The sequence below is a fragment of the Aotus nancymaae genome, unplaced genomic scaffold (assembly GCF_030222135.1).
Source record: "Aotus nancymaae isolate 86718 unplaced genomic scaffold, 86718_ANA_hifiasm-v0.15.2.pri h1tg000036l, whole genome shotgun sequence".
Classification (NCBI taxonomy): Eukaryota; Metazoa; Chordata; class Mammalia; order Primates; family Aotidae; genus Aotus; species Aotus nancymaae.
The window spans coordinates 43,223,432-43,344,163 of NW_026988450.1; the positions used below are offsets into that span (position 1 = coordinate 43,223,432).

At 41.7% G+C, this 120,732-nt stretch overlaps 1 protein-coding gene across 8 annotated transcripts; it reads left to right on the forward strand.

The window, feature by feature from the left end:
- Nucleotides 1–56,780: 56,780 nt before the first annotated feature.
- Nucleotides 56,781–119,740, forward strand: ESRP1 (epithelial splicing regulatory protein 1). Of its 8 annotated transcripts, none has more exons than XM_012437944.3 (16): nucleotides 56,781–57,152; nucleotides 57,634–57,762; nucleotides 58,981–59,094; nucleotides 61,140–61,254; nucleotides 76,633–76,728; nucleotides 76,859–76,913; nucleotides 78,751–78,861; nucleotides 78,982–79,114; nucleotides 79,208–79,250; nucleotides 82,552–82,853; nucleotides 86,035–86,253; nucleotides 88,553–88,751; nucleotides 92,293–92,458; nucleotides 105,126–105,276; nucleotides 109,600–109,709; nucleotides 118,226–119,740. In XM_012437944.3, exons 1-15 carry the CDS (start codon nucleotides 57,021–57,023, stop codon nucleotides 109,672–109,674), a joined length of 2,040 nt encoding a protein of 679 aa, XP_012293367.1. In that variant the 5' UTR covers nucleotides 56,781–57,020; the 3' UTR covers nucleotides 109,675–109,709; nucleotides 118,226–119,740. The 8 variants fall into 8 exon arrangements, with proteins under 8 accessions (XP_012293367.1, XP_012293359.1, XP_012293362.1 ...); XM_012437936.2 differs by having other exon boundaries at nucleotides 56,876–57,152; nucleotides 88,553–88,739; XM_012437939.3 differs by lacking the exon at nucleotides 109,600–109,709 and having other exon boundaries at nucleotides 56,876–57,152; nucleotides 88,553–88,739.
- Nucleotides 119,741–120,732: the final 992 nt, after the last annotated feature.

Below are 120,732 nucleotides of genomic sequence, written 5' to 3' on the forward strand. Positions count from 1 at the left end.
TTGAGCCCAGGAGGCAGAGGTAGCAGTGAGTTGAGATCAACCACTACACTCCAGCCTGGGTGACAGAGCAAGACTGTCTTAAAAATAAAAATTGATCTATTAGGTACACAAATGCTTCCCTTTGTGTTACAGTTGCCTGAGGTATTCAGTACAGTAACATGCTGCACAGGTTTGTAGCCTCGGAGCCATAGGCTTTGTGTAAATATGATGTTTGCACAAGGGCGAAATCACCTAACGACACATTTCTCAGAAAGTATCCCCATCGTTAAGCAAAGCATGACTGCATTTCTTTTCTTTCAGAGCTGCTGTTTCTGTTTTGGTTAATATTTCTCTATTTATTGATTAACATTAGCATTATTTGTAAACGCCCCAACTAACTATGTTTTATTCACTGGAACCTATCATTTGTCTTTTATTCTTGTTCATTTTGCTTTCAAATTAAGGTGTCAACATTATTCCCACTTTTAGGATGGAATTCTTGAACCAAAAACAAGTCTTAAAGCTCTGTACTCTAGTGGTATAAAGAACTCCTCAAGAAGCTGTCTGTGTGAAGAGCAGAGAGGGAGGACAGAATGGTAATTTGTAAATTACTCTCCTGACTGTATGTGGCCACCAGGGGGAGGTAGAACTGTGAGGCTCTGTTATAGGTGGAGCCCCCTGCAACTCTTTTCTTCCCGTGTAATCTTTGCCTTTGACCTGCTCCAAACCCAAATATGTATCCCAGTTAGGGGACCAAATTGGTTAGACAGCTCAGTGCTGTTTCCTTGTATAATATAATGTAAAGGCCTGGGGCTTTTTTCCGTTGATTTGGTGCTTCACCAAAGTGGTTAAGAGGCCAGTGTGGTCCGGGCGCGTGCCTGTAATCCCAGCTACTCAGGAGGCTGAGTCAGGAGAATTGCCTGAACCCAGGAGGCGAAGGTTGCGGTGAGCCGAGATCGCGCCATTGCACTCCAGCCTGGGTAACAAGAGCGAAACTCCGTCTCAAAAAAAAAAAAAAAAAAAAAAAAAAGGCGGAGGGGGGGGCGCAGTGTGACAAAGCAGTTGTTCTAAGCAGAAGTGAGATCTTGAGGATCCCAATTCTAACCGTTACTTTTGTGCCAAGGAGCTCCAGTAGATCACGTAGCAAAAAACCAAAGTGAACGCAGCTTTTTACAGAGATTTGTGCTTCTGTTACAATTCCAATAGATCACTCTCGGCCCGGGCACAGTGACTCACGCCTATAATCCCAGCACTTTGGGAGGCTGAGGTGGGCAGATCACTTAAGGTCAGGAGTTGGAGACCAGCCTGGCCAACATGGTGAAACCCCATCTCTACTAAAAATACAAAAATTAGGTGTGATGACGGGCGCCTGTAATCCCAGCTACTAGGGAGGCTGAGGCAGGAGAATTGCTTTAACCCGGGAGGTGGAGGTTGCAGTGAGCCAAGATCATGCTACTGCACTCCAGCCTGGGCAACAGAGTGAGACTTCTTTTCAGAAACAAAAACAAAAACGTAGATCACTCTCAAAGGTGGCTGCAAAAAAGAATTTAGGGATCCTGGATACTGAAAAGATAACAGGATCTCCACCATGACACAAGCTATACTACGATCGTGAAGTAAGAAGTCCAACACAGTTTGAGCACTACTCGTCCATTTCACAGATGAGAAATTGATAGGTTAATCTCAAACAAAAGATCTAGTCAATATTGCAGTCATTTGTTACCGATAGGCAACAGGAATATTCCAGCATTTATAATTTGTAAGATACAGAAGTGACAGGTCCTTTTTTAATGAGCATGTAACCAATTTCACGGAAATTGCCTCTGCTTCATATCTCTGTTGCTAAAATTACTCAAAGAAATACGCCCAAATTTCTCCACCAATTTAAAGACTCAATTTGATTTAGTGATACTCTGCTTTTATTTTTATCCAGGTCTTTTGAATTCTCCTGTAATGCTTCAAGGTAGAAGTAAAATTGTTTGGACATGGAGATTACTTAATAAATTCAGTTTATTACCCTTTGTGTGCTATAAAAAAATTTGGTCCTCTCAGTCTAAAAGGGACTCCATGAAAATGTAGTTCTATAGAGTCAATTAAAATATAGTTGTTAAGTAAGCAAGGTTGTCCAAAAGCTATTCCATCCTTCTTATCCTCTAACTTATCTTCACTCAGGATAAAACTCTGAAGAGTTCCATCCATTTTATTACTGGTCTGCTCCCTCTACTTAACAATATCATGTACCTGTTAGGCCAGGCACAGTGGCACATGCATGTAATCCCAGCACTTTGGGAGCCCGAGGTGGGTGGACTGCTTGAGCCCAGAAGTTTGAGATAAGCCTGGGCAACATGGCAAAACCTCATCTCTACAAGGAATACAAAAATCAGTTAGGCATGGTGGCACTCACCTGTAGTCCCAGATTCTTGGGAGGCTGAGGTGGAAGGATCACTTGAGCCCAGGAGGCTGAGGCTGAGCCATGATCATGCCACTGCACTCCAGCCTGGGTAACAGAGTGAACCCCTGTCTCAAAAATAAATAAACTAACAAATATATATATATATATAAAATACCATGTACCTGCTGTTGACCTGACTTTTCTATAGCATTGCTCTCAACTTCATTCATTCATTTAGGAAAGATTACTTTAAGATGTCCACTTTTGTGAAAGAGACAGATATAAAATACTGTCCTAATTCTGTGAAAGTGACAGATAGAAAACAGAAGGCTACTTTTGTGGGTAAACACATAGAAATCTTATTGTGGAAACTTTCTCAGAATTAACAATGCAGTATAAAATTCCAGATCCACTTTTTTTTTTTTTGAGATGGAGTCTCACTCTGTTGCCCAGGCTGGAGTGCAGTGGCACAATCTAGGCTCACTGCAACCTCCAACTCCCAGGCTTAGTCAAGTGGTTCTCCTGTCTCAGCCTCCCGAATAGCTGGGATTACAGGCATGTGCCACCACACCTGGCTAATTTTTTTGTATTTTTAATAGAGACAGGGTTTCACCATGTTGGCCAGGCTGGTCTCAAACTCCTGAGCTCAAGTGATCCTCCTGTCTCAGCCTCCTAAAGTGCTGGGATTACAGGCGTGAGACACTCTCCTGGCCAGATTCACATTTTTAACAGACATCAGTTGTAAGTATCACAATATATGTGTTATATCCATTGGCATTTAATATTCAAATCAAAGTAATAATATATGATTATATGTATTTTATCTCTACATTTATAATAATAAAAATAATCATACTTTTGTCAATGTATAACTCTTTTGCACTTCTCCTGAGTCTTGTGTTAGGTCAGCCTATTTCACAGTCATCACATTTGGGAAAAATCAGAAAAAAAGAAGAAAGGGAAAAGCAACTAATCTGCTATTTCTTAGTCTGTCATACTAAGTAGCTAAATAGTAACTCTGATGGTCTAGGGCAAAATAGAGCACATTGTTATTAATTTATCAGTGCCCTGAATGCCTAATTTGGGAATATATATACATACACACACACACACACACATATACATACACACACACACACACATATATATATGTACACACACACACACACACACACACACACATACGGTATTTGTTTTTTAAATAGAGATGTTGTCTTGTTATGCAGCCCAGACTGGTCTTGAACTCCTGGGCTCAAACGGTCCTCCCACCTCAGGCCCCCAAAGTGCTGGGATTACAGACATGAGCCATCATGCCTGGCTGGCAATATGTATTTTGACAAATATTTTTCTCTATATTTCTGTGGTTCTCAATCCTGGCTGCACATCAGATTCTTGAACAAACTAAAACGTTTTTCAGCCCAGCCTTCTAAAATTCAGATTCAGAAGGTAGGGGACTGGGGCTCAGACATCTGAATTTTTTAAAAGCCACAAAGATGGGTTTGACTCACAGTCAGACCTGAGAAATGATGATGTAGTCTGTGCTGTAGACACACTGAACTTACAATCCCTGAAAAACTCTGATCTTCCTACCTCCAAATGTTGAAGCCCAGCCCACTTCCTTCACTAAGCGCTTCCAGACTCCTGAACGGACTCACTCTAGCACTTTGTTCTTGTCATTTGCCCTGCACTGTTAGGGTTATATATCCATATCACCTCTTAGGAGACTGAGAACTCATTGGAAGCAGGGCTACAACTTCTTTATTTTTACACACTGTACAGTATCCTGAAAGTATTAGATATCCCAAAAAATACTTGTCTTAAGTGCAATGTGGTATCCTATGTTGGATCCTGGAACAGAAAAAAGAGGTTAATAGAAAAACTAGTAAAACTCAAATAAAGTTTGCAGTTTAGGAATGCACCAATATAAATTTTTTATTTTAATAAATGAGTCATGGCTATGTAAGATGTTAACATTAGAGGAAGCTGGGTGAAGGAGATATAGAAACTCCGTACTATTTACTGCAACTTTTAAAATTTTGTAATTCTAAAAGTATTATGAAATAAAAAAGTCTACTTAAAGTCAAAAAAAAAAAAAAACCCTCTTGATAAAACAAATTTAACTCAATAATCAAAAGTTTCATCCAAATCTTTCCTCATAAAAATGGTTGGGCACATTGGTTCATGCCTGTAATCCCAGCACTTTGGGAGTCCAACTCAGGTAGATCACTTGAGCCCAGGAGTTCGAGATCAGCCTGGCCAACATGGTGAAACCCCATCTCTACTAAAAATACAAAAATTATCCAGGCGTGGTGGTGCATGCCTGTAGTCCCAGCTACTCGAGAAGCTGAGGCAGGAGAATCACATGAACCCAGGAGGCAGGGATTGCAGTGAGCTGAGATCACACTACTGCACTCCAACCTGGGCAACAAGAACAAGACTCCATCTCAAAATAAAGTAAATATAGCCTGTGCGACAGAGTGAGACTCCATCTCAAAAAATAATCATCATCATTGGCAACAAAAGCCAAAATAGACAAATGGGACCTAATCCAACTCCACAGCTTCTGCACGGCAAAAGAAACAGTCAATAGAGTGAATTGGCAACCAACAGAATGGGAAAAAAATTTTGCAGCCTACTCATCTGACAAAGGGCTGATATCCAGAATTTACAACAAACTAAAACAGATTTACAAGAAAAAAACAAACAAGCCCATTCAAAAATGGGCGAAGGATATGAACAGATACTTTACAAAAGAAGACATACATGAGGCCAACAAGCATATGAAAAAATGCTCATCATCACTGGTCATTAGAGAAATGCAAATCAAAATTACATTGAGATACCATCTCACGCCAGTTACAATGGCGATCATTAAAAAATCTGGAGACAACAGATGCTGGAGAGGATGTGGAGAAATAGGAACACTTTTACACTGTTGGTGGGAGTGTAAATTAGTTCAACCATTGTGGAAGACAGTGTGGCGATTCCTCAAGGACCTAGAAATAGAAATTCCATTTGACCCAGCAATCCCATTACTGGGTATATATCCAAAGGATTATAAATCGTTCTACTATAAGGACACATGCACATGAATGTTCATTGCAGCACAGTTTACAATAGCAAAGACCTGGAACCAACCCAAATGCCCATCGATGACAGACTGGACAGGAAAAATGTGGCACATATACACCATGGAATATTATGCAGCCATCAAAAACGATGAGTTCGCTTCCTTTGTAGGGACATGAATGAACCTAAAAACCATCATTCTCAGCAAACTGAGACAAATAGACACAAGAACACAAAATCAAACATCGCATGTTCTCACTCATAGACGGGTGTTGAACAATGGGAACACATGGACACAGGGAGGGGAGCACTATACACTGGGGTCTGTTGGGGGGAGTGAGGGGGGACAGCGGGGGGTGGGGAGTTGGGGAGGGATAGCATGGGGAGAAACGCCACATATAGGTGAAGGGGAGGAAGGCAGCAAATCACACTGCCTGCCACGTATGCACCTATGCAACAATCTTGCATGTTTTTCACATGTACCCCAAAACCTAAAATGCAATAAAAAAAATCATCATCATCATCATCATAAATAAATCTTTCCTAACAAAAGATATTTTGATGATAAATGATAAACTGTTAAAGGAAGTTTTATATACATACATTATTATGTAAATAGAATTAATTGAAAGGATATACACCAAAATGTTAAAGTGATTTTTCTTTGGGTGATAGAATTATAGATTATAGGTGATGTTTATTTCCTGATTGCCTTTATTTTCTAAAATTTTTTATAGTAAACAGGTGTTTTTGGTAATTTTTTTTAATTCAATGTTCTCCAGTATGATAACTCTAGAAAGTACCATGTCATAAACAGTTACAATACACAGTTGTGGGCTTTCTCCGAGGTTCTGGCTCTTATAAAGTAGAGCTTTCTAGGAACTGCTCCACTTGACAGGAATTCCCATTTCAGGCAGAAGTCAGGGAAGACAGATTCAGTCTCCTATGCATCCTAGAATTAGGGTAGACACGGAACTGGTTCAGAAAGTCCAAAGTTGGCTCTCGTTAGAAGACATTCTATTTTATTTTTTTAGAGACAGGGCATTACTCTGTCATCCAGGCTGGAATGCAGTGGTCGACCATAGTTCACTTGAACTTTGAACTCCGGGGCTGGAGCCAGCCTCCCGCCTCAGCCTCTGGAGTAGCTAGGAATACAGGTGTGTGCCACCATGCCCAGCTAATTTTTAAAAAAATTATTTGTAGGCTAAGTGCAGTGGCTTGTAATCTCAGCACTTTGAGCAGCCAAGGTGGGAGGATCACTTGAGGCCAGGAGATTGAGACCAACCTGAGCAATAAAGTAAGACCCTGTCTCTACAAAAAATTGTTTAAAAATTACCCAGGCATGATGGTTGTGTGCCTGTAGTGCCAGCTACTCGGGGCTGAGGCGAGAGGACTGCTTGACCCAGGAGAGTGAGGCTACAATGAGCCACAATCACATCACTGCATTTCAGCCTGAGTGACAGAGTGAGACCTTGTCTCTAAAAAAAAAAAAGAAATTATTTGTAGAGATGGGGGTCTTGCTATGTTGCCCAGCCTGGTCTCAAACTCCTGGCCTTAGTGATCCTCCTGCCTTGGCCTCCCAAAGCAATGAGATTACAGGCATGAGCCATCACATCTGGCCAGAAGATGCTTTAGTGGAACCAAGTCTGGACTGGCAACAAACCACTTACATTATATGTGTGTGTGTGCACACGTGCATGCTTTAAAGTAACACAACATAAAACTTATCCTTGCAATCATTACCAAAAATTTTTTTCTTTTTACAACCTCTTGCCAACAGAACTTTCGATCATTTTTTTTTCTTTTTGTTCCTCAGCTGGAAACTTTCAATCATTTTTACACGTACAATTTAGTGACATTAAATAAGTACATTCAAACATTGTACAACCAGTACCATTGTCCACCTCCAGAATTTTTCATGATTCCAAACAGAAACTCCGTACCCATTAAACAACAACTTCCCATTTCTCCTACCCTGGTAATCACATTCTACTTTGTGTTTTTATGAATTTGACTACTCCAGGTACCTCACATAAGTGGAATCTTACAATATTTGTTCTTTTGTCTCTGGCTTCTTTCATTTAGTATAATGTTTCCAAGGTTCATCCATGTTGTAGCATGTATCAGAATTTCATTCTTTTTATGGCTGAATAATATTCCATTGTATGCATATGCCACATTTTGTTTATCCATTCATCTGTAAATGAACATGGGTTGCTTTCACATTTTTGGATATTATGAATAATAGTGCTATGAACATTGATGTATAAGTATCTGTTCAAGTCCCAGTGTTTAATTTTTTGTGGCATATACCTAAGAGAGAAGTTGCTGGTCTTATGGTAATTCTATGCTTAACTTTTTGAGGAACCACCAAACTGTTCTTCACAGTCACTGCATCATTTTACATCCCTACAGCAGTGCATGAGAGATCCATTTTTCTCTACATCTTTGTCAACACTTGTTATTTTTCTTTTTAAAAAAATAATAGTCATCCCGGCCAGGTGCAGTGGTTCACACCTATAATCCCAACACTTTGGGAGGCCAAGGTGGGTGGATCACTGAGGTCAGGAGTTTAAGAACAGCCTGGCCAAAATGGAGTGAAACCCCATCTCTACTAAATACACAAAAATTAGCCAGGCATAGTGGCAGGTGCCTGTAATCCCAGCTACTCAGAAAACTGAGGCAGGAGAATCACTTGAACCCGGAAGGCAGAGGTTGCAGTGAGCCAAGATCATATCACTGCACTCCATCCTGGGTGAGAGAATGAGACTCTATCTCAAAAAAAAAAAAATAATAAAATAAATAATTAATCCCAACACTTTGGGAGGCCAAAGTGGGTGGATCACCTGAGATCAGGAGTTCAAGACCAACCTGGCCAACATGGTAAAACCCCGTCTCTACTAAAAATACAAAAATTAGGGCCGGGCGCGGTGGCTCACGCCTGTAATCCCAGCACTTTGGGAGGCCGAGGCGGGTGGATCACGAGGTCAAGAGATCGAGACCATCCTGGTCAACATGGTGAAACCCCGTCTCTACTAAAAATACAAAAAATTAGCTGGGCATGGTGGCGCGTGCCTGTAATCCCAGCTACTCAGGAGGCTGAGGCAGGAGAATTGCCTGAACCCAGGAGGCGGAGGTTGCGGTGAGCCGAGATCGCGCCATTGCACTCCAGCCTGGGTAACAAGAGCGAAACTCCGTCTCAAAAAAAAAAAAAAAAAAAAAAAAAAAAAAAAAAAACAAAAATTAGCCAGGCGTGGTGGTGTGTGCCTGTAGTCTCAGCTACTTGGGAGGCTGAGGTAGGAGAATCACTTGAACCCAGGAGGCAGAGGTTGCAGTGAACTGAGATTGTGCCATTGCACTCCATCCTGGGCAACACAAGGAGACTCCATCTCAAAAAAAAAAAAAAAAAAAAAAGATTTGCCACACTAATGAATATTTGACCCAGAGCAGTTGAAATGCAAATTTTCTGTTTTCCTTTCCCAACCCAGGACACCTCCTAAACACTTTACATAGAAAAATAGGCATGGAACTAGAGGGCCATGGGAAAGCATGACAGTGAGGGCAGAAAGAGTTCTGAGGGAGAGGCTGGGGAGGGCAAGCACAGAGTCCGAAGAAACCAAGCAGAGCCAAAGGACGAAAGAAAGAGATGAGGCCAGGCATGGTGGCTCACGCCTATAATCCCAGCACTTTGGAAGGCCAAAGCATGGGGATTGCGTGTGCCCAGGAGTTCGAGACCAGCCTGGGCAACATAGGGGGACCCCTATCTCTACAAAGAAAATTTTAAACAATAGCCAAGCATGGTGGCATGTGCCCATAGTCCCAGCTACTCAGGAAGCTGAACTGAGAGGATCATTTAAGCCAAGGAGGTTGAGACTGCAGTGTGCTGTGACAGAGCGAGATCCAGCTTGGATGACAGAGTGAGATTCTGTTGGGAAGGGAAAGGGAGAGGAGGAGAGGGGAGGGGAGGAGAGGGGAAGGGAGAAGGAAATAAAAGGAGGGAAAAAGTGTTAAACAATTAAGGGGTTGGAACAAGAGACAGAAAAGAAAGGAAAGGGGAAGGGAAAGGAGAGGAAAGGAAAGGAAGAAGGAAGGGAAAGGAAAGGAAGAAGGAAAAGAAAAGAAAGAGAAAATATTAAAGAGTTAAGGGGTGGGAACAAGAAACCAAAAATTCAAAGAACATTTTGCCCAAATGGAAATATCACCAACTGTCACTCATCTGAACAAAACCTGCCAGAAAAGCCAGTTTGGCAGCTCGGAAGAAGGACAGGGTAAAAGTCAAAGCTTCTGATTTGAGCGTTGAAAACATATCTGGACATGACTCTTGCATTTTGATCTTTCTGGGTTACTTTGCTAATCCTCACCTTGCTTGAAGTGATTCTGAAATTAACTTCAGCATTATATAATCACAAAATTATTCAGGTCTCTACAATGAAATGCCTTCCTCTAACTTTTGAAAATAGATGTCTGGGTGTGTGCAAACAGGCAATCACCAAACTGGCATTTCTCGTATGCCATTCTGCCCTACAAAGCATTTTGTGGATCAACAAAAGTGTTTAATTTTTAAAATAAAAAAATGTAATTTCCAATTTCTAATTTTTGCTAGAATTGTTAGATCTTATTAGAAAACTTTAACTTTTTTTTTTTTTTTGAGACAGGGTCTCACTCTGGCACCCAGGCTGGAGTGTAGTGGTGTGACATGAGCTAACTGCAACCTCCGCCTCCCAGGCTTAGGCAATCCTCCCACCTCAGACTCCTAAGCAGCTGGGACAACAGGTGCATGCTACCATGCACAGCTAATTTTTTTTGTTTTTAATTTTTTGGAGAGACTATGTTTCACCATGTTGCCCAGACTGGTCTCAAACTCCTGACCTCAAGCAATCTGCCCTCCTCGGCCTCCCAAACTGCTAGGGTTACAGCCATGAACCACCTCACGTGGCCTTAACTTTTTTTTTTTTTTGAGATGGAGTCTCGCTCTGTCACCCAGGCCAGAGTGCAGTGGCGCGATCTTGGCTCACTGTAACCTCCGCCTCCTGGGTTCAAACAATTCTCCTGACTCAGCCTTCTGAGTAGCTGGGATTATAGGTGCACATCATCACGCTTGGCTAAGTTTTTTATTTTTAGTAGAGACGGGGTTTCACTATGTTGGCCAGGCTAGTCTCGAACTCCTGATCTCAGGTGATCTGCCACCTTGGCCTCCCAGAGTGCTAGGATTACAGGTGGAAGCCATCATGCCTGGCCCTGGCCTTAACTCTTAGTAATTAACTTCTAAGCTTCAAATTTAAAAATGTAAAAATTGTACTTTTTTTTTTTTTGCTTATTGTTGCTAAAATTAACTCCTATTTCTAATGAGGCACTTCTTCAATTTTACATTGGGGCTTGGTGGTCTAAAAAGAGATTTTAAAATTGAAAACAAGCCTTGTGAAAAATATTAATATTCTTCCTGAGAAAAACATTTTAAATTCTCTTGAAAAAAAAAATTTTTTTTTGAGACAGAGTTTTGCTTTTGTTGCTCAGGCTGGAGTGCAGTGGTGCGACCTTGGCTCACCGCAACCTCCGCCTCCCGGGTTCGAGTAATTCTCCTGCCTCAGCCTCCTGAGTAGCTAGATTGCAGGCATGCGCCACCCCGCCCAGCTAATTTTGTATTTTTAGTAGCAACGGGGTTTCTCCATGTTGGTCAAGCTGGTCTCGAACTCCCGACCTCAGGTGATCTGCCCGCCTTGGCCTCCCAAAGTGCTGGGATTACAGGCATGAGCCACTGTGCCCAGTGAAAATTTTTTAAATAAAAATGAATATTTTTTAAAAGAACTCTGACCCCTTATGCCACTCTCTCAAACTAATGTCATTTCATTTCTGGGCATGACTAACTGGATGTCTCTGGAGACCAGGGAAACCGTGGTGTGCTCCGGGACATAATACAGGTGACTGAGTAAGACGAATGTTCGTCTGAGTCAGCGCTGAGGTGATATTGTTTATACAACATTTAAAATGACACACACGGCTGGGCACAGTGGCTCACACACACAGCACTTTCGGAGTCTGAGGTGGGCAGATCACCTGAGGTCAGGAGTTCGAGACCAGCCTGACCAACATGGAAAAACCTTGTCTCTACTAAAAATACAAAATTAGCTGGGTGTGGTGACGCATGCCTGTAATCCCAGCTACTCCAGAGGCTGAGGCAGGAGAATAGCTTGAACCTGGGAGGCGGAGGTTGCAGTGATCCAAGATCATGCCATTGCACTCTTGCCTGGCCAACAAGAGCAAAACTCCCTCTCAAAAAAAAAAAAAGATGAGGAAGGGAGAAGATAGAAGGTTTCAGTGAGGTTGTTTCATTTAAGGTGCATCTGAGAGAACAAGTGCAGTTGCAACCCATGCAAACAAAGGCTGGGAAATGGAAGATGTCTTACTTCACTTGGGCTGCTAAAACGAAATACACTAGACCAGGTAATTTAATAACCACAGAACTGATTACTCATAATTCGGACGTTCGAAAATCCAAGATCAAGACATTGGCGGATTTGGTATCTGGTGAGAGCGCGTTCCTCATAGACAGCATCTTCTTGCTGTGTCCTCGCACGGCAGAAGGGGCAAACAAGCTCTCTCCAGCCTCTTTTATAAGGGCATTCATCTCATTTATGAGGGTGAAGCCCTCAACCTAATTACCTCCCAATGGCCCCATCCCTAATACTATCACATCAGGGATTAAGTTTCCACATATGAATTTAGGGGAGAGCAAACATTCAGCCCATGGGAAGAGGTTATTTGAAGCATCCATGAATGGCTGTAATTCAGTATGGCAGGAAATAAAAACTTTTAGTATTCATTCATTGATTCGCATGTTAAATATTTAGTAAGTGTTTACTATCTAAGTAGTATAGTAGATGTTCTCAAAAACTTAATTGATTAATTAAAAATAATTTTTTGGCCGGGCGTGGTGGCTCACGCCTATAATCCTAGCACTTTGGGAGGCCGAGCTGGGTGGATCATCTGAGGTCAGGAATTCAAGACCAGCCTGGCCATCACAGTGAAACCTCATCTTTCAAAATAAAAATAATAATAATAATAATTTTTTTTGAGACAGTCTCACTCTGTTGTCCAGGCTGGAGTACAATGGTGTGATCTCAGCTCACTGCAACCTCCACCTCCTGGGTTCAAGCGATTCTTCTGTCTCAGCCTCTGGAGTAGCTAGGACTACAGGCATACACCACCACACATGGCTAATTTTTGTATTTTTAGTAGAGATGGGGTTTCGTCATGTTGGTCAGGCTGGTCGCAAACTCCTGACCTCAGGTGATCTGTTCACCTTGGCCTCCCAAAGTGCTAGGATTACAGGCGTGAGCCTCCACACCTGGCCTAAAAATTTTAGGTAGCAGAATTGTAGACCTGATTTACATTTAGCTGTATAACTGCAGATTATTGAGGAAGGAAGGAAGGAAAGAAGGAGGGAGGGAGGGAGGGAGGAGAAAGAAAGAAAGAAGAAAGAAAGATAGAGATGAAAAGGAAGAAGTGTGAGGTGTGAGGAGGACGGAAGAAGTAAAGAAGAGGAAAGCATTAGATTGTAATAAAGAAAATGCCACAGAGGCATTTTCAGTTACAGTGGCTCATGCCTGTAACCCCAGCACTTTGGGAGGCGAAGTGGGCAGATCACCTGAGGTCAGGAATTTGAGATCAGCCTGACCAACACGGTGAAACCCCATATCTACTAAAAATACAAAAATTAGCTGAGTGTGGTGGCACACACCTGTAATCCCAGCTACTTGGGAGGCTGAGGCAGAAGAATCACTTGAACCCAGGAGGTGGAGGTTGCAGTGAACCAAGATTGCACCATGGTACTCCAGCCTGGGCTACGAAGCAAGACTAGACCTAAAAAAAAAAAAGAAAAAAAAGACACCACAGAAACAAAAAAGTTGTTTAGAAGAGAAATAACAGATAACACAGGCATTAACTTTAAAAAAATGTAGTTAGAAGGACTGATTCCAGAGGTATTCAAAAGATAATTGACAGATGTGAAATCTCTTGGCTGTGGGAACTGAGGGAGAGGTAGCACAGTGTAAGATAAAGGCTAAATCACTGGATAATTGGCACTAACTAAGGTGAGGGAAGGAGCAGGTTTGGAAAGATAATGTGGCACCTCCAAGAGGATATGTCTGCAGTCAGGTCGGTCTAAAGCCCAGGAGATACGGATGTAGGAGTCAGTGTAAGCCAATAATTAGAGGAATGGAATCAAATGAAATTGCCTGGGAGAGGATGTAGAATGAGAAAGAAAGAAGAGAGTCTAAAATAGAAATCTGATGTGTAGCGAGTCTCCAATGAACCACACCTCCCACTATTTGTGCCATTCCCTCTCCCTCCCACATTGAGTCTGGGTTGGCAACTTTTTTTTCTTCCTTCCTTTCCTCCCTTCCTTCCTCCCTCCCTCCCTTCTCTCTCTCTCTTTTTCTTTCTTTCTTTCCTTTTATCTTTCTCTCTTCCCTTTTCCCCTCTTCCCCCATCTCCCTTCCCCCTTTCTCCTTCCTCTTACCCCGTTCCCCCTTTCTTTCCTTCCTTCCTTCCTTCCTTCTTTCCTTCCGTCCTCTGTTGCCTAGGCTGGAGTACAGTGGCATGATCACAGCTCACTGCAGCCTCGACCTGCAGAGTCCAAGAGATCCTTCCACCTCAACCTCGATAGTAGCTGGGATTATGAGACCACAGGTATGTGTCACCATGCCTGGTTAATCTTTTTTTAATTTTTTGTAAAGAAGGAGTCTCCCAGCGGGTGCGGTGGCTCGCACCTATAATCCCAACACTTTGGGAGGACAAGGTGGGCAGATCACTTGAGGTCAGAAGTTCAAGACCAGCCTGGGCAACATGGTGCAACCCTGTCTCTACTAAATATACAAAAATTAGCCAGGCATAGTGGCATGCATCTGTAGTCCCAGCTACTTGGGAGGCAGAGAACCCAGGAGGTGGAGGTTGCAGTGAGCCAAGATCGCACCACTGCATTCCAGCCTGGGTGACAGAGCAAGACTCCCATCTCAAAAAAAAGAAGAGGTCTCTCTACATGGCCCAGGCTGGTCTCAAACTCCTCAGGTAAAGTAATTCTTCCACCTTGGCCTCTCAAAGTGCTGGGATTACAGGCATAAGCCACTGTGCCAGGCTGGCTGGCAATGTTTTATATTTTTATTGTGATGATAGTTGCAGGACCACACACATTCGCAAAACCTTGACAAATGGTACACCTGAAATGGTGTATTTTATATGTCAATTATACTTCAACAAACCTGAATTTTATAACAATAAAGAGATATAAAGCAAATGAGAAATTATGTGATATTCTATTATCTCCAGTGTCCTTGAGAACTAGAATGAAAGTATCAGTATGACTCAAGATGCATTTATTAAAAAGAGGCTGGGCATGGGGGCTCATGCCTGTAATTCCAGCACTTTGGAAGGCTGGAAGGCCGAGGCGGATGACTTGAGGTTAGGAATTCGAGACCAGCCTGGCCAACATGGTGAAACCCCTTCTCTACTAAAAATACAAAAATTAGCCAGGCCTGGTGGTGCACATCTGTAGTCCCAGCAGTACTCAGGAGACTGAGGTTAGAGAATTGCTTGAACCTGGGAGGCAGAGGATACAGTGAGCCAAGATCATGCCACTACACTCCAACCTGGGTGACAGAGCAAAATTCTATCTAAAAATAAAATAAAATAAAATAAAAAGAAACAATGACCAATCCAATAGCAATGAACAACTCTAACATCCAAACTGGTCTTGGAACCCACAGAGTGAGAGAAAATCTTCACAATCTATACATCTGACAAAGGACTAATATCCAGAATCTACAATGAACTCAAATAAATTAGCAAGAAAAAAACAAACAATCCCATCAAAAATTGGGCTAAGGACATTAATAGCCAATTCTCAAAAGAAGATATACAAATGGCCAATAAACATATGAAAAAATGTTCAACATCACTAATGATCAGGGAAATGCAGATCAAAACCACAGTGCAATACCACCTCACTCCTGCAGGAATGGCCACAATCAAAAGATAAAAAAATAATACATGTTGGCGGGGATGGGGTCAACAGGGAACCCTTTTACACTGCTGGTGGGACTGTAAACTAGTACAACCACTATGGAAAACAATGTGGATATTCCTTAAAGAACTGAAAGTAGAACTACCATTTGACCCAGTAATTCCATTACTGGGTATCTACCTAGAGGAAAAGAAGTCATTATTCAAAAACGATACTGGTACACGCATGTTTATAGCAGCATAATTTGCAATTGCAAAAATGTGGAACTGCCCAAATGCCCATCAATCAACAAGTCGATAAAGAAACTGTGGTGTGTGTGTGTGTATATATATATATATATAACAGAAGTACTACTCAGCCATGAATTAATGGCATTTGCAGCCATCTGGATGAGACTGGAGACTATTATTTTAAGCAAAGTAACTCAGGAATGGAAAACCAAACATCATACGTTCTTACTCGTAAGTGAGAGCTAAGCTATGAGGATGCGAAGGCAATAAGAATGACACAACAGACTTCGGGGACTCAGGGGGAAAGGGTGGGAAGGGGGTGAGGGATAAAAGACTACAAATTGGGTGCAGTGTATACTGCTCAGGTGATGGGTGCACCAAAATCTCACAAATCACCACTAAAAGAACTTACTCATGTAACCAAACCTAACCTGCGGAAATAAAAAAATTTTTAAAAAATCTGTGGTCTTGGAATACCATTTCCCACTGAAAGAAACCAAAACTATCTGGGGAGGAAAAAACGCTGGGGATCAAGGCTGGAATTGTATAAGATGAATCATTTCATACCAGAGAAGGGGAAAAAAAATCTACCAAAATCATAGACACCAGGTGTGATGACTCATGCCTATAATCCCAGGAGTTTGGAAGGCTGAGGCAGGAGGATCACTTGAGGCCAGGAGTTTGAAACAAGCCTGGTCAATATAGCAAGACTGTCTCATTAAAAAGAAACAAAACAGGCCAGGCACGGTGGCTCATGCCTGTAATCCTAGCACTTTGGGAGGCCGAGGCAGGCGGATCATAACGTCAAGAGATCAAGACCATCCTGGTCAACATGGTGAAACCCTGTTTCTATTAAAAAATACAAAAATTAGCTGGGTGTGGTGGTGCGTGCCTGTAGTCCCAGCTACTCGGGAGGCTGAGGCAGGAGAATTGCTTGAACCGAGGAAGTGGAGATTGCAGTGAGCTGAGATTGAGCCACTGCACTCCAGCCTGGCGACTGGTGACAGAACAAGACTCTGTCTCAAAAAAAGAAACAAAAAATGGGTAGAATGATGTTAAAGGATTTGGGATCAATGGTAGACTGGATAAAGAAAATGTAGTACATATATTACATCATGACTACTATGCAGCCATAAAAAATAATGAGATCATGTGCTTTGCAGCAATAGGATAGACTGGAGGCCATTATCCTAAGCAAAGTAACACAGGCACAGAAAACCAAATACCACACGCTCTCACTTATAAGTGGGAGCTAAACAAGAACATATGGGTGCTAGGAGGGGAACAACAGACACTAGGGTCTTCTTGAGGGTGGAGGGTGGGAGCTGGGAGAGGATCAGAAAGAATATCTACCTGGTACTATGCTTATTACATAGTTATCTGTATGCCAAACACCTGTGACATGCAGTTTACCTATATAATAAACCTGCACATGTTCCCCTGAACCTAAAATAAAACTTTTCTAAGAAGGGACTTGGTAGTTAATTTGAAGATGTTGCCATTGGTCATCGATGAAACAACTATCAATAAAAATAAAAATGTGGCCAGGCGCGGTGGCTTCACCTGAAATCCCAGCACTTTGGGAGGCTGAGACAGGTGGATCACTTGAGGTCAGGAGTTCAGAACCTGCCTGGCCAACATGGTGAAACCCTATCTCTACTAAAAATCCAAAAATTAGCCAGATGTGGTGGCAGGCACCTGAAATCCCAGCTACTTGGGAGGCTGAAGCAGGAGAATCACTTGAACCCAGGAGGCAGAGGTTGCAGTGAGCCAAAATTGAACCACTGCACTCCAGCTTGGGCCACATTTTTTAAAAAATGTCTAAGTCCATATGTTCATACTGATACCAAGGAAAAATTCAGTCTTCATGGCAGGATGCTTGGGAATCAACTCTATATTTTGAAAACTGGTAAATAAAAGGAAAGACTCAATAATTTATCTTGCCTTTCCCATGAATATACCATGGAGTAGTCAAGTAACTGATGAGGGGAAGTTTCTTCTTATGGAAGCATTCTAACAATAAATGAAGAAGGATTGATAGAATTGGAATATCATCATTTTGCAGCTTGTGATGAGTTGCGCTACGATGGAGGCTAGCAACACAAAGAGCCAAGCAGACATGATGTGCTTCTAGATGAAGAAGAGAACACCTACGAAGGAGTCTTCCTTTCAACAAAATCAAACCTGAATCTGATTTAAAAAAAAATAACTCCAGATTCCGTTATCAATTTGCAGGAAGTACAGCGGGCAGAGAATAATGACAAATAAACTATATTATAAGGTTGCAATCAGGCTGGGCACAGTGGCGCATGCTTGTAATCCCAGCACTTTGGGAGAATGAGGCAGGCAGATCTCGAGGTCAAGAGATCGAGACCATCCTGGTCAACATGGTGAAACCCCATCTCTCCTAAAAATACAAAAATTAGCTGGGTGTGGTGGTACACGCCTGTAGTCCCAGCTACTTGGGAAGCTGAGGTGGAGAATTGTTTGAACCCAGGAGGTGGAGGTTGCAGTGAGCCGAGATCTCGCCACTGCACTCCAGCCTGGCAACGGAGGAAGACTCTGTCTCAAAAAAAAAAAAATTGCAAAGGGGAAAAAAGGTGGAGGGGGAAACCTATGAATTTAGAGGCCTAAAAATATATTTTTAAAAACCAAACCTATAGTATATAGGGATGCACAATTGGATAATAAAACTGCAACCGAAAGAAAGAAGGTAACAATGAACATAAAAGTCAGGATAGTGGATAGTTTCTGTGGTGAGGGGATTTACGTTTGGGATAGGTATATGAATATATGAATGGCTTCTGGAGTGACTGGCAAGATATTGTCTTGTTTCATGTAGAAAGAAAGAAGAAAATGAATATACAACTTAATAAATTATACAGGCAAAGTATTTTCCTTATTTCTGTATTTGTGTTATGTTTTAAAAATTAAAAATTAGAGCCGGGCACAGTGGCTCATGCCTGTAATCCCAGCACTTTAGGAGGCCAAGGCAGGCGGATCACCTGAGATTGGGAGTTCGAGACCAGCCTGACCAACATGGAGAAACTCAGTCTCTACTAAAAATACAAAATTAGCTGGGTGTGGTGGCGCATGCTGTAATCCCAACTACTCCAGAGGCTGAGGCAGGAGAATCGCTTGAACCTGGAAGGCGAAGGTTGCCATGAACCAAGATCACACCATTGCACTCCATCCTGGGCAACAAGAGCGAAACTGTCTCAAAAAAAAAAAAATTAAAAATTAGATTTTAGGTGATACAGTAAAGGTATCTCCATCCCTTTCTTTTAAAACAAGAACAATTACAGAAACACACTCATAGGCCCTGAACTTACCAAGCAGAAGTCTGTAAATAATTCTTTTTTTTTAGATGGAGTCTTGCTTTGTCACCCAGGCTGGAGTGCAGTGGCACAATCTCAGCTCACTGCAACCTCCACCTCCCATGTTCAAGCTATTCTCCTGCCTCAGCCTCCCAAGTAGCTGGGATTACAGGTGCATGCCACCATGCCTGGCTAATTTTCATACTTTTAGTAGAGACGGGGTTTCACCATGTTGGCCAAGCTGGTCTCAAACTCCTGACCTCGTGATCTGCCTGCCTCAGGCTCCCAAAGTGCTGGGACTACAGGCATCAGCCACCACACCTGGCTGCAAATAATATTTTTTAAAAATCACTAGAATAAAAAAATTACTTTTGAGACAGAGTCTTACTCTGTGGTCCAGGCTGGAGTGCAGTGGCAGGATCATGGCTTACTGTAGTCTCAACCTTCTGGGCTCAAGTGATCCTCCCACCTCAGCCTCCTGAGAAGCTAGGACCACAAGGATGAACCACCATGCTCAGCTAATTTTTTATATATATTTTTTAGAGAACATGGTTCTGCCCATGTTGCCCAGGCTGGTCTTGAACTGGGTTCAAGCAATCTGCCTGCCTCGGTCTCCCAAAATGCAGGGATTACAGGCATGAGCCTCCACGCCCAGCCTAGAATAAATTTGAAATATTGCACCAGTTAAGTCAGGTTTCCACTTGACTCTACAGAATGGGCAAAAGGTACACAGCATTTGTAAAGGAAATAAGTCATTCCTTGCTAGAACTGTCCAATCTCTAGTGAGAAATGTTTTGACCTGAATGTACAAACTAGAACGTAACTATGAGTTGAACCTCCAACCCCAAAGCTTTCCAGCCAACAGTTTCCCAGAGTCTGGTGGTCACAATCAATGACATTCTCATAGTGACTAAAGCAGAGTAGAAGACTAGTCGCTGTGTGTGTGTGTGTGTGTGTGTGTGTGTGTGTGTTTAAATTTATTAAATAGTTTAGGCCAGGCATGGTGGCTCATGTCTCTAATTCCAGCACTTTGAGAGGCCAGAGGTGGGCAGATCACTGGAGGCTAGGAGTTTGAGATCAGCCTGGCCAACACAGTGAAACCCCGTCTCTACTAAAATGCAAAAAGTAGCTAGGCATGGTGGTAGATACCTGTAATCCTAGCTATTCAGGAGGCTGAGGCGGGAGAATCACTTGAAACCAGAAGGTGGACATTGCAGTGAGCTGAGATTATGCCACTGCACTCCAGCCAAGACAACAGAGCAACTCCATCCCAAAAACAAAACAAAACAAAACAAACCCAAAACAAACCATCAAAACCTGTTTAACATGCCTCCCAAAATGTAAAATGATACAACCACTTCAGGAAACTGGCAATTCCTAATGAACTTAAATGTATGCCTATGACCTAGCAATTCTACTCATAAAGTAATTTCCCAAGACAAAATAAAACATACATCTATAAAAAGAGTTGCACACAAATGTTTATAGTAGCTTTATTCACAACAGCCTGAAAAAAATCTGGAAACCGTCTAAATGTCCATCCATATGAAAATGAATAAGCAAATGTGGTATATCCATACAGTAGAATGCTATTCATCAGTAAAAAGAACTATTACATGCAACCAGGTGGATAAATCTCAAAAACATGCTAAATGAAAGAAGCCAAACACACACAAAAAACACATATTACATGATTCCATTTATATGAAGTTCAACATCAGGTAAATCTTATTTATGCTAATAGTACTCAGAATAGTAGTTAACTCTGGATGGCAAAAAATTTATAATTCCAGGAAGTTTAGGGGCTTGGAAAATTACATTATAAATCCCTTAGTTTGAGTCATTTTTATTAATAGAAAACTAGTTTCTCTTCACCCTCACTAAGCAAATGTTGAACATTTACAGAATAGCTGTTAATTAAAAGGGGTATCAAATTTTCAATATGGGTCCAGGCACGGGTGGCTCACATCTGTAGTCCCAACACTTTGGGAGACCTAGATGGGTGAATCATCTGAGGTCAGCAGTTCAAGACCAGCCTGGACAACATGGTGAAACCCCATCTCTGCTAGAACTACAAAAATTAGCCCAGCATGGTGGTGGGTGCCTGTAATCCCAGCTACTCCAGAGGCTGAGGCAGGAGAATTGCCTGAACCTAGAAGGCAGAGGTTGCAGTGAGCCAGGGTCACGCCACTGCACTCCAGCCTGGGCAACAGAACGAGACTCTGTTTCAAAAAAAAAAAAAAAATTCAATCTGTCCCTGGGAGTATCTGTCATGAACACAGGCTATGGAGAAAAGAAAAGGACATCCTGTTGAGGGGGTGAGGTGGTGAGTGTCCCTTGCGTGCAGAAATACCTCACCTTCACCATGGCACTGAGAAAGCCAGTTCTCCTGAACTCCCTTAAGAGACTGTCCACCATTTAAGTTCTTCTTGAAAGGGTAGCCAAGGATGGAGGCATCTGCTAGGGAGTGCCGGCTTTCCAGTCAGAGATGTGTGCAACTTTATTATTTAACTTGATTAAACAATTTATTTATTATTATTAGAGACAGGTCCTCACTCTGGTTGTCCATTCTGGAGTGCAGTGACATGGTCTCAGGTCACTGCAGCCTCTACCTCCCAGCTCAGCCATCCTTCTCCCTCAGCCTCCCAAGTAGGTAGGACTATAGGTGCACACCACCACGCCCGGCGAATTTTTTAATGTTTCTGTCGAGACCGGGTTTCACCATGTTGCCCAGGCCAATCTCGAAGTCTTGGGCTCAAGCGATCTTCCGGCCTCGGGCCTCCCAAAGCGCTGGGATTACAGGCATGAGCCGCCACGACTGCCCGTGTTTATTATTATTACTTTTACGGACGGGGTCTCGCTCTGTTGTCCAGGCTGGAGTGCAGTGGTGTAGTCACGGCTCACTGCAGCCTCGACCTCCTGGGCTCAAGGCATCCTCCCGCCTCAGCCTCCGGATTAGCTGAGATGATGGGCACTCGCCATCGCGCCCCGCTCAGACACGTGCCTTTCCAGTTTCAGCTACTAGAGGGCAGAACTGTGGCAGCAGCAACTGTGAAATGTTTCCAGAAATGGAGACGCTGGAGGTTGAATTAGGCATCTCGCCAACTAAAAAGCGAGAAAAATACGGGCCAGAAAACGTAGGGGAAACAAGGGCTGGGCACAGCTGGTAGGCGGAATAAGGGTGTGGACAGACCAGGAGCATAACGCTGAGGTGGCAGCAGCCTACTGAAAACTGCTGAGCTGCCGCAGGAGAGAAACTCAGCCCCCTCCCACTTCCCCCACACCCTCCCTACCCTCGACCCTGACTTTGCCTCTGACAAGGATATCCAAGGTGTGGCTACTGCAGAATAGGATCTGTAAACCTGGACGCTTACACATCTCCTAGAGAGAGCCGGGTGAGTCCACCCAGTGAAGAACAGTCTACGGAGGGATCCTCCCAGGAAAGTTGGAGGGAGCCCAGAAGCAAGTACAGACAGAAAATGGGGGTGGCCTCTAGAAATGGAGGTATGATTTTTCAGGGGAGTGGTAGAGAAACTCTCCTCCGTCAGTAAACTGGTGTTTAAAATCTTGCCAGCCTGCACTTTTCTGACCTTAAAGCTTTGATCCCAGTTAAAATGAAATGCCCAAGAAAAATGGAATACTTGGAGTTGTTGCTGCTGTGGTGTGAACAAGTGGTTTATTAAATATATGTTACTAGAGCATCTGCTTTGTGGAGATGGGGTTTGATGCTAGTGGGGCTAGACCAGCAATCAACAAGCAAACAAATACGTAAGTGAAAAATCTCACGCCTGTAATCCCAACACTTTGGGAGGCCGAGTCAGGCAGATCACCTGAGGTCAGGAGTTCGAGACCAGCCTGACCAACATGGAGAAACCTTGTCTCTACTAAAAATACAAAAATTAGCTGGGCGTGGTGGTGCACACCTGTAATCTCAGCTACTCGGGCTACTCAGGAGGCTGAGGCAGGAGAATCACTTGAACCCAGGAGGCAGAGGTTACAGTGAGCCAAGATCAGACCATTGCACGCCAGCCTGGGCAACAAGAGTGAAACTCCATCTCAAAAAATAAAAAAATTCTCAGATAGTGAAAGGGCAATGGAGAAAATAAACCAGGTGACAAGAAAGAGAGAGTCTTTCCTGTTGGTTAGAGGACTCTTCAGATTAGAAGCTCAGGAAAAGTCTCTCTCAGGAAGGGTGATGCTTGGGCCAAGGCTCAACAGTCTTGAAATGCTACGTAGCCTGCAATGCAATGATCTGTGGGAAGAGGGGCCAGCGCTTGGGGGGCTCAGGGATACATTGTTTAGACGTTGTAGGCTTCAAAATAAGGGGCTGGGCTGGGCTGGGCACCATGGCTCATGCCTGTAATCTCAGCACTTTGGGAGGCTGAAGGTGGAGGATCACTTGAACCCAGGAGTTCAAGACCAGCCTGGGCAACATAGCAAGACCTCGTCTCTATGAAAAGAATTTTTTTTTTAATTTAAAATAAAAAACAAAAACAAAATAAGGAGCTGTATCTTATTCTATTTGCTATGAAAAGTTATTAGAGGGTTTTAAACAAAAGACTGGTCTGACCTCATTTATATTATTTGTTCCTTTTTTAAGAGACAGTGTGTTGCTCTGCCCACTCAGCCTGAAGTGCAGTGGCACAGTCATAGTTCACTGCAGCCTCCATCTCTCGGGCTCAAACAATCCTCCCACCTCAGCCTCCTGAGTAGCTGAGACTACAGACATGTGCCACTACACCCTGCTAATTTTTTGTAGAGACAAGGTCTTGCTTTGTTGCCCAGGCTGGTCTTGAACTCCTGGCTTCAAGCAATCCTCCCTCTTTGGCCTTCCAAAGTGCTGGCATTACAGGTGTGAGCCACCACACCCAGGCTATGTTTTAAATAGTGCTCAGTGGAGCATCAGCTCTAAGGAGGCAAGAATGGAAGCAGAGAAACCAATTAGGGAACAATTTCAATAGTTTTGATGAAAGAGGTCAGTGGCATGGACTTTAGAAGTAGCAGAAAGATGGTGAGAAGTGGAAGATAAGAGCTACATTTTACTCAACAATTCCCTGGATGGTGACGCTGTTCAATTAAATGAGGAAGACTGTGGAACCAGGCTGGTGGTGTTGATGGGGGAAACAAGAGTTCTATTTTTGGGCTGGGCCTGTTGGCTCATATTTGTAATCCCAGGACTTTGGGAAGCCAAGGAGGGAGGATCGCTTGAGCCCAGGAGTTCAAGACCAGCCTGGAGTACAAAACAAAATCCCATCTCTTAAAAAAAAGGTTCTATTTTTGTTGTTGTGGGGTTTTTTTTGTTGTCGTGTGTGTGTGTGTGTGTGTGTGTATGTATGTGTATGTGTCTTTTGGTTTTTTTTTTTTTGAGACAGGGTCTCACTCTATTATCCAGGCATGAGTGCAGTGGTGGGATTAGGGTTGACTGCAGTCTTGACCTCCCAGGCTCAAACAATCCTTCCACCTCAGCCCCCTAAGTAACTGTGACTATAGGTGTGTGCCAAAATGCCTGCTAATTTTGTTATTTTTAGTAGAGATGGGGTTTTGCAATGTTGCCAGGGCTGGTCTCGAACTCCTGGGCTCAAGCAATCCCCTTGCCTCAGCCTCCCCAAGTGCTGGGATTGTAGCACTTTGCCAGGAGCCAGCATACCTGGTCAAGGGTTCTATTTTGAACTTGTTGAACTTGAGATGCTGAGTAGATATCCAAGGGAGATGTCAAGCAGGCAGCTCTGGAAGAGGTAGAACTGTAAACGCTCTTAGCATACGGAGAATATTTAAAGCCAACTACCTAAATAGGAGCACCTAGGAGCAGAATGCAGTCAAAGCAGAAGAGAGCCCAAGCAGGGCTCCAGGACCCAGGACCCTGAAGAGTGAGGCTGGGGAGGTGGGGACAGTAAAGGAGCTGAGAAAAAAAGAATTTGAGAGGTAGGAGAGTCTAACTTTCAGAAATAAGGGTTGAAGGTATTTCAGGTCAAGAGGATATGGTCAACAAAGTCAAATGCTGCTGAGCTTTTAAGAGGAGAGAGAGAAGTGAGCGTGACCTTGAGAAGGGTGGTTCCAGGGGAGGAAGGAAGTTGAAAACTCAGTGGAACCAGGTTTTGATAGAAAGGAAAACTTCCGTAAGGACAGATTTTACAGGAAAGAGGAATACCCGAATATGTCAAGAAAAGTCCATCAGGGGCACTGAAGACAAATTTCAAATAGGAGAGGTTTCCAACCTGGCCAATATCGGAATGACGCACTGAACTTTCAAACAAACAAACAAACAAAAACACTTTCCTGGTCCTATTCTGAATCTATTAAATTAGTAGGAGAGGACATTGGAATCTATATTGGAATTCTCAGATAATTGTGGTTTAGCTGAATTCGAGTAGAAGATGAACTGGGGCCAGGCATAGTGGCTCATGCCTGTAATTCCAACACTTTGGGAAGCTGAGGCAGGTGGATTGCTTGACCTCAGGAGTTCCAGACCAGCCTGGTTAAAACGGTAACACCCTGTTTCTATTTTTTTAAAAAGTCAGGTGCACTGGCTCTTGCCTGTAATCACAACACTTTGGGAGACCGAGGCAGGCAGATTACCTGAGGTTAGGAGTTTGAGACCAGCCTGGTTGACATGGCGAAACCCCATCTCTAATAAAAATACAAGAAATTAGCTAGGCGTGGTGGTGCATGCCTATAATCCCAGCTACTTGGGAGGCTGAGGCAGAAGAATCGCTTCAACCGGTGGGTGGGCAGAGGTTGCAGTGAGCCCAGATTGCGCCACTGCATTTCAGCCTGGGCAACAGAGTGAGACTCAACCTTAAATAATAATAATAATAATAATTGGGCAGAAACATTTACACCAGTATCTTCTCATTGTTTGAGAAAAGAAAAAATAGATTAATAAGTAGAATTTTCTGATTTTAAGCTTATCTCCTCTAAATTTTTTCTTCAATCTTTAGAGCTTATTATCATTTGTCTTCTAGTGAGGCCTAGTAGGATGTAAAGTGAATATTTACAGAATAACTCAGAAACAGATAACCACACTTAGACATCCTGCTCTATTTCATGGATATGTGTGTTTGTGAATGTGATTTTAGGCTGCACACACAGAATTAGAGGGACTTTTTTTTTCTGCCATAGAAATTGTTTTTTTTTATGTAATAGTGGAGTTGTTTTGATCACTTTGGATGCTCTTCTGCAAATTGCACATAGACTTTCAAGTATTCTGCAATCAGAATGGGATTGAGAATAATTGAAAAGAGCCCAGAAAGCTTCAGGCTTTCTCTCTGTCTTCCTCTCTCTCTCCCCGGGGCACGTAAGCAGTTTCCTCAGGAGAGGACTGAAAGTCAAATTCCTATTCCCCCAGGTTTAGCTGGCTTGAAAAAAATCCCAAAATGGGAGTAATTTGATATGTCTGGAAGAAGCAGGGAAAACAAATTTAAAACAGGAGCTTCCTTTATGGGAGAACCAATAATGAGGCCATTATCATAACATTCTACATGTGTACATACATCACTGCACAGTTCACAACGCATCATTATGCTTATCATTTCATTTGATCTTCATAGCAATCCTGGGGAAATCTATACTATTGTCAATTTCCCATCATTAAAACAACAACAATGGCCAGGCACAGTGGCTTACGCCTGTAATCCCAGCACTTTGGGAGTCTGAGGCGGGTGGATCACTTCAGGTCAAGAGTTTGAGACCAGCCTGGCCAATATGCTGAAACTCCGTCTCCACTAAAAATACAAAAATTAGCCAGGCATGGTGGTGCATGCCTGTAGTCCCAGCTACTCCGGTGGCTGAGGCAGGAGAATCACTTAAAACCAAGAGGTGGAGGTTGCAGTGAACCGAGACTGCACCACTGCACTCCAGCCGGGAGACAAAGCAAAACTTCGTCTCAAAAACAAAAACAAAAAAAACAACAAACAGATGAATAAATGGAGACTTAGGTGGGTTAAGGTGATTTCAAGGGCTCTACAAGTAGAAAAGCACAAACTCCAAAGGGAGTTGTTTACAATCACAGAATAAAAAAGTGAATGAGGGCCAGGCATGGTGGCTCACACCTGTAATCTCAACACTTTGGGAGGCTGAGGTGGGAGAATGACTTCAGCTCAGGAGCCCAGAGACCAGCCTGGGCAACATGGCATAATCTCAGCTCTACTAAAAATACAAAAATTAGCCAGGTGTGGTGGCACAAACCCATAGTCCTAGCTACTTATGGGGGGCTGAGGTGGGAGGATTTCTCTGGCCCAGGAGGTTTCTGTTGCCCACTGCACTTCAGCCTGGGCAACAGAGTGAGACCCTGTCTCAGAAAAAAAAAGCAAATGAACTAAGCAATGAAATGCAACAAGCTATCTATACATGCAGCAATTTGGATGACTCTCCAGGAAATTATGCTGAATAGAAAAAGCCAATGCTAAAAGGTTCCGTACTCTATGATTATATATACACACACACACACACACAATTTTTGAAGTGACAAAATTTTAGAACTTGAATGTGGTTGCCAGGTGTTGGGGGGAGGAGGTGGGACAGGAGAGAGCTACATATGGTTACAATAGGGCAGCACAAAGGATCTTTGTGGTGATGGGGCTGTTCAGTATCTGGACTTGATGGATACACGAACCTTCACTTGTGACGAAAGTGCATAGATCTAAATAAACACACACACACAAATGAGTACAAATAAAACTGGAGAAGTCTAAATAATGGATTATATAAATATTAACATCCTGTTATGATATCGTACTATAGTTTTGCAAAATGTTACCACTGGGGAAACCTGGATAAAAAGTACACTGTATTTCTTTATATAACTTCTTACAAATGTATATGAATCTGTAATTATCTCAATAAAAAAATTCTATTTAAAAAACGAGTAAGTCAGGTTGTATCTCTGACTCCTGGTTCTTGCCTGTGCATTGTAAATTTCTCAGAAGGTGATATGGTTTGGCCGTGTCCCCACACAAATCTCAACTTGAATTGTATCTCCCAGAATTCCCACATGTTGTGGGAGGGACCCAGTAGGAGGTAACTGAATCATGGGGGCTGGTCTTTCCTGTGCTATCATCATGATAGTAAATAAGTCTCAGGAGATCTGATGGGTTTATGGAGGGTTTCCACTTTTGCTTCTTTCTCATTTTCTCTTGCCGCCACCATGTAAGAAGTGCCTTTCACCTCACGCCATGATTCTGAGGCCTCTCCAGACATGAGGAACTGTAAGTCCAATTAAACCTCTTTTTTTTTCCAGTCCCGGGTATGTCTTTATCAGCAGCATGAAAACAAACTAATACAAAAGGGTAATGAAAAAAGATCCACCTTGCTCTTAGAGTTCCCAGATTGACTCAGTGTGCTTTCAGTGAGTGAGTTAGAAGTAGAATATATCTATATTTGACCCTGGAAGGTTTAGTTAAATCAGTCAAGCAACCTGTTCCCCAAAATAAACCCTCAAGAGTGTCTCCTATCTTGAGAGTCAGTGGAACCTAAATTCTGCACTGAGCTTTGCAACATTTTTATATTTCTGAACAAACTATGCCAACACAGACACACCCTGAGTTTTCCCTGACTCTTTTGTACTCAGCTATTGATAGGGGACAGCATTAAAGGAAGGTAGGCTGGGCATGGTGGCTCATGCCTGTAATTCCAGCACTTTGGGAGGCTGAGGCAGGTGGATCACTTGAGGTCAGGAGTTTGAGACCAGCCTAGACAACATGGTGAAACCCCATCTCTACTAAAAATACAAAAATTTGTCTGGGCATGGGGGCTCACTCCTATAATTCCAACACTTTGGGAGGCCGAGGCAGGTGGATCACCTGAGGTCAGGAGTTCAAGGCCAGCCTGACCAACATGGAGAAACCTCATCTCTACTAAAAATACAAAATTAGTCAGGCATGGCAGCACATGCCTGTAATCCCAGCTACTCTGGAGGCTGAAGCAGGAGAATCACTTGAACTCGGGAGGCAGAGGTTGTGGTGAGCCAAGATCGCACCTTTGCACACCAGCCTTGGCAGTAAGAGCAAAACTCCATCTCAAAAAAAAAAAAAAAATTAGCCAGGCATGAGAATCACTTGAACCTGGGAGGTTGCGGTGAGCCACGATCACACCACTACACTCCAGCCTGGGCGACAGAGGAAGACTCTATCGCAGGAAAAAAAAAGAAAAAAAAAAGCAGAGGGAGGGAAAGGAGTGAAGAGTACTAGTGCCTTATGTCTGTGGGGTGGGGCAATTGGGATTGATGGTGGGGATGGGGATGTTCTCCACGTGATTATGGCTGCAACAGAACCAGATGCTAAGGGTGGCATTTGACCAACAAGGCTGATACAGAATGCTTATACATTCCACACCTCAGATTTTTTTGCCCTTTTCCTTCTTTTATCACATACTTTTGGTTGCTTCTCTCCCCCACTTCTTTTATGTCTCTCTTTAAAAAAAAAAAATTTTTTTTTGAGACTGGGTCTTACTCTGTCACCCAGGCTGAGTGCAGTGGCAGATCATAGCTCACTGCAACCTCTACCTCCCAGACTTAAGAGATCCTCCCACCTAGGCCTCCCAAGTAGCTGGGACTATAGGCACATGTCACCATGCACAGCTAATTTTTGTATTTGAATAGAGCTGAGGTTTCACTATGTTACCCAAGCTGGTCTCTACTCCTGAGCACAGGAAATCTGGCTGCCTGACGGGCACAGTGGCTCACACCTGTAATCCCAGCAATTTGGGAGGCTGAGGTAGGCACACCACAAGGTCAGGAGTTCGAGACCAGTCTGGCCAACATGATGAAACCCTGTCTCTACTAAAAATACAAAAATTAGCTGAGCATTGTGGTGGGCACCTGTAATCCCAGCTACTCAGGAGGCTAAGCCAGGAAATTGCTTGAACCTGGGAGGCGGAAGTTGCAGTGAGCCGAGATTGTGTTACTGTGCTCCAGCCTGGGTGACAGGGCAAGAGTCTGTCAGGGGGGAAAAAAAAAAAAAAAAAAAAAGGAAGGGAGGGAGGGAGGGAGGAAGGGAAAGAAATCTAGCTGCCTCAGCCTCCCAAAGTGCTGGGGTTACAGGCGTAAGCAGCAGCACCCAGCCCCTTTTCTTCTTTTTGCTGTATGTTCCTACTATGATCACATTTTCGTTAATACACAATCTTTTTTATTTTATTCCATTTTATTTATTTATTTAGAGATGGAGCCTCACTCTGTCATCCAGGCTGGAGTGTGGTGGCTCAATCTTGGCTCATTGCAACCTCTGCCTCCTGGTTTCAAGCGATTCTCCTGCTTCAGCCTCTTAAAGTAGCTAGGATTACAGGAGCATACCACCACACCACCCCTGCTAATTTTTGTATTTTGGGTTTTTGTTGTTGTTGCTGTTTGAGATGGAGTCTCGCTCTATCACCCAGGCTGGAGTACAGTGGTGCGACCTTGGCTCACTGCAACCTCCGCTTCCCAGGTTCAAGTGATTCTTCTGCCTCAGCCTCCCAAGTAGCTGGGACTACAGGCACACACCACCATGCCCGGCTAATTCTTTTTTTTTTTTTTTTTTTGAGACGGAGTTTTGCTCTTGTTACCCAGGCTGGAGTGCAATGACACGATCTCAGCTCACCGCAACCTCCGCCTCCTGGGTTCAGGCAATTCTCCTGCCTCAGCCTCTTGAGTAGCTGGGATTACAGGCACGTGCCACCATGCCCAGCTAATTTTTTGTATTTTTAGCAGAGACAGGGTTTTGCCAAATTGGCCAGGCTGGTCTTGAACTCCTGAGCTCAGGTGATCCACCCACCTCAGCCCTCCAAAGTGGGCTTACAGGTGGGAGCCACCATGGCTAGCCTATTTTTGTATTTTTAGCAGAACTGGAGTTTCAACATGTTTGCCAGGCTGGTCTCAAACTCCTGACCTCAAATGATCTGCCTGCTTCAGCCTCCCAAAGTGTTGGGATTATATGCATGAGCCACTGCCCCTGGACAATTTTATTTTATTTTGTTTTTTTAAAAAATGAGATCTCACTATGTTGTTTAGGCTCATCTGGAAATCCTGAGCTCAAGCAATCCTCCCAGCCCCAGGCGCACAGGCCCGGCCAATACACAATTTTAAAATACTAACAAAAGGGCCAGGCGCAGTGGTTCATGCCTGTAATCCCAGCACTTTGGGAGGCCAAGGCAGGTGGATCACGAGGTCAGGAGTTCGAGACCAGCCTGGCCAACATGATGAAACTCATCTCTACTAAAAATACAAAAATTAGCCAGGCATGGTGGTATGTGCCTGTAATCCCAGCTACTCGAAAGGCTGAGGCAGGAGACTTGCTTGAACCTGGGAGGCGGAGGTTTCAGTGAACCGAGATCGCACCATTGTACTTCAGCCTGGGTGACAGGGCATGACTCAGTCTCAAATAAAATAAAATACTAACAAAAATAGCCTGGGCCTGGTGACTTATGCCTGTAATTCCATCACTTTGGGAGGCTGAGGTGGGAGGATCACTGGGGCCCAGGAATTCAAGACCAGCCTGAATAACATAGCAAGACCAAGTCTCCAATAAAAAAAATATATATATATCAAGAAAGTCACTGAGGCCCAAAGAGACCAATAAGTTGAAGACTAAAACAGATCTTGCTTTAAGATTCCATGGCCATCATACAAGACTGCAACTCTAGTCCAGAGCTGTCTCCCCTGGGAAGCAGCTTCCTAATGCAAGAGGGCTTTGTAGAAGGTAAGAAAACCTGTCTTATAGTCTGGCCTCCATCAGCAACTTGCCAGTTAACCTAGAGCTATTTGCTTCCTCATGTACAAAACAAAAGGCATGGATACAAAATTCCCTCTCTAGGCCTGCACGGTGGCTCACCCCTGTAATCCCAGCACTTTGGGAGGCTGAGGCAGGCAGATTGCTTGGGGCCAGGAGTTCAAGACCACCCTGACTAACTTGGTGAAACCCTGTGTCTACTAAAAATATAAAAATTAGCCTGTCAAGCGTGGTGGTTTATGCCTGTAATCCCAGCTACTTGGGAGGCTGAGGCACAAGAATCACTTGAACTTGGGAGGTGGAGGTTGCAGTGAGCTGAGATCGCACAACTGTACTCCAGCCTGGGCAACAGAGTGAGACCACCCCCTTCTCAAAAAAAAAAAAAATCAAATCCCATCTCTAAAGTCCCTTTAAGTTTTGTCTGATTCTGGAGAAACAAAGCCTTTCTAGCTAGGAGTGGTGGGATGCTGGAAAAGGGGCTGGTTAATCTAGGTGGAGAATGAGAAGTTAGAGGGTCACTTTATTTGGAGCCTTTCCTGGAGGCTGGGAGTTTATTTTTATTTTTGAGACAGGGTGTCAAAAAAAAAAAAAAATCAGTAGACATAGTGATCATATAATCCAGGAGGTTATTACCACAACATCTGCCATCAACCCAAGGCTGTGCAGGCCAACTCTGTAATTTTACCTAGGCCTTAAGGGTGGGCAAGACCTGTAGGTGATGGACCACAAGAGGGGGTGGTTAGTGAGGTGAGGAAGACAGATCTGACCTAACAGGAGAGGTGGAGGAGGAATTTGGCAGAAAGACTGTCAAACTAGAAAAGGGAGGTGATTCATTTCATGCATCTAAGCAAAGGCTTGGGTGGGGCTGATTCAAACAGCAGCAGGGAGGGAAGGAAGTATTGGCTTTTACTAGGGACTGAATTAAGAAGAGAAAATAGAAATAGAGTCAACTACTAGAAAACACCGATGAACAGAGAAGTTACTCCCAAGTTTCATTCTCACAGCAATCCCCACCAACAACAACCCTTAGGCCCTCACCAGCTGGGCTAAAATGGGATTGGAATTTACTGTTGGCTAGGGATATACAAACATTTATTGTGTGCTTAGTGCATGCCAGACACTTCCATGGGTGTTATCTCATTTACTTTTCACAGCAATTCCATAAAGTAAGTATTGTTATCTCCATTTTATATCTGAGGAAACTGAGGCTCAAGAAGGGTAAGTCACAAAGGAGGGCCTTGGGCAGAGGCAGCAGTAAACGCAGGTTTGTCTGAGTTTTGATCCTGACCTCTTCTACCAGGAGAGCTGAATGCTTCTTTTTGGCACCTGCTGAGCCTCTGAAGCCTCTGGGCTCACAATGTCCCTAACCATTCTTGCTCATACCTTAATGATGGCTCTAAGAATCCGTATTATCTGACAGCGAGTGAGCTGTGGCCCAGACTTTGAGTCAGAAACTCTTGAATTTGGATACTGACTTTGCTAACTCAGTGCCTACAGGCAAGATGCAAAACATGGCTAAACCTCAATATTAATTTCTGTAGAATGGGAAGAATCATACAAAAGTCCTATATGGAAATGCAAATAAGGAAGTTCAGTGTTTGGCACATTTTAAGTGCTTTATAAAAGATAGCTATTAAATTACATTAGCTTGAGCCTAACTAGTGGTTCTCTAGCTTGGGTGCGCATTGGAATCACCTGGGGGTGCTCTGAAAAACACTGGGGCCTGGGCTCCCTGCCAGGTTTTGGTTTAATAGATATGCCTGCAGGCTGGGCATGAGGAGTTTCAAAAATTCTCCAGGTGATTCTAATTTAGTTCTGCAGCCTTCCGAAGTCTTGAGAATCATGCTTCAGGATCATCCAGAAGGGTGGTTAAAACTCAATTTACTGCCAGTCATGGTGGTTCATTCCTGTAATCCCAGCACTTTGGGAAACCAAGGCAGGTGGATCACCTGAGGTCAGGAGTTCAAGACCAGCATGGCCAACATGTGAAACCCCATTTCTACTAAAAATACAAAAAAATTAGCCGGGTGTGGTGGTGGGCACCTGTCATCCCTGCTAATCAGAAGGTCGAGGCAAGAGAATCATATGAACCCTGGAGGCGGAGGTTGCAGTGAGCAGAGATTGCACCACTGCACTTCAACCTGGGTGACAGAGCAAGACTCCATCTCAAAAAAAAAAAAAAAAAAAAAACCTCAATTCTATGCGTCCCATACCCAGATTCTCTATCTGAACTCTGAAAGACAACTGCCGAGCTTTCAAGTCTCCTTAATGAATTGTTCAAGCAATTCTCCTGTCTCAGCCTTCCAGGTAGCTGGGGTTACAGGCGTGAGCCACCACACCCAGCTAATTTTGGTATTTTTAGTAGAGATGGGGTTTTGTCATGTTGGCCAGGCTGGTCTCAAACTTCCCCCTACCTCCGCCTCCCAAAGTGCTGGGATTACAGGCATCAGTCACTGTGCCCAGCAGAGGTAATTTTGTTTTCAGATGAGATGAAGAATGAACAAATAAGCTTAATAAGTCACCTAAGGTCACGTATCTAGTGGGTGGTAGAATCAGGATTGAAGCCCAGCCTCTGAACTAGAGGATCTTAGCACTGGGAAGAGAGGTCTGTCCGGAAGACCAGGGACTTGGAAGACATCAACAAATGAAGCCAGAAAGTGAACCAGAGAAAGATGATGTGGTGAGATGGGCATTCAGAGGAGGAAACACAGCAATGGCCACTACTAAAAAGGCCCAGCCAGAGAGGTAGAACAAGAACCAGGACAGACTGTTTCCTTCAAAACTGGTCGGGCACAGTAGCTTGCAGCTGTAATGCCAGCACTTTGGAAGGCCAAGATGGGCAGATCACTTTGAGCTCAGGAGTTTGTATATTTTTTGCCAGCCTGGACAACATGGGGAAACACCATCTCTACAAAAAACACAAAAATTAGCCAGGTGTTGGTGGCAGGTGCCTGTAATCCCAGCTACTGGGAAGGCTGAGGCAGGAAAATTGCTTGAACCTGGGAGGCAGAGGCTGCAGTGAACCAAGATTGTGCCACTGCACTCCAGCCCGGGTGACAGAGCTAGACTCCATCTCCAAAAAAATAAATAAATAAAAATGAAAATAAAAATAAATTCATATTTTAAACCTTCTTTAGTAAAAATATATCTAAGTTATAGCTGCTGGGTCAAATGGTAGCCACACACACACACAAATCTTGACATTTTTAAATGTTGCTCCAGAAAACTTCTATCTCTTTTCTTTTTATATATTTTTTTTATTAAAAGAGAATATATTGTTATTTTTAAAAAATAAATAGAGATGGGGTCTCACTATGTTGACCCGGCTGGTCTCAAACTCCTGGCTTCAAGCGATCCTCCGTTTTTGGCTGGGATTACAGGCCTGAGTCACCCTCGCCCTTCTTCCTCTTTCTACTTCCAGAAACAGTGGATAAAATGGTAGGTTGTGTCTGTTGTTGTTTTATTATTCATTTGATAACTACCTGTTTATCTCCCTATTGTGTCTGTCTTCATGGTTTCTCTCCAGCTGCCTTGAGTGTGGTATCTTTACACTATTAAAAGCAGTTATCCTCTTCCATTCCTTTACCATATTTTATAAGCTTATGGCTTAAAATAATATTTTGTCATTAAAATATGTTTGAGTTATGTTGGTTTTTATCTGTCCATGATTTTGTTAATTTGAACTTTCCTTTTATTTTACTAAGCTAGTTATTGCTCACTTTTTTCCCAAGCCAGCTGTTGATTTCCCAAGCCAGTTGTTTGTTAGTTATATAAAATAAAAACCAAAAATAGAATTGATAAGCAAACCAGTGCAGTTCTTTAAAAATTAACAAAACTGGTCATGTACAGTGGCTCACGCCTATAATCCCAGCACTTTGGGAGGTTGAGGCAGGCGAAGCCCAGGATTTCCAGACCAGCCTGGCAAAATTGTGAGACTGTGTGTCTCTTAAAAAAAAAAATTAACAGAACTGATTTTTCAAGTCCCTAATTTTACATACAATGTGGCAAAATTTTAAGATGTGGCAAAACTGTGTTGTAAAATAAGGAGATACTTTGTTTCTTTTTATAGTAGATAATTCATTACGCTTTCTTTTAATGAAACGTGTTATTACTACAAGCATCTAAGTGCAGACATTTTCCTCTAAATAGTGATTTAACAGCATTTGATTTATAGCTTATATTTTAATTTTTGTTGTTCACAAAACTGATGATGTGACTTAGCTTTTAAGAGATGATATGTGTATATACATATATATGTGCCACACATACATATACATACATGTTTATTTTTAAAGACATTGCATTAAAACACATTAAAATTTTTGTTTTGTTATAGTCTAAGAATACCATATGTAAAAATAATAACCTGAGGTATTGTGTATATCTTTGTCCTACAATACAGGATGAAATTATGTGAATGTTGCCACTGCACTTAGAATGTGTTCTCTACATTCTACCAGTAAGATCTTTTCACATATAAATGCTACCATAAATTTCCACTTCTGAAATGTCTTCAATTCTTTCAGTGTTATACAAGTAACATTAATGTTTCTTTCTTTCTTTTTTTTTTTGAGACTGAATTTCACTCTTTCGCCTAGACTGAAGTGGTATGATCTTGGCTCACTGCAACCCCCAACCCCTGGGTTCAAGTGATTCTCCTGCCTCAGCCTCCTGAGTAGTGGGATTATGGGTGCCCACCACCACACCTGGCTAATTTTTTTGTATTTTTAGTAGTGAAAGATTTCACCATGTTGGCCAGGCTGGTCTTGAACTCCTGATCTCAGGTGATCTACCTGCCTTGGCCTCCCAAAGTGCTGGGATTACAGGCATGAGCCACCATACCCGGCCAATATTACAAATATACTCTATACTGTTATGGCTCATTTTCGTCTTTCCCTTGGCCAGATTTGGCCAGATTTGCAAATGGGTTTGGTGGCTCTATGATTTGGCTCATCCAGGTAGTGAGAACATGTGTGCAAAGGTAAAGGGATGCCATGCCACACATCACGGGGTACCTGTGAGTGGTCTGTCATGGCAGGAGAATAGAGAGGGAAGGAAAGGTGATGGCTGACACACTGGAGAAAACAGAGGCCGAGTTTTGGATGTCTCGGTAAGATCAGAGAACATTGCATTAGGAGAAGAAGAGGCCACAGGGTCATGATTAAGAGGATACACTTAGGAGCCCAAACTGGCTCTGTCCAATTCTTGGCTGTGGGACCTAGAGCAAGTCATTTAACCTCCCTGAGCCTCAGATTCCTGATCTGTAAGATGAAAAAAATAATAATAAGGTTGTTAGATTCAATCAGATACACTATCCATAAAACAGTTAGCATAATGTCTACTGCATAAGTGTTCAATATAAATGTTATTTCTTTTCATTAAGGAAGCTGAAAAGCTTAGAGATTAAAAGATTTATGATTTCAGACGTAGAATTAAGTAATGTTTACCACACATAAGTGCTTCCTCACCTTATTTTTTAGAAAAACTTCTGCATCGTTAGAGCACTTGCCCATTATGAGATGTATTGTTTTTTGTTTTTTGGGGTTTTTTTGAGACAGGGTCTCACTCTGTTGCCCAGGCTGGAGTACAGTGGCATGATCATGGCTCACTGTAGCCTTGACCTCATGGGCTCAAGTGATCCTCTTGCTTCAGCGTCCCAAGTAGCTGGGAGTGCAGGCATGTGCCACCAGGTCTGGCTAATTTTTTATTTTTTGTCAAGACAGGGTCTCACCATGTTGCCCAAGCTGGTCTCAAACACCAAGGCTCAAGTGATCCACCCGCCTTGGTCTCCCAAAGTGCTAAGATTATAGGCATAGGCCGCCATGCCCGCATTGGTTTTATTTTGTTGTGTGTGGTGGGGTTTTTTTGGGTGTTTTGTTTTGTTTTGAAGATGGGTTCTTGCTCTCTCACACAGGCACCAACATGGCTCATTGCAGTCTCAACCTCTCCTGGGCTCAAGCCATCCTCCCACCTTAGCCCCCAGGGGCGTTCTCTACCACACCTGGCTAATTTTTTGTTTTTTGTAGAGACAGTTTCTCCCTATGTTGCCCAAGTTGATCTTAAACTCCTGGGTTTAAGCAGCACACATTGTATTTTAATTATTCGTTTTCCTAATGCAGGCTGGGAGCTCTGAAACCTGAGGTAAGCCTCATTCTTGTTTATAATTCTGAGTGCACAGGACATTCTGTAGGCCATTGATTCAACACCTGTTGAACTGAGTTTGGAAATCATTCACACAGAGCCCCACAGCTGAGGGAAATGAGAAGGATCTCCAGTTTCGAGCTCTTGGTGGCCTCTACCAGTCAGGAACTACATCCTTTGCTAAAAATATGATTTCTGTTCTTATTAGCTGTGCACTTACAAGTCTCACAGAAACATATTTCACAATGTCCCTATCGGCTGGGTTCATTACTTTGCTTCTTGATGGTTGCTTGTTTATTAAATTGATAATAAACACAGTGATGGTTTATTAAAAATTTTAAAAGACCAAACCCAACAGTCCTTTGCTGCCTTATTGTTTACACACAGACAGAGGCAGCTGCCCCTGAGTCAGACCTTCTGGTCTCCATAAGGGGTAAGAGGAAAAGCAACCAATTAGAAGTCGCAGCTGGGTTCCCAAGCAGGCTTTGCTGTTTACTAGCTGTGTGAACTTGAAATAATCATTTAACCCATCCAAATCTCATTGGTCTCATCTGCAAAATGAAGGTAATACCTGCCCTCCCTTCTTTTTTAAAAAAATAGATTTGAGTATCAAATTGAATTTTGCATGTGAAATCCTTGAATAGTTCTAGTCAAATACAAAGTAGTGTTCTCACAAGAAGTCCACTAGAGACGGTTCTGAGGCTCTTTCTAAAAAGGTGCTACTAATAGCCAAACAGAAATGCCTCAACTCAACGTTTAATACTGTGACATATATTGACAGCAAAATTTACTTATTTGCTGCTATAGTCTGTGCCTCGCATAATCCCTGGCAAAAAGCAGGTGCCTGACAAATGTTTGTTCAATGAATGAAAGAATGAAGGACTCTGGGAAGGTAGGCATAAACAGCAGGTTTCTGGCTTCAAACAGTGTGAAATTAGGGCAAAGTACCTGGGTAAATGGTACATGAAGATTGCCATGGGCTTCTAGCGCAGGAGGCCTTGGGGAGAGGAGGGGTTGGGCAGAGCTGGCTGGGGCCCATCAGAGATGAAATTTTTACTTCTTGTTTTCTTCCAATTGGAAAAATCTCACTTGTAGTCTTTTTTTTTTTTTTTTTAAGATGGAGTCTTGCTCTGTCGCCCAGGCTGGAGTGGTGCAGTGGCACAATCTCGGCTCACTGCAACCTGCGCCTCTTGGGTTCAAGTGATTCTCCTGCCTCAGCCTCCTGAGTAGCTGAGACTACAGGCACGTGCCACGACCTTGGCTAATTTGAGATGGGGTTTCCCCATGTTGGCCAGGCTGGTCTCAAACTCCTGACCTAAAGTGATCCACCTGCCTCAGCCTCCCAAAGTGCTGGGATTACAGGCATGAGCCACAGTGCCCAGCCTTACTTGTAGCTTTTGATTATACTAAGGAGACAGGAAAAAGTGCAGGGGAAAGAGACTGAATCGTCATTTTCAATGAAAATATTTTTAGTCAGCCAAACACTATAAATTAACAATATTTAACAACAATTAAATATGGAGCAAATTTAGCAGGTAGTACAACCCTTAACACACTTATCTATACTGCTTCCTTCCCTGCTTCTCCTAGCCAATCAAGAACTGCTGACTGCTCATGCTATTGCTCTTCCTTCTCTGTGCTCAGCCGCTGCCTTTGCAGAGAATCATCTTTCCTTCCAACTGCCTGTCAATGTCTTAAACTTCTTTCAAAGATTAGATCAATGAATTAATTACTGGATCATCAAGTATTTATTGTGTTCGTTGAGTAGCTACCATGTGTAAGGATGAAGAAAGCTGATTGCTGCCTACCATGTAGTCTAATTCTAGTAGGAGGAAGAAATACATATAAAGACATAATTTTAATGCTATATGTTCTTTTTTATAACAGCTTTATTGACGTATTATTCACACACCATAAAATTCATCCTTGTACAGTGTACACCTCAGTGGTTTTTAGTGTATCAGAGTTGTAAACTCAACATCGCTATCTAATTTTAGAACATTTCATCACCCCAAAAAGAAACCCTGGATTCATTAGCAGAAATTCCCCATTCTTCCTTTCCTTCCAGCCCCTGGCAACCATTCATCTATTTTCTGTGTCTGGATTTGCCTATTCTGGACATTTCATACAAATGGAATTATATGACATGTGGTCTTTGTGACTTGTTTCTTTCACTAAGCATAACATTTTCAAGGTTAATCCAGATTGTAGCATGTATCAGTACTTCTTTACTCTTTTATAGATGACTAATATTCTTTTGTAGGGATGTACTACATTTTGTTTAGCCTTTTATCAGTTGATGGACATTTGGATTGTTTCCACTTTCTGGCTAATTTTTTTTTTTTTTTTTTTTTTGAGACAAGGTCCCACTCTGTCACCCAGGCTGGAGTGCAGTGCTGCCATCTCGGCTCACTGCAACCTCCACTTCCTGTGCTCAAGCGATCTTCTCCTTTTTGGCTGTTATGAATAATACCGCTATGAACACTTATGTACAAGGTTTTCCATGGACATATGGCTTCACATTTGTTGGGTATATACCTAGGACTGGAATTGCTGAGTCATATTGTAATTCTTTGTTTAACCTTTCGAGGAACTGTCAGGCTCATTTTACAATCCCTCCAACAATGAATGAGGGTTCTGATTTGATTTCTCCATATATTTCCAATACTTGTGTCTGCCTTTTTTTTTTTTTTTTTTTTGAGATGGAGTCCTGCTCTGTCGCCAGGCTGGAGTGCAGTGGTGCCACCTCAGTTCACTGCAACCAGTGACTCCCTGATTCAAGCGATTCTCCTGCCTCTGCCTCCTGTGTAGCTGGGATTACAGGCACACATCACCACACCCAGCTAATTTTTGTATTTTTAGTAGAGATGGGGTTTCACCATGTTGGCCAGGATGGTCTCGATCTCCTGACCTCGTGATCTGCCCGCCTCAGCCTCCCAAAGTGCTGGGATTACAGGCTTGAGCCACTGTGCCCGACCATGTCTGCCTTTTCATTTTTAGCCAGTTTAGTGTAGGTAAAAATGATATTACCTTGTGGGCATTTTTTCATGTACTTATTATCTATGTGTATGTATGTTTATTTGTTTTTTTTGAGACAAGGTCTCACTCTGTTGCCCTAGCTGGAATGCAGTCACACCAACTCAACTCACTGCAGCGTTCTGGGCTGAAGCCATCCTCCCACCTCAGCCTCCCAAGTAGCTTGGACCACAGGTGAACACCACCACACTCAGCTAATTTTTGTAGAGATGGGGTTTTACCATGTTGCCCAGGCTGGTCCCAAACTCCTGGATTCAAGCAATCCACCCACCTCAGTCTCCCAAAGTGCTGGGATTATAGGCATGAGCCACTGCGACTGGCATACATTTCTTTTTTGTTTTTTTTTGAGACGGAGTTTCGCTCTTGTTACCCAGGCTGGAGTGCAATGGCATGATCTCGGCTCACCGCAACCTCCGCCTCCTGGGTTCAGGCAATTCTCCTGCCTCAGCCTCCTGAGTAGCTGGGATTACAGGCACGCGCCACCATGCCCAGCTAATTTTTTTTTGTATTTTTAGTAGAGACGGGGTTTTACCATGTTGACCGGGATGGTCTCGATATCTTGACCTCGTGATCCACCCACCTCGGCCTCCCAAAGTGCTGGGATTACAGGCTTGAGCCACCATGCCCAGCCCATACATTTCTTAAAGAAATGTCCATTCAAATATTTTGCCCATTTTTTTTGTGTTGTTGTTGAGACGGAGTCTCACTCTGTCGCCAGGCTGGAGTGCAGTGGTACAAACTTGGCTCACTGCAACTTCTGCCTCTCCAGGTCAAGCAATTCTCCTGGCTCAGACTCCTGAGTAGCTGCGATTACAGGCGCATGCCACCATGACAAGCTAATTTTTGTACTTTTTAATAGAGACAGGGTTTCACCATGTTGGCCAGGATGGTCTCTATCTCTTGACTTCGTGATGCACCCGCCTTGGTCTCCCAAAGTGCTGGGATTACAGGCATGAGCCACCACGCCTGGCCTTTGCCCATTTTTTAATTGGGTGATTTGTCTTTTGTTTTTTTTTTTCTTTTCTTTTCCCCTAAGATCTACAGCAAGTAGAACTTTCATTTTTCAGTTATAAAGATTGTTTGTATATTCTGGATACTAGACCCTTATCGGATATATGATTTACAAATATTTTCTTCTATTCTGTGGGATGTCTTTCCATTTTCTTGATCATGTTCTTTGATGTACTAAAGCTTTTAATTTTGATGAAGTTCAATTCATCCTTTTTTTTCCTTTGTTGCTTGTTCTTCTGGAGTCACATTTAAGAAACCATTACCTAGGGGAGCCGCGCGGCTTAGGTGCAGACACAGTCAAGTCCAAGAACCACACCACACACAACCAGTCCCGAAAATGGCACAGAAATGGTATCAAGAAACCCCGATCACAAAGATATGAATCTCTTAAGGGGGTGGACCCAAGTTCCTGAGGAACATGCGCTTTGCCAAGCACAACAAGAAGGGTCTAAAGAAGATGCAGGCCAACAACACCAAGACCATGAGTGCATGTGCTGAGGCCATCAAGGCCCTCGTAAAGCCCAAGGAGGTTAAGCCCAAGATCCCAAAGGGTGTCAGCCGCAAGCTTGATGACTTGCCTACATTGCCCTCCCCAAGCTTGGGAAGCATGCTTGTGCATGCATTGCCAAGGGGCTCAGGCTCTGCTGGCCAAAGGTCAAGGCCAAGGCCAAGGATCAAACCAAGGCCCAGGCTGCAGCTACAGCTGCAGTTCCAGCTCGGGCTCCCAAAGGTGCCCAGGCCCCTACAAAGGCTTCAGAGTAGATATCTCTGTCTACCAGCCTGAGGACAGAAGGACTGGTGCGACCCCCTGGGGCTGCCATCTGCATGGGGCTGGGGTCCTCCTGTGCTATTTGTACAAATAAACCTGAGGCAGGAAAAAGAAAAAAAAAAGAAAGAGGCCAGGCGCGGTGGCTCACGCCTGTAATCCCAGCACTTTGGGAGGCCGAGGCGGGTGGATCACGAGGTCAACAGATCGAGACCATCCTGGTCAACATGGTGAAACCCCATCTCTACTAAAAATACAAAAAAATCAGCTGGACACGGTGGCGCGTGTCTGTAATCCCAGCTACTCAGGAGGCTGAGGCAGGAGAATTACCTGAACCCAGGAGGCGGAGGATGCAGTGAGCCGAGATCGCGCCATTGCACTCCAGCCTGGGTAACAAGAGCGAAACTCCGTCTCAAAAAAAAAAAAAAAAAAAAAAAAAAAAAAAAAAAAAAAGAAAGAAACCACTACCTAATACAAAATCATGAAGATGTACTTCATTTTCCCCATTTTATAGATTTAACTCTTACATTTTGGTCCATCATTTTATTTATTTATTTATTTATTTATTTATTTATTTTTCTTTTACTATGTGTTGTTCTTACCCTGGTAAAGCACATTTTATTTATTTTTAATTTTTATCAATAGCCTGGTTTATAATGGACATTTATATTTAATTCACTTTTTTCTGTGTGGTATGAGGCAGAGGTTCAACTTCTTTATTTTTTGAGACAGAGTCTGTCTCTGTTGCCCAGGCTAGAGTGCAGTGGTGCAATCTCAGCTCACTGCAGCCTCTGCCTCCCAGGCTCAGGCAATCCTCTCACCTCAGCCTCCTGAGTAGCTGGGACCACAGTTGCATGGCACCAAGCCCTGTGAATTTTTGTATTTTTTATAGAGATGTCTCACTATGTTGCCCAGGCTGGTCTTGCACTCCTTGAGCTCAAGCGATCCTCCAGCCTCAGCCTCCCAAAGTGTTGGGATTACAGGTATGTGCCACCTCACCCCATGTCTTTGAATTTTTTTTTAAGAATGTCTCGGCTGGCGTAGTGACTCACACTTTGGGAGGTGGAGGCAGGCAGATCACCTGAGGTCAGGAGTTCGAGATCAGCCTGGCCAACAAGGCAAAACTTCATTTCTACTAAAAATACAAAAATTAGCCTGGCATGGCAATTAGTCCATGTCTGTAATTCCACCTACTCAGGAGGCTAAGGCACAAGAATTGCTTGAAACCAGAAGGCGGAGGTTGCAGTGAGCTGAAATCGTGCCACTGCACTCCAACCTGGGTGATGGAGTGAGACTCTATCTCAAAAAGAAAAAACAAGAAAAGTCTTGTCCAAATGCCACTCTCTACCTCCTGCCCCTCTCCTCCAGACTCTTTTCTGAATTCTCATGTGCCAGTCTCCAAAATCATAGTACTTCAGGGTGTCAAGAAGAGGTGACAGCATCAGAATGACCATTCAAGTCCCATTTCCATCACCTAAGCTGCAAAGAACAAGATCTGTCAACCAAGAATATCCTTTCCTTGCCAAAACCTTAACAAGATAACTAATTTTAAGCAAAACCAGCTACACTGACATCTCCACATCCATGTAGAAAACAGCATTTTCAGCCGGGCACAATATCTTAAGTTTGTAATCCCAGCACTTTGGGAGGCCGAGGCAGGCAAATCACCTGAGGTTGGGAGTTTGAGACTAGCCTGACCAACATGGAGAAACCCTATCTCTACTGAAAATACAAAATTAGCCAGGTGAGGTGGCTCATGCCTGTAATCCTAGTTACTCAGGAGGCTGAGGCAGGAGAATCACTTGAACCCAGGAGGCGGAGGTTGCAGTGAGCCAAGATTGTGCCATTGCACTCCAGCCTGGGCAACAAGAGCAATAATCTGTCTCAAAAAAAAAAAAAAAAAGGAGAACAGCATGTTCCAGAGGGAGCACACTGTCTGGGTAGCCATGGACACAATGGGGAAAGAGCACTGAGTTGGGAGCCAGGGGACCTGAGCTTTGAGTACAGTCCTGCCGCTAATTCACTGTGTCACATTGGTTGGGCAAGTCACTTAACTTCTTTGGCCTCTTGTAAAATGAAGGAGTTGAAATAAAATACTAGTTTCTTCCAAATACATACATATATATATATATATATATATATATATATATATATATGTAAAGTTTGATGACATATTTAATATGTATTCTAACATGTTATGTATAGTTACTGTAGATTGTCACTTAATATGTTTCAAGTGTTCTTCATAATTCATGGCTATCTTATAAACAATCTGAGGGGATAACATGCAGTTTATAGAATTTAAGATGTTATATTATTAAAATATTAGACACTGTACTTTCACTTTTGTGGCTTATTAATAATCATGTGCATATGTTGTAGTCAGGTTTTCACAGGGAAGGGTTTTACTTTGTCAGAGTATGTCTTATTTTTAAGTAAGATTTTCTTTTCTTTTTTGAGATGGAATCTCATGCAGCCTGGAGTGTAGTGGCGCTATCTCCATTCACTGCAACCTCTGCCTCCTGGGTTCAAGCAATTCTCTGCCTCAGTCTCCCAAGTAGCTGGGATTACAGGTGCCCACCACCATGCCTGGCTTTTTTTTTTTTTTTTTGGATTTTTAGTAGAGACAGGGTTTCACCATCTTGGCCAGGCTGGTCTTGAACTCCTGACTTCATGATCCACCCTCCTTGGCCTCCCAAAGTGCTGTGATTACAGGTGTGAGCCACTGTGCCCAGCCTATAAGTAAGATTTTCTAAAATATATAAGGGGTTCATATTCAGCATGGCATGTTGGCTAAAAAGCACAGTCTTTGGAGTCAGACTCCCTAGCTAGGAATCCCAGTCCTGTTAGCATCTATGCCATTTCTTTTCTTTTCTTTTGCGTTGGGGCCTCACCCTGTTGCCCAGGCTGGAGTGCAGTGGTGCAATCATGGCTTAATGAAGTCTCAAGTTCCTGGGCTCAAGTGATCCTCCTATCTCAACCTCCTGAATAGCTGGGACTACAGGCATGCATCACCATGCCTTGTTAAGTGTTTTTATTTTTGGTAGAGACTGAGTCTCACTAAGTTGACCAGGCTGACCAAGTTATTATTATTTTTTATTATTTTTTTGAGATGGAGTCTTGCTCCTGTCACACAGGCTGGAGTGCAGTGGCACGATCTCTGCTCACTGCAACCTCCACCTCCCAGGTTCAAGCAATTCTACTTCCTCAGCCTCCCAACTGGATGGGACTACAGGCGTGTGCCACCACACCCAGCTAATTTTTGTATTTTTAGTAGAGATGGGGTTTCATCATATTGGCCAGGCTGGTCTCAAACTCCTGACCTCAGGTGATCCACCCGCCTCAGCCTCCCAAAGCGCTAGGATAGGCATGAGCCACTGTGCCCAGCCTGACCAAGTTATTTTTAACCTCTGATTTTCTCCATTGTACGTGGGGCAAAAAACAGTACCTCTGCTTCATTTGGTTGTGAGAATTAAATGAGATAAGGGTTTGGAATGGTGCTTGGTACACAGTGTCTGCTCAACTAATAAAAGCAATCTTCCTTTTTTTGATATGTAAGAATCTCCTTCTCCTTTCTGCTGATTCCCAACAACTCCATGGGCCCACTCCTCAGAGAGAATCAGTACAATGGCTTTTTATATTGCCCTCTAGAACTCTGACCTGACTCAAAATATTCTTTGCAGAAATGAATTCTGGTTAAAATCAGATACTTTCTCAACTAGCTAAAGTAAGGGTACACATTTGGACAAGAAGGGGATGTGCTATTACTGGGAGCAGTTCTGTGATTTCAGAAGTGTTTACTCTTTCCTCTGAGGTCAGCAGAATTGATGGAAACCCTAGGCAAATCCCTTTTCCACTAAGTTCTAAGCAGGAGCAAGTTCTAATGCTTGTGTACATAAAGAGAAGAATTTAATCATGGGCATGAAACAGACAATGAGAAACATGACTGTTAATTGGTGGAGTCTAGAATTTTAAGAAAAGAAAGTCATTGCCTACTTGAAAGAAATAATGCAGAGTAGCATTCATTGTAAGTAATATAGTCTATCTAAGGTGGTAATCAGTGAGGGCTTCTCTGTGGGAAGCTTCACAGATGGATTGAGAGTTGAGCTAAAGAATATATATATATATATACACACACACACACACACAATTTTATATATTTGAAAAATATATATATACATATATGTATATATATATACACACATATATATGTGTGTATATATATATACATATATATATATGTATTTGAGACGGAGCCTTGCTCTGTCACCCAGGCTCACTGCAACCTCCATCTCCCAGGTTCAAGCAGTTCTCTGCCTCAGCCTCCCAGCTAATTTTTGTATTTTTAGTAGAGACAGGGTTTCACCATTTTGGCCAGGCTGGTCTTGAACTCTTGACCTCCTGATCCATCCATCTCGGCCTCCCAAAGTGCTGGGATTACAGGTGTGATCCATCGCACCCAGCCAAGGGTGTATATTTTACTCCATAACTCCATTTGAAAAGGAGATAACAAGGTTAAAGTAGGTTTTTACATTTTAAAAAAAGATTTGCTTTTTTTTTTTGAAACGAAGTCTCACTCTGTTGCCCAGGCTGGAGTGCAGTGGCGCAATCTCGGCTCACTGCAACCTTCACCTCCCAGGTTCAAGCGATTCTCCTGCCTCAGCCTCCTGCATAGTTGGGACTACAGGCACCCGTCATCACACCCGACTAGTTTTTGTATTTTTAGTAGAGACAGGGTTTCATCATGTTGGCCAGGCTGGTCTCAAACTCCTGATCTCAAGTGATCCACCTGCCTTAGCTTCCCAAAGTGCTGGGATTACAGGTGTTAGCCACCACACCCAGCTAAAAAAAAAAAAAAAAGATTTTTAATAGTAGTAAGTGCATTATTTACAAATGAGGAGGTAAATACAAGAATAACAACTGAAAGTGAGTAACAACTGTCTCTGGGAAGCAAGAATCAGTTTGGGGAGAGGAGAGGTAGCAAACTGCAATTTTCATTATAAACCGTGTAGAACTATATAGACTTATATATTGATTTTTATAATTTGAAAAACAGAAATGAACTCTAGGAAAATCAATGTGTTGGTAATTTTCAGAGGACATTAAGGTAGTGGTGATAAAACCCTAACATGATATTTTTCCTTTTTTTTTTTTTTTGAGACAGCGTCTCACTCTGTTGCCCAGGCTGGATTACAGTGGCATGATCACAGCTGACTGCAGCCTCCACCTCCTGGGTTCAAGTGATCCCAACTCAACCTCCCTAGTAGCTGGGACTACAGGTATGTGCTGCCACACCTGGCTTTTTATTTTTTTCTTTTAAGACAGAGTCTCGCTCTGCCACCCAGGCTGGAGTGCAGTGGCGAGATTTCAGCTCACTGCAACCTCTGCCTCCTGGGTTCAAGCAATTCTCCTGCCTCAGGCTCTCGAGTAGCTGGGACTACAGGCGCCTGCCACCACACCCGACTAATTTTTTTTGTATCTTTCATAGAAACGAGGTTTCACCATGTTAACCAGGATGGTCTCAATCTCCTGACCTTGTGATCCACCTGCCTCAGCCTCCCAAAGTGCTGAGATTATAGGTGTGAGCCACTGCACCTGGCCAATTTTTGTATTTTTTGTAGAGACGGGGATTCTCCATATTCTGCAGGCTGGTCTCCAACTCCTGAGCGCAAGCAATTCACCCACCTTAGTCTTCCAAAGTGCTGGGATTACAGGTGTGAGCCACCGTGCGTGGCCTCAAATTAATCGTGTGTGTGTGTGTGTGTGTGTCTGTATTAAAAATAGCATTTCTTTTATGAAATGGACAGTAAATGGTAATTTTTTTAAAAAGTCTCTCTTTGTAAAATTAAAAATTAAAATCTAAGAATCACTGTATACTTGGGAAAGGTTAGTGCATACTGTGTAGGGCAGTTGTAGCAGCTTGGGTAAAAGATTCCACAATTCTGGGACATGTATATCACTGGGGACAATTTTCTGGGTATTGGTGACCAACGGGACACAGGGAGAAGTCAAGAGCGACTCCCAAGTTCTCACCTCCTCCAGCATCTTCCATCTCTGGGCCTTTTCCCTTGTTTTCTGCCATGTGCCCTCCCACCACTGATCTTTGCACACACTGCTGCCAAGAAGGCTCTTTGCTTCTTCTCTACCTGCTCCTACCTCTTTGGTTATTTCACCCCTACTTGTGGATTGTAACTCAAATGATACTTCTCAGTGAACCCTTTCTTGTCTCTCTAGTGCAGTTTACAACCCTCTGTTGTGCAATCACAGAGCATGGTGAATCTTTAGAACGCTCACCACTATTTGTAAAGACACCTTTGTTTTTGTGTCTAGTTGTCTCCCTACTCAATAACAGCAAGGACCATTTTGTATTTCCAATGCCGAAAACCTTGCCTGGCACACAGTATGGTGCCAATAAGTATTTGTTAAATAAACGACTATACCCACAAGGTCTGACAGTTTGTACAGACGTAAAGTCACTTGCAAGTCTATAGCTAAGAATGCACTGACATGCATTCATGTCATGCCATTCATGTCATTCATGTTATGACGGGATATAGGCTTATCATAACAATTATCTTCACTGTTTCCAAACAGCAGTTTCTGCCAAGTATACTATCTCACTTTAACAACATTTCACACTTCTTTTTTTTTGAGATGGAGTCTTGCTCTGTTGCCCTGGCTGGAATGCAGTGGTGCAATCCCAGCTCACTGCAACCTCTGCCTCCCAGGTTCAAGAGATTCTCCTGCCTCAGCCTCCAGGGTAGGTGAGACTACAGGTGTGTCCCTGCCCCACTAATTTTTGTATTTTTAGTAGAGACAGGGTTTCACCATGTTGGCCAGGCTGGTCTTAAACTCCTGACCTCAGGTGATCTGCCCTCCTTGGCTTCCCAAAGTGCTGGGATTACAGGCGTGAGCCACCGCACCCAGCCATTTCAGGCACTTCAAACAGATATAAAACAGGGTGACAACTATTTCCTGGTCTTTGGGTTACATTTTGACAGAATAATAAAATTGGCCCTTTTTCAGCCACATGGGTAGGTGAGTAGACAGATTATAGGGATACACAGGGCCTTAGGGAATCAGAGAAATGATACTTCCTTTCCTTCTTTAAACATCCACCCCTGTCAACCCCACCTTGACTTAAAAGATAAGGCGTGAAGTTGTGCTTTCCTCTCTCTGGGTTTTGGAAGAGGCAGGGACATACTCCTGGGTAAGGGGCTGGGAGGGTGGGGGTAACTGATACCTTGATGGCAAAAGGCCAGGAGTAAGGAGGGAGGAATTCTCTTGGTGGCATCTCTTTTACCTGGATGCCCAGTTAAATGGGATCAGCTCTGTGATTCCCAAAGATCAGGTGGATCTTATAAGTATGCTGTGCAGATTAATGGCACATTTCCCTATCTGTATTTTTCTGTGTATTTCCCTCTGACATAGCAGTCAGTAAAGTCCTGCTCAAATGCCTTAATGGCATCTTTTGTCTACGCTAAGGCTAGAGAATCATCAGCCTTTGTGGTTGTCTCAAAAGAACATTCCTCATTTGGAGATTCCTCTGCAGTAGTCAACTTCCTGGTTTTCAGGTTTGTTTTCCTTAGGGAAGCTTTTCTACACAAAATCTCTCCCCTTAAAACCTATGAAGTGGCCGGGCGCGGTGGCTCAAGTCTGTAATCCCAGCACTTTGGGAGGCCGAGGTGGGTGGATCACGAGGTCAAGAGATCAAGACCATCCTGGTCAACACGGTGAAACCCCGTCTCTACTAAAAATACAAAAATTAGCTGGGCATGGTGGCGCGTGCCTGTAATCCCAGCTACTCAGGAGGCTGAGGCAGGAGAATTGCCTGAACCCGGGAGGCGGAGGTTGCGGTGAGCCGAGATCGCGCCATTGCACTCCAGCCTGGGTAACAAGAGCGAAACTCCGTCTCAGAAAAAAAAAAAAAAAAAAAAACCTATGAAGTGCACATCATCATCTCCATCTTTACAGGTAGAAACTGAGTCCTTGTGAGGTTAAGGTCCATGCCCAAGGCTGCAAGGTAGCAAATGGCAGGGCCAACTATTAAACCCATACTTTTTCTCTTGGTCTGTAATAATCACTATAATATAGGTTCAGGCCAGTAATTTGTTTAAATGTGTAATGCACAGAGTAATGGAAAATCATAATTTATCTTGACCATCACTTCTCCTTACCTCTCCACTTCAGAGGCTGGACTTGTCCAGGCAGTATAAAATGTGGTCTCTTTTACAAAGGCATCTAGTATGAATAACTAAGAAATATCAGTGGCTTTTGGTTTCTACTTTGATTTGCTTTTTAAAAATTGAAATATAATTCATATTCCATAATATTCACCCTTTCAAAGTATACAATTCAGTGGTTTTTAGTACATTTAGATTTGTGCAAGCATTACCACTATATAATTTGAGAACATTTTCTCATACTTCGATTCACTGTAGATTTTTTTTTTTTTGGAGATGGAGTCTTGCTCTGTTGCCCAGACTAGAGTGCCGTGGCCTGATCTCGGCTCACTGCAACCTCTGCCTCCCAGGTTCAAGTGATTATCATTCCTCAGCCTCCCGAGTAGCTGGAATTACAGGCATCTGCAACAACCCCCAGCCAATTTTTGTATTTTTAGTAGAGATGGGGTTTCACCACATTGGCCAGCCTGGTCTCAAACTCCTGACCTCAAACAATCTGCCCGCCTTAGCCTCCCAAAGTGCTGGGATTATAGGTGTGAGCCACCACACCCAGCCTGCAAGATTTTCTTAAAAGTACAAGAGAACAACTAAGTATGTGCAACTAAGAACACTAAGAAAGATCTAGAGATCTCAAATGAACCTGGAGTCAGTGTGTTGTGCTGCTATGTAGTCTTACAAGGGGAACTGCATTGCAAGTAATAAGATTATGACATATATCATGGAACTTTACATGGTCATATGGCCAGCAAGATAAACACACGAGTAATAGAAGTCTCTGTTCTGAAAGCATGAGTCTTACAATTCCATTACAGCTTGGTACAATACTTAAGAAAGAAAAGTACTAAACTATTAAATAAATTCCATTAAGAACTGCTAAAGAAATTTACAACTACTGGTTTCCTATTTTGTGTATGTGACATGATGGGGAAAAACTGCAGTTCAATATGATAATCACGTATTAAGACAAGGAAACGAGAAAAGCTAAAGTAATCTTATAAATTAGGTAATGTATGTAAAATCATTTTAAGAGTTCCAGAGGATTTACAAACATGAGCTACTGTTACCAGGTAAACAAATTCAAGGGATATCATAGCTATATAATAGGATCTATCAACCACACTCTTATAATTTTATGGAAATAAAGATTTATAGTAAAAATAGTTAAACTTGTACAGTATTTCTCATTTTTAAAAAAGTTATACATGTACAAGGAGTAAATTCAAATACTGCAAAAGTATAAACTGTGCAAAGTATTCTTGACACATAGGTCTTCAATTCTTATCTTCAAAGGCAGACTTTCTGGTTTTTAATATATTCATGTTTTATGAATTTTATGTCAATATATCTGTTCACTTTTTTTTTTTTTTTTTTTTTGGAGATGGAGTCTCCCTCTGTTGCCCAGGCTGGAATGCAGTGCCGCAATTTTGGTTCACTGCAACCTCTGCCTCCTGGGTTCAAATGATTCTCTTGCCTCAGTCTCTCAAGTAGCTGGGACTACAGGTGCACACCACCACACCTAGCTAATTTTTTTTGTATTTTAAGTAGAGATGAGGTTTCACCATGTTGGCCAGGCTGGTCTCCAACTCTTGAACTCAGGTGATCCGTCTGCCTAGGCCTCCCAAAGTGCTGGGATTACAGGAGTGAGATATCACACCTGGCTTCACATTTTTACCTATATCTTTAGAATAAAGATAATTGAATTTCAAAAAAAAAAAAATTATGATATATAGGTACCACTGTGCAAAGGTCAAGCCCCAGCAGACACATTTGTATTCTGTCCAGTTCAAGAGCTGCTCTCTAAAAGTGATGAGAAAAAGGGTCAAAGGAGGGAATGAGGATGATTAAAGAGCACGAAAGTAAGACTAACAATTAAAACTTTAAAGAGTTTGGAGTTACTACTCTAGGAAAGGTGAGTTAAGAGCAACCTTAAAGTATGGGAAGGATTACCATATAGAAAATGGTGACCTTTTTTTTCACCTTCTTTCATTAAGGAAAAAACAAAGAAAATGGGTTAATTCTGCAGTACAAGTAGTTAACAGAGAAGAAAGTCATGACACAGAGCCTTGTGAACCACCAGCAAGGCAGTGGCAGCAAAAGATCCTCTGATGCTTAAATTTTCTTTTAATTTGAAATAATTTTAGACTTACAGAAAAGTTACAAAGTATAAAGAATTCCCTTCTACAGATTTCCCAATGTTAACATTTTATTGCATTTGCTTTATCATTTTCTCTATATATTTTGTCTGAAGCTTTTGAGAGTAGGTTACAGACATGATTCCTCTTTACCCCTAAATACTTCAGTAGATACTTCCCCCAAACAAAGACACTCTCTTGCCCAACCACAGTAATACTACAAAAATGGGAAATTAACATGGATATCAAACTATTATTTAATCTACCACTTTTTTTTTTTTTAAGTCTTTCTGGTTTAGAATCATGTCTCTTAAAACTCCTTTAATAGCCAAAAGTTCTTCAGTCTTTGTCTTTGATGGCTTTAATGTGTGTAAGAGTACAAGCCAGTTATTTTATAACCTATTCTTCAAGTTGGGTCTCTGGTGCTTAAAAACAAAACACAACAAAAAACCAGAATCTCAAAGTTTCAAGAGTTTTAGGTGTGGTCCTGAGCAAATACTTAAATAAGCCTTTCTCCTCAGGTTCCTTCCAGCCGCCTTACACTGATTGTCCTTACTGAATTAGATTTGTAGATGGGAGTGATAGACAGTAAAACATTTTTTATTTGGAACTAATTGGCTCGAATTACATGTATTCCAACCCTCCACCACCACATTTTACACTTTTAATTTAACAAAAGTAAGTTTGTTGAAGAATCAGCACCTACTCTTTAAACATTTAAGTCTTAAATTACCTGCAGACTCCCCCATTTTGACAATCTCACCTCTTCAGCAATGAACTCTGCCCTAGGCTCAGAAGACAAAGAGCTGCAAAAATGGGTGTTACTCGTTACAGTCATTCAACAAATATTTGTTGAGTGCTTAGTATATATCAGGCTCAGTTCCAAGTCCTGGGAAAAAATTCGAGAACATTAAAAAAAAAAAATCCTCACCTTTGAAAATCTAGTTGGAAAGATTAACCTTTTTTGGAGCGAGAGTCTCGCTTTGTCACCCAGGCTGGAGTACAGTGGCGCCATCTCGGCTCACTGCAACCTCCGCCTCCAGGGTTCAAGCGATTCTCCTGCCCCAGCCTCCTGAGTAGCTGGGATTACAGGCGGAGCCACCAAGCCTGGCTAATTTTTGCATTTTTAGTAGAGACGGGGTTACCATATTGGTCAGGCTGGTCTCGAACTCCTGACCTTGTGATTCGCTTGCATCGGCCTCCCAAAGTGCTGGGATTACAGGCGTGAGCCACCGCGCCCGACCGGAAAGATTCACCTTTAAATTAAAAACAAAAACAAACAAACAAAAAACCCAGAAACCAGGGATTAGACTTCCTTAACCCATTTACGACGGAGGTTGCAATTTATTTTATTATTTGTGTGTGTGTGTGTCTGTGTGTGTGTGTGTGTGTGTGTGTGTGAAATATCACACATTGGCGATGACCTTGAACAGCAGGATGTAAATAACTCCCACAAGCATAGTATTTCAATAATGGAACACTAGCCATAAGTTAGGAAGAAGGCAAGTCTGTGTGAATACGGGCAACTCCAAGACTCAAGATTCCAGTTTGGATACTGCTGCGGAATCCCTGGTAAACGCGCTGATTTAATAAAGTCTTCGGTTTATCCAAACGGGCTACACAAATGATTAATCCAAACTCCAAAGCCCTAGAAAGAACAGGCGGGGTCCGGCTTCCCCAAATGTTCCAATCACTTTTTCAGCCACAGTCGCCTGCTTGGCGCCGAGCCTCCGGACCTCCGTGCGCTACCTGGAACGCCCCCTCACGCCCCGGGATTCGCGTCCCTGCGAGGCGGCACCTCCTGGGCCGGGCAGAGCTGAGCACCTGGGAACCGCGCACCGAGAGCCGCACGGGGAGGTGGCTAGCGGGAACCGGCTTCTCCAGGCGGCCTCGCCCACTGCAATGCAATCTGGGTGTTTTTTCCAGGTCTCTCCCTGCTTTGTTCCGCCCCCAGTGCCTGCCCCCGCGACGCCGGAGGGCCTGGGCGGGTGGCTGGGAGTTATCCGGGCTCCAAGGAGCGAGACTGCTGCAAGCCAGCAGCAACCGATTTATAACTCCGCATTCTGAAGCCCAGGACAGGGAAGCACCCGCCTCTGGAACTCAAGCAGCGGACGAGGGAGGTCCCGAGCGCCGTCGCAGCGCTGCGAGTGTGGGACCCTGGCCTCCGCCTGCTCTCAGGGGACGCGAGCTGCCACCTGCATCTCGGGAGGCCCCGCCTCCGCCTGCACCTTCTCCTATCGGGAAAAGAGGCAGCCCGGGCTCGGGCTCCTCTCCTCACTCCCGGGAGTCTGAACCCCCACTGGGAAAGCCGGACCTCCAGTTTCTCCTAACACGCGTCCTGAAAGGTTACCGGATTTGTACCCGGAGTGGGTTCTGCAAGGATAGGTGCATGGTCGCCCATTTCACATCATGAATAGGAACGGGGCTGGACACCTGGAGCCGAATTAGTAATACTTCAGACGAAATTCTGTTCCCAAGAACAAATCTCTTTGAAATATAAAACCCGAGGAAACCGCACCTCTAGCGCCTTTCTCTCTAAAATGTCAACAAGACCCAACAACATACTGCCACCGACCTGGTGGCTGGGGGCGATAGTGGGGGCGCGAGCCTCTGGGCACACCAAGCTGAGTAGAGCAGGGAGGTTGTCTGGGAGCTTGGTCAAGTCGGCACACTCCAAGTACAATGCCGAAAGCTTGAGCAGAGGGAATGGGGTCAGAGCGCAGAACCTGGGAAAAAGCCTGCTTGGCCCGATTTAAGAAAACTTTTATTAGGCATGCGGATAGATGCTTTTTATTTGGGGCCCAAGCAAATAAAACGAAATGGGCCCCAGCCCTGAAGGATGTTCCAGCTTCGAACTAGCAGCCAGGACCAAACCAGACATAGCATTTAGAGTTGAGATAAAAAGGAGCAGGCTCCGTTGTGCCTGAATTTCCTTGCGGGGGTTCCCCAGCTTCTTTGCGCGCGGTAACTGCGTCCTGGGGCGTGACTCGGTACCCGGGCGTCCAGCCCCGGGCGTCCGGCTCTGCAGTGCGCGGGGTTCCTCTCCGGAAAGTGGACAGAGCGGCAGGTTTGGGACGAGCGCGCACCAGGGCTCCGGCCTGGAGAAGGGGAGGGCTCGCAGGATTTTTCCTCCTGTTTGCACTGAAAGGTGTGTTGGCTCGGGAGCGGCTTTTCCGGGGATCGGCGGTTGCCCCTGCCACCTCTCGGCTGCAGTTGGCCGGTCCCTCCCTCCGCGGTTCGCTCTCCGCTGGCGCCGCGCCCTTGGCAGCTCCGCGCCCCGGGCCTCACCTCTGGCCTTCTTTCACCTCCTTGCACCTGGCCTTTTCGCTTGGCGCTTCAGAACCTTCAGCTTCGTTCCCCGCAGCCGGTCTTCTCCAAGCGCCCCGCACCTCTCGGTTACCTCCAGTGGGAACCCCTCCCCCCAGCGACTCCGCGCCCTTTACCTCTCTGAGCCCTTTTCCCGTCTGGCCTCGGCTACCCTCGGGGTGGCGACCGCCTTTTCCCCGCCCCTCCCTTCTCCCCCTCCTCCTCCCTCGCCCTTGCCTCTCCATTCATCCTGCTATTGTCTCCCGCCCCTTCCTCCCCCTCCCCAAGCGGCCTCCTCCCCCACCGCTGCCACGTCGTGGTTTGAAGGAGCCAATGGGCCGGCGCCGCCAGGTGTCTCTTACCTGCACCACGTGGGGGAGGGGGAAGGGGCGGGCAGGTAGAGCCACATCCCAAAACAGAAAAGCTTTCAGCCATTGCGTGCCTCCCGGGGGTGCAGCCTTGCTCCAGGCTTTTTGCATAGACGCCCGGGCAATTGAATACAAAAAGGGCAGGCCTCCTGCCCCCTCCTTCCCACCCCCCTTCCTGCCCTGGGTGTGGAGCGCCGGCCAGGTGTGGGCCTGGGTGGTTGGTTACCGCCTTTTGCACCAGCAGCAGCGAGGAGGGGGGGTGGGCGCTCTTTCTTTTTCTCTTAGAAGAGGGTTTAACACAGGTTTTTTCGTTCTCACTTCCACCCCGCCTATCTGCCTCCCGACCCCCCTTCTCCCCCTCCCCACCTATCGTCATGACGGCCTCTCCGGATTACTTGGTGGTGCTTTTTGGGATCACTGCTGGGGCCACCGGGGCCAAGCTAGGCTCGGATGAGAAGGAGCTGATTCTGCTGTTCTGGAAAGTCGTGGATCTGGCCAACAAGAAGGTATTTCTCCACGTTTTTGTCTAGATGCAAGGGGTGGGGCAAGAAGTTTGTGGTAGAGGTTTGGGCGGGGAGGGGGCTGGAGGTAGATAAACAAATGCTCTTGTTTGCCCACTTGTTGAGTTTGGACCCGAGGCCTAGGGACGCTGGAGTAAAACCAAGCTTGTTGGCCAACCGCCTTGAAGCCATTTCAGTCCTCCGCAGCCTGGCTCGGGTGGGGAGGCCAGCGCTACCGAGCCGGGTTCTTTGCCGGTCGGGAGACGCCCAGCCAAGACGAGGTGGGGTCTCGGAGGCCCCGGGGTCCACTTTCAGGGCCTTTCCGACCTATCGGGTGGGGGTGGGGCGGGGGGCAGGAACGCGTCGGCCGCTGGAGCCGCTGGCGAGTCGAGAGCTTTGATTCTGCGTCCAGACCCCTAGAGAGGCGCGGCCCCAGCAGGGGAGCGAGAGAGGAGGGAAACTGACCCCTGCTTCTCTCCCCTCGGAGGTGGGACAGTTGCACGAAGTACTAGTTAGACCGGATCAATTGGAACTGACGGAGGACTGCAAAGAAGAAACTAAAATAGACGTCGAAAGGCTGTCCTCGGCGTCGCAGCTGGACCAAGCCCTCCGACAGGTGACAGCCTCGGGCCACGCCGCCCACCCCAGCCCGGAGCCCAACCCCACCGCACCCTACGCCCTCTCCGGGCCCACGCGTGTTCCCGGAGCACGGTGGCGACACGCCCGGCCGCGTGGGTGGGAGTCCAGCCTGAGGGCCGGGGCGCACCGATTGGGCGGGGGTCGCTGCTTCTCTTCACCTCCCAGTCCCCAGGGTTTGAGATCGACATTCACTAGTTTTTGAGGTGCTTCCTGAGTAGTTTCTGGAGCCAGTGAGTCAGCTCCATTTTGCCAGTTGATTGAAGAGAGGAGTTTGAATCCTAGCGCCCCCATTTCCAGGTCCAGACCCCAGACGCGCAAGTCGCCTGCTGGGTTTGGGTCTACGGCCTTCGAGCAGGGGGCGCTGTGGTGTAGACTTGCAGGCGGGCCCGGCGGGTGTCCAAGAAGTAGCACAGTTTAGGTTGGAACCTGAAGGTGCCTTCCTGGTTTCAGGCTTTTGAACTCCCAAAGAAAGGCTCGGTCCCATCATTCTTTCTTTAGTGGCCTTGGTCACATTGCCAGGGAGGATTTTCAGGTCCGAACGTGTAGGGCTGCCCGTTGGGTCACTGTGGAAATGATGGAATCCCCTTATTAGGACTGAGGTGACCTAAAAACCGGCTGTTCCAGGGTGCTGACGGGTGCCGAATCGGGTAGGGCGGGGCGCTAAACACCTGTGCACAGACGAATGCCCTGCGCTCTCACGACCTCTGCCCCTAGCGCACGAGCTTCGAGTTATAGGAGAAAGCCATCCTTTCTGGGGTGTATTCATCGAAGACTTTCCAGCTCTGTATACCCAATACCCGAATTTATTTATTAGAAACTGGTTATCTTTCTTAAGCCTGGCACATCCAAACATATAAAAAGTAACACTAGGGAATGATGTAATCTGAAGGCAACCTGCTGATGAAAAGGGACATCTAACTTAAGTCTAGAATGAATTTTTTTCGTAAAAACAGAAGGGAGAATGCATTGACAAGTTCCTGGGCGCAAACTGCCGATCGGTTGGAAAGTTTCCCTACCTCGAGGAAGCTACTCGGTTTGTGGGAAAGGAGTCTGTCTTTCCAAGGTTGCACCAGCACCGGTGTCCCCCATCAGAGCCCTGATGGCGGTTTTCTCTGGCTATCACCAAAGGGAGCTACTTAGCAGAGTTTGTAAATCGTGCACCAGTTTCATCCCTATGTGTCTCTTGTCCTTGCAGTTTAACCAGTCAGTGAGCAATGAACTGAATATTGGAGTAGGTACTTCCTTCTGTCTCTGTACTGATGGACAGCTTCATATCAGGCAAATCCTGCATCCTGAGGCTTCCAAGAAGGTAAGAGGGCTGGCTTCTGGAAAAAATGGTTAGACTTTTGGGGTGACTGGAGGTTTTTAAAAAATGTTTGGTTTATTCAGGTTTCTCTGTTTTTAAAAGGGTGCATATGGGAGTTATTTAATAAATACAGAATTTCAGTTTGGGAAGATGAAAAAGCTCTGGAAATGGATGGTGGTTATGGTTGCAAAATATGTTAATGTACTTAATGTTTTACTGAACCATACTCTTAAAAATTATTAAAATGGTAAATTTGGTGTTATACAAAGATACTCTTTGGTGACTTAAAATAGTCTTGTTTACAACCAATTTTCAAGATGCATGACACTCCTTTTTCCAAAGCTAATACAGAGTGTGAATTTTCGACACTTAAAATAACTACAAATAGAGAGGAAAGAACTATTTTTAGTACGTCATAACATCCCCATTGGTGCTGAAAATGCTGTCTCCTAGAAAGGACGGAAAAAAGACTTAAACCTTTTAAGTTGTATTTCTAATTTTATTAAAAAGGCTACTTAAATAAGACAACCTTATATCTAGTGAAACCACAATCATAGCACATTTCACTTTGTCTGATTTTAAGTAAGTGTTCAAAACTGATTCTTGCGTCAAAACAAGGGTCAGCTTCATCTTTTACCTTTGCTCATTTTTCTGACATTGAGAGGGCTACAGAGTGAGAGAAATAGAGTCTTGCTATAGGTAAAATGTGATTTCTCTCCCTAGGATAAATACTGAGGAGCTATGGGAGAAGGAACAGCAGAGACAACCCACCCAGTGTAGCCAATCATTGCTAATACACTTTCTCTTAACAACTTAAATTAGTTTGAGCTGTAACTTTTTAGTGTGGTAGGCAGGCACTGAGTTTGAAAAGCTGGAAGTAGGATATATTTAGGTACCTGTATGAGGCAAGGCTTACAATGAAAGATGTAGACTGACAAATTATGATATAGGCAAATAAAGCACAGATTTTATTTCATTTAATGTATTATGACAAGTTTGAAAGGAGTAACTCAAGTTCTTACATCTTCAGAAAATCACTCCTTTTATAGGAGTCCTAGTAATTGATAAAAGGGGAAGAATTTTAAAAAATAATAAATGGTAGACCAGTTGCTATATCCTTTTTTCTTCCCAAACTCACATGAGAGGACAAGACAATCTTTTCCCTGTTGGTTCAGAGGAATACAGCTGTTTTTATTATTTAGATGGACTGCTTTGGGTGTAGGAAAACATCCAGAGAAAAATTAAAATTAAATTAAAAGTTATCCAATTCTGGGTTATTTTGTTAAAATAATAAACAATAGTGTAATATTTGTCCATACAGTTAAGTTTTGCTTAGTAGCCCACAGTAGTGGTGCCAGTAGCTAAGAACAGCAGTTAATGATTTCTCTTTTGCCTTTGGGATTTGTGAGTTTGTTTTTGTTTGAAGTCTAATTTGAGTTCACAGGTGTAGCTACAATATTGGTCAAGAAGACTAACGTGGGGGACTACTATTTGGCACAAAAATAAGCCTTTTCAGTTAATCAGGAATTTGCTATTCTAATCTCACTTATTACTAAAAATATGCATTATTAGAACCCAATAATTAGAATTACCCGGTTTTACAATCTAATTCCGCATCTGTATGAAAACTGAGAGGGCTGCTAGTGCTGCCTGAAAATACAGATGTTCTAAAATGGTTGTGGCTGGATAAAAGTAATATTACCAGCCAGAAAATAATGAAGTATCACAGCCCAAATGTATCACAGCTTCACAATTGTATCGAATGGAATGCATACTGGAGCACAAACATTGTAATCCACTGCCTTAACAGGAATTTTTTTTCATGAGACTTGTACATAGGCTCTAATAAGAAACAGGACCAGCTTTTAAAAATAAAGCCACTCTAATAAAGAAAAAATAAATAAAAAGAAAAAAAAATAAAGCCACTCTTACATTAAATTTTTTTCCAATGTAAAATGTGCTTATATTCAATTTTCAGGTTCCTAATTATGAGAGAAATGTTGAACCAAATTCACCTAGTTAACAGTATCTACCTTGTCCTTCCTCAGAATGTACTATTACCTGAATGCTTCTATTCCTTTTTTGATCTTCGAAAAGAATTCAAGAAGTGTTGCCCTGGTTCACCTGATATTGACAAACTGGACGTTGGAGCAATGACAGAGTGTATCCTTTAAATCATTACCCAAGAATCATTTAAAAAGATAGCATCAAAAAAATCAAAAAACTCAAATGTTTTAAACTTTGTCAGCATATGGATAAAATTGGCTTGTCCAAAATTTGTCTACTCTGCTGAGAAACTAATAACACAATTATAGATTTTTTGAAAGTAGTTAATCAAATGGTTGGATGGATTTGGAGATGGTTGTTTTGTGTGTGTGTGTGTGTGTGTGTGTGTGAGGTGATCACATGTAAAATAGGATTCAGTTTCAGATTATGGAGTGTGTGTGTGCTGGAGAAACAGCATGTAGACTTTAGTGCAGATTCTAAGACCACTTTTTCTTGGTTACTGTGGTTTTAGGGTTTATTTTGGCTTCTTTAGAATGAAGTCAAATAATTTTTTAAATTAGTGGGTATATCCCCTTTACAAACTGCTGTTTACTGGTCCCCATTTTTAGCCTTCCCTGAGCTTTTCAAATACATACAAGATTATGCTGATTATAAAAAACATCTTTGGAGATGATATAATGGGGTCTGGATTGTCCCCCATATTCTTTAGCTCCCAAAATAATATATTTGATGCATGATATATTATGAAAGTAATTTTATAATTACAAATCTATAATCATGAATGACCCATCATCTTAACATCCACACACTTAACACATCTTTAAAGTGCTAATAAGCAGGCAGGTGCTAACATATCAGATGTAAAATTGAGTAATTGTCACCTGGGGTAGCTTCCCAAAAGCCACTGTCATCATGAAGTTAAAACTAAGTTACCTTCAGTAACTTGTGAGTTGCAGATGCTTATTCTCAAACTTTCTCATTCGTTTTCAGGAACTAAAGCCTGGTTTTTGTGCTACTTCAGAATTTCTTTTCCTGATTGAAGTTTGCTATGTATTTTTCATAACTACTTGTAGACAGGTCAAATCCATTTTTATTTGCCTCCTTCCTGGAGTCATTTAGCTGAAATTTTGGCTTAGCATCACCAGTAGTGTTGGGAAGAGGGTGGAATAAGCTCATTGTGATGGGATTCTTACCATAATTTTGTTAATAATGTTGGTACAATGGAAAAATTCTCACTGGTAGTTCTCTTGGTTTGAATGTTAGACAGCTCAAGCTTCCATAACAAATACCATAGACTGGGGAGCTTAACAGAAATTTACTTTCTCACAGTTCTAGAGGCTGAGATGTCCAGGATCTAGGTATCAGCATGGTCAGGTTCTGGTGACTGCACTTCCTGGCTTGCAGGTAGCCACCTTTTCTGGGGTGATAGCAAAAGGAGTTATCTTTTTACAAGATCACTACCCTATCTGATTAGAGCCCTCCACCCTTTGACCTCATTTAAACTTAATTACCTCCTAAAGACCCTCTGTCCAGATAGTTACATTGGGGTTTGGGCTTCCACACAGGACTTTGGGGAAGGTGGAAGACACAATTCAGTTCTTAAGTATATATTGAACTCTTTGATCAGAGAGTTGGTTCTCTACAAAATAGAGAACCAGAATACCTAGAGAAAAATTAGAAGACAGTGGAGGAAAAAATCTAATAAGCTATCTTAATTTAGAAAAAGATAACTTTGGCTGGATGTGGTAGCTTCTGTCTGTAATACCAGGACTTTGGGAGCCTAAGGAGGGAGGATGGCTTGAGATCAGGAATGCTGACACCAGCCTGGGCATTACTGTGAGAACCCATCTCTACAAAAAGTAAAATGAAAATATTTTAAAAAGTGAAAAAGATAGCTTCAGCAGGAAAGGAAGTATATTAAGGATTGTTATGTTGGGCAATATAGGGAGACCCTATGTCAACAAAAAAATTAAAAATTAGCCGAACATGGTTGCACAAGACTGTAGTCCCAGCTACTTAGGAGGCTGAGGTGCAAGGATTGCTTGAGCCCAGGAGGTTGAGGCTGCAGTGAGTCGTGATTGTGCCACTACACTCCAGCCTGGGTAACAGCAAGACCCTGTCTCAAAAAAAGTGGATTTCATTCTTAAATGTTTTAATATTTAATATCATACTCGTACGTCTTTCTCATTTAACAAGTTAGAAATGCTAGTAAGCTTTCTTAGCAACAGTTTTTGTGTTACATTGCTGCTGTGGTCAGTTATTTTATGACTGCTATTCAGAGGAATACTTATTTCCCTGTCTAGGCTACCAGATCAATTTCTGAGGCCAAAAGCAATTATATCAAATCTGAATATCAACTTGTACTCATATATGCAAAGTATTTCTACAATGTCTGAATTGAAGAATTGTTCTGTTCTTTCAGAGCACTAAACATTTTCCTTGCTAATATGGAAGTGATGCTCAACTCAGAAATTTAGTCATTAAACATTCTTCATGGTTTTGCCAAGTGGACAGAGGGTCATTTGCTCCCGAGGGATTACCTGTTTCACCTGGTAAACCAGTGAGGGAGGAAGACAGGGTTCTGTAAACACCTGGAGAAGAGCAGACAAGAGAATGTGTAGGTTGGAGTATTTGTTGTTGTTGTTGTTGTGAAATATTTGTGTCCTTGATTGGTTGCTTTAAATGAGGATACAGAAACATCAGTTTGTACCCTCAGTGACGTCACAGTATTCTAAGTGTATTGGAAGCATGTTTTATTAACTTTACAGCCAAGTAAATTTAATTTTTTTTTTCTTTGAGACAGTCTTGCTCTGTTGCCCAGGCTGGAATGCAATGGCATGGTCTTGGCTTAGTACAACCTCTGCTTCCTGGGTTCAAGTGATTCTTCCTTAGCCTCTTGAGCTGGGATTAGAGCACCTGCCACCATGCCCAGCTAATTTTTGTATTTTTAGTAGAGATGGGTTTTACTATGTTAGCCAGAGTGGTCTCGAACTCCTGACCTCATGATCTACCCGCCTCAGCCTTGCAAAGTGCTGGGATTACAGGTGTGAGCCACTGCGCCAGGCCCAAAATTTTTAACAAAAACTTCATTTTTGACTGGGTATGGTGGCTCATTCCTGCAATCCCAGCACTTTGGGAGGCTGAGGTGGGTGGATCACTTGAGGTCAGGAGTTCAAGATCAGCCTAGCCAACATGGTGAAACCTGGTCTCTACTAAAAATACAAAAATTAGCCGGGCATGATGGCACACATCTGTAATCTCAGCTACTCGGGAGGCTGAAGCAGGAGAATAACTTGAACCCAAGAGGCAGAGGTTGCAGTGAGCCCAGATCATGCCAGTGCACTCCAGCCTAGGTGACAATGTGAGACCAAAAAAAAAAAAAAGCATTTTTTAGAGATGGGTCTTCATACTTTGCCCAGGCTGCTCTCAAACTCCTGGCCTCAAGCCATCCTCCTGCCTTGGCCTCCCAAAGTGCAGGGATTATAGGAGTGTGCCATCATATCCTAGCCTCATTTACTTTTTAATTAGAAGACTTTTTTTTTTTTTTTTTTTTTTAGATTCAGTCATGCTATGTTACCCAGCTTGGTCTCGACTCCTGAGCTCAAGCAGTTCTCCTGCCTCAGCCTCCTGAGCAGTTCGGATTACAGGTGCACCTGCAGTACCTGTAATCTCAACTTTTTATTATTATTTCTTTGTTTGAGATGGAGTCTCCCTCTGTTGCCCAGGCTGGGGTGCAGTGGCACGATCTTGGCTCACTGCAACCCTTGTCTCTCGGGTTCAAGCGATTATCCTACCCCAGGCTTCCAAGTAGCTGGGATTACAGGTGCCCACCACCACACCCAGCTAATCTTGTATTATTAGTAGAGATTGGGTTTCACCATGTTAGCCAGGCTGGTCTCCAACTCCTGACCTCAAGTTATCCACCCATCAGCCTCCTAAAGTGCTGGGATTACAGGCGTGAGCCATCTCACCTGGCCCTAACTTGATTTTTTAGACCAGTTTTAGGCTTAGTGCAAAATTGAGCAGAAAGTATAGAGTATTCCTATATAACCCTTTTACACACATACATACATACTCTCTCTCTCACTCCCCTATTGTCAACATGCTGCACCCCACTGAGCAGAAAGTATAGTGTTCCTATAGAACCCTTGTTCTCTCTCTGTCTTTGTCTCATCCCCTCCCTCCCTTCCTCTCCTTCTCTCCCCGTGCCCCCTCACTGTTGACGTGCTGTACCAGAATGGGACATTTGTTACAGCTGATGAGCCTACGTTGACTTGTCATTATTACTGAAAATTCATAGTTTACATTGGGGCTCACTTTTGGTCTTGTACATTCTATGGATTTCAACAAATTTGTAATGACATCTATCTACCATTATAGTATCAGAATACATTGTAGTAATAGCATAGTCTAGAATTGTGTTTTGGTTTTTTTTGTTTGTTTTGTTTTGTTTACCTGCTACCTTAAAGTCTTTTATTTCTAATAGAATAGTTGTATTGCCTTAAGAACTCTCTACTTTGGCCAATCATTCCTTTCTCTACCTTAACCTCTGACAACCCCCAATCTTTTTACTGTCTCTCTACTCTTGCCTTTTCCAGGAGGTCATATAATTGGAATCATGTAGTATGTAATCTTTTTAGATTGTCTTTTTAGCCAATTTGAGATTCCATGTCTTTTTGTGGCCTTATAGTTCCTTTTTAGCACTTAATTCCATTGTTTGGATGTACAATGGTTTGTTTATTCACCTACAGAAGTACATCTTGTTTGCTTCCAAGTTCTTGCAAATATGAATAATGCTGTTATAAACATCATGTGCAGGTTTACATGTGGACATAGGTTTTTTATTCATTTGGGTAAGTACCAAGGAGTATGATTGCTACATCATATGGGAAGAGTGTCATTTTTTATATCTCACTGCAATTTTTGTGTTTAGGGGAGATTTTCTAGGAAACAGAGAGGGAAAGCAATGAGGCCTTGCATTTAAATATATATATATGTGGAACTTGAATAATATGCAGTATTTCAAGGCATTTGTGGAATATGAAAGAAAATTACAGCATGATCACTTTCTTTTTCTTTTTCTTTTTGAGACAAAGTCTCACTTTCACTCAGGCTGGAGTGCATTGGTGCTATCATGCTATCATTGGCTCACTGTAACCTCAAACTCCTGAGCCTTGGGCTCAGGTAGTTGGGACTACAGGCATGCACTACCGTGCCGGGCCAATGCTGTCAATTTCTAATGGAAAAGGAGATTAAAACCCGAGTTGTAGAGTCACAAAATCTGAGCTGAGAATACCCTGCCACACAGCAGCTTTGCTTTGCTGGGAGTTACTTATGTCTGCCAAGCCGAACTTTAATCTTGAGTACTCCATAATGAAAGCTTTGTGAGTGAGGTGCTATATAAGTGAAAAGTTTAGGAAATTTTTTTTTTTTTTTTTTTTTTTTTTTTTTTTTGAGACAGTCTTACTCTGTTGCCCAGGCTGGAGTACAGTGACGCAATCTCAGCTCACTGCAACCTCTGCCCCCTGGATTCAAGCAATTCTCCTGTCTCAGTCTCCTAAGTAGCTAAGATTACAGGCATATGCCACCATGCCCAGCTAATTTTTGTATTTTTAGTAGAGATGGGGTTTCACCATGTCGGCCAGGCTGGTCTCAAACTCCTAACCTCAGGTGATCTGCCCTCCTTGGCCTCCTAAAGTGTTGGGATTACAGCCGTGAGCCACCGTGCCCGGCTCTAAAACACATTTCTGATGTTGATGTTAGGTCTTTGAGTTATTCCAGTTGCATTGTTGTCTGCTTTTGAATTCTGTGATGCTAGCTGCGAAGACCTCACCTAGCAGGTAAACTGTGGATTGCGTTTTGTAAGCTTTTTACTTAAGTGAGGGTGGTGAGGGTATGATAGGGATTGGGGCTTCTGTGATTTTTTTTTTTTAAGAGATTATCTTAGATCCCTTAGGGAAATTAATACTAGTTGTCTCCTGCTGAAAGGACATTTGTGTAAATGGGTTCTTTTATCCATTTTTTTAAAACTCATTTTTTCCCCCACTAATGTTGGATGGAATTACTTCCTCCTGATTTCTTAACTACTTTTTGTTAGCTGTTTGTCATGAACTTACTTATTCTCACTAATCAAGACTTCTAATATTGTATTTACTTCCCTTTGCCAAGCATTTAGTAAGATCTTATTTTTCTGAAAGTACAGTAAGGAGGACAGGTGAAAGAAATTATTAATTGACTGCTTACTGCATACGCCATGAACGACTCAGTGGGGAGCTTTCATCCCCATTTTATCACTAGGGAAACTGAGATTTAGAGGCTTCGTCTTTAAGTTAAATGCTCTAGCATCCAACAATACAGAAGATTAAAAAAAAAATTTTTTTTTTTTTTTTTTTTTTGAGACAGAGTCTCACTCTGTTGCTCAGGCTGGAGTGCAATGGCATGATCTTGACTTACTGCAACCTCCGCCTCCTGAGATCAAGCGATTCTCTTGCCTCAGCCTCTTGAGTAGCTGAGACTAGAGGCACATGCCACCACACCCAGGTAATTTTGGTATTTTTAATAGAGATAGAGTGTCACCATATTGGCCAGGCTGGTCTCAAACTCCTGACCTCGTGATCTGCCCACCTCAGCCTCCCAAAGTGCTGGGATTACAGACGTGAGCCACCGCGCCTGACCAGAAGATGAAATATTTTAGGATGTATATGATTATTTGAGGCATGTTGGCCACCTCAAATAGGTTGTCTCCCTTTTAAATTAATATTATCCTGTGTTTCCTCGGCACATACCAAACCATCCAGCAGTAGAGTTAATTTTGGAAAATATGTATTCCATGATAGGGTATTGCATTCGTATGTGCTGTTTGATGTGCTTACAATTGCCATTTCACTAGGGCAGATTTCCATTATCAGGAAAAAAAATCACTAAACCGCTCATGCCTGCCCATTCAAAGGTTCTTATGGTATGTATGTTTCATCAGTTCTTGGGGGGTGTAAAGGATTTGTGTGTATGTGTGCACATATATGGGCTCTATTATCAGTTTGTGACATTAGCCTATTTTTCCTATAGGTTACAATTGGGGGTAATAATATAGTGGTTAAGAACATAAGCACTGGAGGCAATTTATTTCACTCTTCAGCCTCAGTTTCCCCATCTTAAAATGGGTAAGACTATTGTATAAGAAATAATGAGATAGTGTGTGCTGCCACTTAGCTGGTGACTGGCCTGCCCCACACTCTGCAATGCTGACTGATCGTGTAGACCCCACCAGGTTGTCGGGTGTCTCAGAACAGGCAAAACAGCTGCCAAGGGACTTTGAAAAGCAGTTATTGATTCAAAACCTTATATAAACTATTTTACACATACAGTTTTTTTTTTTAACCTTACATGAAACTAGATAAAGACCTTTCAAAGCATCAGCCATTTGTTAGTACAGGTAAACTTGAAGGTTAGGAGTTTATTCTTACAGTGAAATGAGCTGGGCCTTTATAATTGTACAGACCTTCACTGCCCTGCTGTAAAGGTGAAGGGAAACTCCGACTCCTCCTTGGTACTTTTCTGCATATTAAAGGGATTTTAATGCATATATTTCATCAAATATACAGTTAAGCTGAGCCAGTAGTTGACCTTGTTAGCTGGAGGGGGAAGGAATTATCTCTGGCATCACATTGGAGTGTCATGAGCCAAATCAGCAAGGACACTGGCCTGTCATCTGCAGTGACTGAAGTGACTAGAAATACTACATTATTTCTTGCCAGCCCTCAGGCTGATATTAATTATGTGTGGTTTATTTTAATTATAAAATATTTTGGCCTAGCGCAGTGGCTCACACCTGTAATCCAGCACTTTGGGATGCCAACGTGGGTAGATCACCTGAGGTCAGGAGTTAGAGAACAGCCTGGCCTACATGGCAAAACCCTGTCTCTACTAAAAATACAAGTATTAGCTGGTTATGGTGGTGGGTACCTGTAATCCCAGCTACTCAGGAGAATCCCTTGAACCTAGGTAGAGAGGTTGCAGTGAGCTATGATCACACCACTGCACTCCAGCCTGGGTGACAGAGCAAGACTCTGCCTCAAAAAAATAAAATAACATATTTGACTTTTAAAATATGAGTTTGGAAATTCCAAGGTAATCCTTTTGTTTTAAAAAAAACTTCAAGACTTGTTATCAAGGAGTCTCCTTTTCCTAATTTGTTTATCCCATATAAATGTCTTTTTTAATGTAAAGTTTTTCATCATCTTTGTTCAATGAGATCCTACCTATATCTTATTTCTTCTAGGGTATAATTGACTTGCTAGGTTTGTTGGAAATTCTTCTGCATGACTCTTCAGTACAATAATATCTCCAAGAAGTAATATTTGTTAGATAGTGATCTTATTTTTTACCCTCTAAGACTAAGAGTCTGGGTGCAGTGGCTCATGCCTGTAATCCCAACACTTTGAGAAGCTAAGGCAAGAGGATCCAAGACCAGCCTAGGCAACATAGGGAGACCTTGTCTCTACAAAAAGGAAATCTAAAACTTAGCTACGTATGGAAGCACATTCCTGTGGTCCCAGCTACTTGGGAGGCTAAAATGGGAGGATCACTTACGCCTGGGATGTCAAGGCTATAGTTAATCACTCCACTGCATTTTCAAGCCTGAAGATCCTGCCTCAAAAAAAATAAGCTGTGAATTAAGGTTTAAAACTAAGGCTGTATTCAACCTGAGAAAGATGGTTGGGAGAAGACAAAACTAGGGTTTTAGGTATATGTGTATCTGTGTCTGTGAGGTTTTTTGTTTTTTGTGGTTTTTTTTGATACGGAGTCTCACCCTGTCACCCATGCTGGGGTACAGTGGCGTGATCTCAGCTCATTGCAACCTCCGCCTCCTTGGTTCAGAGAATTCTCATGCCTCAGCCTCCCAGCTAGCTGGGGTGACAAGATGTGCATCGCCATGCCCAGCTAATTTTTGTGGGTTTTTTTTTCCTTTCTTTTCCTTTTTTTTTTTTTTTTGTAGAGACAAGGTTTCACCATGTTGAGCAGGCTGGTCTTGAACTCCTGGCATCAAGTTATCAGCCCGCCTCGGCCTCCCAAAGTACTGGGATTACAGGTGTGAGCCACCACACCTGGCTGCTCTCTGTTTTTTTTTTTTTTTTAAATTTTTATGTTATTCACTCCTCTCAGGTCATACCTAGGTTTTAGACATTTTTTCCCCAGCATTTTATTGCTGGTGTTAAATAGTTTTGGTTTTCTCGGCTTCTCGTTATATTTTCTTATGGTAACCGTTTTTTGTTTCCTTCAAAGCTCACTTTAAAATATATCAGATTATATGTAGAACTTATATTTCAAATTATGTAACCAGACCGGGCACGGTGGCTCAGGCCTATAATCCCAGAATTTTGTGAGGCTGAGGTGGGCAGGTCACTTGAGCCCAGGAGTTTGAGACCAGCCTGGCCATCATGGCAAAACTCTGTCTCTACAAAAACACCAAAATTAGCCAGTCATGGTGGTGTGCATCTGTAATTCCAGCTTTTCAGGAAGTTGAGGTAGGAAAATCATTTAAACCTGGGGAGTGGAGGTTGCAGTGAGCAGAGATCACACCACTGCACTCCAGCCTGGGTGACAGAGTGAGACCCTGTCTCAAAAAAATAAAAAAAATTGTGCAACCAGCTGTGTTTGGTGGCACACTCTTGTAATCCTAGCTACTCCAGAGGCTGAAGCAGGAGGTTAACTTGAACCCCAGGAGTTCTGGCCTATAGTGCAGTATGCGTATCTGCTATCCACAGTAACTTCATCCATATGACGACCTCTGGGAGTAGAATGGAGGGCTGCCTAAGGTAGGGTGAACTGTCCCAGAAACAGAGCAGGTTAAAACTCATGCACTGATCAATAGTGGGATTGTGCCTATGAACAGACACTGCTCTCAAGCCTAGGCAGCATAGCAGGACCCCAGTCTCAAAAAAAAAAAAAAAAAACAAGCAACTTTTTAAGGGTAAACATCTCTATCACATGGTTTTAGCAAATTCAGTTCTTAGATGGAAGACTAATCAACTTTTCTCTTTCTGTGTTTCATCAGCTATTCGTTTGTTCATTAGCATAGGTGTTATATGTCTGACAACATGAAATTGTTACTATACAATACATAAAAGTAAACAGTAGGAATGGAAGTAACAAATGTCTTGTGAGGGTTCTATGGCAGGGAAAAATGACTTTCAGATGAAACTTTGAATTGGAGTAATTATAAAATATTAAACTTGTCAGAGTGAATGTATTACCTTATTAAAAACTTAGTTTAAAAAGATATTATTTACAAGTAAAAATTGGGTGTTCTAAAACCAGATGTGTCCATTTTTAGGTAGCTGGGAAAGATAACTTTTTAAAGTAGATAAGCTGCTATTGATAAACTTAATAAAATTTCTCTGAATTCTGTCTTCAGCTAATGTCAGTGTGGGTTAAATCCTCGAGTCTGTCTCACCAGCGGTGGTCATAAGGAAAGTGTCCCTCCTGTTGCTATATAGACCAAGTCTCTCTAGACTCCTCTAACTTGCATATAAAGTAGTACTTGCTCAATTGGCGCCTGAAATGATGAGTTTTGTTCCCACTGCCTCTGCCTGTACCCTTCCTCATTTCCTTGAGGCATTTCTCATTTGTAAAGCTGGCTGAGCCTGTTCCGTACTCTTGCGGCTGCCTCAAGGGCAGAATGAGTAAGTTGCATAAGGAGCCATAAATCAGGAGGCACAGACTCATCTTTCCTTCCCTCAAGATCAGACTGTGGAGCAAGTTAAATCAATATATACTTATACATTGACAGGGGAAATAATGGGTACTAAAACTTTTTCCTCATTCTCTATTACTCCTTTTCGATGATGCTAAGGATTATAGATTGAAGAAACTGGCCTACTGAGGTGCAGGGGGTGTGTGTGTGTGTGTCTGTCTGTCTGTCTGTCTCTGTAGATGGTTTGGGCATGCAGGAGGTTGGGTGACTTTTACAAGTTGTTAACAGCTTAGCGCTGCTGATCCTGGTGTGTGATGGCTCAAAGGGAGACATGTTGGGACGTGTTAAGTGGCACCAAGGTAGCCAAATGTCAAGAACATATTCTTAGTTAAAAAGTAGAGTTTATTAAAATGATTCTTCAGATGCAAATCTATTTTTAACCAGGCAGGAATACTTTACATTTTTACTTTTGATCTGTCTTCTTCATTTGACTTTTATCTATGAATTTTAAAGCTTCTCACAAAGTATTGCTCAATAGTTAGAGCTGTCGTGTAATCCCACCTCTATTACCTATCAGCCAGGTGACTGGGTGAGCTACTGAACATCACTAAATCTCAGTGTTTTGTTTGTTTTTTTGTTTTTTTTGAGATGGAGTCTTGCTCTGTCACCCAGGCTGGAGTGCACTGGACACAGTCTCAGGTCACTGCAACCTCTGCCTCCCAGGTTCAAGCGATTCTTATGCCTCAGCCTCCTGAGTAGCTGGGATTACAGGTGCCCGCCACCACATTCAGCTAATTTTTGTATTTTTAGTAGAAACGGGGTTTCACCATGTTGACTAGGCTGATCTGGAACTCCTGACCTCCAAGTGATCTACCTGTCTCGGCCTCCCAAAGTGGTGGCATTACAGGCCTGAGCCACCGTGCCCAGCCTCACTAAATCCTAGTTTCTACCACTGTTTGGTTTTGCTATAATCTATCTGGCAGGGTTATTATAAGAATTGGAAGAAATAGGGAGTGATTGGCACAAAATGGTGTCCAATAAACGCCACCATTTAAGTCAGTAGATTCTTGGAAGCTATAGAGATGGTGATAGATGAAAGGAGATCAGAGGAAGCTAGGGGCCTACACCTGAGAAAGGTTAAGAGTGTCGAGAAGATAGCATAACATAGGAATAGTATCTAATGAATTCTTAAATTGATGATTGTGACCTAGAACAGTTGTGGTGGGTCACTCATGGCCTATTTTGGTTAGGGGATTAAGATTAGAGTGCTTTTCTTATGGGATGGATGGTACCTGAACAATGTTGAAAAGGCTAGGTAATCCTGCCATTAATAGATGACAGGAATGCTTAATTTGAATGGAATGTACTTTTATACTCCTATTCTTTCATATCTAAATTTTTCCTATATTCTGAGATTGATTGCAGACATTCCTGTGGCATTCTTTGTATTTGGCCATCTTTTTGCAATCTCCATTCTTCTGTAATAGGTTAGAGGTTAATAACCTTTTGCTATAAAGGGCTAGAAAGTCAGTATTAGGTTTTGTGGGCCACATTAGGGCTCTGCTCACACAGGTGCACCTTGTTTTAGTGTGCTTCACTTTATTGTGCTTTACAGTTGTTGTATTTTGTCTTTTTTTATTTTTATTTTTGAAACGGGATCTTGCTTTGTCACCCAGGCTGGAGTGCAGTGGTGTGCTCCTCAACCTCCCGGGCTCAAGCAGTCCTCCCTCCTCAGCCTCCTGGGTAGCTGCAATGACAGGCTAAATTTTTATTTTGTAGAGATGGGGACTTGCTTTGTTTCTCAGGCTGGTCTCAAACTCCTGGGTTCAAGTGATCCTTTTGCCTTGGCCTCCCAAAGTGCTGGGATTACAGGCATGAGCCACCATGTCTGGCCAGTTTTGTTTTGTTTTAAAAAAAAAACAAAATGAAAGATTTGTAATAACTCCACATTCAGCAAGTTTATTGACACCATTTTTCCAACAACATGTGCGCACTTCTTGTCTCTGTGTCACATTTCAAACTTTTTCATTATTATTCTGTTGTGGCGATCTGTAGTCAGCGATCTTTGTTACTGTTTTAATTGTTTTGGGTCACCATAAACCAGGCTCATACCAGATGGCAAACTTAATTGGTCAATGTTGTGTGTATTCTGGCTGCTCCGCCAACTGGTGGTTATTCCCTCTCTCCTCCTCTGTTTGGGACTCCCTATTCCCTGAAATTAAGCCAATTAATAACCCTACAATAGCATCTAAGCATTCAAGTGAAAGAAAGAATTGTATATCTCTTAATTTAAATCAAATGCTAGACATGACCGAGCTTAGGAAAGCATGTCAAAAGCTAAGTTAGGCCAAAAGCCAGGCCTTTTGCACCACATGATTTGCCAAGTTGTGCAAAGGAAAATTGCTTGAGTATTCTAATGTGAATACATGAATGATAAGAAAGAAAACATTATAGGGTGTTACCTGAGCAACGATGAGAAGGCTGGGTACCACTTGTCATTTATACGAGAGAGGAAAGCAATGGAATATACTTATTGCTACAATATGGAGAAAGTTTGAGTGGTCTGGGTAGATCAAACCAGCTACAACGTTGCCTTAAGCCAAAGCACAATCTAGAGCAAGGCCCTAAATCTCTTCAATTCTATGAAGGCTGAGAGAAGTGAGGAAGATACAGAAGAAAAGCTAGCAGAGATTGGGTTCATGAGATCCAAGGAATGAAGTCATCTCTACGACATAATTCAAAGTGAAGCAGGAAGTGCTCATGGAGAAGTTGCAGTGAGTTATCTGGAAGATCTAGCTAATGGATGAAGGTGGCTACACTAAACAGATTTTCAGTGTACTAAGAACAGCCTTCTGTTAGAAGATGATGCCATCCCGTACTAATATAACTAGAGAGGATAAATCAATGCTTTGCTTCAAAGGCTGATTCTCTTGTTATAGGCTAATGTAGCTGGTGACTTTAAGTTGAAGCCACTGCTCATTAACGATTCTAAAAACCCTAGCGTTCTGAAGAATTACGCTAAATTTGCTGGGCGCGGTGACTCATGCCTGTAATCCCAGCATTTTGGAAGGCCAACATGGGTAGATCACTTGAGGTCAGGAGTTTGAGACCAGCCTGGCCAACATGGTGAAAACCCGTCTCTATTAAAAAAACAAAACAGAAACCAAAATTAGCTGGGTATGGTGGCACATGCCTGTAATCCCAGCTACTCACGAGGCTGAGGCAGGAGTTTGCAGTGAGCTGAGATCACGCCACTGCACTCCAGCCTGGGTGACAGAACGATACTCTGTCTCAGAAAAAAAAAAAAAAAAATTACCCTAAGTAAACTCTGCCTGAGCCCTCAAACAGCATCACAGGCTACCGAGGAATCTTTCATGAAAGGAAGAGTCAGTTGATGTGGCAAACTTTGTTGTTGTCTTATTTTCAGAAATTGACCCAGCTACCCCAATGTTTAGCAACCATCATCCTGATCCATCAGCAGCCATTAGCATCAAGTAAGATCCTCTACCAACAAAAGGCTCAGGTGACTAACATGTTTTAGCAAGAAAGTTTTTTTTTTTTTTTTTTTTTTGGGAGACAGAGTCTAGCTTTTGCCCATTCTGGAGTATAGTGACATGATCTCGGACTCATTGCAACCTCTGAGTTCAAGAGATTCTCTTGCCTCAGCCTCCTGAGTAGCTGGGATTACAGGCATGCACAACCATGCCTGGCTTATTTTTGTATTAATTTTAGTAGAGCCGGGGTTTTACCATATTGGCCAGGCTTGGTCTTAAACTCCTGGCCTCAAGTGATCCTGCTGCCTTGGACTCCCAAAGTACTGGAATTACAGGCGTGAGCCACTGTGCCCGTCTGCAACAAAGTATTTTTGAATTAAGGCATGTACATTTTTTTTAAAAGACATAATGCTGTTGAATACTTATTCAACAGAGTCTATGGCCATACCGCCCTGAATGCTCCTGATCTTGTCTGAATACTTAATAGAATACAGTATAGTCTAAGCATAACTTTTATATGTAGTGGGAAACCCCAAAAATTGTGTGACTTGCTTTATTGTGATACTCACTATAATGCCATGGTCTAGAACCAAGCCCACCATATTTTCAAGGTATGCCTCTATTTGATGGAAATACATCCTTATTTTAGAGAGATTCATAAAACTTCATGTGAATTCCTGGTTTCGCCCTCAAACCAAGTTTGAGCTGTGTTTCAAAGAGTATACTTTTGGTAAAGAACCACATAGGCCTGTGTTGGCTCTGAGTGCTTGAATTGTTTCCAAAATTTGCTGTCTAGAACTAGCATTTGCTGTTATCAAAGGCAGGCTATCCTATAGGACTCCAAAAGTGTTCTAGAATGGAAGTTCTAAGCAAAAGTGGCATTGTGGTAGTAATGTTACATTAATCTGTAGTGTCCATTTCAAACATTAGGCCAAAAAAGTCATTTAATATTTTATAGTGTTGATAATGTCATCGTATCTTTAAGTCAGCATGGTCATTGCCTTGTGTGTGCTGTAAAGATTCAGAGGATGAACTATTCTAATTTGTTGCATACTTTATGAATTGAAATGCAAATGCTCAGTATTTATGCATTTGCTGCCACTCGGTAAACAAAAGTTGTATTCCTGATAATATCTCAGGACTGCATTGATTTGGCTCTTTTACCCAAAAGGGCAGTTGGAGACTAAGTTGAATGAAGCCCTGACTAATGGAAGGCAGCCATTCTGAGATTTCTAAAGGAGGCTTGACTAGATCCATTTTCCCTCTTGGCTTGGCATAGGTTTAATTTTGGTTTAGAAGTAACCTGATTTTATCTTTCCAAAGTGTTTCCTTAACTTAATCTCACAGATTTAAATTTTGAGAATAGTTCAGTCTCTCGATATGGAGCCTCTCAAGTTGAAGATATGGGGAATATAATTTTAGCAATGATTTCAGAGCCTTATAGTAAGTATTGCTTTTATATTAGTGCAGTCCTAGAATTTGCACTATTTTTCTCTTACCTATACTCAAAGTTCCTCCTGCAGCTTTGTCTCCCTAATAGCTAAAACAATGACTTGTATGTTCTCATTTTTAGATCACAGGTTTTCAGATCCAGAGAGAGTGAATTACAAATTTGAAAGTGGGACTTGGTAAGTGCTTGAGTACTGTTTATTTGAGATTTTCAACTTGTTTTTGTTCCTATTGTGTCACTTAATGCTTGTTATATTTTAGAAACTTTAATCCTTTTAGCTATCCTTTCTTGACATTAGGTCATCTACAAAAGAAAGCTGTATTCAAGCTTGGATATTGGGATTAAAATCTTAACGCCTTATTGGCATCTTTAGTCACACTGACCTCAAGCATATTATATGCTCACATCTGTGATTATTAATTTGATCTCTGCAAAACTATCCAATCTTTTACTTGGAACACTTCCAAACGAGAAATTATAGGCTTTAATAGAGTTCATAGTTTTTACTGAGATAATTTTATGTATGTTCTATAAGTATATATTTATTTATTTATTTATTTTTGAGACAGTTTTGTTCTGTTGCCCAGGCTGGAATGTCATGGTGTGATCTCAGCTCACTGCAACCTCTACCTCCCGGGTTCAAGCAATTCTTGTGCCTCAGCCTCCCCAGTAGCTGACAGATGTGGCACCACCACACCTGGCTAAGTTTTGTATTTTTAGTAGAAATAGGGTTTTGCCATGTTGACCAGGCTGGTCTCTAACTCCTGGCCTCATGTGATCTGCCCGCCTCAACCTCCCAAAGTGCTGGGATAACAGGTGTGAGCCATTGTGCTTGGCTATATAAGTTTCTACTTTAAAGCAAAGGCAATAGTTGGGGAGAAATATGAAGTGGTATCCATTAGTGATCACAAATAGACCTGTTTGTTTATAAATCACTTTAATGAATTGAGTGTTTGCCTGGTGTCTGAAGTGAATAGAAACTTCTGACAGCTTTGCCCATAGAAAGAGACTTTGAGGCCTATTTAGTTATGAAGAGAGTGACTCATTAAGAAAATGTCCTAGGAGAACTGGAAATGTGGACATGGGAGGGATAAGACGTTAAAAGGCATCAAAATATATCATAGGTGATTTGCAAATGAGTCATTAAGGTGTGGACACTCCCAGGCATTTCTGGTCATTCACTGGGATGGCTCCCTGGTTTGATCTGGGGGATATTTTAATGGCAGACATCCTACCATACACGCGTATTCCTGATGTGGGTTGTCGGCTTTATTCTGATCCTAAATTTGGCTACTAAACTAGATTTAAACCCCACATGTATACTGGCTAGATTTGAGAGTGAATTCAAACCTATCTTCTAGGGTTCTAGGAACTTTCAGGACATGAGGGGGCCAAGCAAACATTTCCTCAGCTTTTTTTTTTTTTTCTTTTTTTTTGAGATGGAGTCTCATTAAAAAAAAAAAAAAAGCTGAGAAAATGTTGCCTGCACTGTAGTGCAGGGGTGCAATCTTGGCTCACTGCAGCCTCCACCTCCCAAGTTCAAGCAATTCTCCTGCCTCAGCCTCCCGAGTAGCTGGGATTACAAGCGTGCACCACCATGGCCCAGCTAATTTTTGTGTTTTTAGTTGAGACAAGGTTTCACCATGTTGGCCAGGCTGGTCTCAAACTCCTGACTTCAGGTGATCTGCCTGCCTCAGCCTCCTAAAGTGCTGGGATTACAGGTGTGAGTCACCATGCCTTCCTCAGCTTTGATAGACAAGTGGTTTGCTGAGTGAGCTAGCTGTGTTGGGCCTGCACAGGCAGCCATCTTTCTATAATGAACCACCTAAACAGTACTGTGAGCTGTACTCACATAATTTTTGAGGTTATAAGGAAAATCAAGTAGGTAGTATTGCTAGTGTGTCTGAACACCAAATAATACATGATGTGTAACTGGGCAGTTGTCTTGCAGGGGGTAATAGGTGCCTGACTTGCTAGCGTTTATCATGCAACCTGAAGTTTTGCTTCATCCACAGCAGCAAGATGGAACTTATTGATGATAACACCGTAGTCAGGGCGAGAGGTTTACCATGGCAGTCTTCAGATCAAGATATTGCAAGATTCTTCAAAGGACTCAATATTGCCAAGTTGGTTTTCTTCAATCTCTATTTTACTTAACAATCCCAAAGGGATAATGGATTTTCTATCATTTTTTTTCCTCACGGTATTTTTTTTTCTACCTGCCATCTGTTTTATTACTCTCAAAGGGGAGGTGCAGCACTTTGTCTGAATGCTCAGGGTCGAAGGAACGGAGAAGCTCTGGTTAGGTTTGTAAGTGAGGAGCACCGAGACCTCGCACTACAGAGGCACAAACATCACATGGGGACCCGATATATTGAGGTATGTCCTCACGACCTGAGCCCCTAGACATCCTGAATGAGAATTAACATAGAACAGAAGACCAGAAACACTAACTTCTCTGTCTTTTCTCAGGTTTACAAAGCAACAGGTGAAGATTTTCTTAAAATTGCTGGTGGTAAGTGCCTTTTATATAATGTGGCTTTAGTTATTAATAGAACATGGAAAATTGATTTTTTTTTTCCCCAGAGGGAGAAGCTTCCAATAATAACACTGAGCTTAATGTGTAACACTTGTCCTAAGGCTTGAGCCAACCTTCTATAGTTAAATAGCCATTAAAAATAGTACTATACAAAGGTGAAAAGGTGATAGTCGTATGTATACAGAAAGGATAGTTTTTGTGGGGGGTTTTTTTTTTTTTTGGAGATAGAGTTTTGTTCTGTCACCCAGACTGGAGTGTAGTGGCACAACCTTGGCTCATTGCAACCATCACCTCGCAGGCTCAAGCAATTCTTATTTCTCTGACTCCCAAGTGGCTGGGCTTACAGGTATGGGCCACCATTCCTGGCTACTTTTTTGGGTTTTTTTTTTTTTTTTTTTTTTTTTTCCGGAGTTTCGCTTTTGTTGCTGAGTCTGGCATGCAATGGCGCAGTCTTGGCTCACCACAACCACCGCCTCCTGGGTTCCAGTGGTTCTCCTGCCTCAGCCTCCTGAGTAGCTAGGATTACAGGCATGTGCCACCACGCCCAGCTAATTTTGTATTTTTAGTAGAGATGGGGTTTCTCCATGTTGGTCAGGCTGGTGTCGAACTCCTGACTTCAGGTAATCTGCCGCCTCGGCCTCCCAAAGTGCTGGGATTACAGGTGTGAGCCACCGCACCTGGCCAACTTTTTGTATTTTTAATAGAGACAGGTTTTTACTATGTTGGCCAGGCTGGTTTGGAACCCCTGACTTCAAATTGATCCTCCAGCCTTAGCCTCCCAAAGTGCCGGGATTACAGGTGTGAGCCACTGCACCTGGCCAGGAAAGGTTATTCTTGAAATGAGTCAGAAAACTGCTTTCAAACCGCTATGCTGCAATACCTGGGATTGTTGCATATGTGCTTCTAATTTTTCTCTAAACTTAACACGAGTGGCCAGAAATATGGTAGTTCTGGGTCTCACAGTATTTTTGAATGCATAGTATTTACAATAATATGGTTAGAAAGGGTGGAACAGATATGGTTTTTATCCAGTTATTTAGTGATTAATGACTTTAAAACCTGAAAGTAACAGATGCATAAAATGTTCACTGTGTTTTTTTGTCTGATTTTTTTTCTATATGTGTATCTACTTTGTGAGTTTCTACTGCTTGTTCATACTGTTTTGTAGTTTCTTTTTAATGTATTATGAACATCCTACATTACTCAATTTTCTTAAATGTTAATTGCTACATAGTGTTATATGGACCATAATGTTTTAAAACATCCCTGTTGGAGCCAGGCACATGGCTTGTGCCTGTAATTCCAGCTTTAGGGAGGATTGCTTGAGCCTTGGCATATTTGAGAATAGCCTGAGCAACATAGCAAGATTTTTTCTGTAATAAATAAAATATCCCTGTTGAACATTTAGAACTTATTTTCAACTTTTGACTTTAATATATGTTATAGTGAATATTTTTAAATCTCTGTATGTGCCACTTATTAGGATAAATCTCTAAAAGCAGGATAGCTGAATCAAAGAATTGTGGACCTTTTCAACAGCCTTCTGACACCTGTTGCCAAATGATTTGAAGATGACTTTCACTATATAAGAGAACATTTGTATTCCAGCATTCCGTAGCCCGGGTGAAAATTTTGTAGCTATAGAACTTACAGTAACAGCATCCTGTTAACACAATTTGCTGGTATATTTGTGCTCCACTTCATCTTTTAGATAAACTTGAAGGCTTCAAAATTTAGGGTTTTAACTTTAAGAGCATTTCCAGTGTTCCCAAGCAATGTCCGATGTTGTTTGGGGTCAAATATATTTGGAGTTGCTATGGTTTTACCTAAATCCTGCATTTCATGATAGACATCTTACAACTTGGAGATAGCAAAGTCAATTAATGTTTATATTGTTTCTGGGATTTCATTGTATGTAAACAATGTGATAAGAATTTGCTATTAGGGGCTGGGTGCCGTGCCTATAGTCCCAGCATTTGGGAGGCCAAGGCAGGCAGATCACTTGAGGTCAAGAGTACCAGACCAGCCTGGCCAACATGGCGAAACCCCATCTCTACTAAAAATACAAAAATCAGCCAGGCGTGGTGGTGTGTGCATGTAATCCCAGCTACTACTCTGGGAGGCTGAGGCAGGAGAATCACTTGAACCTGTGCGGCAGAGGTTGCAGTGAGCTGAAATCATGCCACTGCATTCCAGCCTAGGAGACAGAGTGAAACTTTGTCAAAAAAAAAAGGAAGGAAAAAAAAAGAATTTGCTATTAGGGAAAATGCTACTAGTATATGAGTTTCAAAGATAGGCATTTAAGTATTAGCTCTATGACAACACTGTACAAAATGTTTTATGCTGGGGAGAATGTTGACCAATATTGAAAGTAGGTACCCCATATATTCATTATACTATTCTTTTTCTTTCTTTCTTTCTTTTTTTTTTTTTTTTTGAGACGGAGTTTCACTCTTCTTGCCCAGGCAGGAGTTCAATGGCAAAAGGTCAGCTCACTGCAACCTCCGCTGCCCAGGTTCAAGTGAGTCTCCTGCCTCAGCCTCCCCAGTAGCTGGTATTACAGGCATGTGCTACCACACCCAGCTAATTTTGTATTTTTAGTAGAGATGGGGTTTCTCCATGTTAGTCAGACTGGTCTTGAACTCCCGACCTCAGGTGATCTGCCCACCTCGGCCTCCCAAAGTCCTCGGATTATAGGTGTGAGCCATTGCGCCCAGCCTCATACTATTCTTTATACTCGAGTGTTTGAACTTTTCTTAATAAAAAGTAATTGAGTTACTTGCAGATGGTTTTCTTGCAGTGAGGGGGGGAAGTGCAGGAAGTAATCAGAAAAATATTCTTTTTTGACCCAGAGTGCTTTATATCTATTACCCTACTTAATTCTCATAATTTATGACATAGGCAGTCTTACAGACAAGAAAACTAAGGCACAGAGTTGAGCTTGACCAAGATCATGCCCTAGTCAGCAGTAAAGCCGAGATTGGATCCAGGCATTCTGGCTCGAGGACCTGTGCCTTTAACACCATGACTTAGTAGTGACTGGCCTGTAATTTGTCTTGCTGGCTTCCTAAATTAAGAAGGATGTTTTATGAAAAGGAGGAAGTATTTCAAACTTAGGAGGAGAAAATTCTGATTTCTAGGATGTCATTTTGAATTCATTAGGAGTGGGTCTTAATTATGAACTCAAGACATTGGCAGGACTTTCATCACTTTAAAATCAGTGACGTTGATGTCTTAACTATTTCTCTTCCTGCTTCTTAATATTTGTTTTCCCTAGGTACTTCCAATGAGGTAGCCCAGTTTCTCTCCAAGGAAAATCAAGTCATTGTCCGCATGCGGGGGCTCCCTTTCACAGCCACAGCTGAAGAAGTGGTGGCCTTCTTTGGACAGCATTGCCCTATTACTGGGGGAAAAGAAGGCATCCTCTTTGTCACCTACCCAGATGGTAGGCCAACAGGGGATGCTTTTGTCCTCTTTGCTTGTGAGGAATATGCACAGAACGCGTTGAGGAAGCATAAAGACTTGTTGGGTAAAAGATACATTGAACTCTTCAGGAGCACAGCAGCTGAAGTTCAGCAGGTTGGTTTCTAAAAACTGAGTATGTTCTACCTTTGCATTAATTTCTGTTCTTTATCTCTGAAAATCCTACATTACTCATTTTAAAATAAAACTGGTAAAATACTGAAAGTTTAACTGCATGAAAGTAGTCTTGATTCTATAATCAAGAGATAGCTGCTGTTATCCTGTACACACACAGAAAACATACTATGTATTTTTACAGAAATGAGAAACTGCTATAGCTGGATTTTTGTATTCTGTTTTAAAACTATATCTTGAAAGCTTACCCATGTCTGAAAAGTTTCATCTTTAAATATCTCATGAAAGTGCATACTTCAGAAATTCCTCTAGTGTATACTTATATTGCTTTTTTTCTCTATCATAAGAAATTTCTATGTAAAATGCTTATAAAATTTTCGTCAGTTTGATTTCTATAGCATTGGATATAGAGTGTGAGCTTTAAAGATTTTTAATGGGTTGCCAAATGTTATTTCCCAAAAGGCTTTATCAGTTTCCTACCCTGCTGGTGAGCTCTGTTCTGTTTTCACTAGCTTTCAGCATTTTTTGTTTGTTTGTTTGTTTTTGAGACAGTCTTGCTCTGTCACCCAGGCAGGAGTGCAGTAGTGTAATCTCAGTTGACTGCAACTTCTGCCTCTCCAGTTCAAGCAATTCTCCTGCCTCAGCCTCCTGAGTAGTTGGGATTACAGGTGGCCGCCACCACACCCAGCTAATTTTTAAATTTGTAGTAGAGATGGAGTTTCGCCATGTTGACCAGGCTGGTCTCGAACTCCTGATCTCAGGTGATCCGCCCACCTCAACCTCCCAAAGTGCTGGGAATTACAGGCATGAGTCACCACTCCCAGCCACTTTTAGCATTTTTGAGACATAGAATGAGGCAATCACTTCCCCAAAATGTACTAAGATCCAGGCATGAAACCATTTAATGAATCTCAAGCTTTTCAACTGTTGATTTGCCAGCTGAACATGTCTTCAGGGTCAGTTTGCCTTTGTAGCATAAATGGTATAGACTGCTTTTCCAACTTGCTCTGTGTGTTCCATTGTAGAACAGTGATTCAAATGATTCCTTAGATCTGCTTTGTACATATTTAGGATACTTTATTTCTGTGAGTTCATCAGAGTTTTGTGTAACTTCTGCATCCCATTGTATGTTGTGATTTTAAATAATTGTGCAATGTTAAGAACTTCTTTACCTACTAGAATGTCAAAATAATTTTTAGACTTAAAAAAGTATAGGTGAAGTTCTAAATTATTTTTGTGTTCCATTGTACTGGTACTCTTGAACCCTAAACTAGTTGCATCCTTACAGTCCAAAACTTAAATCTGGCCAGGCACAGTGGCTCATACCTGTAATCCTAGCACTTTAGGAGACCAAGATGGGTGGATTGCCTAAGCTCAGGAGTTCGAAACCGGCCTGGGCAACACAGTAAAACCCTGTCTCTACTAAAAAGACAAAAAAATTAGCCAGGCATGGCGGCGTGCACCTGTAGTCCCAGCTATGTGGGAGACTAAGGCAGGAGAATCGCTTGAACCCAGGAGGCGGAGGTTGCAGTGAGTCAAGATCGCGCCACTGCACTCCAGCCTGGGTGACAGAGCAAGACTCCGTCTCCAAAAAAAAAAAAAAAAAAATTAAATCTATACCTTTTTGGAAATGTTATAGGTTCTGAATCTCTAAAATGTGCTTGAGGTTTCAAACAGTGCACACATTCTTCCCAAATCAAGAGAAAAAATTCAAGATTTTGTTTCAGATCTTTACTTGGAAGAAGAGTTTGTTTTATGAAATTGTGGCACAGAATAAGCTACCCCAGGGTCTGGGCTACTGTGTGTTGGTTTGGCAATAGCATAGGCTGCCTCTCTATGATTCTACTATGAGTTGCTTTTGGGTGTAGATTCTCTCTACCTCTCCATCTCTCCTGATTTATTTAACAAGTTTTCAACTAGTCATAGACTCTTCCACTGTGTTCATCATTTTATTCAATAAATATTTGAGCACCTCTTAAGTGGCAGGTATTATGAGATGCTTCACCATTTCCTGTCCTGACTTTGTCTATCCTTTCACTAATTTTCTATTCTTGTTCTTCTGATGCTTTTGCTGTGTCTGGATTGTTTGTATAATTTTTTTATTATTAATGTCTTCGTGTCTCTCATGGCATCTCTCTGGTGGTGCTATTTGATTTTTGTCCCCTCTTCCTCAGATAGCAACTGAGCAGGGTGTGAATGGGGAACTTAGTGCATGTTTTGGGGAGGGGTTATTGATTTTTCTATATTGTCAGTTTATGGGATCTTAAAGGCTACATTGATTAAATTGCTCATAAAACCTGCAGACACCACAGATGGCATTTGCCTAAGGACTTCTAGTATTATGAACTAGTTGGCATGCTCTAAGACAAAAGTGGACAAGAGCCTTATAATATGAGTGTTGCCTAAGGGCAGTCTTGTGTCCAAAATCCGCCTGACCTATCATCATCCATTTCCAAGATAGCTGAATTCCATGAATCTAGAAGATATTCAAGATCTTCTGTCCTACCACTGTCTCAAATTCACTTGGAAACTAAATTACTATTCATCTTTATGGTCACCCAGTGATTCTTTTCAGTTCTTTATATCCAGCCATTCTGTCTTGTGCTGTTATTCAGCATTATATTTTAATTTCCAAAGTCATTGTTTGCCCTGTGATTCCTTTACTGGATCATTCTCTATTTCTTGGGTTTGGAGGTGGAGTATAAAGGTAATGAGGGGAATACCATGTACTTAGTGAAATTATATCTAATGAATTGCTACCAAAGTTCACGTATAGTGATATGTCCAGAATTGTATAAAAGCAGCAGATTTTAGGGATACTGGTCCCTCGGTAGATAGTGATACATTGTTCCAGGTAGACACTAAGTGTTTAAGTGTTTTGTGCTGTGTGTGGTGTACACCCCACCGTGTATTTGACAAAAAATGAGTATCATGCTTTCCCTGATGAAATGCATGAATCCCTTTCTCCATCATCACTTCTCAAACTTGCATGTACTTCTGAATCACTTGAAGATTTAGTTCAGATGAAGATTCATACTTATTAGGTCTGGAGTGAAGCTGGACACTGCATTTCTCACGAGCTTCCCAGTGATGCCATTGCTGATCTGCAGAAAGCAGGGGAGTAGCATAGCTCTAAATCACTTCTGTTTTGCTTTGAGTACAGGTGCTGAATCGATTCTCCTCGGCCCCTCTCATTCCACTTCCAGCCCCTCCCATTATTCCAGTACTACCTCAGCAATTTGTGCCCCCTACAAATGTTAGAGACTGTATACGCCTTCGAGGTCTTCCCTATGCAGCCACAATTGAGGACATCCTGGATTTCCTGGGGGAGTTCGCCACAGATATTCGTACTCATGGGGTTCACATGGTTTTGAATCACCAGGTAAGAAAGACACTTAGTGGAAAACTTACTCCTTTTTCTCATTATCAAAGACTAATATTAGATATTAGTCTTTGATAAATAAAATTAGTCTTAGATAAATTACTTACATCTGATTAAAAAGTACATAGTCTCTGTGTAGTGACATTTGGCTAAAGAGAAGGAAAAAGAAAAAAAGGTACATAGTCCTCAGTTACATACTGAGTATTTAAGGAAAGATTTAACTGTAAATACAAGAGGTCTTTAGAATGAACTGAAAGTAATGCTATCATTAGTATAATAATTCAAATTCAGCTTTGATTCCTTCATCGCATATATCCATCACATTATCAGTAGCATCAAGTAGGCACCACATATATTATCAGTCTTGATACAATTTTTCTTATTGCAACTATTCAGCTCAGCAGCTCTGCTATGGTGTTATAACAATCATGGATGATATTTTAACAAATAAGCATATCTGTGTTCTAGAATATTTTGTATCCATAGACTGTTTAGAACTGGCTTGTGTCATGTTAGACACATATACATGTTAGACATCAAATTACATTCAGTAGGAAACAAAGTCAGTGAGGACTTAATATTCGCACCACCTAGAAAAAACAGTATGTGTGGGTCATAATAGGCTCTCAAATGTATTAATGAAAGAATTGCTGAGAAGCCTGCATCAATCTAATTGAATTATTCAGTATGCAAATGTAAAGTATTTCCTGGATTATTGTCACCTGTTTTCTGGTTAAAGAAAATTATATTTGCTGGAAAATTTAACAGTATTTTGTGCTGTCATAAGGAGGATAAAATTCTACAAACCCATAAGCCAGGTAGTTCTAATTGAAACTTTGGAACTCTTTATTAAATGCAAAGCTGTATTAATTTTTGAAAATGCTTTCTGAGGATTAAGGGTTGAATATAGGCTTATATTGAAAATACTGATTTTTTTCCCCTAAATTGCTAATTTCTCACATTTTCTTTTCACTTGGAGATTTGTTCACTTTTGTAACTGTAATCTTGTCTCACTAGAAAGCATATACCATTGGATACGAGGAATCCGAAAACATCCTGAGCCCTTGCCTTCTATACCAGTTTTCTACATCAGCGCATGCTCATTCTAAATCTTCAGTCAATATTAATATTATACAACTTTTACCTGAGCCTCTCGGCATGCTTCACTTTAAATAAAATTGCCCACATTTAAGCATCACCAGGGAGTTATTTGGTTTCTTTATTGAGTCACCACTTCTGATAACCCAGGGCCATTACTCTTTGATTAACAACAGTAGACAGATTTGTCTCTCTTTGACCCATGTGACCTATTGTGATTACACTTGGGAAAAGGTTCTCAGATGATGGACATGCTCTTAGCTGCCTTAAAGATATTAGGTTTCCATTTTGGACTGGGCTTGTTGCTAGTTTCCCTGGTATGGTAACTCTAATGGTAACTTGCGTGGTATAATTTCACAGTCCTTAAGAGACTTTTTGAGAAAACCATAAAATAAGAAAGTAGTCATATAAGCTGATTGTGTCTTTTTCTCCCCCATAAAACATTCATGCTTCATAAAACTAAGGTGTTTTAGCTCTGTGAAACAGAAATCTACAGGTTTGCTTTGAAGTAGGAGATTTTAGCAAGCTATTACCAATAGAAAATGTTTATTAGTAACACCTGTTTGACTAAGGTGGTGCTGTCAGAAAGGAGGTGAGAGAAGGGCTCCCAAGCAAAGCCGATGATACAACCATCACTGGGCCTTGCAGTTCCCAAATTCCCTGCCCCCAGGCCACATTCCAACCTAGGCCTCAGAGATGAGGAAAGAGTGAAAGGGATATGCCAGGTCAGTGATGGACCGGAATTGAGAGCCGAAAGAGAACACTGGTTTGTTCAGTTTCCTGTAGGAGGGTACCTAAAGCTCTAGTGCTGGTTCTGTTACTAGCTTTTCTCAATCGAATGAGATTTAATTGAATTTTTTAGAAGAGAAGAAAAACTAATATACCGTCATATATTTTGAAAACGCAGTCATTAGGAGACCCTTTTAAGACCTTGTATATCTATTACTAATTAACAGAAATGAAAAAGGCTCATTTTCGGCTATGAGCTCTCAAAACTGTTTCTTAAAGGTTTTGTTGGCCATTCTGGTGATCAGGTGATTAAATGTTAAGTCAGGTTTCAGCAGATCACACCGTCACCCGGATTTTATGGCTAAAATGTCTGTATTATGGGTGATTGTTACTTTGCATGTTTTGTAAGCAACCATTTCCTTGTTGAAGGAGACAGTCTCCTTTTGTTTTTATTCTTCCCCCACACACTCAGGGCCGCCCATCAGGAGATGCCTTTATCCAGATGAAGTCTGCGGACAGAGCATTTATGGCTGCACAGAAGTGTCATAAAAAAACCATGAAGGACAGATATGTTGAAGTCTTTCAGTGTTCAGCTGAGGAGATGAACTTTGTGTTAATGGGGGGCACTTTAAATCGAAATGGCTTATCCCCACCGCCATGTAAGTTACCATGTAAGTTTTTCTTGGGTCTTGGCGCTACTCTACGCTATATGCTGGTAGGTGCTTAAGCTGCTTTCATAACTTTCTGTGCCCCTGGTTCTTTCTGAGGCAAGTGAGGTGGTTATGTAAGGCTCTCCCATCTGTAATCGGTAATATGTGGTAATCATTTAAGACCTTGGTTGTGGACACCCATAATTAGAGATGCTACAAAAACTTCCTTTCAAATTATATTCCTGCTTTTCCAGTGATAAGCACTTGATTTCTGAAGCTTAGTGTGCTCCAGATAAGCACTGACTCTGGGAGGCAACCTGGCTATATAGATATTTTAGTATGCATTTATAAATAAAATAAGTATGGCTGGATTCTTTTTCTTTTTTAAAACATACTAACCTTTAAGAAGGGCAGTTTGATGCACATGTTGCATTTAACTTTTTTAGCATCAAGAATTTTTTGAACATTGTTGACCATTTCTATTGCTCTCCAGGATATCTGGAATGAGCAAGTTAGCCAAAAAATAAAAATAAATGCATAAATAAATTAGCCAAAGTTTCCATTGGATCACAGGATCAGTGCTTAATTTCAAGCCATGCTCTTGCTCATTGGCACCTGGGTGCAAGCCATCTGGAATCCTGTTTGAGGGGAATAAGCCCTGTAGTCTAGAGACTAAGTTCTAGTTAGTGAATGAGGAACATACAGGGATCTGATGTTAAAATTTGAGTCTTTTATACAATTTCTCCTTTAAGTAAGATGTACCTTCTTAGGCCTGTTGGGTATGTTTAAAGTATACAGTATTTGGCATGAAGTTCTAAGAAAGTAAACTGGATTATATGCTTGATTCCAATAAAGTGGGGGGTTTGGGCACCTCAATTTCTAATAAGATGGACCTATACTAATAACCTTGTTTGGTAAAGTATTATTTGTAGAACATTCAGTGGGGCTTAATCCTTTTTTTTTTCTTTTGAATTTCTAAATGCTAATATTCCATTTACCTGCTGCTTGCTGTCGGTGAATATCTTAGAGTTGATCATTAATGAGTATGAAATTTTGGAAATTTATAATTGGGTTAAGAGATCTTATATATCTCCAAAAAAAATTCACATAAGAGTATAATTCTATACCTTTGATTACCTTTAATACTTACCAAAAATGATGACAAACATTTAGCCATTGTCTTTTTAGTAGAAGAGTTCAGTTTTTAAAAAACAAAATTCCAATTTTTACATAACTAATACCTGTTCTACTGGACTTTTTTTTTTATGCCAACACACTTTAGGTGGTTGCCTAGTTAGTTATACAATATCCACAAAACTTACAGAAATTGCTTTTTTTTTAAGAAAAAAAATGGAATCTCACTCTGTCACCCAGGCTGGAGTGCAGTGGCATGATCTTGGCTCAGTGCAACCTCCACCTTCCAGGTTCAAGTGATTCTCCTGCCTCAGCCTCCAGAGTAGCTGGGACTACAGGTGCGTGCCACCACGCCCAACTAATTTTGTATTTTTAGTAGAGATGGGGTTTCACTATGTTGGCCAGGCTGGTCTCGAGCTCCTGACCTCATGATCCGCCTGCCTTGGCCTCCCAAAGTGCTAGGATTACAGGTGTGAGCCATTGTGCCTGGCCCAGAAATTGCATGTTTTTAAAAAAATCTAATCTCAAGTACTAAAGCAGTTAAGTAGTTATCATTCCCCACTGAAGAGTTTCTTGTTAAATTTGACCAAAAAAGTTACCAAAGTCTTCTTGATATTTTAAAGTTTGTTACCTTACTTTATTAAGAAGGAACATTTTATGATTAACTTCATGTTTGTAGTCTGTGCATATATGCTACTCTCCTTTAGATATATAAGAGCAGCTATCCTTGACTGGGCACAGTGGCTTATGCCTGTAATCCCAGCACTTTAGAAGGCAGAGGCAGGTAGATCACCTGAAGTCAGGAGTTTGAGACCAGCCTGGCCAAGAAGGTGAAACCCCATTTCTACTAAAAATACAAAAAGTTAGCCAAGAGTGGTGGTGCGCCTGTAATCCCAGCTACTGAGGCAGGAGAATTGCTTGAATGTGGGAGGCAAAGGTTGCCGTGAGCTGAGATCGTGCCACTGCACTCCAGTCTGGGTGACAAAGGAAGATTCTGTCTTAAAAAAAAAAAAAAGCTAGCCTTTTGTTTGAAGAATGCCCAAAATATCTCATCTCAGCCCAATCTATTTGATTATCAAAATTTCTACCTTTCTTTGTTTTGAAGCTGAACAGACTACCTACTATGTGTGTTTGTCTTACTGGTATGAGTCACTCTTCTGTAATGAATTGCTTGATAATTTTGAAATCAGAATATGAGCACAGGCTGTATAACTTTCTGTAAGACTTAGGTGCCTCATTTTGTATTGTTGGTCTTTCTTTTGGTTCTTCAAGTCCAGGGATTATAATTTAAAAGTTTATCTAACATTTAGTGCAGTTTTTGATGAGTATGAAATAAGCACCCAAGTTAAATATGAGATCAATATGTTTGTCTTTGGTCTATATGCCCATGTTTAGCTTGCTGTCTTATTCATCTCCATGGGAATGTAGAAATTCATAAGAACAAAAGACAATTTAAAGTCAGCTTGGAGATTTTCATGGGAAAAAGTTACCCCTTGGGCCTCTGCTGATTGCAGAATATGGTGGTTCTAGGTATGAAGCTTAAAGTCAGGGAACCCATATTCATTCAGCATCTCAACCTAACTCTTCTATTGGGTATAGATGGCCCAGATAGTTGTATTCATCCCACAAGTGAAAGCTAGTGACCAGCCGCTGGTCTGTTTCTAAACCTGGAAGATGTTGGATGACCAAAAGACAAAGGAGTTAGGGCCCAAGTTTTAATTTAATCTGGGCCAGCTTTTTATTAGTTGACTCCCAGGAAAACTTAGGCATCATTTCCTTGGGGACTATTTCCCAAGTTGCATTTTTTTCTTTTTAAAGGTCTGAAAATAAGTATTAGCATCCAAGCCCATCATGTGGGTTGCCTTTAGGTGAGAATAATGCAGAGTTGATCTACTCATTCCTTTTCGGTCAGTTCTTTTTGGCACAGTCTATGCTTTGATCTAGTACATGGTCGTGGCCAAGAGAGGTTTATCACAACACTTTTCATTTGATGCTGTACTGATGGGTAGATAACAAAATGAAGTAGAAGCATAATTTAAAATTTAAAATATCTAGTAGCCTCTAGTTTGAAACTTATTCTAAATGTCAGTTCCATGTTTCTTTGCTCTGAGAGTTGGTTTGTAGTAACTGGCACTCAGCATAAGAGAAAACATGGTGCTGTGAAATGGTTGAGAAGACATGAAAATCCACTTGATGTTGGTTTTTCCGAATTTCAGGCTAAGAACTGTTTTTTAGGTTGACAGGTGGTGGCGTTAGGGATTACTTCTATGTGTTAATTATATAATCAAAAAGAAATTGCTTGGGATGGCATAAAGAACTGTGGTCTCTTTCTTTAAAATGTATAAATAGAACAGTGACTGGTTTTAGCGCTAGCACACACACGTCAACCATTACAAACATGGCTCAAACGCTCTCTTTGCTTTTCTAGGCCTGTCTCCTCCCTCCTACACATTTCCAGCTCCTGCTGCAGTTATTCCTACAGAAGCTATTTATCAGCCCTCTGTGATTTTGAATCCACGAGCACTGCAGCCCTCCACAGCGTACTACCCAGCAGGCACTCAACTCTTCATGAACTACACAGCATACTATCCCAGGTAAGGCTCTGAGAGAAGTGGAAACCAGGGGCAGAAACAAAGGACTCCTTTGATAGCCAGTGCCCGAGCTCACAAAACAATGTTATCTGCCATGTTGCAGGTTAGCATGGCAGCCCACAGCCTCTGGTCATATCTCTGACCAAGAAGGTTGTTTCAAGATGAAGCAAAAGAAGTTTAGTTTTTAACTGTATACTGACAGCATGAGCTTTTAGATCGCCTATGTGTACAGCTTTCCTTTCTCACTCCTCCTGTCATAGGACCCTAAGTGAGTAGTGCTGCAATCACTGCAGTAGGGTGGCAGTATCAGATGAATGAATCATAAAACAGGAAAATTCATAACAAGAGCAACGGTATATATGAATTCATGTCACTGCACAGTGAATAAAAACTGTTGCTGTAAATATTCCAGGGCTTATATTCTTTTCCTTCTAAATCTTTAAACAAATCTATAAACCAATCCAGAATTAGATTATTTAGTGTTTTCTTAGAGTATTTTAAGTCCATCTTTTTAGCTGTGTTCAATTTCTGGGACATAGCATACTAGGGTATAATGGACAGAATATTGTCAGTCTGGGAGTTGGGAGACTGCAGTGTTAGCTTCTTCCCAAGCTATTTGGACAAAATATTTTGAGTGCATACACGAACATGTAAGTGAGACTTTTAATAAGTGTCTTGGACCTAACCTGTCTGATCCTACAGTTACGTTGCATTGTATTTTTCTTCTCTGTCCAGTATAGAGTTTTCCACTAGGGAGGAAGAGAGTTGGGGGGTATCATAGTAACAGGCAAGTTTGTAGCCACTTTTAATTAGGTTTTTTAAAATTTTGTTAGGAGTTTTTAAAAACATTAATGCTATTGAAAATATTCTTTATTCTACTGGAGAAGAAAAATAAAAAGGCTGTGACAGTTGTCAGCTAACTCTCTTTTGAAGGTTTAAAAAGGACAAGAAGCACGAGTAACTGTTCATGATGGAATACTGTGCTAGACACTTAGCTCAACCCCAATCTGCCATCCTCTCTGGACCCTGTGATAATGGCATATGTCATCAGAATGTCAGGAATGGAATCCTTTGTGCCTCTGAATGTCTGCCAGAGTTCTTGTACCTATAGTATAATTGCAGAATATCTGCTTCCATCACTACCTGCCATCTGAGCAGTGGTACAGGAAGGAGTTTCTTGGAAATGAGACCATGAATCTTGAATTGAAGCCCCAAAGGCAGAAGGAACTCACATTTATGGCTTAATAGCGCCTATGATTTTGGATCTGGGCCTGTAGGTTAATTTTTTTTTTTCTACCAGTAGTTTTAAAATTTGTAATGTGCTCATTATGAAGTCTGAGTATAGGAGTATAGTGTGTAAAAGACTCCCATTTTATGCACCTCTGAGTTTAGAAGTAATCATTATTAACAGTTTAGTAATATATACACATGTGTGCTTCCAAATAATGTGGCATCTTAACATATATTATCTAGTTGTTCCTTGTTCTTTTTTTAAAACCGAAAAATGTGTCAGTGACTTCTTCTGTGTATATTTTCCTCATTCTTGTAACTTCCTTATAATGTCCAAAGAGTAAAAAATATCATAATTTAAGTTTCTTTATTTGTAGACCTCGGTACTTTTAATTTTTCTCTGTTAAAGCTCATGTTGATGTTTAAACACTTGATTCTCCCTCCCCCTCCCTGTCTCTCCTCTCTCTCCTCTCTCCCCTCTCTCCCCCCTCTCCCCCTCTCCCCCTCTCCCCCTCTCCCCCTCTCCCCTTGTCTCCCTCTCCCCTTTTTTTTTTTACCCCCACTATAGATGGGTTTTGCCCGGGCTGGTCTCAAACTCCTGGGCTCAAGTGATCCGCCTGCTTCGGCCCCCCAAAGTGCTGGAGTTACAGGGGACATGCTTATATTTCTGTAAGACAGTTTTAGAGAAGTGGAATTTTAAAATTGAAGGTCATGTGCATTATATTTAAGCTAATACTTCCAATCCCCTAGAGTGTTGTTTTATTTTACATTTCCCCACTTTTAGTGAAATTACCCATATAAAAACATGAAAGTATTCAAACATGAGAATTATATGCTCTTTATGCTGCAAATCTGATATGATTAAAAAAGCATATGCCAAAGATATTTTATAATTTTGATAGACAAACAATTTCTAACCTTAATAACTATTGTGTGTTTGAGGCTATTAAAAACCTTTGTTAGGTAGATGCTCAAGTATGCTTTGGCCTCTACTCTGATAAGTGGAAACAGCATATTCTAGGGATATTATTATTATTATTATTATTTTTTTTTTTTTTTTTTTTTTTTTGAGACGGAGTTTCGCTCTTGTTACCCAGGCTGGAGTGCAATGGCGCAATCTCGGCTCACCGCAACCTCCACCTCCTGGGTTCAGGCAATTCTCCTGCCTCAGCCTCCTGAGTAGCTGTGATTACAGGCACGCGCCACTATGCCCAGCTAATTTTTTGTGTTTTTAGTAGAGACGGGGTTTCACCATGTTGACCAGGATGGTCTCAATCTCTTGACCTCGTGATCCACCCACCTTGGCCTCCCAAAGTGCTGGGATTACAGGCTTGAGCCACCATGCCCGGCCTCTAGGGATATTATTAATTAAAAGCTCTTGTGTTTTTCTTTATTTTAAAATTTCCTCTATTTAAAAAAAAGCCGTAAGTGATGGGTTATGCCTGTAATCTCAGCACTTTGGGAAGCTAAGGTGGGAGGATCACTGGAAGCCAGGAGTTAGACACCAGCCTGAGTCTCAAAGTGAGACCCCCATCTCCACAAAAAATAAAAATAAAAAACTGTCTGGGCAGGGTGTCTCACACCTGTAATCCCAGCACTTTAGGAGGCTGAGATGGGCAGATCACTTGAGGTCAGGAATTTGAGACCAGCCTGGCAAAGATGATGAAACTCCATCTACTAAAAAATACAAAAATCAGCTGGGCGTTTTTGGGGGGTATCTATAATCCCAGCTACTAGGGAGGCTTAGGCAGGAGAATTGCTTGAACCTGGCGGGGCGGAGGCTGCAATAAGCCAAGATCCTGCCACAGCACTCCAGCCTGGGCATCAGAGTGAGACTCCATCTCAAAAAAATAAATAATAAAAATAAATGGTCCAAGCGCAGTGGCTCACACCTGTATTCCCAGCACTTTGAGATGCCTAGGCGGGCAGATTACGAGGTCAGAAATTAGAGACCAGCCTGGCCAATACGGTGAAACCCCGTCTCTACTAAGAGTACAAAAATTAGCCAGGTGTGGTAGCGCATGCCTATAGTCCCAGCGACTCATGAGGCTGAGGCAGAAGAATCACTTGAACCTGCGAGGTGGAGGTTGCAGTGAGCCGAGATTGCACCACTGCACTCTAGCCTGGGCAACAGAGCAAATCTCCATCTCAAAAAAAATAAATACAAACAAGGCTGTCACCACAGCATCTTGAAGAGCAGGTAAAATGAGAGTATGTATCCCTCACATGGTTTTGTTTACTCTATGGGATTTTCACCCTCTTCTCTCCCTCAGAGTACGGTTTCAATTAACCAGTGACCCCTACCTTAGCCTTAGGCAGAAAAGAATTAGAAGGGCTTTCCATTCTTGTCCTTTCTGATTATCAGTACAAAATCACTTACATCACATCTTTTCTCTTTCATTACATCAAGCCCTACCTTTTCTTCTGACCTCTCATTTTTCTCAGAAGAGAATGTTCTTTGCATCAAAGCTGTTGCATAGGTGAGAGACATGCTGATTCTTCACAGACACAATGATATGCCTTTCATATGACACCATAAATTACAAGTAACATCATTTTGTTTTTGTTTTCATTTTTTGAGATGTAGCATGGCTCTGTCACCCAGGGTGGTATGCAGTGGCACTACCATGGCTCACTGCAGCCTTGATCTCCCAGGCTCATGCAGTCCTCCCGCCTCAGCCTCCCAAGTAGCTGAGACTACAGGCATGCACCACTGCCCTCCGCTAGATTTTTGACTTTGTGGAGACGAGGTCTCACTTTATTGCCCAGACTGATCTCAAAGTACTGAGCTCAAGCAATCTTCCCACCTCAGCCACCCAATGTGCTGGGATTACAGGTGTGAGCCACCACACCCAGCCAAGTAACAACATTTTGAGTCAGCAAAGGAAGCACATGAAGTTTTACTTTTTTAGATGAGTGATGTAGTCAGAAATAAACTGTGCATGCTCATATAAAAACTTTATGGTGAGGAATAACCATTTTCTTTCCTGGGATAATCATTTGTTGTAAAATCAGCTTTTGTTATAACCTAACAAATGAATATGTATGTGTTTTTCAATCTTTGGTTTGGTTTGTTGTATAGTGTTGTGTTCTATCTTGGAATTCTTGTAGTTGAACCAGAAGAATATCAAGCCTCTAAGAGATGCTTACATTTTTCCTATTTTAAACTTGCCCTTCTTATTCCAGTTTACTTTTTTAATTGAAATCTGTGTTGAGATAAGTATAAATTCACATGCAGTTGTAACAAATAATACATAGAGGTCCCTTGTACACTTTGCCTAGTTTATCCAAATGGTAACATATGGCAATCAGTTTACTTGCTAATTTTCTTGTTGTAAGCATTCTGATAGGACCAAGAATAAAAAGAGAATTCTTGATTTAAAAGTTTTCTTACAAGTTAAATATTTAGTATTACAAACGCAAACAAGAATTTAGCGTCCCCAAGGGAAAAAAAAAAAAAAAGGCTGGGTGCGGTGGCTCACACCTATAATCCCAGCACTTTGGGAGGCCGAGGCGGGTGGATCACGAGGTCAAGAGATCGAGACCATCCTGGTCAACATGGTGAAACCCCGTCTCTACTAAAAATACAAAAATTAGCTGGGCATGGTGGCACACACCTGTAGTCCCAGCTACTCGGGAGGCTGAGGCAGAAGAACTGCTTGAATGCAGGAGGCAAAGGTTGCGATGAGCCGAGATCGTGCCATTGCACTCTAGCCTGGGTAACAAGAGTGAAACTCCGTCTCAAAAAAAAAAAGAATTTAGCGTCCAATGAAATGATGCTAGGAATAATAGTAATAGTGGGCCGGGCACAGTGGCTCACACCTATAATCCCAGCACTTTGGGAGGCCAAGGCAGGTGGATCACTTAAGGTCAGGAGTTCAAGACCATCCTGGTCAACATGGGAAACCCCGTCTCTATTAAAAGTACAAAAATTGGGCGCAGTGGCTCACGTAGTCCCAGCACTTTGGGAGGCCATGGCAGGTGGATCACTTAAGGTCAGGAGTTCAAGACCATCCTGGCCAACATGGGAAACCCCGTCTCTATTAAAAGTACAAAAATTGGGCGCAGTGGCTCACGTAGTCCCAGCACTTTGGGAGGCCAAGGCAGGCAGATCATGAGGTTAGAAGTTCGAGACCAGCTTGGCCAACATGGTGAAACCCTATCTCTACTAAAAATACAAAAATTAGCCAGGTGTAGTGGCACATGCCTGTAATCCCAACTACTCCGGAGGCAGGAGAATCACTGAAACCCAGGAGGCAGAGGTTGCAGTGAGCCGAGATCGCGCCACTGCACTGCAGCCTGGGTGACAGGATGAGACTCCATCTCCAAAAAAAAAAAAAGTACAAAAATTAGCCAAGCATAGTGGCACATGCCTGTATTTCCACCTACTCGGGAGGCTGAGACAGAAGAATCACTTGAACCCAGGAGGCGGAGATTGCAGTGAGCAGAGATAGCGCCACTGCACTCCAGCCTGGGTGACAAAGTGAAACTCTGTCTCTAAATAAATAAATATGGTAACCAAAAAAATATTCAAAAATAGTCACTTTTGTGAATGTTCCTATCTGGAAATTACTTTCCATTACATTGCCAAGGTGCCCAGATGTCCATGGATCACAGTGGATTTTACTTGCTTCCTAACCTAGATTTTAAATAAAAATACTGCTTTTTAAAAGGTCATTTTTCCTAAACCTATAAAAGGATCACCTGTCTTATTTTGTACTTTCAACTGAGCAATAAGACTACTTTCAGCAGGGCGCAGTGGCTCACACTTGTAATCCCAGGCACTTCGGGAGGCTGAGGTGGGTGGATCACCTGCGGTCAGGAGTTCAAGGCCAGCCTGGCCAACATGGTAAAGCCCTGTCTGTACTAAAAATACAAAAATTAGCTAGGTGTCATGGCTTACACCTATAATTCCAGCTATTGGGGAGGCTGAGGCACAAGAATTGCTTGAACCCAGGAGGTGGAGGTTGCAGTGAGCCAAGATTGTGCCACTGCACCCCAGCCTGGGCAACAGAGGGAGGCAGTGTCTCAAAAAAACAACAACAACAACAAAAACAAAGCAATGGACTAGGAGCAGATAGCCAAACCAAAAGAAGATTGAATGGAAAAATTCCTAATTTTAAAGGAAAAGATGTCATAACTTATCAGAGAAATGGAATTTTTCTTTACATTGTGTTTGGAGAAAAACTTTACATGTGTAGGTTGTTTTGTTTGTTTGAGACAGAGTCGCCCTCTGTTGCCTAGGCTGGAGTGCAGAGGTAAGATCTCATCTCACTGCAACCTCCACCCCCTGGGTTCAAGCAATTCTCCTGCCTCAGTCTCCCAAGTACAGGTGCCCGCTACCTCGGCTATTTTTTGTATTTTTAGTAGAGACAGGGTTTTGCCATGTTGGTCAGGCTGGTCTCAAATTCCTGACCTCAAGTGAGCCACCAAGGCTGGCCTATGTTACCTATATATGTACAGAGGATATTAAGTGCTGCCATGGAGGAAGTCTTCAACAACTTTGTACCATATTAGCTCATGTGTTTCATTCAGCAATTTCCTAACATGATCTTGGTGCAGCTTACTGAAGGAGCCTTGGCTGTGGTCCTAAGTAATTAATGTCTTTGCAACTGTGATGCTCTAGCAGTTTTTGGATACAAGCCTTTGGAAAAGCCCCTCTAATATTTTCTTCCCCTTCATTTCCTCATATCCCTTCAGCTCTTCATTCAGGCAACCCTAACAAGGCTGCTTATTCAGCTCAAGGACAGTCTCCTTGTTAGTTTATTTGATGTGATACAGTCTCCAACACTGTAGGACCTTTGAATACACTGTTACATTGACTTGCTTTATTGTCCCTAACCCTTTGGTTCTTTTGTGGTCCTGTCAATTTTTGAACTTTTATATCTTTTGAGTAGAAGTTGCATTATTGACACCATGTATGTATGATATGTTAATAAATACTGGCACTTAAGAATCTGAAATGTAAAGGTATAATGGAAGTAAGAATCTAAAACAGTGACATTATTGACCATAACTTCAGATAAGTTACTGGTCGGCATAGCTCTTTTTTATGGACTCCTTATTCTTATTTGGCATGTGGTTAGAAAATTTCATTTTAATCCTTACATTTCTCTAAACTACTGCCATAAAGCCAATATCCATGATTTTTATTACAGCTTTGAGATAATTTGATGAAATTTACCTATTTTAGATGTTCAATGGTTTTTAGTGTATTTACAGATTTCCAAAATTTACAATTGTAGAATAATTTTATAATCTGATCTTTAGGTAATCATGTAATAGTCTAATTTTAGAATATTATGCCACTCCTAAAAGAAACCTTACACCCATTAGTTAGAAACTCCCATTTACCTGTCTTCCATCTCTTCACTGACCCCACTCCCCATCCCTAAACAACTGTCAATCCATTTTCAATTTCTACAGGTTTTCCTGTTCTAGACAGTGTTTCAGTTTCATTCATATTGTGATATATATCATCCCTTTTATGGTGAAATAATCCATTCTAGAGCCATACCATATTTAGTTTATCTATTCATTTGTTGGTGGGTATTTAGAGTTGTTCACACATCTGGGCTATTAAGAATTATGCTACTTCAGACATTTGCATTCATGTTTCTGTGTGGATATAAGTTCTCAGTTTTCTTGGGTATATACCTAAAAGTGGAATCACTGAATAATACAGTAACTGTTTAGCTTTCAAGAAACTGCCAAGCTGTTTTCCAAAGTGGCTTCACCATTTGATATTCCCACTAACAATATGTGAAGGTTCTAATTTCTGTAAATCATTCCAATTCTTATTGTCTTATTTTACCCATTTTCTTGGATGTGAGTTTGCTATCTCATTGTGGTTTTGATTTGCATTTCTTTAATGAGCACTGGTTTGGAGACTCTTTTCATGTGATACTTAGCTATTTGCACATCTTTGGAGAAATGTCTACTCAAATTCCTTTGCACATTTTTAAGTTGGATTTTTTCATTTATAAATGTTTTTCATGTATTCTAAATATGAGATCATCTAAGATAGCATTTACAGTATTTTCTCCCATCCTGTAGGTTGTCTTTTCATTTACTTAACAATAGTATTCTTTAAAGTCTAGAAGTTTTAAATTTTGATAGTTAATTTATTCCTTTATACTTTGGTGTGACATCTAACCCAAGGTCACAAAGATTTACTACTATGTTTTATAAGTATTTTGTAGTTTTAGCACTTAGAGTTAGGTATAATTCAATTTAATTTTTTTTGTCTGGTGTGAGGTAGGAGTCTAAAATCATCCCTTTAGAAAAAAAGTCATCCTTTTATGTGAGGATATTCCATTGTTCCAGTACCATTTATTGAAAACACCTCTTTCCACAATCAAATTGTGTTCTAATAACTCTTATCAAAAATCTATGACCAGCTCTTTTTGTGCCACCGTAATGGTGCACACGAATGTCCTGACCGATGCTCTTAAGAGCATTAACAATGTCAAAATGAGAGACGAACCTCAGGTTCTTAGAAGGCTGTACCTCAGTGTTATTGTCTAGTTTCTGACTGATGATGAAGCATGGTTACAATGGCGAATTTGAAGTCATTGAGATCACAGAGCTGGGGAAATTGTTGTGAACCTCACAGGCAAGTTAAGTATGACCAGCCTCAGATTTCATATGCAACTCAAAGGTCTAGAAAAATCTGCTTCCATGTCATCGGTTTGGTTTCATTATACTGGCAACTTTGGCTGGCATCACAGACCATGAAGAAGCAAGATGAAAACACACAGGAGGGAAAACTCTGGGATTCATCTTCTTGGGGATATAATACATACAAATAAAATGTCTCAACAGACAAAACCAATTGATCATAAGTATAAAGTTTTATTTCTGTTCTCTCAATTCTATTCCTTGGTTCCATATGTCTCTCCTTATGCTAGTACTATACTGTAGTGCTTGCTGTAGCTTTGTAGTAAGTTTTCAATTTGTGAAGAAAAGGTCCTCCTACTTTTGTTGTTGTTGACTATTCTGGATCCTTTTTACTTCCATATACATTGTAGGTTCCGTTTTGTCCATTTCTGTACAAAAGACAGCTAGAATTTTGATAGCTATTGCATTGCATCTGTAGATCAATTTGGTGGTATGGCCATTTTAGCAATATAAAGTCTTGGCCAGGCGTGGTGGCTCACGCCTGTAATCTCAACACTTTGGGAGGCCAAGGCAGGCAGATCACTTAAAGCCAGGAGTTTGAAACCAGCCTGGCCAACATGGTAAAACCCTGTTTCTACTAAAAATACAAAAATTAGCCGGGTGTGGTGGCACATGCTTGTAATCCCAGGTGCTTGAGAGGCTGAGGCACAAGAATTGCTTGAACCCAGGAGGCGGAGGTTGTACTGAGCTGAGATTGTACCACTGCACTCCAGCCTGGGCAACAGCAAGACTCAGTCTCCAAAAAACAGTCTTACTTATGAACATGGGCTGTCTTCCATTTATTTAAATGATCTTTTTTTTTTCCTTAACAATTCTCTAGTTTTCAGTGTCCTATAGTGAATGAAATTGTTTTGTTTTTGGTTTATTGTAGTGTATAGAAATGGAATTGATTTATCTTGTATATTGATCTTATGTAAACTTGTGCTGAACTGACTTATTCTAGTAGTTTTTTAGTAAATTCTCTTTGATTTTTCTACATATAAGTTCATATTTGTCTTTATCTTGTCATTTTTATAATGTAAATTATTTTTGCTGATTCTTATTTTTGTAATCCACAAAAGACCTTTAAATTTAGAATTTAGGGTTTTTTTTATTTTCAGACAGAGTCTCACTTTGTTGCCCAAGCTGGAGTGCAGCAGATTTGGCTCACTGCAACCTCTGCCTCCTGGGTTCAAATGATTCTCATGCCTCAGGCTCTGAAGCAGCTGAAATCACAGGTATATGCCACCATGCCTGGCTAAATATTTTCTGTAGTTTTACTAGAGACAAGATTTTACTATGTTGGCCAGGCTGGTCTCAAATTCCTGGCCTTCAGTGATTGTCTGCCTTGGCCTCCCAAAGTGCTGGGATTACAAGCATGAGCCACCATTCCTGGCTAATTTTTTTTTTTTTTTTTTTTGTATTTTTAGTGGAGATGGGATTTCATCATGTTGTCTAGGCTGGTCTCGAATTCCTGGCCTCACGTGATCTGCCCACCTTGGCCTCCCAAAGTGCTAGGATTACAGGCATAAGCCACTGCTCCCGGCCTAGAATTTAGGTTGATGGAAAATTCTTACTCTCATGCCCTGTCAGGTAGATATATGACTTTTTAATTTTTTCTTATGGTTCCTTATATACAGCAGGTAATCATCATTGTGAAAAATAAGGGTAAAATCCAAATTGTGTTGTATTTAAGCTTCATCAGAATGGATGGTACCTTAGATGCAGAATATAATTGTCATTTATAACCTTAAATTTCTAGTGGTGCAGTGTTTACTTTGGCTGTTTTTATCTTGATTATATTTTGAGAGTACTAGAGACCTCAGGCTTAATTTGTAAAAGATCTTTAGGCAAACGGAATAGAATACGGCAGGACAAAGCTGTGAAAGTAAGTTGTATGCTGTGGAAATGACTGTTTATATCTAGTCTGGAAAAGTCTAAGTCACCAGTAATGGAATATGTGCAGAAGTCCTGACGGTCTTCGCGAATTAGACTGTATATCTGTCTGAGCAAACACCGTCTTTGAGTGAATGCTAGTTGTATAGGAGGAAAGCAGTGAACCAGAAGTAGAGTTTGGGTGATTCTTATAGTTTGGCAAGAGCTAACTTATATGACCTGTTGAGAAATTATTTAACTCTTAGTTTCTGTTTCTACCTCTGTAAAAATGAAGAGGTATGGCTGAAGAGTGGCTAATGTCCTACTAAGACCAAAAGTTCAGCATTTCTTCTTTCTCTAGTCTCATAGTTGCCCATAAATTGACTTGAAATCTTACATTGGGATCACTTGGCAACCTTTAAAATATGTGTATATCAATGTCTGAGTTTGGTTCTCTCGAGTTTCTAATTTTTAATTTGTTGGGGTAATATACTAGAGAGATGTTTAAAAAAAACAAAAAAAACTCCCCTGGTGATTCTTACTTGCAAATTAAAGACCACTGACTGCTTTATCAGCATAAAAGGTTAAGAACAACTTAATGTCAAGTAATAGTTTCAGTCTCCCATTATTTTTTAAATGATGAAATATGATGGTGATGGAAATAGCAAGAGTAAAGTAATTTTACAGCATTTTTATGGTTTATGAAGTAATTTGATATGTTAAGTCACTGAAGCGGAAGAGCAGTCCTGTGAAACTAGGAAAGTGCTGATCGCCCACATTTAGCAAATGAAGGAATTAAGTAACTTGCTCAAGGTTATTGTGCTAATTAGAGACAGAGTCTGGACTGGAGGCACATCTGACTCTTTTCCTATTAAGCTATCTGTTAGGATTATGTATGATAGATAATCTCAAAGACGTTTGGTCCCTTCTTTATGTGTTTAATTATCTTTGAAATGGTACAATTACTAACTCAGAAAGATGAATAAAGGTTAATAATCCAAAGTTGTGTGTCTACATTACTCTTTAGGCTAATGACTTTAAAAATTCCCTATATATTTTAAATTATGTTTTTTAATTATAGTAAACTACATATTATATGAATTATGTAATAAAAGTAATTTTTAATAATGGCCACCAATTGAGGTAGAAAACAGACTGGGTGGGAACAGGATGAAACTACTTGCGTAATATGGTAATGACTCAAGTTGTCACATCAAGTTGGGTGTTCACTTGGCTTGTGTTCCCTGGAGGTTATGGTTGTAGATACACCAGAAGACCCATTCTTCAACTTTCTCCCTTGCGTTAATAGTGAATGATTTAATTTTTATGTATCCTTTCCAACTCCTCCCACTCCCATTTTTAAAAAGGCAGGAAAATATAACTTATGGGCACTATCATACTTTGATTCGCTGTCATACTGTTGTGCTGTTCCCATGCTCATATATGTGGGTAGAACAGTCTATCCTTTGGTGCAATCACTTTGGATACTTTCGGTCTCTGTGGTTGTGGTTTCCATTAGTTCTTTGTGTGCGTGCCTCTTCATGCCTTAGTGTTCCTGGTAGCTAGCTGGTGAATCATCAGTCAGCTGGGCCTCGGAAGTGGTGCTTTGTGGTGGAGTTGATGGTGAGGCTTACTTCTGTCCTTCCTCTCCTCTTAAGAATCTCAGGGATGTGAGGAAGCCCTGTGTGTAATTCTGCAGTAATCTCACTGCCTTTCAACTTTTGGCTTTCGTGGAAATGTGAGACAGAACTGCTACGGTGTTCTCACCTGTCTTAGGAAAGACAACTCTGAGAAGTATAAGAAAGGTCACCTTGAGAAATTCTGTTTTCTTAAGTAACTAATGTTTTACAGTAAGTGTTCAACATTGTCTATTCCTATTGGTTCACTGTGCTTTCTCTCCCTTTAGTCCCCCAGGTTCGCCTAATAGTCTTGGCTACTTCCCTACAGCTGCTAATCTTAGCGGTGTTCCTCCACAGCCTGGCACGGTGGTCAGAATGCAGGGCCTGGCCTACAATACTGGAGTTAAGGAAATTCTTAACTTCTTCCAAGGTTACCAGGTCAGTAGCTTGAAGGAGAATAATCCTCAGTGCCCTTATTACTTAAGTTGATTTGCCTAAAGAATGCAGTCAGGAAAGAAACGGATTCTGTGAAACTCTTGTGTGTATGTATGCTAATGGATTTGCTTATGGAAACAAATAGATCTGGAGTCACTGTTGGGGTCCAGATTCAGACTCATCCCTTTGTCAAAAACTAAGGCTTTTCCATATCATCTTAAGTCTTCCAACTTAATCTGTTGCTTATTTTTTGAAAAGTGAGCTACTACTTTGGGAAGGCTCATTAGGGCATATGGCAGTATGAAGTTTTCATTTAGAATAGGATTGGCTAAGGGGTTTTACTCAAAGTCAAGTGTCAAACCCCTGACTAAACCAATAAGTAGTACTTAAACATGGATTTTAAAGGTGAGTATTTAAAACATGCTCAGAGGCCTCTGTATAACCTGAAGAAAAAAAATTGCCTAACTCCTAGGAGACTCATGAGTCTTTAGGTGGTAACACCTAAGAATGAGCTGTCAGGTATTTGGCAAGCCTTTCATAAAATGATCTGGTATTTATTCTTGTGACGCTGATGTTTGCTCTTGGCAGTTTTTTTCTACCCTATTCTGTGTCCATCAGCTGTTCTCTCACGCTAAAGAATGAGATGATTTTTAGTAAGGATTCTTTAACAGTGAACATTGCCATCTCTTCTAAGCAGATACCTTTCTTTCTTCAAGTCACATAATTACCTGTCTTAAATTCCTTCTTTTCTGCCATGTCTAAAAAATAAATAACTTGTCTTTTATCGTACTAATCGCAAAAATTGTCCTCTTTCCTCCTGGGTATGAACGTTGCTTGAATCTTCAGAGTTGAGAAGCTGTTTTCAAGATAATAGTCACATTCTAAAATAGCCCTTGAGCATTTTCAGGGCAGCATTACAAGGGTTGTGTCTGTAGAGGCTATTTGATGATTAGAACGGGTTTACGAGCTTGTCGTCAATGAGTCATGGAGGACTGTGATCTCAGCTAAAATTATCTCAGGGGTGATGCTACTGGCCCAAACCTACCAAGTTACTGTCATTTTCTCAGGGACTTTTAAACATACAAAGGACACTTTCTGACAAAATCTATGGCTGATAGTGAAAGGCTGAAGGAAAGTGGAGGTCAGCAGATACTCTTCCCTAAGCAATTTTGCTGTCTTCGGAAGACTTCAAAAGGGATTAAAAAGTTAAACTTCCTGTCTGATTCATTAGATTAAAAAAGGAAGATTTTACTGAAAGCTTATTGAAAAGGTGGCTTATTCTTACGGAGAAAACATTTTGACTTGTGTATTTTGTTTTTTCCATTGTTTTCCAAGTGAAGAAGGTTTTTAGTAGTCAGCTGAATTCATTTCTTTTTTGTTTGACTAACTTTTACATTCACACTGAATAGAATTAGGTAGCCTTATATATAAATTAGTAATGAGATTAACCTAAATTGCTCTTTATTATTAAGAGTGTCAGCCGGGCATGGTGGCTCATGCCTGTACTCCCAGCACTTTGCGAAGCTGATGTGGGGAGATCACTTTAAGTCAGGAGTTCAAGACCAGCCTGGCCACCATGGTGAAACCCCATCTCTAAAGTTGGCCGGGCACGGTGGCTCACACCTGTAATCCCAGCACTTTGGGAGGCTGAGGCAGGTGGATCACAATGTCAGGAGTTCATGACCAGACTGGCCAAGATGGTGAAACCCCATCTCTACTAAAAATACAAAAATCAGCCAGGCATGGTGGTGGGCGCCTTTAATCCCAGCTACTCGGAAGGCTGAGGCAGGAGAATCACTTGAACCCAGGAGGTGGAGGTTGCAGTGAGCCGAGATCATGCCCCTACCCTCCATCCTGGGTGACAGAGTGAGACTCCGTCTCAAAAAAAAAAAAAAAAAAAAAAAAGTGTCATGGCTGGCATTTCTGGGTATTTATTTTACCACAACCATGCAGTAGGGATTGTTTCTATGTTTCTGACCAAAAGATTCACATTCCTCAAAATTGAAACAACGTAACTTCAGTCTGTAGCAGTTTTTCTTTGTAATAACTTCTTTGAGCCATTCAAGGTTGGAATAGAGTTGTCTGGTATAACCAGAAACATAAAGATTGTGCAATATTATTTCAATATTTCATCTGAAGGTATTTGGCCTTCATTTCTGAAGTGCTTGGAATTTACTAACTGGATCATTGAGTTAGGATTATATAGGAACTTCAGTTATCTAATTCAACCTATCAAATTATTCTCATATCTTCTTCAGTAATTTGATCTTTGAGGCAGTCATAATGCATGCACTAAAAAATCTTTAACCCAATGTCATGTCATTCTTACATAAAATGACTATTTTCTACTGTCTTGAAGAGTCCATGCCTTCTCGTTCGTTTCCTGTTCTCAGTTAAATTCACTATGGGGTTCCAGCTTCTTTAGATTTGGCAACCAAGATGATAAAATCGATGGATAACATTTTCTAAAAACTTGTTCATTTAAGTGTAATCTGTGTTCACCTAGCACATATTGCTGTTGCCAGCTTAATGGGAGGTTTTAATTTTATTTCTAGTTATTTTATATAATTATATAACAACTATGTAAGCAAATAGGCAATAATTGGTTGAATGAATAAAATTTCTTTTTTTCTTTTTTTTTTTTTTGAGACGGTGTCTCACTCTGTTGCCCAAACTGGAGTCCAGTGGTGCTACCGCGCCAACCTCTTTTTCTCTTTTCTATCTATTCTGAAGCTTAAGAAATTTGATGGTCTCTGATTTCTGTCTCTTAAAAATACATGTCTTAGGCTGGGCACACAGTGGCTCATGCTTGTAATCCCAGCACTTTGGGAGGCCAAGGCAGGTGGATCACGAGGTCACAAGTTCAAAACCAGCCTGGCCAACATGGTAAAACCCCTGTCTCTACTGAAATACCAAAAGTAGTCGGGCACAGTGGCATGTGCCTGTAATCCCAGCTACTCGGGAAGCCAAGGCAGGAGAATCACTTGAACACGGGGGCGGAGGTTGCTGTGAGCCAAGATGGCACCACTGCATTCCAGCCTGGGCGACAGATTAAGACTCTGTCTCAAAATAATAATAATAATAATAATAATAATAATAATCCTGATGTAATAATGGCATATATGATTTTATAAATTATCTTTAAATGTAATTTTTTATGTATTTTCCCCCAACCTTTAACAAAATTTCTTACATAAAACTAGTCTAGTCCAGGCCTGGTGGATCACCTGAGGCCAGGAGTTCAATACCAGCCTGGCAACATGGTGAAACCCCGTCTCTACTAAAAATACAAAAACTAGCCAGCCACGGCAACACACGCCTGTAGTCCCAGCTAGTCAGGAGGCTGAGGCAGGAGAATCGCTTGAACCCAGGAGGTAGAAGTTGCAGTGAGCTGAGAATACGACATTGCATTCCAGCCTGGGTGACAGAGCAAGATTCTGTCTCAAAAAAACAAACTACCCTAAGTTTGTGTCTTCCATACTTCATCTGGGGTGGAGGTAAAGCCAGAAAGACCAAGGATTTACAAAGACAAACTACCATGAAAATACTTGGTAATGAGGATAACATTCTAGTCCTTAAAGAAACCTGTGTGTATATTTTAGATGATGGCCTTTCACACTGAATGGACTCTCAGGTATCCTTACATAAGTCCCTTAAAAAAAAAAAAATAAGTCCCTTAATATTTTCATTGGCTCTTTGCACGACTCTTTACTGTCAATGTCTTTTACATTTTCAATAAATGCTAGTTTTTGTTTCTCTTCAAAGTACTGACTTCATTCATTGTTTCTTTGGACCTCTCACTACTAACAGTCTTACTTGCTGCCCTATTGAATTAGACTGATATTACAAATACATCAAATGCTATCTAAAATTCACAGCGTTGTTTGGAGATACTGGATATTGAGCTTATTGTACGATGTCTTGCAAATAACTAGTGCTCAAATATTTGATATTTAATCATACTTGCAGTAGCATGGAAACAGTACTATGTAAGATCTGAAGAAATTGGTCCCCTAAGTTCTTGTAGTATGCTGGGTGTGTGTGTGTGTGTGTGTGTGTGTGTGTGTGTGTGTGTGTGTTTGTGTAATCAATCCATGTTTTCAATCTAACGCCTATCCTAGAAGGGATATTCATTGTATTTAAACATGTTAAGAAGTAAAGATTTGGGTTAGTAGATATGTATATGGCTTGTACCAGTGTTTACTTGTTTCCTCCTATCTAGATGTCCTATACTATTGTTGGTAGATCTATTTAGTTGAAATATTAACCATCCATAGTGACAGTTTGTCTGTCTTTTGATCCTGTTTGTTTTAACTTGCATTTTAGTATGCAACCGAGGATGGACTTATACACACAAATGACCAGGCCAGGACTCTACCCAAAGAATGGGTTTGTATTTAAGGGCCCCAGCAGTTAGACCATCCTCAGAAAAGAAGGTAAGGCTTTATGATGTACAAGTTAAATTATAAAGGGCCAAACAAATAGACATCAAGATTCTGAAGGCATTTAGCAATCAACTGAGAGAGTCCTTCTTTTCTTTAGTGTAATGTAAAATATCAGATATCCTGGAAGGAATGGAGACTAGAATTAAGTTTGTCATGTAGGTACATATAATCTAAGCAACATTCATGGATGAGAGTTGTATGTTACTGTGAGCCAAGGGAAAACTTTTCCCTTTGGAAATTCATTTACTATATCTCATTTGGAGTATGAGTTGGGTATTTTTTTTTAATTGAGTTAAAAATTATGTAACCATTTTAAACTCATTTACAACTCAGTGGTTTTTAGTATATTCACAAAATCATGCAACTACTACCTCAATTTAGTTCTAAAACATTTTTGTCACTCCATTTTCTCTCCCAATAGCTCCTGGCAACTAATATGCTTTCTGTCTCTATGAATTTGGCTATTGTAGATATTTCATATAAATGGAATCATACATGTGACTTTTTCTGTGTTTGTCCTTTTTTTTTTTTTCGTTTTTTCTGGTCCATTTATGAGCTCATGTCCTTTTTTTTTTTTTTTTTTGGGTTTACCCTTGTAGCACATGTTAATGCTTCATTTGTTTTTATGACTGAATAATATTTCACTGCATGGAGGTGCCACATTTTATTTATCCACTGATGGACATTTTAATCAGTTCCACTTTCTGGCTATTGTGAATGGTGCTGATGTGGGCATTCATGTATAATTATTTAAGTATCTTTTTTCAGTTCTCTTTGGTGTATACTCAGGAGTAGAATCACCAAGTCATGTGCTGATTCTTTTGGATTGGGTACACTCTTTCCTGTTTCCTATTTTTTTAAAAAATTGTTGTAAAATATACACCACAAAACTTAACAATTTTACAGTGTCCGTTCAGTAGCATTAAGTGTACATTCACATTGTCATGCAACCAGGTACCGCCATGCAGCTCCAGAACTAACATTTTCTCAGGCTAACACTCCATATACATGAAACAAGAATTCTCTATTCCTCCTCCTCCACAGCCTATGGTAACCACCATTCTACTCTGTCTCTATGAATGTGACTATTCTAGGTAGTCATTCCTAAGTGGACTGATTGTCCTTCAGTAACTGGTTTATTTCACTTAGCTTGTGTTTAAGTAGATTGGCATGTATTTAAATGTGCTTTAATCCAAAATGAGCGGAAGGTTTTTGTTGCATGTCTTTTTCCTTTTCTAGAACTAAATATAGAGGAAAGGAATCTTGATGTTTCTTTTAAAATAGTCTTCTAGATTAGTGTTTTGAATCCAGTTTCTACCCAGCCCCATTAATCCACAATCTTATCTTTTCTTTTTTTTTTTGAGACAGTCTCGCTCTGTTGCCCAGGCTGGAGTACAGTGGTGTGATCTTAGCTCACTGCAGCCTCCGCCTCCCAGGTTCAAGTGATTCTCCTGCCTCAGCCTCCCAAGTAGCTGGGACTATGAGTGCATGCCACCACGCCTGGCTAATTTTTTGTATTTTTAGTAGAGACCAGGTTTCACCATGTTAGCTAGAATGGTCTCAATTTCCTGACCTCATGATCCACCCACTTCGCCTCCCAAAGTGCTGGGATTATAGGCATGAGCCAACACGCCTGGCCCACAATCTTTTCTTAAAGGATACTGGCATTCTTTGCCCCTGCTCAGGAGATGTAGGGATATGTTCAGGAATTAATACTCCTTTTTTCATCATTTTTTATTGTTGAGTTTGCTGAAGTTGGCTTGCTGGCATGTCATTTTCCAATTTTGTTAACATTTTCATGGCTAAGGACCCTGTTGGCTTTTTAACTATGTTGATTCTAAATTGTAAATGAGGTTGCCAATACTCTGTCATTATTGAGAAATAAGAATTTGCATCTTAGCCTTTTGCTCTTAAGTGTAGAAACCCCAGTTCTAATTTGGAAGTGAAGATTTTTTTCAGATCTGTCTTTTTCAGTGAGGTTTCAGGATATCATGGTCCTACCAAGGAGTGTCACATATGGATGGTTTGTGGTGGTAATGGGTACTCTCTAGTCTTTGTCCCTGTGCTCAGAACACATCGTTCTAGCCTGTTGATATCCTTTTGGGTCCATATTTTCTTTCCACGTGTTCATTATTCAATACAGTGTTGTCTGTGAATTTGATTAACACATAGTCTATATTTTTAAATGAGTATATTGGATTAGAAATGGAAGCTTTTGACATTACACCAGAAATGTCCTAAACTGACTATGAACCATTACTCATGACCTCTAGTTTTCTACCCTATGTTTATATATTTGGAGTCATGACAGAATAACAGATCAGGTGCTGTGTTCAAATCCAGATGTCTGCATCTTCTCATCATAATAAAGTCAGGTTAATGTGCCTTTATGTTACAAATTTTAAAAAATGCAGATCTGGCTGAGAGCAGTGGGTCATGCCTGGAATCTCCCAGCACCTTGGGAGTCCGAGGTGGGCAGATCACTTGAGCCCTAGAAATTTGAGACCAGCCTGGGCATATGGAGAAACCTTGTCACTACAAAAAATACAAAAAATTACCTAGGTGTGGTGGCATTTACCTGTAGTCCCAGCTACTCAGGAGGCTGAGGTAGAGGGATCAGTTGAGCCCAGGAGACCAAGGCTGCAGTGAGCCATGATTGCACCACCGCACTCCAGCCTGGACAAAGAGCAAGACCCTATCTCAAAACAAAAACAAAAAGCATAGATCACTGTGTGAAATGCTTGGCATAATTTATCTCATTTAATTATCTTACCAACTCTAAGAGACAGGATTATAAAAGTATTGGGTGCTCATTGCAAAGAATTTGGAACAGAGAGACAGGTATAAAGAAGTCACTAATAATCCTACCACCCAGAAGCAAGCGTAATAAATATTCTCTTTCATTCTCTTTGTTATATACCTCATGCAGTTTTGGACCTTGTTTCTTTCCCCTTAACCTTGTATTGTTATATATATTTATTTTCACTGCCTCCTTATCAATATCAAATTCATCATCATAATCGAGTGGCTCATACTCTTATAAGTACTTATATCCACAGTTTCATTTGAGACCCACCATAACTCTGCAAGGAGGCATCAGGGTGCAGGTACCCATGGGCCCATTTGACAGATAAGGAAATGAAACCCAGCAAGGTTAGGTAACTTGTACAAGTCAAACAGCTAATGATCAAGCTGACAAAAAGATTCAGGCCTTCTGCCTTCACTCTGATTACTCTTTTCTGTTAACCAAACAGTAGCACGGCAGAGTGCTTCCAGTAGGCTGCATGGTGACCCTCAAGATACGTCTGAATCCTCTGATCCCTAGAACCTGTGACTCTTAACCTTCTATGGAAAAAGCTGTAAGGAGATCCTTGATAGGAAAAGTAGATCATGAATTATCTGGGTGGTCCCTAGATACAATCACTTGTATTCCTATACGAAAGAGGCAGTGGCTCATGCCTGTAATCCCAGCGCTTTGGGAGGCTAAGGCGGGTGGATCATGAGGTCAGGAGTTTGAGACTAGCCTGGCCAACACAGTGAAACCCCATCTCTACTAAAAATACAAAAATTAACTGGGTGTGTTGGTGGGCGCCTGTAATCCCAGCTACTCAGGAGGCTGAGGCAGGAGATTCGCTTGAACCCAGGAGGCAGGCAAGGTTGCAGTGAGCCGAGATTGTACCATTGCACTCCAGCAAGGCAGCAATGTGACCAGGGAGGCAGAGATGAGAGAGCTGTTTACTCAGCCCAAGACTCTTCCCAGCTACCAGCAGCTGGAAGAGGCAAGGACCTGACTGCTCCCTGGAGCCACCAGAGAATGGGCAGCCCTGCCAACACTTTGATTTCTCACTTCTGGCCTCCAGAATTGTTAGAAAATGAATACTTCTTATTTTATGCCACACCCGATTTATGGTAACAGCAGTCACGGGAAACTAACAGTATTTTTAAAAAATATGTCGAGAGAGTGATCTCATGGCTGGCTATAGGATCAGGTAAAGATAACTAACACCCACACTATTTTGTCTTCTCTTGCCCTGTGCCATTAGCCCAGCTGGCATACATTGACTATCCCTCTGAATCACTAGTAGTAGTAGTTATATTTGTGGGTAAGAACAGCTATGTTGTTGGTTTCAATGAGAAAAAGACTATCAAACTCTAATTAAAGAATCTGAGGCCAGGCACAGTGGCTCATGCCTGTAATACTAGCACTTTGGGAGGCCGAAGCAGGTGGATTGCCTGAGGACAGGAGTTCAGGACCAGCTTGGCCAACATGGTGAAACCCCATCTCTACTAAAAAATACAAAAATTAGCCTGGTGTGGTGGTGGGTGCCTGTGATCCCAGCTACTCGGGAAGCTAAGATGGGAGAATTGCTTAAACCTGGGAAGCGGAGGTTGCAGTGAGTCGAGATTGCACCATTGCACTCCTGGGCAACAAGAACGAAACTCAATCTCAAAAAAATAAAGAATCTTGAGTTAGGCGTTTTATTTTATCTTACACATAAGGGAGAAAATGCTTCTCTGGCCTAACAAGGAAAAATCATAAATGACTTTTCCAAAAACATGTCAAAGCTACTAGAAGAAAATAAAACACTACAACTAGTCAGGGGTTTTTTGTTGTTGTTTTTTGTTGGTTTATTTTGAGCCACAGGGGTATCACTGTGTTTGCTCAAGCTGATCTTGAACTCCTGGACTCAAGTGATCCTTTCACTTCAGCCTCCCCAGTAGCTGAGATTACAGATGCTCTCCACCATGCCTGGCTGCAGAATTGCAGGGTTTTTAAGGGATTATAGGTTCATTCTGTAGCATATAGCACCAGTGATGAAATCCATATTATCTTTAAAGACTTATTTGTATGTAATACTTTAATGGCAGTGTATAACAAAATAAAACATGTTTTAACACAGATCTTATTTAAAAGGGAAGGCAGATTTGTAAATGCAGTTGTAATTCTCAACTATCTTTTAAGTATTTTCTATAGCTTAATGAAAGAGGAAACATTTTCTCTATATCCTTCTAAGATTGATTTTTTTATTTTAATTTTTATTTTTTGCTAGCAGTTAGGAGTCTACAATTTCATTGTTATACATTAAAACTCCATTGGATACCACTGGGATTAAAAAGTAGTGCGAGGCTAAATATTTAACTTTTTCCAGCATTTCTACATTTTATCAGAATATTAAGGTGTAATTTTCAGCATCTGTAAAGATGCTATTTCCTGGTATAAATGTGCTAGGAAAGAAGAAGGTGTTACTCATTGACTCTAATAACTGACAGTCCCAGGGTTAACTGATATAGCTGGATTCAAGGGTTTGCTCATCCAGGCTCTCTCCATAAGATACTCCTAGCAACACTGGCCTTTCACTGGCCTGGTTTACATCCATCCCTGAAACCATGGTGGCCTGGGATATGCAGGACTCTAACTGGCCATGCCTGGGCCACTTGTTTGGCTTAGTGGTAAAACTGCCTCTTTAGGGGCTTGAGATTGGGTGATAGGCAATTGTTTTAAATTCAGGTGCTACTGCCAAAAGAAGGGTAAAGTAGATATTGATCAATAGTGTTGGGTCATTGATTTTCTTATCTGCATTTAGTATCAAAGGAGAAGCCTTTCAGTGTGTGGTGTTTTAAGCTGGGTGTCAAATTGTGGTCACTTTGGAAACCACATTTAAATGATGCATCCTAACCAGTATGTCTGTTTTTTATATACCTGATTTTAAATCTACCATTTGTAGACTCTGTATTATTAAAGCAAACTTAATCTTGAAATAAATTAATGTCCTTCTGGGACTGATTTTTGGTTATTTTAGTTTTTTCTTTTGTTTTTGCTAGCAGTTAGATGTCTGCAGTTTCACTGTTAAGCAGTAAAACTCCATTAAACATTTCATACTAGCCATATGAAATAAGACTGAAGTCTAAAACATTCCTGTTTTTCATTTGCATGTCAAAGTATGCATAGTGGTGTGTATGGTGGCTCACACATGTAATCCCAGCACTTTAGAATGCCAGGCAAGAGGATCGCTTGAGACTGAGATCGAGACTAGCCTGGACAACGTAGGGAGACCCCATCTCTTTAAAAAATAATAATAATAATTTACCCTAGGACCAGGTGCTGTCCACAACACCTATAATCTTAGCACTTTGAGAGGTCAAGGCAGGAGGATTGCTCAAGGCTTGGAGTTTGAGACCAGCCTGGTCAAGATGGTGAGAATCTGTCTTTGCAAACAATTTGAAAATTAGCTGTGTATACTGGTATGCCTGTGGGCTCAGTTGTTCAGGAGGCTGAGGTGGAGGATACCTGGAGCCCAGGAATTTGAGGCAGCATCGAGCTCTGATCACACCACTGCACTCCAGCCTGGGCAACAATGTGATGCCCAAGCTCTTAAAAAAAAAAAAACTGCAGTGAACTGTGATTGCACCACATCACTCCATACTCCATTGTGGGTGATGGGGCTAGACCCTGTTTCAAAAAAAAACAAATAGGTAATGCCTACTAAGAGTTTCATGTTCTGAAATCGCGCCATTGCACTCCAGCCTGGGTAACAAGAGTGAAACTCCGTCTCAAAAAAAAAAAAAAGAGTTTCATGTTAAGGTTGTGTGGTATATAAGTAAAATAGCATAGTGGAACCAATCTGTATTAGTTTAAATCCTGCATCTGCCTATTACTAACTTGATCATTCTGTTTCAGTTTTTCCTTCTCTAAAATGGGAACAAAAAGCTAATATAAAAGGTTGTATGTGTATATGTGGGGATGAAATAAATTGATATATGATACATATAAAGGTGCTAATCATCAATTAGTCACGGACACAAAGAGCCCATATGTTTGCTGTTACGTCATGCCTTACTGCCCTTTTTTTTTTTTTTTGAGAGGGTGTCTTGCTCTGTTACCTAGGCTAGAGTGCAATGGTACGATCTTGGCTCACTGCAACCTCCACCTCCTAGGTTCAACCAATTCTCCTGCCTCAGCCTACCGAGTAGCTGGGACTTTAGGTGCCCACCACCATGCCCAGCTAGTTTTTGTTTGTTTTGTTTTGTTTTTTGAGATGGAGTCTTGCTCTGTCACCCAGGCTGGAGTACAGTGCATGATCTTGGCTCACAACAGCCTTTGCCTCCTGGGTTCAAGAGATTCTCCTGCCTCAGCCTCCTGAGTAACTGGGATTATAGGCACACACTACCACACCCAGCTAATTTTTGTATTTTTAGTAGAGATGGGGTTTCACCATGTTGGTCAGGCTGGACTCGAACTCCTGACCTCGTGATCCACCTGCCTCAGCTTCCCAAAATGCTGGGATTACAGGTGTGAGCCACCCACCCGGCCATAATTTTTGTATTTTTAGTAAAGACGGGGTTTCACCATGTTGGCCAGGCTGGTCTCAGATTCCTGACCTCAGGTGATCCTCCTGCCTCGGCCTTCCAAAGTGCTGGGATTACAGGCATCAGCCACCATGCCCGGCCCCTTATTGCTGCTTATTAAGTGTCCTAGAAATTATTTGGAATTTTTTTTTTTTTTTTCTTGAGACGGAGTCTCGCTCTGTAGCCTGGGCTGGAGTGCAGTGGCGCAATCTCAGCTCACTGTAACCTCCACCTCCCAGGTCAAGCAGTTCTCCTGCATCAGCCTCCCTAATAGCTGGGATTACAGGCACATGCCACCATGCCCAGTTAATTTTTGTATTTTTAGTAGAGATGGGGTTTCACCATGTTGGCCAGGCTGGTCTTGAACTCCTGATCTCGTGATCTGCCCACCTCAGGCTCCCACAGTGCTGGAGATTACAGGCGTGAGCCACCACACCCAGCCTGGAATTTCTTATACTAGAATTTAACTTTAAAATTTTGTCGCCGGACGTGGTGGCTCACGCCTGTAATCCCAGCACTTTGGGAGGCCGAGGCAGGTGGATCACGAGGTCAAGACATCAAGACCATCCTGGTCAACATGGTGAAACCCCATCTCTACTAAAAATACAAAAAATTAGCTGGGCATGGTGGCGCGTGCCTGTAATCCCAGCTACTCAGGAGGCTGAGGCAGGAGAATTGCCTGAACCCAGGAGGCGGAGGTTGTGGTGAGCCGAGATCGCGCCATTGCACTCCAGCCTGGGTAACAAGAGTGAAACTCCATCTCAAAAAAAAAAAAAAAAAAAAAAAAATTTGTCTAAATGGTTTTGTTTATTTTGGTAATAATATTGAATCTATAAGGAATGAGTGAAATAATCTCTCCAGAAAGGAGCTGAGTCAAGCAGGGAGTTGGAAACCATACATGTTAAACTAAACACATGATACTACAAAGGGTAGGAGTGGTGCAGAATGCCAGCGACTGTGTAAACCATGGAAACTTCCTTGGCTAGTGCTATCCTCCCCAAGCCCTTGCCATGTAAATGACAACTATGTCTGTGTGAAATAACAACTTGGATCATCTTAAAGCTTTTTTTGTCCTTGTAGAATTCAAAATTGTTTTTGTGACTGCTGAGAATGACATTTAGAGACTATAACATTTCCTTGTATTCTTTTTTTTTTTCCAGTGTTTGAAAGATGTATGGGGATCTTGAAACTGCCAGATGCCAGAAAACTTCTAGCAAATTTAGGGGAAGTTTGTCTACACTCAGGCTGCAGTATTTTCAGCAAACTTGATTGGACGAGCGGGCCTGTGCCTTATCTTTTGGTGGAGTGAAAAAATTTGAACCAGTGAAGCCAAATCCTTAGAGCAAGCAGCATGCAGCATACCTGGCTCTTTGCCGATTGCAAATAGGCATTTAAAATGTGAATTTGGAATCAGACGTCTCTATTACTTCCAGCTAAAGTGGCATCATAGGTGTTTCCTAAGTTTTAAGTCTTGGATAAAAACTCCACCAGTGTCTACCATCTCCACTATGAACTCTGTTAAGGAAGCTTTTGTATATTCCCACTCTTTTCTCTTCATTTCCCTGTCTTCTACGTAATCATGCCCTCTTGCTAAGTAATTCAAGCATAAGGTCTTGGAATACTAAAATCACAAGCTTAGGAGAAAGAGTAAAATTGTTATTTTCCCAGTCTTTTGGCCATGATGATCTTATAGTTAAATAATTTTAAAACACCTGAAGATACTTTAGAAAAAATGGTGCACCCTCCACAAAACATACAAAGTTTAAAAGTTTGGATCTTTTTCTCAGCAGGTATCAGTTGTAAATAATGAACTAGGGACCAAAATGCAAAACCAAAAATGAAGCAGGTACATGTAGTTAGTAATTTTTAGTTTGAACTGTAACTGAATATTGTGGCTTCATATGCATTATTTTATATTGTACTTTTGTCATTGATGGTTTGGACTTTAATAGAAATTCCATAGTTTTTAATATCACAGAAGTGAGACTATTTGAACAGTGTATTCTAGAAAACAATAAACTGAACAGAAGTGAATGCTTGTATATATTATGATAGCCTTAAACCTTTTTCTCTAATGCCTTAACTGTCAAATAATTATAACCTTTTAAAGCATAGGACTATAGTCAGCATGCTAGACTGAGAGGTAAACACTGATGCAGTTAGAACAGGTACTGATGCTCTCAGTGTTTAACACCACTGTGTTTAGCTGTGTTTATGCTACAAAAGTGCAATATTAGACACTAGCTAGCTAGTACTGCTGCCTCATGTAACTCCAAAGAAAACAGGATTTCATTAAGTGCATTGAATGTGGATATTTCTTTAAGTTACTTATATTGTCCTTTGCTTGAATGCAATGCCATGGAGATTAATGTGGCTGCTATTTTTATTTTCTTTGCATTATTTTGATTAACACCTTAAAGGGAGAAGCAAACATTTCCCTCTTCAGCTGACTGGCAATGGCCCTTTAACTGCAATAGGAAAAAAAAAAAGGTTTGTGTGAAAATTGGTGATAACTGGCACTTAAGATTGAAAAGAAATTTCTGTATACTTGATGCCTTAAGACATTGTGTGTCCAAAGCTCTGAAAGACTTAAGATAGGCAGTAATGCTTACTACAATACTACTGAGTTTTTGTAGAATTAACATTTGATAATAAAACACGCCTGTTTAATCTCATTGTTTGTGATTTTTGTTTTGTGATTAGAATTATGGTACTGGTAGAAGCTGCTTTATATTGTTGCTATTCTAAAAGTGAATGCTGATATATGGATAATACATCTGCTAGTTTTACGCTTTAATTTGAGCTAGTGTCTTATAACTGAAACCCTTTTGAAACTTAGAGGAGTTAACACTACAAACACATTTTTTTTTTTTTTTTTTTTGAGATGGAGTTTTGCTCTTGTTACCCAGGCTGGAGTGCAATGGCGCGATCTCAGCTCACCGCAACCTCCACCTCCTGGGTTCAGGCAATTCTCCTGCCTCAGCCTCTTGAGTAGCTGGGATTACAGGCACGCGCCACCATGCCCAGATAATTTTTTCTATTTTTAGTAGAGACAGGGTTTCACCATGTTGACCAGGATGGTCTCGATCTCTTGACCTCGTGATCCACCCGCCTCGGCCTCCCAAAGTGTTGGGATTATAGGCATGAGCCACCGTGCCCGGCCTACAAACACATTCTTAAAAAGATCAATGTAAAATACTCAACTTTTTCTGGTTCTCAGCCTCCTTTGTGATTCTTTCCTACATGATTGGTGTTTCTCATGGTTCTATCTCAGCCATCTTCTCCATCTATTCATTCTCTCTGGGCAAATTCATTCATTTATTTCCACACTCCTGTGAATCTATAGACTCCTCTACCCAGCACTGTAATAGACATTTCCATATGGATGTGTCCCACGCATTTCAATTCCAACATGCTTAAAATGGAACTTATCTTGCCACATCCAAAATCCTGCTGCTTTCTGGGTTCTTTTTACTTCATCACTAACCAGCACCATATACTGCCAAGTGTTAAAGTTAAGGAGGTCATTCCTTTTTTTTTTTTTTTTTTGAGACAGAGTCTTGCTCTGTCACCCAGGCTGGAGTGCAGTAGTACAATTTTGGCAAAATGCAACCTCCGCCTACCAGGTTCAAGTGATTCTCTTGCCTCAGCCTCCTGAATAGCTGGG

Bases quoted from the DNA above. Each gene is read 5' to 3' on its own strand.
- ESRP1 (XM_012437944.3), top strand. From the start codon at position 57,021: ATGACGGCCTCTCCGGATTACTTGGTGGTGCTTTTTGGGATCACTGCT. The intron at 59,095-61,139 runs GTAAGAGGGCTG...GTCCTTCCTCAG, and splicing joins ATCCTGAGGCTTCCAAGAAG to AATGTACTATTACCTGAATG. The intron at 79,251-82,551 runs GTAAGTGCCTTT...TGTTTTCCCTAG, and splicing joins TTTTCTTAAAATTGCTGGTG to GTACTTCCAATGAGGTAGCC.